Below are 139,429 nucleotides of genomic sequence, written 5' to 3'. Positions count from 1 at the left end.
GCAAAAATATACACAAGTACTTATTTAGTTAAAAGTCAGAATAATTAGCATGGTCTAGTTTTCCTTGTATAAAACCTCAACTGCTAAGTGGTGGTATTTTTATTGTAAAGTTTTCTGGACACTCAGTTTTTCTATCAAAATTATTTGTTTTATTTATTTATTTATTTATTTATTTATTTATTTATTTATTTATTTTTGGTGGGAGGGTGGTTTGAAACTGGGTTTCTGTGTAGCCCTGACTGTCCTGGAAATTGCTTTGTAGACCAAGCTGGCCTTGAACTCAGAGATGTGCCTATCCCTGCCTCCCTAGTGCTGGGATCAAAGGTGCATCATACTCCCTGCCTTAATTGTATTTTTTTCATGATGGTGGGGATGGTGACATTTGGGCATGGCTGGTTCAATGAAATGACATCTTGAAATTTTTTATCTTAATTAATGTTCCGTGTCTGGGTGTTTTGTTTGCCTGTATGTCTCTGCCCCACTCTCGTGCCTTGGTGCCTGTGGGGTGCAGAAGAGGACGTCAGATCGCTTGGAGCTGAAGTTATAGGCAATGTGAGCTGCCATGTGGCTGCTGGGAATTGAACCCAGGGCCTCTGGAAGACCAGCCAGTGCTCTAAACTGCTGAGCCACCTCTCTAGCCTGAAATGATATTTTTAAAAAAGACTTACGTTTATTAAATGTGTGTAAGTGTCTGTATGTGTGTCTGCACACCATATGCTTGCCTGATGCTGGAGGAGACCACAGGAGGGCGTTGGATCTCCTGGAACTGGAGTTCCAGAGGGTTGTAAGTTGCTGGATGGGTGCTGGAAACTGAACCTAGGTCCTCTGGAAAAGCAGTAAGTGCTCGTATCTGCTGAACCATCTCCCTGGCCTCCCTGAAATGACATTTTGACATTGTCGGCCCCTTTAAAAAAAATTATTGTTTTCAGCTTTTCCAAGAATCACCAGATAAGAGGACACAAGCATACCTGCCTTGTTCCACTCTTTGATGTAGGTCCTGTTTCTGAGCCCCAAAGTCAGAGGGAAGTGTGACTTTAATAAGGAAGAAGACTGCTTTCCTTCAATTCAAAGGTCTAAAGCAGTGGTTGTAAGTTGCTGTATGGGTGCTGGATGTGGGTCGAGACCACTTTGGCAGCCCTCTATTTCCAAAAATATCTACATTATGATTCATAACAGTAGCCCAGTTACAGTTATGAAGGAGCAACAAAACTAATTTTATAGTTGGGGTCATCACTATGTGAGCCGCTGTATTAAAGGGTCGCAGCGTCAGGAAGGTTGAGGACCACTGGAAGGCATCACACTACAGAGTCCTTTGTCTTCCTTTCTCCTGTCCCCCCTCCCCTTGCTAAGTGCCCAGTGCTGCTCTGGGTTCGAATTCCTCATGCTACTAAGTGTAGAAAACGATTACTCAGACACTTCCCTTTACAAGCGAGCTCAGTGTCACCCAGAACAACTTGGGTGTCTAATCAGAGTGCCTGGGGGAATTCCCAGCTTTGCTTCTTACCAGTCACATGACCTTGAAGGAAAAAAAAATCCTTCCAGTCATGTGATCTTGGAAAAAAAGGTCACCTGACCTCCTAAGGTTATAATGAGTTCACAGATCTTAAAAGCCTGATACGTTGTAGGCATGTTTTCATATGACTATTCCCATCCTTGACCCCATTCACCCCAACCCCACACACACACTGCACCCCATCACTGGGAGTTGAACCCAGGGCCTCACATGCTAAGCAATTGCTCCACCACAGAATTACAGACCCAGCTCTTACTATGTTTTGAGAAGACAGGCTCTAGTTTGCACAGGCTGGCTTTGAACTTACTCAGTAGTCCAGACAGGCTTAGACTCTCAATCCCCCTGCCTCAGCTTCCACAGTAGCTAGGATTACGGACTCCCTCATAGGTCTGAACCCTAGTACGAACATATTCCTCTGTATGTGACCCCTTAAACCTTCCCATGGGGAGCTTGAATTCTTTCTTCTTTTGTTTTTCTTGTTTGTTTGTTTTGTTTTTCGCTGGGCCCTCACACATGCTATGAAAATACTCCATCTCTGAGTTACATCCACAGCCTGAGTCTTCTCATTCTTTATTCATCATTTGCTCAATAAATATTTATTAAGTGCCAACTCTGTTCGTGCAGAAGGAAAGACAGGAGTCAACAAAATCGACCCTCAGCCTCCCAGCACTCCCAGGAGACAGTGTTCTGAGGCCAGGGCCATCTGTAGCCCCAGGCTTGGGCAGGAAGCAGAGTCTGCTGGCAATGTACAGGCTGAGCAGGGCCTGAGGAGGGCACGTGGGGAATTACATCCTTGAGAGTGTCAGTGGTGTTGTCTCTGAGGAGGAAGAACAGGAGTGAGGGCCGCCCTCTTCCCTAACACAGAGAACACATCCTGGGTTCACTGTAGGAGGAAGCGATCCTGCCGCTGCCACAAGGAGGCTGGGGTCCCATAACAATGTGGGAAGAACACTGACATTCCTTCTGCTTTCAGGATCTGTTGTTGTTGTTGTTTTAAAAACTGGTGGCCCTTGGACCAGGCATGGTGGTGCGTGTCTGTAATCCCAAGGTCAGTCCGCAGTGAGCTCAAGGGCAGCCTGGCATGTAGTGAGACGCTGTCTCACTCTGTGCAACACCACACACACACACACACACACACACACACACACACACACACACGACCTAGGATTTCTCCACAATAATCAACCTGCAGGTGTGTCTTTCAGCTGCTCCCTGCTTGATGCTTCCAGGCCCCGGGGGAACACCAGCCAACCCTGACCCTGCTGTCCAGTCTTCAAGCATGGCCAAGGCTCTGGGAATCCTCTTCCTGGTCCAGATCCCAGCCTCTAGGATCTTCCATCCTCTCCTCTCCGGGGTCTGTAGCAACTGCTTGCGCTAGCCAGGGCATCACCACCACACTTAGACACATATGTCCCACCCCAGCCATGGCACAGGACTGGGGCCTTTGCTGAGATGATGAAGGCCTTTGTCCCTCAGCATGCCTGGAGGAGGAGAGTCCCAAGAAGAATCTTGATACACACAGGCTTCCCCCAGTAGGCCTGGTTCATGAATTCTCCACCCCACACTCCTGTTCCTATTCGAAAGCAGTACCAGATCCCGTATTTGCAAGAAACACAGCCTTTCCAAGCTAATTTTTAGCCACCCTTATTTCTTGGCTTGCTCTACTTTGTTTGTCAAAAACTCTCCGTTACTGATTAACCAACCATGAGGTTTAAATAGGCCTTAGTCATTCTGAGGCAGGAAGGACGTGTCTCTGAAGCCTAATTGTTCCTGAAAGGACTGTACTAGAGGTGCAGGCAGGGGTCAAGACATGTTGACCTCTGGAATTATGATAACACAAGGTCATGGTTACCGGTTTGGTTTGACCAGGATTTTTCCTCTCCTTTCTGGGACTTTTATTTCAAACTCTGGTGGCACCACGGGACAACACTATCATTCCCACCTCACTACCCTCCTCTCCATAGACTCCAGTTCAAATCTGACCATTTGACACTTCCTTAAGTGATAAGAAGATGCTATGCTGACTCAGTACACACACACACACACACACACACACACACACACACACACACACAGAGAGAGACATGAGACATGTTGGAGATGAAACCTGATTCTAATGGTCCAGCCTTTACAACAGAGGGAAATTTTTTGAGAATAAGAGAGAAAGGCAAAAATAACCCATTTAGCACAATTTCCCTGCCCTTCACTAGAATTACCCAAAGGATTGGGAGGCTTAGTCAGGCCTCCCTTGGGAACATTTCTTTGTCTTGTTCCTTTTTCTCCATATGTTTGGTAATAATGTTAAAAATCTTAAGAATCGGGCCGGGCGGTGGTGGCGCACGCCTTTAATCCCAGCACTCGGGAGGCAGAGCCAGGTGGATCATTGTGAGTTCGAGGCCAGCCTGGGCTACCGAGTGAGTTCCAGGAAAGGCGCAAAGCTACACAGAGAAACCCTGTCTGGAAAAAAACCAAAAAAAAAAAAAAAAAATCTTAAGAATGGGGGGGGCGGGGGGGGGCCCCGGCGCCTGACTGCTCTTCCAGAGGTCCTGAGTTCAATTCCCAGCAACCACATGGTGGCTCACAACCATCCGTAATGGGATCAGATTCCCTCTGGTGTGCCTGTAGACAGAGCACTCATATGCATGAAATATATGAATAACTAAATCTTAAAAAAAAATCTTAAGGACACCAGTCGCCAGCAATCATCCCTGGCTCATGGTGACTTCTGTGCCGGTAGAATTACCTTCCTTAGGTCAAACAGTAGTTTTTTTCTGAATGAGTTTTAAACTTTAAAAAATGTATTTCTCATCCAGGCGGCGGTGGCGCACGCCTTTAATCCCAGCACTCGGGAGGCAGAGCCAAGTGGATCTTTATGAGTTCGAGGCCAGCCTGGGCTACAGAGCAAGATCCAGGAAAGGTGCAAAGCTACACAGAGAAACCCTGTCTCAAAAAACCAAGGGAAAAAAAATGTATTTCTCGTGTGTGTGTGTGTGTGTGTGTGTGTGTGTGTGTGTGTGTCTGTGTGTGTCTGTGTCTGTGTGTGTGTCTGTGTGTCTGTGTCTGTGTGTCTGTGTCTGTGTTTGTCTGTCTGTCTGTCTGTCTACACATGTAAATGTCAGAAGACAACTTTCTTTCTATCACGTAGATCAAACCCAAGTTGAGACTTGGGAGGCAAGCACTTTAACCTCCCTTGTTAAGCAATCTCACAGGCTCTGCTTTTAAATTTTTTTTTTTTATTAAGAAATAGCAAATCCAGAGATTGAAGAGATGGCTCAGTGATTAAGAGCACCAGCTGCTCCTCAAGAGGAGAGGACCTGGGTTTGATCCCCAGTACACATGTGGCTTACAACCATCTGTAACTCCAGTTACAGAGGATCTGATGCCCCTTTGTCCTCCTTGGGCACCTGATGATGCACAGAGAGACATGCAGACAAAATACCAGTACAACATTTTTTTTTAAATCCAAAAATAGGGTATATATCATCATATACAGCTTAATGGAATTCCACAAATCAAGTGCCGTGTAACCAGAAGGGTTTGCTCTGGCTCATACCCGGCTTAGGTGCCTACTTCTAGTCTTCCACTGGGCGAGGGAAAATGCCATCCCTTCTGTAAGAACTGGTTTCCTGGGTGAAGGAAGGAGTTTGATAAATATGACCCTAAGCCTCTCTCTGCTCCTTTTCCCTTTCACCTAATGGTTCATGCCTAGTTGGTGAATTTGGTGATACCCGAATTCATTGGCTACCTTTCCCATCGTTGTGACAAAAATGCCCGATCAAAACGACCTAAGAAAAGGAGGGCTAATTTCGGGTCCCAGTCCATCATGATCTTGAAGGTGTGGTGTCAGGAACATGAGGCAGCTGGTGCGTTGTGTCTGCAGTCAGGAAGCAGAGGAGACAAAAGCTAGTCCCTGGCCCACTGTTTCACATGTAATTTGGCCCGGGCCCCTGCCCAATGATGATAGTGTTGTCCACATTTAGTTAATCCGTTCTGGAAATCCCACTCTTGACACACCCAGGAGTATACTTGCATGTGACTACAAATGTAGTCAAACTGACAATGGAGATGAACCTGTCACTGGGCGTCCCTGGTTAATCATGTCCCTTGAAAGGAAGCTTCATAATGGGTTGGTTGTCCTTTGTCCTGCCTCTTAGGTCTTCCCTGGTCCTGCATTTTCTGTGACAACGTGAAGTACCTCTGCCTAACCTTGGGGCTCACTTCCCTATCACGCTAATCTCAGTCCTCCAACCCCTTCCAATCTTTTCCATAGTTGATAAACATCATACTTTAACCTTTATTTTTTATTGAAGTAAAATGAATATAAGTTTTACTGTTAGTTGTTTTGTTGAAAGTACACGATTCAGTCATTTTTATTTATTTTTGTATATAACTATCATCACTATATACTTTCAGAACATTTTCATCATCTTTTTTCCCCAAAAAAATCCCACATCCATTGTGGTGGTTTGAAAGAAAACGGCCCCCAAAAGGAGCAGCCTATTGGGAGATGTGGCTTTGTTGAAGTGGGTGTGGCCTTGTGGGAGGAAGTGTGTCACTGGGGAGGTGGGCTTTGAGGTTTCCTTTGCTCAAGCTATGCTCAGTGTGAAACACAGTTCACTTCCTGTTGCCTTCAGATCAGGATGTAGGACTCTCAGGTATTCCTCCAGCACCGTGTCTGTCTGCATGCCACCATAGCCCGCCATGATTACAATGGACTGAACCTCTGAAACTGTAACCCTCCCCAGTTAAATGTTTTCCTTTCTAAGAGTTGCCGTGGTCCTGGTGTCTCTTCACAGCAATAGAAACCCTAACTAAGACATGCAGTAAGCGTTCACTCCTAGATCCTCTACCCATGGCTGCTGGTGCCCGCTTATTTGTGTTCTGTCTCTATAGACTTACCTATCAAGACATTCACATAACTAGACTAAGTGTGCAAGCAGGTGTGACCAGACTCTTTCACTTACTGGAGGCTCTCATTGTTCATCGGTGTTGCTGCATGTGTCAGTTAGTTCCTTTATTTTTACTTCTGAATCATATCCACTTGTATAATAGCACATTTTGTTCATCTAGTCAATGGTTGATAGAAACCTATATTGCTTCCACTCTTGTGAATATTGTTGCTATTGATATTCCTGTACAAGTTTTTGTCTAAACACATAGGGGTTTTTTTTGTTTGTTTGTTCGGTTGGTTGGTTGGTGGTTGGTTGGTTGGTTAGTTGTTTTTTTGAGATAGGGTTTCTCCGTGTAGCCCTGGCTTTCCCAGAACTCACTCTGTAGACCAGGCTGGTCTCAAACTCAGAGATCTGCCTGATTCTGCCTCCTGAGTGCTGGGATTAAAGGCGAGAGCCACCACTGCCCAGCTGAAACACATGCTTTTATTTCGGTTGGAGGGTGGTTTGCAGTGAGACCTGAAAATTCTGTTTGGCTTCTAGGGAACTGACCACCTGTCTTGCTAAGCAGGGGCTCCATTTTACATGCTACAGAAGGCTTCCAGTTTCCACACCTCCTTTCCAATCTTTGTTCTTTTATTTTTAATTCTCCCCCTGAACGTAGCCTTCTGAGTGGCTGGAAAGTGGCATTTCACTGTGGGTTTGGTTTGCCTTTCTCTAATGACTAGTGATGTGCTGGACAAGCCCTGGGCCACTGAGCCATATTCCCAGCCCCATCTGAACTAATTTTTGCCTGTTTTCTGTTGCTGGTGATACAATATCACCCACCAGGTGAATTATAAAGGGGTTTATTTTGGCTCACAGTTCTGGCCCACGTCTAAGGAGCCAAACCTCCCCATGACCTTTGCTGGCAGAGTCCTGAGACACCTCAGGGCATCCCATGACAGGAAGGACACATGTCTAGCTCTGTCCTCTGGTCTTTCTTACAAAGCCACTAGGATTCAGTCACAGGGGAGCCTCACCCTAAAGGTCTGATCTAATCTTAATTATACCTCAATGCCCCAATTCTTTACAATGTAGTGGGATTAAGTTTCCGCCCTCACAATGCCTACAACGGGGATTAAACTCCAGCCTGAGCTGCAGTGACGGCAGACCAAGCTCAGACCCTAGCAGGGTTCAGCTTCTTTCTCGTAGAGAGGTTTCACTGCCTCAAAACTTTGAAATCAGGAAGACTGAGTCCTCCAACTCTGTCCTCTTCCAAAACCATTCTGAGTGGAGTGCACCTCAAGTCTGTATGGATTTTAGGATCAGCTTTCTCTTTTCTGTAGGAGAGGCCGTTAAGATTTTCCTGTGTGCGTCCTCTGTAGATCACATCGGTGTGGCTTGCCACTCTGCTTAGCAAAATCAAGTCTTGCACCCTGCCAGCACTAAATGTCCTTTAGACTCAGGTCTTCATGTCAGTGCTGTTGACAAAGTTCAGTCCGAAGTTATTTGTTCTTTCTGGTGTGGCTATCAACGCACTTGTAAAGTTCAGTTTTGAATTATCCGCTCCTCAAGCAGAGGAGCGCCTCTGGTTTCTGTAGGTTTTCCGGCTTAGCCGGAAGGAAAATAAAGTGCCTCTTAGAGAACCCCATACTCTCTCTATCTCTCTATTTTCAGTGGGTGAGGGTGTGGCGTGAAAAAGACTGGGCAGGAAGCATGTGCACTGTCCTGGAGAGGGTGGGATGGGAATCGGACATTGGAAGACACCGGTGATTAGAAGAAAAGGTGACTGGCATGCAGGTTCTTGAGGAACCAGCGTCAGAGAAGCAGGAGAGAATTTGTGTTTTTTAACTTTTGGCTGGTCCATTGTGCTGGGAAATTTCCGTTCCTTGGTTTTGTTTATTTTACATGAGGCGAGTGGTAGAGCATTTGCCTGGCATATGTCAGGCACTGGGTTCGAGCCCCAGCCCCTCAGAGAGTAAGATGTGGTCAGCTGTGCCCTCCACCATTTCACAGATAAGCTGCCGCCTGACATCTGCTGAAAACAGTTTACTTTCCAGGGGGGTGGAGGGAGGGGGGAACCTGGAGACCAGCGAATTAGTCTTCCTCTATGGGTTTTCTTTGTCTTGGGTTTTAGGGAGAGAGCCCAGAGCCTTGTGCATGCTAAGCAAGGAAGCAAACATTGCATCACTGAACTGCAGCTGTGGCCCCACCCCATTGGCCGATCTTGGGGATTGCCTGATTTTAGGGATCAAATGTCTTAAGGTTAAAAGTTGGGTGTCTATGAAGTGAAACAATGGCTTGGCTTAGAGCAACAGCTCCTTGGTGAACCCTTAACTAGCTTTCACAGAGGTAAGCCCTGATCCTCTAGCATTTGTTCATTTTGTTTGTTTGTTTGTTTCCAAGACAAGATTTCTCTATATAACAGTCCTGGCTCTCCTGAAACTCGCTCTGTAGACCAGGCTGGCCTCAAACTCACAGAGATCCTCCTGCCTCTGCCTCCCGAGTGCTGGGATTAAAGGCATGCACAGTCACCACTGCCCGGCCACATTTGTTCATTTCTGTGATGCAAATGTGACCTCGTGACTGATTCCACATTTCCAAAACGGCTTCAGTGAGTGAGTGTAGAGCTAAGACATACACACTGGTCCACCACAGCACAGAACTTCTACCAAGCAGGTGAAAATGACTTAGCATCATAGACCATAGTGGCTAATTTAAAATATTTATCACCTCATGTTAAATGTATCTCCTTTCATTTAAAGTTTATATAGCTTGTCTTCTTAAAGATTTATTTTGATTTATGTATTATGTTGTTTGTGTGTATGAACATGTGGACACATGCTCTCAGAGGCCAGAAGAGGGTGTCAGATCCACTGGAACCGAAGCAACCCAACATAGGTGCTAAGACCAAAACTCTAGTCCTCGGCGATAGCAGCAAACACTCTTAACCACTGAGCCATCCAGCTCTCCGTCCCTTATAACTTGATCTTTAATCGCTGATATGTTTAATAACTAATCTGATGATTTCTGGAAGTTCAACTCCCCTTTCTCATGAAGCAGTCTGGGCCAGTGGCAGACGGGGAGCTGGGATTGTCTCAGTACAAAGGAAGAACGGGACAGACAGACCTCTCTCAGAGGTCCTGTGTGAGACTCAGGCTAGCCATCGACTCCCTGTCTTCACCAGCAGAACGGTGATAACCATCTCTCCGGGTGTTTATGAAGACCGGAGAGAAGTGCACAGAATCTCCTTGCGGGATGGGTGCTCAGAAACGCTAGTTTATGGTTATTACTTTGCCACTGTGGTCGGAGTGTAGGGAATGGGGATCACTGTTAGCTTCAGGGCCTAGCAAGATGTCTCAATGGGTAAAAGTACTTGGGTTCAGTCTCTGGAATCCATGTGGTAGATAGAAAGAACTCCTAAACACACACATGCGCTCACGCACTCACGCATGCGCATGCACTCACACAATATGGTTTTTTGTTTTTGTTTTTAAGAAAAAGGAAAAAATTGACATATAAAGGAATCCAGCTGTCACAATGCTGGGAACTCCTGCTCAGCTGAGCTGCAGAACGAGCAGAGCGTCATGAGAAAAGCCCCAATACACAAACGAGAGAGAGTGGGGTACTATGCAAATGGCCTAGGAGGGCTCCAAAGCCCCCTCGGGGAGAGGGTTCCCTTTGAGCACAGCTAGTTTAACCCACTCCGGTTGTCGGGACTGGTCTGCTTTTCTTGATCAGTGGTTTCTCTTTCGGCTACCTTTCCCTGTGTGCCTGGTACAACTTTTTGGAACAGAAGAACCTGGAAACTTTTAAGTCATGTGTCCACCTCCACTCTGCCTATAGCGCGACAGCTTCAATCATGACTTCAGACTTTCCGTGTGGAGACAAAAGGGGGTGGTGGTGTGGGGGATGATTGGGAGTTATCCAACGTCCGGCAGGTATGGCATTCGCTTGAGGACAAGATGCAAATAAGTTTCGCTTATATACTTTGCATGGGCAGAAAACTCTGGAAGCCTGGCTCCCCGGGGCTGAGGAAGGAGGAGCAGAGACTCTGAAACAGGGAAATCGGTTTTCTCTGGCGTAGTGTAACCCCCTTCCTGGCTCGGAAACTTGACGATCTGACCTTTAAAGGTCAACCGTGTTACCTGAAGGGAGTAAGGGTTTCCTGTGAGCACCGCACATGAATCAACGGATCAGGCAGCCTCTGGGGCAGGGCGCTGTCTGCAGAAAAGAACATTCGATGGGACAGAGGGAAGGAGGGCCCGGCAGAGATTCTGCTGCGAAGGAAGAGCTTGGCGGACATCGGGGAGAAGGACCCCTGTTCTACCGCGCTCCTCGGAGCTGTGGAGCCTCTGATGTCACACCATTTTGTGAGAAAGCCCACACACATCCTCTCCACTCTTCTCTGTCCTCCACCGCAAAATGCCAGGGATGTGGCGAACCAGGAAGTAAATGCACCACCGGAGCCTGGCACCAGATCCAACCTCAACCCGTTCGTCAACATTTCCCAGCCCCCCTTGGAGAGGCCTGTGGAAAGATGAGTCAAGGAACTTAATCCTCTTGCCCTGGGGAGCCCAGGTGTCGTTCTCCCACCTCCGCCCCGCCCCCTGACCCCGTCCTCCCCACCTCCAGCCTCCGCCCCGCCCCCCCACCCCGTTCTCCCCAAGTCCAGCCTCTGCCCCGTCCCCCCACCCCGACCCCGTCCTCCCCACTGGTCACTTACTAAACACCAACGGGAGGGGTAGCTAAGAGTGTGTTGGAAACCTGGCTGGGGGGTACGTGGACAAGTCACCCGGCTTCTACTTCTTGTCTGTGAATCATAGATTATAGTACCTATCCTGCAAGATTGTTGTGGGGATAATCATACAGGAAAAGCATTGCCTAATACTAGGTAGCATGGTAGCTTAATTATTTAATAGTTGAGTAACTGCGGGTATTACACCGGCCTTTGTGACCTTGGACGAGATATTTCATCTCTCTGGGTCTTAGTTTCCTCCTTTGTGTATCTTGGGCCGGATGATCTTGGAGGCGTCTGGTTCTAGCGTTCTGTTTTCTATGACAAACAAGATTCTTTGCCTCACTCTGGCCCTGCCTATCTACATAGAGATTAGGCCATTTGCTTTTGCAATGCTCAGATAGCAAAGACCTTTGACAGCTGAGAAGGCTCGTTCACTCCCTCCCCTGGAACTGAGTTCCAAAGCTGTGGGACAAGGGGCACAGGATTAGAAAAGAAGGCTGGGACTGGGTGGCAAGACCTGGGTGTGGTAAAAAAAAAAAAAAAACTGCCTAAGGGGATAGAAGTGATCATAAGGTGAGGATGTACAGAAGCTCCCAGCGACAGTTCCCGGGATCCAGGCCCCAAACGGACAGGACTGGGGAAATGAAACAGATCCCCGCTTTCAGAAGACATTTTTTTTCTTCTGAACTCTGGTTGAATGAGGCAAAGGCTTCTTTTTAAAAAGGAAGGAGACCCTGTAAATGGCTATTGTAAAGCAAGAGATGGAGATGGGCAGTTGAAGTCGGTACTTAGGTCTCCTGGCTGGAGGAGATAGGGGAAGGTTGAAGCAGGCAGGTATAATTCTCCACATTGTCCTGATGTCCCTAACTCAGTAATGGCACAGGAACCGAATACCACACATATAGTACACCAGACCTTAGTCAAAAGCCTGAGGAGATTCTCTCTGCCCTGGGTCCTGGGGCAGACAGGAAACACTTAAGGCTGACTCATTGCCAGAACACCTCTTTTCTTCTCTTTCCTTTCCTTTTCTTTTTAAGGCAGGGTCTTACTATATAGCCCTGGCTGTCCCGGAACTCACCAGGTTGAGTGACTCGAGACCAGGTTGGCCTCGAACTCACAGAGATCCTCCTGGCTCTGCCTCCCGAGTGCTGGGATTAAAGGCATGCGCCACCATGCGTGTGTAGCTCCAGAATATCTTAGGTCAATACATCTATACAAAAATATATTTGTTAATGGAAAAATTGGGATTATATGTAGGGCTCATTTTTCCATGGTGTGTGACTTTTTTTTAGAGCTTGACTTATTTGGGCATACCCCGGTTTCCTGTAATAATTTTTTGTGTGTCAGTCAAGAAACTGCTTTGCATCTGGGAAAACGCATGGCTCATTAAGAAGGGTCTAAGACCCCAGGCTTCTAGGTGACAATTCACGGAGTTTGGGTCCCTTTCTCGGCTGGAATGTCTCCACTAAAGGACTGACTTCCTGGCATTTTCCCCATATAGCCTGTCCTGTGATAAATGTTCACGATTACAGTTCTTTATTCGTGCGTGCAAGAAGTTCCACGCCTCCCTTCAGCACAATGACAGTAGACTTTCCTCCCTTTCTGTGTTGGTTGTTGCTGGGAGAAGAGAAACTCTCAAGTTCCAAAGGGGCACAGAAGCCCAGGAGCTACCTAGGTTGGCGGCTAGAACCAAGAATGTTAACCAAAAAGAAGGAGAAGAGGAAGAAGGAGGAGGAGGAGGAGGAGGAGAAGAAGAAGAAGAAAGGGAGAGAGAGAGAGAAAGAAAGAAAGAAAGAAAGAAAGAAAGAAAGAAAGAAAGAAAGAAAGAAAGGAAGGAAGGAAGGAAGGAAGGAAGGAAGGAAGGAAGGAAGAAAGAAAGAAAGAAGGAAGGAAAGAAAGAGAGAGAAAGAAAGGAAGGAAGGAAGGAAGGAAGGAAGAAGGAAAGAAAGAGAGAGAGAGAGAAAGAAAGAAAGAAAGGAAGGAAGGAAGGAAGAAAGAAAGGAAGAAAAGAAAGAAGAAAGATAGGCATCCCTGGGCCTGAGGTAGGAAAGGCTGCTTTGCTCTGGGAAGATAGCTCAGTTGGGAAAATGCCTCCTGTGCAAGCATGAAGACCTGTGTTTGATCCCCAGAACCTAAATAAAACAGGAGTGGTAGCAGCTGTCTATAATCCCAAGTACTGGGGAGGCAGAGGCATATGGATCCTTGAGGCACGCTGGCCAGCAGCCTACACCTAATTGCTCAGCACCAGGCCACTAAGAGGCCCTTTCTTACAACCAGGGTAGGTGGAATCCCAGCACTCTGGAGGCCGAGGCAGGTGGAACTCTGCTCATTGAGGCCAGCCTGGTCTACAGAGCAAGTTCCAGGCCAGGTAGAGCTGCAGGAGACCCCATCTCAAGAACACAATGACCACCACGAGCAACAAGAAAACCAGGGTAGGTGGTTCCTGAAGAACAACACTCAAGGGTGACCTATGGCCTCCATGTGCACCCGCACACACATGTATGCACACACACACATACACACACACACAAAGAACAGGCAAAAATTAAAAAAAACAGGGCTGATTTTTCTTTGACTGAAATGAGTGTATTGGGGCCAGCTAGATGACTCAGCAGGTCAAGGCACTTTGCGACATGCCTGATGGTCTGAGCTCTATCCCTGGCACCCACGTGGTAGAAGGAGGGAACTGAAGCCTGCAGGCTGCCCTCTGACCTCTGCGTGTATGCTTTGTCATGACCCCTCTAACAATAAACAAATAAATAAAATGCAATTAAAAAAAAAAGAAACCTAGAATGTCAGGCTTAAATATTCTATCTATCCAGAAATGTAATCCAACACCGAGCACCCTAGTCCTAACCAGTAGTTTTATTGGTCCTTCCTTGAGTTCTCCTCAGGGCTGTGTGTCTGCTGGCCCCACCCTCTGCCCCATAAGAAGGTGTCTGAGTTCATGTGTTCAGATGAACACTTGCCCCTACGGTTTGGGATGGTTGCCAGCTACTGTGGTTGGCTCCTAGTACACTCCTGGACTGGTTCCCTGTGGTTAGGATTTAAGCCCTGGTTCCCCACCCCCAGCTCTTCCTGGAGCTGTGGACCCCACAGGGCTCCTCCATTCTCCTCTGCCATCCATTGCAAGTAGGCTCCAGGGCTAGCTGGTTGACCCTCAAATGAGACGACACAGCAGGCCCCTTGACTGACGACGTGGGACTTGCCTGTCCCATGTTCTCTTCCTCCTTTGCCTCTTGTTCCAGACCAGGCTTCTCCCCCAGAGTCCCACACGGGGAGTGGGGAAGAGTCCTGGCTTGGCAGAAACACGCTTTCAAAGGGACATCAGGGCCTTCACCTCACTTGCTAACTCGGCCCTGGGTACAGCCTTCTCTTCCCACAGTCTCCAGAAGAGGCAGCAGATTCGTTACTTCTTGGGCTTTCATGGCTTCCTTATTCCTGACTCTGGGCTCTCCACCAGCCCTAAACCGTAAACAGAATTATCCTCTCTATCTGTGGGAGACAGTCTAAATCTGAACCAAGTGAGAGCTAAAGTGATTCACAAAAGTCTTATCTCCTATTTCAAATCTAGTGTTCAGGTCGTTGTCTTACTCTGAATTGTCCTTAAGGTCAAAAACTGAATACTAACTCTCTCATGGCTGGCACTCTTCATCAGCCATCTGATCACCTCTTCCCTTCATCAGACTGGTCATCTGGCCAATACAGAGAAAAGAAGCACACTCGTGCACACACACAAACATACATATGTACACACACACACCCACACACACACCTCCCCCAGTTATTGCCCTGTGTGGCAGTTTGTATACTCAGCAATGAGCAAGGTCACTTCTTTAATTTGTTTTTAAGAGAGGAGAAAAAGAAGGAACTTAATATCTTATGGTTAAAAACTATTTTCTATTCTTCAGCGTAGAAAAAAAAAAAAAAAAGGACACTTGATTTAACTGGAGCTGAGCCGGGTGTGTGACGCCTGCCTGTGATCCCAGCACTTGGGAGGTTGAGGTTCCAGGACTGCTTCTCAGGTAAAGCCGGTCCATTCTTTTCAGTGAGGAGCTGCAGACCTGCATAGTGAGACGCACACACCCTCGCCCCCATCTCAGCACAAAAAGAGAAAAAGAAGTATGAAAGTGAGCGTGCGACCAGCCGGTCACACTTGGGAAGGAGGAAAAAGAACGGTAGTCCCTCTAAAGATGCAGGGGTGACGTCAGGGGACTCTGCAAATCTCTTCTATGGCCTACTCCTCGTCTGCCCCCGGAAGGCCGGAGATGACGGACAGAGCCCTCTTTTCTGGAGTCTGGTGTGTGAGCCTGCGGTCAACGGGCTCATGCCCCTGCGTTCCCCGAGGCCACACTGGATTTGTGGTCTGTGTGACCCACAGTATGGTGCTGAGGAGTCCCTGGCTTCTCAGTATGTCCAACCCTTTTCTGCAAGGCTGCCGACAGGCTGCGGACTCTGTGCACGTCTAGGGAGAGGAAGTTCCGCCCCTGTGCACATTCCTCAACCTCTGGTTAACACAGAAACTGTGAAAGGGACACCTGGGAGAGGGGACTGCTTGTCATTTCTAGGGACAGGTTTCTTAAGGAAAAGGCCGATCGGCCTCTTCAAGCCTCAGTTCTTCCTCTGTGGAAGGAGGCCATCAGCTCTTCCCCGCTGGGGCTGCTGAGGTGGGAGGAGATTGCATAAATCCAGCATAGAGTCCGCCACCTGGCAAGCTGGAGATCAATTGTGCCCATGTTTATGGGCCCCCCCGTCTTAAAACCAAAAGCCCCAAAGAAACAAAACAATTCAGGGAAAGCAAAGTTGAAGGACCCGTGAGAGGCCGCTTTGGTACATAATTTAAACAAAAGATGCTTTCGTGTCGCCCTTTTCCTCCTACTGGGTAAGAGCGGGAGCAAAGGTACGGTTCTAACATTGCAGTCCACGTTGTCAGAAGCGATCACGGCGTAACCGGATCATCCGGGTTTCTACCATGAAAAACAACAGCAAGGACCTTTGACTCCCCGCTGTAGGGTGGAGACCCAACGCTCAGTGTCCAGCCCCTCTTTTGGGCTCCTCCGGTGCCAGAACCAGCCAAGTCCAGCTTTGGGCTGAGTGATTGAAGACAATGTGTGCGTGGATGCTGAGTGGGAGGGCCCTGGTTGAACAGAAGGGAAATTTTCCGTTCTTGCTTTGGCTTCCTCACTAGTATGTTTGAATGAACAAAGGGCACAGAGCAGGGCAGGCCAGAATCAGGAACTGGACAGCCATGGGCCCACGAAGTGGCGTGGCGTTAAAATCTGGATCACTGCGGTTCCGCAGCTGGGGAAATCCTACCTGATATAGCCCTTCCTCCTTCCAGATAAAGACCCAGTGGATCGTGAAGGCAGATTCTTGCCTGTGTTCCCAGATGATGAATCTGGCTCTCCCAACTCCTATTAAACCCTCTTTCTACACCAAGAAACTAGGAAAGAGACCCTCAGAGAGAAAAGTACAGCAGGGAGCAAAAGAAAAAGCCATCTCTATCCAAGTCTCAAGAGCTATGATTGGCTTAGCTAGTCCTGGGGTGATTCGTGAAATGAAAGGAAACTTGACTCCAGGAACGCTGCCAGCAGAAGCCTTGGGGATAGAGGCCAAGCGTTCAAACAAGAGGGTGAAGTTGAGCAATGGATGGCAGCACTCCAGGCACCGGAAGGGACCAGATGCACCTGCCTAGGCACTGAAGCATGACGGGACTCGGGCAGGTCTGACCCCAACCAGAGAGAAACGGGAGAGAGCAAAGGGCTTGTCTGAGAAGCTGGCCATGATCTAAATCCCTTCCGAACTTGAGCATGGCCAGTCTTCCCACGCCAGAATCTTAAGAATGAGGTTAGTGACTCTGCTCTTACACGTATGCCTTCCGACAGATAAACAATTCAGAAGCTAAAAGGTCGAGATCCTCACCTGTCTTCTCTTTGGCTGACAATGAGACCATGTAGGTTTTTAGGACATCACTTCCCATGACTCTGAACCATGCAAAATGATGGAAATCGTGTGAATCTGGAGCGTTCTATCACTAAGACCCATGGCCACTGACATGGGCTACACAGCAAGGTCCTGTGTCCGGAATAAAAAATAAACCAGTGAACAAAGATGGTGGCTATGGTTGGTGATGGTGGACACGTTGGGTCTGCCACACTCCTTCTTTGGTTTCTAAGTTGGTTTCTGTGTTTCCTTACTGATTCTGAGAGCAATCTTTAAATAAATTCCCCTCCTGTAATCATGGGCCAGCATCAGCTACCTGGCTGTATGGGCTCAATCTTACCTGCAGCAGGAGAAGCCAAGGCCTTTTAGAACGTTAGCACTCACCGTGACTGAAAACGCACTCGATGGGAGATGAAGTTCACTGTCCCATGTGGTGAAGCACATTTGTCAGCTCGGCTTGTGTGGTGCTGGGAAGGAGACTGGCTGACAGGCACTAACGGCTGCAGTTCTGATGCTGGTGTGCTCCACTGAGTTCAGACCCATGCTCAAGTCAGAGGGTTAGAACCAAGACCAGGGACACCTGGCTAGCCGGGTAACAGATGTTCGGAAGCGGTAGGGTAGGTCTTCAAATGTTGAGAGGCAAAGGAGCTTTGGTCCCTTTTGAGGCGATGTCTCAGATGCTAAGGGTCTTGCTTGGACTATAAACTCTGCACCAAGGACTGTAAACTCTCCAATAAACAATGGAGCGCTGAGAGCTGGAGTTGGCAAGCTTCTTCCTGATTGGAACATGGGAAACAAGCAACCCTGAGATTCACAAATGGTGCTGAGAAAGGTACAGAGTCATGCTCCCTAATATCCCCCAATAAACATAGTCATAAAAGATGGTGGAGCCAGGCGGTGGTGGCGCACGCCTTTAATCCCAGCACTCGGGAGGCAGAGCCAGGCGGATCTCTGTGAGTTCGAGGCCAGCCTGGGCTACCAAGTGAGCTCCAGGAAAGGTGCAAAGCTACACAGAGAAACCCTGTCTCGAAAAACCAAAAAAAAAAAAAAAAAAAAAAAAAGATGGTGGATCTGGGAAACGCCAGTGGGTCTGTTTTCTGGGTTCTGGGATCCCCGTTCCCTCTTTGCAATAACTAGGGGTTCATTCTATTTCCCATTTCTCCCGTCTATGCTTTGCATTTCTTTCTTTTCTTCCTTCCTTCCTTTCTTCTCCCCTCCCTCCCTTTTCTTCCCTCCTTTCTTTGTTTCTGTCTGTCTTTCTTCTTTCTTTTCTATAAGACAGGGAGGGCCTCACTATATAGCTCCGGCTGGCCTGGAACCTCTTATGTAGAACAGGTAGGCCTTGAACTCATAGAGTTCTGGGATAAAGGTGTGTGCCGCCACATCTCGCACTCTGGATTTCTTGTTGTTTCTCTCTCCTATCCCAAATGGTTGCAGAGCAAGAACTCATTCTACCTACCCCAAGGACGAGTCCATCTTCACTCTTTTAAGGATTCCTTTCTTAGGAATTCTAGAAAATGGACTGCAGAGACGTCTCAACAATTAAGAGCTCATGCTGCTCTTGTAGAGGACTGGAGTGCAGTTCCCAGTGCCCATGTCTCCAGGTCCAGGAGATCCCACACCTTCTTCTAGTCTCTGAGGGCACCTGCCCACCTGACGCAGTGGATAACGTGCTTGCTGAGCAAGCCTGACAAGGTGAGTTTGATCTCTTGAACCCAGATTTTCTAGTTTCTTTTCTGTTGCTGTGACAGACACCTTTACAGAAAAACAACATGGGGAGGGAAGGGTTTAATTAGGTCACACTTCTAGGTTACAGTCCATTACTGCAGGCCAGTCACAGAGGCAGGAGCATGGGACAGCCGATCACGTCATACCTATAATACAGAGCAGATGGAAATAAACGCATAGACGCTGCCTGTTCCCGTCTAGCTTTCTCCTGTCTTATGCTTCAGGATCCCTTACCTAGGGAATGGTGCTGCCCACAGTGGATGTCTTCCTACATCAGTTCACAATCAAGACAATCCCCATAGATGTGACAAGAGGCCAACCTGATCTAGTCTCTCATCCAGGCACTCTTCCCGGGTGACTCTAGGTTGCGACAAGTTGACATTTGAAACTAACCATCATACCACTTACAGGTGGAAAGAAACCAGCAAAGCTAACTTCTGACCCATCGGTACCCCTGTGGTGTGTCTGGAATCAGATCATGGGAACATTATGACCCAGAAACACAGTGGCATCAGAGCAGCAGTGCGTAAGACGGCCTCTTAGCATCTCGTGTTCATGGGGACTCAGTCCCACCTCTGCTAATGACTTTGCAGAACTATTGAAGCTCCCCGAGAGATTGATAAGAAAGGGCCCTGGCTGTTTCATTTGCTGTAGGTCAATGGAAAAATGGAAGAACGTTCACCTCCCATGTGTGAGGCCCTGGGTTCAGTCTCTAGCACTGGGGGAAAAGGTCTGCCCACCATGCTTTGACTGGACATGGTGATTTATGCTTGAAATCTTAGCACTCGGGAGTTAGAGGCAGGAAGACTGCTGCAGGTTTGAGGCCAGCATGGTCTACAGAATGAGTTTCAGTACAGAATGAGAACCTGTATGAGGCACAGGAGAGGAAGTATTCTAGAAATGACAGGGGGAAAAATGACCTATGACGTCTCAATAACACAGCTGCCTAGACAAGACGCAACAATGGTAGCGTCAACAGAATAAGAAGTTGCCTTGGTCACGGTGCCTTATCACAGAGATAGGAAAGTAACTAAGACGAGTCCTCTGGGTTTCCGATGAGACCCTTCTCCTTAGCCCTGTCATTTTCTGTCCCCCTTATTCCATGTCAGTTTTCTTCATGGTGCTACTGAATCTTGATTCTCATCCCTAGTAGAAGGTAAGCTCCATGAAGGAAAAGAAATTGTTCCTAGGTGGATTCTCCGTACCTAAATCAGAGCTTGGCACCCAGGAGGAACTGTGAATCGACGACTGAGTGAATGAATGATTGAAATTCTCCTACAAAATGTCAGGCAACCACTTCATCACCCATTATTATAGTATTATACAGAGTATTTCACAACCCTAAAATCCGTTTATTTTTTTTTTCAAGATTTACTTTTACTGGCATGTACTTAGTATGTATTTGTGAATTTACTGTGATTGCTGTGAGTTTGAGGCCAGCCTGGTCTACAAAGCAAGATCCAGGACAGGCACCAAAACTACACAAAGAAACCCTGTCTCGAAAAACCAAATGTGTGTGTGGGGGGGGGGGGGGTCTGGTGGCTCATGACCATAATCCCAACACTCAGGATGCTGAAACAGGAGGATTGCCATGAGTTCAAGGCCAATCTGGGTTATATAGTGAGTTCCAGGCTACCTTGGGCCATAGCATAATATCTTGTCTCAAAACACAACACCTCCCATCCCATCCCCCAAGAAAACAAAATGTGCACCCACATGGATGACTACTTTTAAGGCATTTTGAAGACATTGCCAAGTTGCTTTCCAAAGAGACTATGCTTGTATGCATCCCTCCATTGGAGAATGGGAGCATTAAGTTATCTGTCCTTGCCTGATCTGGCCTCCCTTGATCTGATCTCTCTTTATCTCTTCCCATTTGTCAAAATCACCTAGGAAAATATTTAAATAAAGATACTGTGTAAAACAGTGCTACCAGCCAGATGTGGAGGCCCAAGCTTGTAGTGCTAGTACTCAGTAGACTGAGGCAAAAGGATCCCAAGTTTGAAGCTAGCCTGGACTACATGGTGAGATCTTATGTCAAAACACTTAAAGAAAAAAAGCTGGTATCAAACACCATCTTAAATTTCCCAGTGAGAGATAAAATGTGACCAGTGGAGACACCCTCTTGATTTGACAGTATGCTTCAGGCCTTGGTGTTTTATGAGCACAGTTAACTTCTGCCCCAAATCTCATCACCTCAAAGGACAGCCAAGCCCTTGTTCTTCTCCCTGAGCTAAACTAAGCAATTTTCTTCTTTGTGTGTGACTACCTGTATTAACCTTGGGGACCCTTCCGAGCTCACCAGGTTGTCATCCAGCCCATAATGGCTTTCTGACGGCTCTTTTTCTGTTCTGAGTGCCCCATGTGAGACACAAGTGCCTGTATTTGTGTCTTTTCACAAAGTTGGGATAATAGCAATAAATTCACCAGTGACATCCATTTTCTCGGCTTTGATCCACTAAGCACCCCTACTTTCATTTGATTGAAGTGGCCAAAGGCAAACACAGCATCTCCTGTTCCAATCATAAACTAACAATAATTTTCACATCATGTATCACACTTCAGTTTAGGTCACACAGTGGCCACAAAGGGGCTGAAGAGGTCGTGGAGTTCAAAGTGGCTTCCTGAAGGCAGAGAGGAGACTCTGATGCTAGGAGAGGCTCTGCAGGTGACTGGGTGAGGAGGACATAGGGACACCTAGTGCCTCTTAAGGATAAGCGAGTGACTGGAAGAGGTGAGGGAGAGAGCCCCACGGACATGTGGGAAAAGGGCTTCTCAGCTGACCTGCCAGGAAGTGCAAAGACCCTGAGGCAAACGTGTGGCTGCTGAGGTTAAGGAAAGGCAAAGACACTCTGGGGCTGGGGCAGAGTGAGCAAGGCAGAGAGGATCAGGAAGTGAGGTTAGGGAGGGATGATGGGATGGGGGGGGCACTCTGGAGGTCCCTGGATGAACTCCGGCTTCCTTAAGGAAGGCAGTGGAATGGGGCGGGAAGGTGGTGTCACCTGATGTACGTGACACCTTTACAGGACAGTGATTTCTCACAGTTCAGGATGTCAGAAAGGTGGCTCCCCCCGGGCTGTCTTCAGCCTGCAGCCTTCTCTGCCGGCTTGTCTGCTCTGCTGTGGTCTTTCCTCGTCTTTCTGAACCCCCAGTTTCTTCTAGGGGTGCTGAGGTTGAAACCTGGGATCTCCAGGGTGCTCCACAAAATGTTCTACCACTGAGGTACACCCCCAGATGTCCCTCTTTTTTGTTTTGTTTTTGTGGTGGTGGTGGAGGGAGGGGGGAGACAGGGTCTCACTGGTGTAGGTCTGCCTGTCCTGGAACTCACTATGTAGACCAGGCTGACCTTGAACTCACAGAGATCCACCTGCCTCTGCCTCCGAAGTCCTGGGATTAAAGACATACACCACTACACCTGGCCTGTTCTCCTTTTCTATTTTTATTTTTTCTTTTCTTTTCTTTATTTATTTATCAATTTTTTGGTTTTTTCGAGACAGGGTTTCTCTGTGTAGCTTTGCGCCTTTCCTGGAACTCACTTGGTAGTCCAGGCTGGCCTCAAACTCACAGAGATCCGCCTGGCTCTGTCTCCCTAGTGCTGGGATAAAAGGCATGCGCCGCCACCACCCAGCTGTTCTCCCTTTTTATAAGGACACAAACCCTAGTATATTAAGATCCCACTGTTAATGACATTATTGAGTCACCTTCTTTAAAGGTCTTGCTTCTCAATATAGTCACGTGGGTGGAGTGGGACAGTTACAGCACAGTTAAACTCAGAGCGACATCTGCTAGCAGCTCTGCCACTGCTGGATTATGAAGATATTCTGGAGTTTTGAGGGCAGAGACCAGTGGGTCTCCCGGAAACTCCTGTAACAAGGAACTGAAGGCTGCCAGCCAACAGCCAGGAGGGGATGGAGATCCTCAGACCAGCGCAGGCCAGGGAGTGGCCTTGGAAGTGTCTTGACCTCTCTGAGTGTTCAGATGAGGCCTGTTGTGACTACACCCTCACGAGAGACTGTGAGTCAGAGGCATTGAGGCAAGTTACACTTCTGACCCACAGAAGCTGTTAGAAGTGTTGGTCCTGTTAAGCCTCAAGTGTGGGGGGTATTTTCTAATGAGCAATACATAACTACTAAACCCCAGTTCCTAAAATCACGCTATGGAAATACTGATTCAATATGTAAGTGAATAAGCCGGCTGTGGTACATGCCTCTAAACCCAGACCTTGGGAAGGTCAAGGCAGGAGGACCCACAAGTTCAAACCAGTCTGAGCTCCATAGCAAATTCAAGACCAGCTGGAGTTATACACAGCAAAGACTCTGTCTCTTAAAAACAAAATAACAGAAGAGTAAAAACTATGTATGTAAATAGATATGCAGAGGGTAAATAACAAATACATACATAACTACATATGCAGAGGGTAAATAATAAATACATAAATATGTATGCAGAGAATAAATAAATACATACATAAATATGTGTGCCAAGGGTAAATAATAAACAAATACATGAATATATAACAGAGAAGAAACTATCTAAAACTGATAGCAATTATTTCTAGGTAGATGTCTAGACTATGAGTGATTAATTTCAAGTGTTTATCATCCCACACATATTCCTGACTTCTTTTTTTGTGAAATATAGCATAGTTATAAAAATGCATAAACGAAGAACTCAGTGGAATATTAGCAACTCAGTTTCTACACAGCCACCACCCAGGACAAGGATTAGATTATTGCCTACACCAACAAGTAAGGGATTTTTTTTTTTAGATAAAAATTATTTTATCTTATCTTCTGTAAAATATGTATGTATGGGGGGTGGAGATCCCTGAAGAGGCTGCAAGAGGCATCAGACCCTCTGAAGCTGTGATTGTGAGCCACCTGATGTGGATGCTGGGAATTGAACTTGAGTCCTCCAGAAAAGCAGGAAGTGCTCTTAACCACTGAGCTATCTCTGTAGCCTCCTACCCCCCACCCCCACCCCCACCTTTTTTGTTTTTTTCCTGAGACAGGGTTTCTGTGTTGTTTTGGTGCCTGTCCTGGATCTCACTCTGTAGCCCAGGCTGGCCTCGAACTCACAGAGATCCGCCTGGCTCTGCCTCCTGAGTGCTGGGATTAAAGGCGTGTGCCACCACCACCCAGCCACCCCCACCTTTTAAATATTGCTGCACTCAAATCTTGGATATGTTCCTGGTAAGCACCGACTTCACATTGAACTCTATCCTTGGCACCAAGAGATTCTTTTTAAAAGATTTTTTTTTTTTTTCTTTTCTGAGACAGGGTTTCTGTGTGTAACAATCCTAGCTATCCTGGATCTCACTCTGTAGACCAGGCTGGCCTCAAACTCACAGAGATCCGCCTGGCTCTGTCTGCCGAGAGCTGAGATTAAAACTTTTTTTTTCCTGTATATCCTATTCAGTCAAATCTACATATTGCATTATTCACTGCTTCTTCTATTTTATTACTATGATTATTATTTACTGCTACCACCAATATTATCACTACTACTGTTATTGGGACTGGGTTTTACTATGTATCCCTTGTTAGCCTGGAACTTACTATGCAAACCAGGTTGGGCCTCAAACTCCCAGAGATTCGCCTGATCCTGCCTCCCAAGTGCTAGGTTGAAAGGCATGCCTGTACCACCATGCCCGACCATCTTTTCCCATTATTATTAGTTTTTAGATTTATTTACTTTACTTTATGCATATGTGTCTGTGCCTGTGAGTATGTATGTACACTACATGTGTGCCTGGCACCCATGGAGGCTAGAAGAGGGCATCAGATCCCCTGGAACCAGAATTACAGCCAGTTGTAAACCATATGTGAGTGCTGGGAACCAAACCTTGGTCCTCTGCAACAGCATCAAGCGCTCTTAACCACTGAGCCATCTCTCCAGCTCTGTTTCCTGTCATTTTTTATTGTAGTAAAATATGCGTACCCTAAAATTAATTTTTTGGGTTTAGGACCCAGGCTGGCCTTAAACTCACAGTAGTCCTCCTGCCTCAGCTTCCCAAGTGCTGGAATTACAAGCACGACACCACGCCCAGCTATGAGGGTAACATTTCAACTGTCTTTTTGTTTTGGTGTGTGCTTTAAGTGTATGGCATCTGCAGTTCTAGGGGAGAGGAGCAGAAATCCATGCTGGGTGTCTTCCTCATTTGCTGTCTGCCTTTGATTTTGAACCTGGAGCTCACCAATTCAGCCTGGTTGGCTGGCCAGTGAGCCACAGGGATCCGCCTGTCTCTGGCCTCCCTGCCCCCACAACCATCCAAATTTGGGTTACAGACACAGGCAGCAGCACCTGGTTTTTTTGTTTGTTTTTTTGTTTATGTGCTTGGATCTGAACTCAGGCCCTCACACTGCGGGCACCTTACCCTGAGCCATCTCCACGCCCCCCTTTCAGCCATCCTGTGACTGACTGTCCAGTTCTGGGCGGCGTTGAGGGCACGTACGGCGTCACGTGACGCAGCCATCATTGCGGCTTGTCTTCAGACTCTGCACCTTCAAACGGTAGCCCCACCCTTTGCCTGCGCACCTTGTCGGCGCCCTCCCGCTTCCTTTCTTATTAAGTGTTCCTTTGCTTCCTTGCTGTGCTGGTGGGAGAACTCGGAGCTCAGCTCTCACACTGAAAAATCTATCAGAGGCAGGCGGGTCTTTGTGAGTTCGAGGCCAGCCTGGTCTACAGAGCGAGATCCAGGAAAGGCGCAAAACTACACAGAGAAACCCTGTCTCGAAAAAAAACAAAAAAAGAAAAAAAAATTTTTTTTGAAACTAACCACATAAGGACGAGTTCGGCCTGCATTCATACCCACAATGCACAGCAGTGAACAATTCCAGCATGATTTGGAATTGTTCTTTGGAAGGAGACCTTCAGGCGACCCTCCCGATGATGCTAAGAGGTCTTTTTATAAAAATCTGTCTTTTAATATGCTCCTATTGTTCCTAAGCTTCCTCAAGCCAGCTTGGGTGGGAATGGAGCAGAAACTCTTGAACAGGAAGGTGACCTAGGGATACCATGATACCACTGCCCTACCCCCACCCCTCCATCACCTCCTATCCTCCCCCCCCCCCCCCCCCCGCCTGCCTGCCACCTTCCTGCTAGCCTCGTCCAGAAACCAGGATGTGAACATGAACCCTCACTCACAGCTGTTATCAGATTGCGGGGGGGGGGGGGGGGGGGGGGGGCGAGCGGGGGTTGATCCCATGTAAAACACTTGATGTGGAACAGTTAATTTGGTCCTCACAGCAGCCCTCAGAGACGGATGGGACTGGTGCAGATGGGGAAACTGAGGCACCGGGAAGCCTCTGGATTTGCTGAAGCTCATGCAGATAGGACATATTGAGCCAGTTCCACACCTGGGCCGCTCGGCCTGGCCCATGTTCTTCCTCAGTGATTCCCAGATAAGAGGACACAAGAGAATCCCAGGAGGATCTGTTAAAACTCTGAACACTGGTCCCCCTTAGGGTCTCTGATGCGTCATGTCTAGGTTAGAGTCCTGGTATTTGTATGTTGCTGCTAGTTTGGGGACAAAGCTTTGAGACCAAACTTCAGGCTAGAACCCTGTATCAGTGCCTAGTACCCTATATCAGTGGTACCCTGTATCAGTGCCTAGTACCCTGTATCAGTGCCTAGTACCCTGTATCAGTGCCTAGAACCCTGTATCAGTGCCTAGTACCCTGTATCAGTGCCTAGTACCCTGTATCAGTGCCTAGAACCCTGTATCAGTGCCTAGTACCCTGTATCAGTACCTAGAACCCTGTATCAGTGGTACCCTGTATCAGTGCCTAGTACCCTGTATCAGTGGTACCCTGTATCAGTGCCTAGTACCCTGTATCAGTGATACCCTGTATCAGTGCCTAGTACCCTGTATCAGTGATACCCTGTATCAGTGCCTAGTAAGTACCCTGTATCAGTGATACCCTGTATCAGTGCCTAGTAAGTACCCTGTATCAGTGATACCCTGTATCAGTGCCTAGAACCCTGTATCAGTGCCTAGTACCCTGTATCAGTACCTAGAACCCTGTATCAGTGCCTAGAACCCTGTATCAGTGCCTAGTACCCTGTATCAGTGCCCTAGTACCCTGTATCAGTGCCTAGTACTCTGTATCAGTACCTAGTACCCTGTATCCAGTGATACCCTGTATCAGTGCCTAGTACTCTATATAAGTACCTAGTACCCTGTACCAGTGACTAGAACCCTGTATCCGTGGTACCCTGTACCAGTGGCTAGAACCCTGTATCCGTGGTACCCTGTATCAGTGGCTAGGACCCTGTGTCTATGACAAACTAGGCAGACCCAACAAGCTTGGAGAGGTGGTTTCCCCTTATAACCAAGCTCTGGAGAAGGGAGAGAAGGGAGAACTCAGTTAAGTTCACAGAGAAGAAGCCCTGGCTGTGGTCAAGGTCGGCTTGGACTCCAGCACCTCTACCTTTTACACCACTACCTCTCTGGCAGCTCAAGACGAGGGACTCTCCTCACGCTGACGCGGGGCGTCTTTTCAAAGCCATGTTCAGCAGATGTTTGTTTATTTGGTAGGAGCAGGAGAAATGACTTTTGTAAAAAATTATTTATTTATTTGTATTTTATGTGCATTGGTGTTTTGCCTGCATATGTGTGTGGCAGGAATCTTAAAGAGTCTTATTAATAAAATCAAACCTGAAGCCAGTTATTGGAGTGAATGCTGGAAGATCAGAGAAGCAGAAAAAGCCACAGCTACCTCACCTCGCCTGTTCCTCAGCTGGTCTTGTTTCCTCAGACTGGAAGCTTCTCAGTCCTCATCCAGAATGAGTCTCAGCTGAACTGCTGCTCAAAAGCCTAAAAGTTTAACCAGCCAAATACTGCTAGTTTCTGTTATTCATACCTTATTTATCTTTTTGCTTTCTGCCTTACTCCCTGGGATTAAAGACTCACTTCTTGGGATTAAAGGCATGTGTCACCATATCTGGCTGTTTCCAATGTGGCCCTGAACTCCCAGAGATCCAGAGGGATTTCTGCCTCTGGAGTGCTAGGATTAAAGGCGTGTGCTACCACTGCCTATCCTCTATGTTTAATATTGTGGCTGTTCTCTTCTCTGAGCCCCCCCCCATAAGTTTATTAGCGTGTACAATATTTTGGGGAACACAATACCACCACATATGTGTCTGTGTGAGGGTGTGGGATCCCCTGGAACTGTAGTTACAGACAGTTGTGAGCTGCCATGTGGTTGCTGGGAATTGAACCCAGGTCCTCTGGAAGAGCAGCCAGTACTCTTAATCACTGAGCCATCTCTCTAACCCCGAATCTATTAATTTATTTATTTATTTATTTATTTATTTATTTATTTATTTATTTATTTATTTTTGTGGAGCTGAGGATCGAACCCAGGGCCTTGCACATGCTAGGCAAGCACTCTACCACTGAGCTAAATCCCCAACCTTCCCCCCCCTTTTTTTGAGACAGTTTCTGCGTAGTGCTTGTTAGCCTCAAACTTAAGGTTGTCCTCCTGCCTCAACTTCCCCAGTGCTGGGATTATAGGCATGGACCACCACACCTAGCTTAATGGACTTTCTATTGTGAAGATGATACATAGTATACATACCTATTTCTGTTCACAAAGAGACTGAAGCCTCAGCATTACACTTGGACCAATGTTTCAATCTCTGCAGGGGTACCCTCCATCTCCTTCCTGTCTCTCTTAGCCAGAGAGAATTTGGCCATTCACAGCCATTAGCTGTGATAACGTGGGTCATTTCAAAGCCGTCTGCAACCTTTATTAAGTTTGCCTTGTTCTTTCTATTGTTCGCATTTCTGTGTTTCTTTGAATTTAAAAGTCTTTTTTCCTTCTTTTGTGCCCTTCTATAATTTTCTAACCTAGGCCTTTCTGGAGGAAAAATAGTAAGAGTTTGAGTTTGTGGCTCTCAGCCTGCCTGAGGAAACAGCTTTCTGTCACTACTGCTTGATGGCTGGACTTCTTGCAAGGTCCATGAGCCCGGAGAAGGCTTCTGCTTCTCATTCAGGGTTGTGTCTACTCAGTAAGACAGGGAAAGCGTTCTTTGTGTTGTTACATGAAGAGCCATGGTCGAGACTTGAAGCAGTTGCTCTGCTGTTTGGTACTGTGACCAGCCATTGTGTATTTCCTCACCTGGTATTGTCCAGGTACAGGGAGAGCCGCAGAGGGGTGAGGGAAAGGACGCTCTCCCTCAGCCCCAGAGAATGAACCTCACTGCGCTAAGTTAAATAACAGCAATCCGCATCGCTGTTAGTATAGGAGTGTGTGACCGAACTCCAGCTGATATAGGAGTGTGTGTGAGTAAACTCCAGCTGATGAGATATAGAAGAAATACGGTACTGATGGAGTCTCTGGGACAAATGTTGTTTCTTGATTAAAGTAGGAAGAATTTATATGCTTCTTCATATAATATTTTTTTTAGATTTATTTATTTATTATGTATACAGTGTTCTGCCTGCATGTGTCCCTGTGGGCCAGAAGAGGGCACTACATCTCATGATGGGTAGTTGTGAGCCACCATGTGGTTGCTGGGAATTGAACTCAGGACCTCTGGAAGAGCATTCAATGCCCTTAACCACTGAGCCATCTCTCCAGCCCAAAACCTTTTTTTTTTTTTTTTTTTTTTTTCTTTTAAGGACAGCGTCTCACTCTGTGTTACGAATCTCATGCCTCTGCTTCTGGTATGCTGCAATTACAGGTGTGTGCTCCCCCCCCCCCTTGGAAAAGCTTAAATCTTTATCTCGTTGTTTGTGTACTTATTTAAAACTTAATTACTTACGGATTTCAGGACTCAGTTCTCACCTTCCACCTCACCGAGGAAGGCTCACTGTTGTTTCTCCTGTGCTTGTGCATACTCCAGACTAGCTGGCCTTCTGGTTTCCAGATGATTCTCCTAGCTCCACTTAACATTTTCCTGTAGGGTGCTGGGATTGCAGGTCCATACTAACACAAGTGGCTTTTTATGTTCTGGAGATCGAACTTGGGCCATTGGGGCTGTGTTGTTAGGATGAGCCATCTCCCTGGCCCACGATTTTTTTTTTTAAAAAAAAACAGAATTTGCAAGCAGGGCACTGGTGGCGCAGGCCTTTAATCCTAACACTCGGAAGGCAGAGGCAGGCGGATCTCTGTGAGTTCGAGGCCAGCCTGGTCTACAGATCGAGATCCAGGACAGGCACCAAAACTATACAAAGAAACCCTGTCTCAAAACAACAAAACAAAACAAAACAAAAAATAGAATTTGCAGAATATTTCTAATTATTGAATAGTTCTCTAAGGATATTGAGCCAACTGCTAAGGCCAGTTCTTGCAGAAAGACAGAACTCCTGGGGTTCTGCAGCTTTGCTGCCAGTGCTGTTGTCCAGCCTCGGGCAGGAATTAGATTGCTCAGAGTCCACTTCTGGGGACAAGGAACACCTGGATGTCGGCCATCTCTCTTGAGGACCCTTGACCTAGCAATCTGCTGTGCGGATCTCAACTGCTGCCTGTTCTATGGCCGTACTGGGTTTGAAGGCTCAGACAGGCTTGTGGTTTAAATTCCTTTCCTCTAAACCAGACATGAACAATTCAGCACAGCTGGCACACAGCAAGGAAAATCCCTTTCTGCAGGTAGGCTTCCGGCATTACGGGAGCTCCTGTGGGCTGCGCCTGGACCTCTGCAAATGTTCAGTTGTGCACTACTTATTAACCCAACTAGTTAAAAACGCAAAGGCAGTAGCATCCACCGAGCTGGGAATTCTTTTCACCTTGGCCCAAGACTCTCAGGGTACAGGCCTCAGAGGGTCCCACTTCAGAGGCCCAAGACTTCAAACGAGGCAGCAGTTATTAGCTTCTGGTCTCTGTATTAACCTTCCCACCACAGGACCCGCAGTGTCGATGCTAATCTGTAAATGGGTGACAGGACAGGGAGGTTCTCGCTACTCACTTCAGGACAGAGACAGCATGAGGAACTCCCTTCCCCTGTCACCACCCCAAATGGAAGCTTCCAGACAGACATGGTCAAAGTGCTGTTCTCCAAACCCAAAGGAAAATATGACTTCCAGTGTTTCCGCGAGGACACTGGACTGTTCACAGTTTGCGTTTCTAGGTCACACCGCTGTCCCCTCTCCTTGCCTGTGTCCCCCCCCCCCCCCCCCCCCCCCCGTCACTTCTCCTCCTCCTGTTCCTTCTCCATTCAGGCTCCCATCACGGCTCTCACACTCTCTGTGTGTTTCTACCAGCCAGAGTTTGGCTGACGAAAATGGTAGCTATATGGAGTGTGCTTTTCTAGACCAAAGTCTCTTCTCCCATCTGTTGGGTCTCCTAAATGAAACTCTCCCTTTTTGACTTGAGAATGCTAAAGTCCTGGGTAATCTTCAACCTTGTCCTTAGAATCGGTGGTGAGCCATTTGCTCCTAAATAAAACTACGGCGCAAAACATGTAAAGCAGAAATTTTGTTATATTTATGTTTCTGTGACTCGAATAAAGAAATATGTGAAAGAGGAGAAAAATTCTATTATTCCTCTTATTACTCCATTCTTACATTCATCGTACTTAGTTTTTTTTTTTTAGTAAAGTGTTTCTATCAGCATGTTATTGAACATAATAATGGGCTCATTATTATATGTCATACATGTACATAATGTGTTTTGATCGTATTCATCTCCCATTGACCTATCTTGTCCTTACACTACTGCGGATGCCCCTCCACTTCTCAGCTTCCCCTTCTAATTCCATGTGTTTTCTTTTTCTTTTGATGACCCAGTAGGTTTCATTAGGGTTGCTTACATGAGCATGAATGAGGGGTTATTTACAGGAGCTTGAGTACCTTTCAGGCAGCTACATCACTGAAGAAAATGTCCCTCTATTCTGCCATCAACCATTAGCTGCCTACAGAGGCTCAGGGAAGGACAGGGCCTCATGAACCCCTCCCCATTGCATAATACGATGTTGACGGGTCCAGTCTTGTGCCAGTGAAGGTCGTCATGGCTATTGTGAGTTCAAGTGCAACAGCCATGTCGTGCCCAGCAGTCAGGGTTCCACTGTACTCCACCCCTTCCCCAGCTCTTACATTCCTCCTCTCTTCTGCAACGTTCACCAGCCTTTGGGGTGGTGATGTAGCCTTCCCGTTTAGGGCTAAGCATTCAGTGGTCACTTATGCTCATCACTTTGAGCAGTTAGGAGTCTCTGTAGTTCTCACTGCTCATGGCTTTAAAAAGAAGCTCCTTGGCCAAAGCTAAGAGCAGCACTAGTTTATGGATAGAAATGCAATTATTTAGAAAGCAATGGGCATGATGTGCAAATCACATTGCTTTCTAAATAATTGCCAAAGAGCTTCAATCACCTGGACGCACCGTACAGAAACTTTGTCCAAAAACGGTAAATTTTTGAGTTCCTTACATTTTTTTCTTTCTGGATGAACACGCTTATTGAGTGATTTCTTTCTCCTCATTTTGCCTAGTTTCCTGTGTTTTCTCCGCTCTTAGCCTATAGCGGTCAATGTCCCCTCCACCCCAGCTAACGTTGATAGCCTGGGCGTTACTTTTTCTATATTTTTCTAGTAATCGCTTATGTTCGTATGTGTTTGTATTGTCATCATTCACTTAACAAAAATTCTGTCATATTAAAGGTATTTCCCATGTCTCTCTTTTGTCAACAAAGCCTCCCTCCATTCCAATCAGCGGACTCCTCATCACTCTTTTTGGGGGACTAGATGATATTCCATCCTGGGACTCTAGTATATTTCGGCCATTTCCTGTCCATAGATGTCAAAAGCTTTGTGTTGGTGGACAACCTTGGCCATGTATTTCTCACTTGATGTTGTCTCTAAAAAAAAAAAAAAAAAGAGTCACTCACGGAACCTACAGCACATTGGCCGAGCTAGACTGGCTGGCTGGTGACTTTCAGGACCGCGTCGACCTCTGCAACCCTTGCTCCCTCCAGCACTGGGAATCCAGATGTGCACCACTACCCTCAGCTTTTACCTGGGGGCTGGTGGCCTGAACTTATCTCTTCATGCTTGCACAGCAGGGACCTTACAGATGAAGCCATCTCCTCAGCCCCTACGGTTTTGATTTTTACAGTTGAAACTTTAGAACAGTGGTTCTCAACCTATAGGTCGAGACCCCTTTGGGGGTTGAACAACCCTTCCATAGGTGTAGCATATCAGATATTTTACATTACAAATCATAACAGCAGCAAAGTTACAGTTATGAAGTAACAACAAAAATAATTTTGTGGTTGGGGGTCACCACAACACAAACAGCTTGTATTAAAGGGCTACAGTGTTAGGAAGGTTGGGAGAATCACCGGCTTGGAGAATCTTAAGCTGATTTCTGTATGTTATATAAACAAAGGCCTGGTTTTATTTTATTTTCTGATAGGTAGCTTTCCTTCACTGATTTAAACCACTCCCATGTTCGTAATTAGATGCTTACACAGACTGAGGTCCATTTCTGCTTTCTCTGTCCATTTCTATTGAATTTGAGGGGAGTATATCTGTAGTCCAGCTCCAACTTTTTGTTTGTTTTTGAGACAAGGTCTCAAAGCGTAGCCCATGCTGGTCTCCAACTCACAGCCTCCTTCTGCCTCAGTTTCCCCAGTGCTAGAATACAGATGTGAGCCACCAGGCCTGGCCCTGAGTTCACTTGGATTTTCTTGCTATAACTTCCAGTCTCTTGTCAAGCGAGAGGCTTTGCCGTCGCCTCTCACACCTTTTTTGCTCTGGTTTTGATGCTCCTTGGTCCGAACATACGTCAAGATTCAGAGTCCTGGGTGAGCACAGGTGTGCAGCTCAGCCTGAGTCACACACCCAGATTGGGAAGCCAGCCTGCTGCTTTCTCTTGCAAACAGCCAGAGTCACAGAGACCCAGACTGCTCTCCTAGGTGTCTCAGAACCTCCAAGGGCCAGAGAAGCACCAGGAAGGTGGGCGCTTTCTGTGCCAAGAAGACAGTTCACACCCTGGGGTGAACACAAGGACACTTCTTCGTGGAGTGGCAGAAAACAAAACCCGCATTTTCAATCTCGGTCCCTTTAAGGAAATTGGCTTTTCTCCTGTAAGCATTCAGTCTGCCATTTAAAAGTTTTAAGTGGAAGAGTCCCAGGATGAGTTTGGCAGTAGCAAGGAAGATGGAGCAGAAAGAGGGGGCGAAAATCAGTGCAACCATTCAAAGACGGCCACGGCCTGAAACGAGGCCATTGTCCGAGGCATATGGGGAATCAGGCAGATATGAAAAGGACCAGTGATTGGTTCGATGTTGGTCGGATGAGAATCCAGAATGACTGACTGCCTGACTTCTAGTCTGGATAATGAGTTGATGCGGGGAGGGTGAGGGGGATGTCTATCACCCAAGCCTTTTCATATTGGGTCAGGGACTTGGGCTCTCGGTCCTGGGCTTCAGATGACCACAGCCTTCCACCTCCTCTAGTGCTGAACACAGAACATAGACTTGGGTTGCAGTGTAGACTATGAGCCTCATTTTGGGATGTGTTGAATTTGAAGACCATGAGATGTTTAAATTGAGGGGAGGGGTGTCCTAGATGACACAAAGATTGTCTGGGAGTGGATGGTAGTAGAAGACCAAGACTAGACAGAGAGAATTAGAATCACAGGAGAAGCCAGGCGTCGGTGACACACGCCTTTAATCCCAGCACTCGGGAGGCAGAGGCAGGCAGATCTCTGTGAGTTCGAGGCCAGCCTGGGCTACAGTAGAGCGAGATCCAGGATAGGCACCAAAACTACACAGAGAAACCCTGTGAGGGAGGAGAGCCAAGGATGGAGCATTGAAGGGTATTAATAAGCAACAGCAGCAGGAGAGGACCTGGACACCACCAGGGGAAACCAGCCACTTGAGCAGTCAGCCGCACAGAGGGTAAGACGGAAGCGTTCCGAGACGGAAGCAGTGGGCTGTGACACCGGCGGTGGGCAGGCCTCAGAGGTCTGCAGGGCATTCGGCAATCACCCAGCCCACCGTAAGCTCGAGGAGGGAGAGGAGTCGAGTCCTAAATGTACAGGGAAGGCAGACAGTGAGGGGCTGACCCGGGCGCCTCCCAGAATCCCTCCCTGCCTGTCCTTGCTCAGCTCTCTGTCCCAAGGACACGGTGACCACATCCACGGGCTTCTTGAACTGTTGTATTTGACCCTGGCAAGTCATGAGAGGAGCTTGCATCAGGGAGGGTGCGGGGATGTATATTTCTCAAGTCCTTCCGTATGGGGTGGGGCTTGTGCTCAGTCAGAACCCCCGCTCTCAGTCCTGGCTCCGGGGGACCGTGGCCTCCCACCTCCTCTCTGCCCTAGTGGCAATCACACTGCTTTGCCAGGCCCGTGGTTCACGTCTACTCTTCATGTCTCTACCTCCGCAGATGGCCCTTTGCCCAACCCCCTTTGGGTTATCCTATTTGGAACACGATGTCTTTCTGTGTTCCCTACGCGCTCAGGGGAACCTTGGCTAAGAAAGAAAGAGACACACAAAGGCCAGGGAAGCTTCCTCCCCGCTTTTATTTTTTTTGAAGGGCTGGGAAGGATTAGATCTATTGACAAACTCATGAACTTCTAGCGCCTGGGTCCAATTTCAAAGGTGTAACCCGAGAGGAAGGAATACAGAGATACACAGCTCCTTGCTGGCCCTGCGTCTTGTGACATTATAAGTGGCCTCATTCCCATCGCTTCAGGGATCCTAGAACTTGTGTTTCCAGTTTGCCTAAGACCGTCCATTGGCCAGGTTTGCCCAGAGCTGTGTTGGCAAGGGTTGGTTCGAGCCCTTGGTGGATGGACAAGCAGACAAAGAGGCAGCAGAGGGGAACGAGCATACACGGGACCTCAGGAGGCCCCACTGCACCTCACCAGGGCAGTCAAACAATAAGCCTTGTGGCTGGTGGCATCTAAAGTCCTGCCAGGCTGTGGATGAGCAGGCCCATCCACGGTGCCAGGCTTGACGCTTGTAGTTTTCCCGAGTGACTGCTTTGATGGCACTGTTCTGTCTGGCCAACCTGCTCTCCCTTTCTCGAATGTGCTCAGTCCTGTTCTCCCTTTGAACCTGAGCTCCAACCTACAACTGAGCGGTTTCCTCAACACTCAGCTTGGGCTCATTTCTTCTCATCCTCAGATCTCTTTCAAACTCTATTTCCTAGGCAGTTCTATAAGCGGATTTTTTTCTGTCCCATCAGCCAGCTCCTACATCACAACACGGAGACTTATTATTAATTATGAAAGCTTGGCCAATAGCTTGGGCTTGTTTTTAGCTAGCTCTTATAACTTAAATTAACCCATTTCTGTTCATCTATGTGCTGCCCCGAGGCTCATTTACCTCATCTATGGACCGTCCATCCTGCTCCCTACTTCCTCTGTGTCTCCATGTGACTCCACCCTTATTCTCAGCATCCTCTCTGCCCTGAAAATCCTGCCTAGCTATTGGCTGTTCAGCTTTTTATTAAACCAATCCTAGTGACACATCTTCACAGTATACAAAAAGATCATTCCACATTTCCCCCTTTTTGTTTAAATAAAAAAAAGAAAGTTTTTAACTCTAACATAGTAAAACTATATACAATGAGAACAATTATCAAGTATTGTCTAAATAGAAAGGAAAGATATTTACTCTAACAAACAAAACTATATACAGTAAGAACAATCATCAAGCAAGAATCATGTTCATAATGTCCAATTCATCTGCATTTGGCATATTTGGAGAAAATACTCCATTATCTATCTTATCTTGATGAATTCAAAGTTTTATACCTAAACCATTTTTATTATAACTTGTTTTATCATCATAAAAATATCTTCTTAGAACATAAAACTTTTTTTAGATGAACAACTTTTTTTATGTTTTTTAACCTTATAAGCTTTACATTTCTTATATAAGTTTCTTTTCTGAATTGGGTAACAAGGAAAACTATAAAACTATAACTATCTAGTCTTCAATCTCCATCAGAGACTCAAGAAGGATGAAATACTACTTGAGTAAACAGGAAGTGCAAAAAGAGCAACTTCCAAAACTAAGAAGTGACAGAGACACCTGGTGGGTTAGACAGCCACCCCAAGTTTCCTCTGTAACATTGGGGCATCCATCTTCAGCCTAGAGGCCTGGAATATCAGACAGACTTTTCTGTGAAGCAGGAATTTTGAAGGACTGTCCTACCTTGTCTTGGCAAAGTTTGGGAGTCTCTCTCTTTTGTATCCTGCTTCTTCAGTTTGGACAGCATGCTGTCAGTAGTTGAGACAAGGGCAGTTTCTTTGCCCAGTGACTAACTTTGCCACAAAGAAAGCAAACTCCATATGGAGTTTCTTTGATGCCCATCATGTTCTTTGAAGTAAATTGGTGCTGCCAGGAGCAGACATGTCTCACTATCATGAAAGGCCTTATGTTATTAAAACATTTTAAATGCCAAACTCTGAAGTATTTGAAGACCATCTATCTATCTAAAATATATCTCTGTATAACCTTGGAAATATACCTAACTTGACTACAAGTTTGATTTCTTTTTTTTTTTTTTTAAGATTTATTTATTTATTATGTATACAACATGTATGACTGCAGGCCAGAAGAGGGCACCAGATCTCATTGCAGATGGTTGTGAGCCACCATGTGGTTGCTGGGAATTGAACTCAGGACCTTTGGAAGAGCAGTCAGTGCTCTTAACCTCTGAGCCATCTCTCCAGCCCACAAGTTTGATTTCTATAGATTACTAACTAATAACCTATATTTCTTTTTTTATCCTAAATAGTTTGTAATAATAGCTTTCAAGGACTAGAACTTTATATTACATTTTTAAATGAGCTGCATAAGTATAATACCTTAAACAAGAGTAGAAACTTATATATAGTATAATAAAAATAACCTTAAATCCATATCAATATACAAACATCCATACCAATGTAAAATAGTTGAGACTAGTAGTTGTTCAAAAGTAGATTTAACAATCTACCTTTTTTATCTCATCATTTCTATACTATACCCCCCTTTTCCCTTCAGAATGAGATCCCTGAATATAATCTCCTTTATTCAGCTTTTTTTCTAACCGTTACCAATAACAACTTGTAACCAACACCCCTAAACAGTAACAAACATCCATATCCCACTGAATAACCAAAAACCATCCACCCCACATCTTGGGAATGTGGGCATTGTGTTTTCTAGACTGCTTCCTGTTGTCTGGCATCTTTAGGGGACTCTGAGAAAATTAAGATAATGATTAAGTTCTGGGGTGGCTAGCTGTCGTCCAGTCTCAGTGTGATGGGATAATGCAAGGCTTATCTGAAGCCATGGCTGGAATGGTCTGTGAGGCTGAACCCTCTCAGCCAGCAGCCTTGAAGCTGTTCAGGATGCAGAACTCTGAGGAAACTGTAACAGAGGCATCTGAGAGGCTGGATCACCTGGGCTACCTGTTTTCATTGGTGTCTGGTCCCCTTGTTCTGAAAACACACAAACTTTCAAAGGTGACATATACATCTGCATTAACACAAGTATGGAATGTGCAGTGTGCACAAGTCAGTTAAAGATGATTTTTTGTTTTATATTTCAGCAGGTAATATATACCATTCTGTAGTTTTTTCAGGTTTATTTCTTTAGGTCTGTAGCCAGGATTTTCATGGGGGTCTTCCCTGATCAAATCTGATCTCTATCAACTTAGAATGAATCTACAGCCTTTCATTTTTCTGTGGAAACAAAAGCATAACCTCTTCCAAAATATAACATATTTTTTGACTTCCAAGTTAAGATATTTTAAAAATATGTAAGTTGGTTTAATTTAGTAGTTTTTATAATCCAATCTCTCTCAGCAGCTATTGCTTGTTCATCAGCAATCAAAAAATTTAAAGTCAATACAACACCATGCAGGATCCAGACTCCTTGTATATTCCCCATCTCTACACGGCTTATTCTTTCTTTATTATTTATAAATGATTTACTTTTTTTATGACTGTCTATACCCATTTTCTTTTCTTTCTTAAGCCTACGCACATTTTAAAACACAGTGCCACCTGTTTAGAGTTGTTTTTTTTTTCCCTGTCTGAACCTTCTTTACTGTATATCTGTAACCTTTTCTGTCTGCATGAGCAAAACCTTAAGATGTCAAGCAGCTTAGCTCATGGTGCGCTGGTGGTTCATGCCATGAGAGACAACAGGATTGGGAAACCTCATTTGGCTTCATTTTTGTGTGTTTGGAAACTTTTTAAAAGCTTTCTCAGGTCTTGTGTGGAAATATGTAGTCGGACATAAGATGCCACTTGTAAGCGGATTTTTCTCTGTCTCACCAGCCAGCTCTCAAATCACAACATGGAGACTTCTTATTAATTATGAAAGGTTGGCTGATAGCTTAGGCTTGTTTTGAGCTAGCTCTTATAACTTAAATTAACCCATTTCTGTTCATCTATGTGCTGCCCTGAGGCTCATTTACCTCATCTACAGACTGCCTGCCCTGCTTCCTACTTCCTCCATGTCTCTTCCCATCTCCATCCTTCTTCTTCCCAGGGTCCTCTCTGCCCTGAAAATCCTGCCTACCCATGGGCCATTCAGCTTTTTATTAAACCAATCCAAGTAACACATCTTCATAATGTAAAAAAAGATTATTCTACAACACAGTCTGGAGCCAACCAGTCACCAAGTTGATGTATTCTTGGTCACATTATTTTGTGGTCTGTGATCTATTTTCTTGACTCTTCCCTCTGGTGTCAAAGCCATTGTTAGAACTTCTCTGACTTGGTAGGGACAGTCCTGACAGCTCTCCCTGCCTCTTCTCTTTCTGTAGTCCTTTAATTATGACAGCAGGGTTATTTCTGAAACATGGTGGCATCACCTTTTTGCTTACAATTTTTTTTTTGGTCCCCCAGTACTTCTTAGATAAAGTTCTTAAAAAAAAAAAAAAAGTATGGCTCAACAAGATCTCCTCAATTTGACTACAGACAAATCTATTCCAACTAAATAATGTAAATTATGGGAAAAGAACTTGTTGCTTTTTGTTAGCACAATGAAATACCTGAAGCAGGCAATTTTTATAAAGAAAAGGTTTCTTTAGCTCAGGGTTTTAAAGGCTTATAATACGAACATCAAAGCACGGGTTCTGGTGAGGGTCCCTCTGGCTACATCACCTCATGGCAGATGTAGTGGTGAGAGCATGTGAGGGACCAAGAGAACACATCTCCAAACAGGAGGCTGGAGAGACTGGGGTCCCACAATTCTTTTTATAGTGTTGCCCACAATTGACTTAAGGACCTCCGACTATTCCCGTCCCACCCTGCCCTTTAAAGTTTCTATCAACTCCCAATATCACCACCCTGGAAGCCAAGCAAGCAACAAATGATCCTTGAGAAAACACATTTAAGCCACTTCTGAACCACAGAATATTGGGTATCACTGGCTGGTGCATCAGTTTTCTGTATCTGCTGTACTAAATTATCACAAACCCATGCTTACTTATCATCGTAGAGCTGCAGAGCGGCTGACGTTCAGAGTGAGTCTTGGTGTGCTTTTGTCGGTGCTCACCAGGTCAGACAACCCATGCCTGTGGTTTTTCAAGCTACCAGATGCCGGACACTGTAGGCCCAGGGTTCCCAGTTCTCAAGACCTGCAGCATCGTCCAAGCCCTTCCCAGATGCCATCTCTTTGGGTCTCTCTCTTTTGTCTTCTCTTCCCTCTAACTGAATCCTTATGACCGTACTGGGCCCACTTGGACAACCCAAGAAAATCTGTTCTGGGGTTGTTTGGTTAGTGATCTTGATTCCCCGTGGCCAGGTAACTTAATAGGCTGGCAGATTCTGAGGATTAGGGCACGGCCATCTTTGAAGACACAATGGATTAAAAACGGAGAAGCAGTTGAGATGTGTAGAAAGTAAATCAATGGACCAGTGAGATGGTTCAGTAGGTAAAGATGCTTGCTGCCAAGCCTGATGAGATTTTTGTGGGCTTCCTGGTTTTTTTGTTTGTTTGTTTGTTTTTTGTTTTTAAAAGTGGGGGTTTTCCAGCAGCCAGCTAGCAGGTAAGAGATCTGTTGGCAGGCCACACCACCACCACTGCCACTCACAGGACTCTATTCCCACAAGATCCACTCTGCTACTCAAACCCACCGACCCCAATATCCTCCCCTTGACCAACCATTCCCCCCAACATCAACAGCCTTTATAGGAGCAAGCACCACTTACACCAGTTGGAAAAACAAGTGAGTAACTGGTCTCCCAGCTAAACTGTCCCAATCTCTAGGCCCTAAACTCTAGGGCACATTCCTTGCCCCTCCCCTTTCATCTCAGCCCCAGAAAGGCAGCTTGGCCCTGCCCCCAATTCTGGTGGAACTTCACTGCTCTGGTGCAGTCTCCAGTAGCTGGACAGCAGGTGAGAGACCTGCAGGCAGGATGCACCAACACCGCCTCCACCCATTGGACTCTGTTCCCACAATACCCACTCTGCCACCTAACCACACCTACCCCAGCATCCTCCCTTCGGACAGTGCTCCCAGCAACATCAGGAGACCCTGTAGACACAAATGCCACTCACACCAACTGGAAATACAATAGCCCCTATCAGCACAAGCCCCACCTACACCAGTTGGAAGAAAAGATGAGTAAACGCCAGTGTAAGAATACATTCAACAACCTAAAGGGCAATATGGCACCACCAGAACCCAATGGGCCTACAACAGCAAGACCTGAACACCCCAACACAGATGGAGCAGAAGAAAACAACCTTGAAAATAAGTTTATGAAGATGATAGAGGCCCTTAAAGAGGAAATGAAAAGTTCCCTTAAAAAATTGAGGAAAAGACAAAAAAAAAAATTGGAAGAAATCAATAAATCCTTTAAAGAAAGCCAAGAAAAAAAAAAAACAATCAAACAGGTGAAGGAAACAGTTCAAGACTTGAAAATTGAAATAGAGGCAATAAAGAAAACATAAACCAAGGGAATTCTGGAAATGGACAATCTGGGTAAGCAAACAGGAACTACAGATGCAAGCATCACCAACTCAAGAGAAGCAAGAGAGAATCTCAGGCTTTGAAGATATGATAGAGGAAATAGATTCATTTGTCAAAAAAAATGTTAGATTCAAAAAATTCTTCTTCTTCTTCTTCTTCTTCTTCTTCTTCTTTTTTTTTTTTTTTTTTTTTTTGGTTTTTTGAGACAGGGTTTCTCTGTATTTGCACCTTTCCTGGAGCTCACCCTGTAGCCCAGGCTGGCTTCAAACTTACAGAGATTCACCTGTCTCTTCCTCCCGAGTGCTGGGATTAAAGGCTTGCACCACCACTGCCCAGGCCAAAATATTCTTAATACAAAACATCCAGGAACTCTGGGACACCATGAAAAGACCAAACCTAAGACTAATAGGGATAGAAGAGGGAGAAGAATTCCAACTCAAAAACACAGAAAATATATTGGACAAAATTGTAGACAAAAACTTTCCCAACCTAAATAAGGACATGCCTATGAAGGTACAGGAAGCTTACTGAACACCAAATAGACTGGACCAGGAAAAAAGTCCCCTCACCATGTAATAATCAAAACACTAAACATACAGAATAAAGAAAGAGTATTAAGAGCTGCAAAGGAAAGAGCCCAAGGGGCTGGAGAGATGGCTCAGCCATCTCTCTTCCAGAGGTTCTGGGTTCAATTCCCAGCAACCACATGGTGGCTCCAACCATCTGTAATGAGATCTGGTGCCCTCTTCTGGCCCACAGTCATATATGCTGTATACATAATAAATAAATCTTTAAAAAAAAAAAAAAAAAAGAGGCCAAGTAACATATAAAGACAGACCTATCAGAATTATACCTGACTTCTCAATGGAGACTCTAAAAGCTAGAAGGTCCTAGACAGATGTCTTACAGACACTGAGAGACTACGGATGCCAGTCTAGACTATTATACCCAGCAACACTTTCAATCACCATAGACAGAGAAAACAAGATATTACATGACAAAACTAGATTTAAGCAATACCTATCCACAAATCCAGCTCTACAGAAAGTACTAGAAGGAAAACTCCAACCTAAGGAAGTTAGATGCACCCATGAAAAGACAGGCAATAGATAATCTTACACCAGCAAAACCCAAAGAAAGGAAACAATACACACACACACACACACACACACACACACACACACACACACACACTACCATCACCACCACCAAAACCAAAACATAACAGGAATTAATAATCACTGGTCATTAATATCCCTTAATATCAATGGGCTCAATTCATCTATAAAAAGACACAGGTTAACAGAATGGTACAAAAACAGGATCCATCCTTCTACTGCTTACTGGAAACACACCTCAGCTTCAAAGACACGCATTGCCTTAGAGTAAAGGGCTGGGAAAAGATTTTCTAGTTAAATGGACCTAAGAAGCAAGCTGTGTAGCTATCCTAATATCTAACAAAATAGACTTCAAACTAAAATTAATTAGAAAAGATGTAGAAGGGCATTTCATATTCATCACAGGAAAATTCCATCAAGATGAAGTTTCAATCCTGAATATTTATGCCCCAAATACAAGGGTACCTACATTTGTAAAAGAAAATTATTAAAGCTTAAGTCATACATCAAACCCCACACATTAATAATGAGAGACTTCAACATCCCACTCTTACCAACGTGAGAGTGTATGCCAGACAGAAACTAAACAGAGAAATAAGGGAACTAACAGATGTTATGACTCAAATGGACTTAATAGATATCCATAGAACATTCCACCCTAACACAAAAGAAAATACCTTCTTCTCAGCACCTCATGGAACCTTCTCTAAAATGGACCACATACTCAGTCACAACAAAAATCTCAACAGATATTAAAAACTTTGAACAACCCCTTGTTTCTTATCGGATCACCACGGGTTAAAGTTAGATTTCAACAGCAACACAAACTACAGAAATTTCTACAAACTCACGGAAACCGAACAACTCTCAACTGAATCATCAATGGGTTAAGGGAGAAATAAAGAAATTAAAGACTTCCTAGATTTCATTGAAAATGAATGTACAACATACCCAAAGTTATGGGACACAATGAAAGCCGTGCTAACAGGAAAATTCATAGCACTTAAGTGTCCACATAAAGCAGTTGGAGAAATCTCACACTAGTGACTTAACAGCACACCTGCAAGCTCTAGAACAGAAAGAAGCAAACTCACCCAGGATGAGCAGATGCCAGGAAATAATCAAATTGAGGGCTGAAATTAATAAAATAGAAACAAGGAGAACAATACAAAGAATCAATGAAACAAAGAGTTGGTTTGTTGAGAAAATCAACAAGATAGACAAACCCTTATCCAAACTAACCAAAAGGCAGAGAGAGAAAGCATCCAAATTAACAAAATCAGAAATGAAAAGGGGGACATAACAACAGACACTGAAGAAATCCAGAGAATCATTAGGTCATACTTCAAAACCTGTACTCCACAAAATTAGAAAATCTAAAAGAAACAGACAATTTTCTTGATAGGTACCACATACCAAAATTAATCAAGACCAGATAAACAATTTAAATAGATCTATAACCCCCAAGGAAATAGAAGCAGTCATTAAAAGTCTCCCAACCAAAAAAAGCCCAGATGTTTGCAGTGCAGAATTCTACCAGAATTTCAAAGAAGAGCTAATACCAATACTCCTCAAATTGTTCCATACAATAGAAACAGAAGGAATATTGCCAAATTCTTTTTATGAGGCTACATTTACCCTGATACCCAAAACACACAAAAATGCAACAAAGAAAAAGAATTACAGACCAATCTCCCTCATGAACATTGATGCAAAAATACTCAATAAAATACTGGCAAATCAAATACAAGAACACATTTAAAAAAATCATCCACCATGATCAAGTAGGCTTCATCCTAAAGATGCAGGGATGTGTAACCCACCATATAAGCAAATTGAAAGAAAAAAACCACATGATCATCTCATTAGATGCTGAAAAAGCCTTCAACAAAATCCAACACCCCTTCCTGATAAAGATCTTGGAGAGATCAGGGATACAAGGAACATACCTAAACATAATCAAGGCAATATACAAGTTGACAACCAACATCAAATTAAATGGAGAGAAACTCCAAGTAAGTCCACTAAAATCAAGAACAAGACAAGGCTGTCCACTCTCTCCATATCTATTTAATATAGTACACAAAGTTCTAGCTAGAGCAATAAGAAAACAAAAGAAGATCAAGGAGATACAAATTGGAAAGGAAGAAGTCAAACCTTCGCTATTTGTGGATGATATGATTGTATACATAAATGACCCCCAAAATTCTACCAGGGAACTTCTATAGCTGATAAACAATTTCAGTAATGTGGCAGGATACAAGATTAACTCAAAAAAATCAGTAGCTCTCCTATATACAAACGATGAACGGGCTGAAAAAGAAATCAGAGAAACATCACCCTTTACAATAGCCACAAATAATACAAAATACCTTGGGGTAATTCTAACTAAGCAAGTGAAAGACCTGTATGATAAGAGCTTTAAGTCTCTGAAGAAAGAAATTGAAGAAGATATCAGAAAATGGAAAGATCTCTCATGCTCATGGATAGGTAGAATTAACAAAGCAAAAATGGCAATCTTATTAAAAGCAATCTACAGATTCAATGCAATCCCCATCAAAATTCCAACACAATTCTTCATGGACCTCAAAAGAACAATACTCAATTTTATATAGAAAAAAAAAAACTTAAGACAACCAAAACAATCCTGTACAATAAAGGAACTTATGGAGGTATCACCATCCCTGACTTCAAGCTCTACTACAGAGTTATAGTAATAAAAACAGATTGGTATTTGTTATTTATTTGCAACACTATTTACTAGGCAAGAGAGAACACAAGGTACAATAGAACCCACTATAAGAATTTTTATTAAGGGAGAGGGATTGTGCAATCGGCCTACTAGAAATGGGTGGTGTGGAAAGAGAGTGGGGAATGGTTGGAATCTGCTTTTTTTGTTTTGTTTTGTTTTTTTTGTTTTTCGAGACAGGATTTCTCTGTGTAGTTTTGCGCCTTTCCTGGAACTCACTTTGGAGACCAGGCTGGCCTCGAACTCACAGAGATCCGCCTGGCTCTGCCTCCCGAGTGCTGGGATTAAAGGCGTGCGCCACCACCGCCCGGCTTGGAATCTGCTTTTATAGGTCCCTCCACGCATGCGCATATGGGCTTTTGAAGCTATGCCATGCATGCACATAGATTACATCATCATGCTGCATGCAGATTACGCGATCACAAGGCACACAGATTATGGAAAATGTAAGGCCCTGTGGTGACTAAGCATTCTGCCTAACTGATGGACAGTGCATGCACAGTCATGTAGCTTCGGGGTGGCTGGGAATTATACCAGTATTGGCATTAAAAACAGACATGTGGGGGGCTGGAGAGATGGCTCAGAGGTTAAGAGCACTGCTTGCTCTTCCAAAGGTCCTGAGTTCAATTCCCAGCAACCACATGGTGGCTCATAACCATCTGTAATGAGATCTAGTGCCCTCTTCTGGCCTGTGGGGATACATACAGACAGAACAATGTATACATAATAAATAAATCTTTAAAAAATAAATAAATAAATAAATAAATAAATAAATAAATAAATAAAAAAAAACAGACATGTGGATCAATGGAATTGAATCAAAGACCCTGACATAAATCCACACACTTATGAACACCTGGTTTTTGACAAAGAAGCCAAAATTATACAATGAAAAAGAAGAAGGCATCTTCAACAAACGGTGCTGCTCTAACTGGATGTCAACATGGATAAGAATGCAAATTAGATCCATGTCTATCGCCATGCACAAAACTCAAGTCCAAGTGGATCAAAGGCCTCAACATAAATCCAGTTACACTGACCCTGTAGAAGAGAAAGTAGGAAGTACTCTTGAACGCATTGGCACAGGAGACCACTTCCTAAATATAACACCAGCAGCACAGACACGGAGAGCAACAATTAATAAATGAGACCTCTTGAAACTGAGAAGCTTCTATAAGGCAAAGGACATGGTCAATAAGACAAAATGACAGCCTACAGAATGGAGAAAGATCTTCACCAACTCCACATCTGACAGAGGGCTGATCTCCAAAATTTATAAAGAACTCAAGAAACTAGACATCAAATTATTAAATAATACAATTTTAAAAATGGGGGTACAGATCTAAGCAACAGAAGAATCTCAAATGGCCAAAAGATATTTAAGGAATTGCTCAACATCCTTAGTCATCAGGGGAATACAAATCAAAACGACTTGAGATACCATCTTATACCTGTCAGAATGGCTAAGATCAAAAACACTGATGACAGTTTATGTTGGAGAGGATGTGGAGTAAGAGGAACACTCCTCCACTGCTGGTGGGAGTACAAACTTGTACAGTCACTCTGGAAATCAATATGGTGGTTTCTCAGAAAAAATGGGGATCACTCTACCTCAAGACTCAGCTATACCAATCCTGAGCATATGCCCAAAGTATGCTCAATCATACCATAGGGACACTTTCTCAACTATGTTCATAGCAGCATTATTTGTAATAGCCAGAACCTGTAAACAACTTAGATGTCCCTCAACCAAAAAATAGATAAGGAAAATATGGTACATTTACACAATGGAGTACTACTCAAATGGTTAAAAAAACGATGACCTCATGAAAATTGCAGGCAAATGGATGGAACTAGAAAAAATCATTCTGAGTGAGGTAACCCAGACCCAGGAAGATGTAGTATATACTCACTCCTAAGTGGATATTAGGAGTAAAGTACAGGATAGCACAGCCTGAGAGAGGCTAGATAACAAAGAGGGTCCTTAGAGGGATGCATTTCCCTGGAAAGGGGAAATGGAAGAGCTCTCCTGGGTAAACTGGGGGCAGGGGTGGGAGGGTGGGGGATGGAACTTGAGGGATCAGGTTGGGCAGGCTTGGCATGGAAGGCGGGTTGAGGGTAGGATAGAGGGGAGAGTTACAAGAGAGACATCTTGATGTGGGAACCATTTCAGGGCGAGGGAGAAACCTGGTGCCAGGGTAACTCCCAGGAATCCACAAGGATGATCCTGGCTAAGACTTCTAGCAGGAGGAGAGAGGGTGCCTGAACTGGCCATCTACTGTAATCAGATTGGGGACCACCCTAATTGTCATCAGAGAGCCTTTATCCAGTAACTGATGGAAACAGATACAGATATCCATAGCCAAGCACTGGGTAGAGTTCCAGGAGTCCTCCTGAAGAAAGGGAGGAGGGATTGTATGAGCAGGGGTGGTGGTGGTGGTGGTGGTGGTGGTGGTCATCAAGGTCATAACAGAAGAATTCAGAGACAGCTGAACTGAACTTGTGGGAACTCGTGGACTCTTGACCAACAGTTAGAGAGCCTGCATGGGACCAACCTAGGCCCTCTGCATGTGTGTGACAGTTGTGTAGCTCGGTCTGTTTGTAAGGCTCCTAGCAGTGAGATCAGGACCTGTCCCTGGCACTTAGCTGGCTTTTGGGAACCTGTTCCTCATGCTGGATTACCTGGCCCAGTCTTTATGCCGGGGGAGGAGCTCAGTCCTACCTCAACTTGATGTGCCATGACTGTCTATGTGCAATCCCATGGGAGGCCTGCCCCTTTCTGAATGGAGATGGAGGAGGAGTGGATGGGGAGGGGGGAGATGGGAGTTGGGGGGGGACGGGAGGAGAGAAGTGAGGGGAAACTGTGGTCGGTATGTAAAATACATGAAAAATGTTAATTAAATAAAATAATTTTTTTTTTAGAGTGGGGTTTTTTGGTTGTTGCTTTTTTTTTGGTTTTTTTTTTTTTTTTTTTTTTTTTTTCGAGACAGGGTTTCTCTGTGTAGCTTTGCGCCTTTCCTTGAGCTCACTTGGTAGCCTAGCCTGGCCTCGAACTCACAGAGATCCGCCTGGCTCTGCCTCCCAAGTGATGGGATTAAAGGCGTGCGCCACCAACGCCCGGCTGGTTGTTGCTTTTAAGGAAAGTGAATTAAGGCAGAAAGTCTAGAACTAAGAAGGAGAAGCTAGGTGTGGTGGCACATGCCTACAATCTCAGCACTTTTGAGGTAGAGGCAGTACTCAAGGTCAACACTGGCTACAAAGTAAGTTTGAGACTAGCCTGGGCTACACAGGACCCTGTCCCAGAAACACTAAACCAAAACCAAACAAATGAAAACCAAAAGACTAAGAATCTCCGAGTCGCTCTTATTCTTCAATGATCCGTCATGACCTTAGCAGGCCTGGTCCGACGTGGACCCGTAGTATTGAATGTGGAACTTCAGTCCACATGTCACTCAGCTGGGCAAAACACTAACTCCTGCCTTCCTAAAGCCCAGCTTCTTCCCCTGAGAAGGAAGAGCCGATGCCTGCCTGCCTAGGTCACAGGACTGTCAGCATCAGAACTGGCCAGGCATCAACGACACAGCTTTGCTCTGACATCCATGCAAACGTATGTCATTCCTTTATTATTATGTGCAGGAGGTGGGGTGTGAGGGTGGGGTGGGGAGATGGACAGACAGACAACGCTTAGAGGAGGGGAATGAATGAGTGAGCTCAGACTGCTGATTCCTTAGCTTGATCAAAGGCTTCATACAAGCACAACCCCATCTATCTTGTTTTAATTAAAGACTTATCTTTAGAGCACAAAATTACAAACGCTCATAGCATCGCGGTTATGAAAAAAAAATTCTCTCCCTTTAATGTCTGAAACTGGACTTTCTGTGGGACAAAAATCTTGTTGTTATTGTTGTGTTTGTTTGTTTGAGATAGGATCTTATCCTATAGCCTTCATATAGACCGGCTGGCCTTGCACTTGCGGGGGTCCTCCTGCCTCTGCTCCCCACCCCACCCCCAATCCCGTGCTAGAATTATAGGTGTGGTGTAATCACCATAAACTAGCCAGGACAAAAATCTTGAATTTGCCATCTGAGACCTGGGTTACAATGCACCCCATCTGAATAAGGCCCCTCGAGGCATCTATCAGGCTGAGTTTACATGACTCTTTTCCTTTTGAAAAAAAAAAAATGTCTTATTAAGGACTAAGAGAAAATTAATTTGTTTGTTTTGTCTTTTCTTGCTTTAAAATCTAAGCAGAAAAGTTCTCTTTTGTTGTCTGCAGTGATAAAGAGATAAAGAATTAGGTCAATTTGAGACCCATTCACCTTTATGGGAGGCTCTAAAAAGGGTCTGTCACCATTTCCTCCTCCTTACCCTTGAAAGCTCGGCTCTCCTGCCGAATTTAACCTGACACAGAGCTAGGGTATGGATTGAAGTTAAAAATAAAGGCATACACAACATATTCCTAAATTATATATGAACAGCAACCAGACTCAAACATTAGAACAGGTCACGGGGGAATTTTATTGATTGTTCCCAAAGCTCTAGTGCCAAGCGACCCACTCCTTGCTTCCCCTAATCTGCCCTTGCTATGATCAAAATGGTCATGACAAACACCATAGCAAAAAAAACCCACATGAAAAACCGGTCTATGACTTTGGCCACCTTCTTCCACTCGCTGCCCTTGGAGGTGGTGGCCCTGTGGTCTTTGAGACACTTGGCGATGTACTCGATATTTCTCGTCAGCCCTTCATAGCGTGCACAGGAACTATCAGTGTTCTGGGGCGCCCCACCCTGGCACCCCAGGTCATTCTTTAAGAGTTTGCCCCTTTCCTTCTTTCTGGAAAGGTCTTTGTGTCTGGGTGTTTTCAGGTTGGACCCCGGGAGTGTGCTGTAAACCTTCGTGATTTGTTCCGGCTCCTGGCTGCGGCGGGGGCTGAGGCAGCTGTCACCCACATCGTAGACAAACAAGATCCTGGACATGTATTTCAGGATGACCACCTTAGCCCAGCGTGGCACTGGCCGAGCCTCGGCCCCGCAGAAGTGGATATTCATCACCATGATGGTAAGGGCTGTGGAGGCCGTGATCAGGGCCATGGTGGCTATGTAGTATTTACCTGCAATGACAGTGGGATCAGCTAAGTGCAATTTCATATTCTCTTCGTAGTTGATGAAAAAGAAACAAACGCCTTTCCTAAGAAACTGATCTACCCTAGTGGCCACCAGTGGAGACTTTCGAATCTCAAGTCCAGCGTCGTCACCCACTAAACTCAGAACTAAGCCTAAAATTCTGTCCAACTCCAGCTTCACGCTCCATAAAACAAGTGTAATAATATTATGCGCCTTACAATATAGTGAGGTGTAGCATAAATGATACCTGCAAAGTATCAGTACCATCCTTGACTCTAGTTTAAAAGGTTCACAAATGTTTACGGGGATGTGAACAAACATCTCCACAAACCAGCACCAAATGGCTTAGACCCCTTCCTAGAATACCTCCAGGCCTCGTTGTTATGGGACCCAACTACTACTGTGTGTTTTTCCAGACAGGGTTTCTCTGTGTAGCTTTGCACCTTTCCTGGAACTAGCTCTCTAGACCAGGCTGGCCTCGAACTCACAGAGATCCGCCTGCCTCTGCCTCCCGAGTGCTGGGATTAAAGGCGTGTGCCACCATCACCCGGCACGCCACTGACTTTGAGTGCGATTTGATTACATAAGGCATTCAAACGTTCCTGAAAAGGGGAAATGAAGGAAAGACTTGGGAAGGGTACAAATTCATGAAATAAAATATTGAACAACAATAACAAAAACAAACAGACAAACAAACAGCAATTAGAGCCGAAGGATGAGGAGATGGTACTGTGGGTAAGGCCACCTGCTGTGCAGTCGTGAGGCCCGGAGTTTGAGTCTCCAGCATCCATGTAAAAAGCCAACTGTGGCTCTTTGCGCCTACGACCCCAGCACTGGCGGGCAGTGGCAGGTAGAGCCCCAACCTCACTGACCGGCCAGCCTAGCTGAAAGGGACACCTCACTTAAGGGAGAGCCCCTGCCTCGATACAGTGAGATGCAGGGCAAAATGGGGAGAGGGCCTGCTCTTGCCTCAGCATGACCCCGAATGGGAGTGCCGGACACGAGCAGCCACCCCAGCCCCACCCTCCTCCCAAGGATGATTGACACCTGCAATCTCAGCTTCTGGGGGTGGGGTGTGTGGAGGGGAGGTAGATGCTTGTGCCCAGGAGGTGAAGGTTAGCCTGCATAACGTAGAAAGAGATCCTCTCCAAAAAGAAAGAGAGGAATAAAATGGGTGAATCTTTAAGAAGGCCGCTCATGGGGAGAGCAGGGGAAGGGAGCCTTAAGAGGCAGGAGCCAACTTAATCCTAAAACACAGCGAGAAAAGGAATAGTGACTCGTCTCTCTTAGAGACACATTGGGAAAAGCTTTTTGTAATGGAATTTCAAAATGTCTTTTAATTTATTTACCATTTTTCTTTTCAGATAGACTCTCTTGTCAGTCCCAGCTGACCTTGGATTTGTCAGGCAGCCTAAGTTGATCATGAATTTCTAATCCTCAAGCCTCCACCTCTTAAGTGCTGGGGATTCCCGGCATGCATCACTGTACATACTTATTTATGCTAGGCAAGTGCTCTACAAACTGAGCTATACCCTCCTCTTCATGTTTGTTTGTTTGTTTGTTTGTTTTTTAAGATTTACTTATTTACTATGTATATAGTGCTCTGCCTGCCCGCCTGCCAGAAGAGGGCGCCAGATCTCATTACAGATGGCTGTGAGCCACCATGTGGTTTCTGGGAATTGAACTCAGGATCTCAGAGCAGCCAGTGCTGTTAACCTTTGAGCCATCCCTCCAGACTTCCCCTCAACCCCCACCCTGGACAGGGTTTCTCTGTGTAGCCCTGGCTGTCCTGAAACTCACTCTGTAGACCAGGCTGGCCTCGAACTCACAGAGATCCACCTGCCTCTGGCTCCCGAGTGCTGGGATTTAAGGCGTGTGCCACCACCGCCTGGCTCCCATAGTGTCTATTCATTTATTTTTCAGTACTTGGGATTGAATTCAGGGCTTCCTGCGTGTCCGACAAGTGCTGTTCCACTGACATATATCCCCGCTCCCTAGAGTGTCTTGATATATCATGAAAAAGGAGGTTCTCATTGAGGAATCCAAAATTCGATACAGGAAAGCCCATTGACGTAATTCACACCTTAATGGGGTAAAAGAGGAAACTCACATAGTTATCTTAGAAATGGAGAGGAGACGCTTGGTAATTGCCTTGCCTCGGACAGCATTGGCAGGCCTGTAACAAAGGAGCTGTGAATGAATCTGCTAAAGACAGAAAACAGAGTAGAGTTTGTTAGGTAGCCTGTGATAAAGCTGTATCAGGCAAGACTGACTGAGAAGCTGCAGAGGCCGGCTAGGGGCGGCTTTCATGTGGTGGGGAGTTGCGGGGGGGGGGGGGCATCAGGCAGTGCTCAGTGTCGTGGAGACCCAGGGTTATTATGGTTAGCGATAGCCTGGCCTTGCGGTAATTCTGGTCTTGCCCTGAGTGGGAAATGGCTCAGTGTGACCTCCCATCCCCAGCTCTAAACCAGTGCCCAGAGTTTTGCAGCCATGGCTTGTTATGATTAATTCTTCCTGGTGTTCTGCTTGGAAGCAGCAGCGGCCTTGATCTCAGTCCAGCTTGACCTGAAGCAAAAAAAAAAAAAAAAAAAATGGTCTTGTTCTAAGGTTAGGATGCCTCAGCACAGTTATCCATCCCAGAAGGGCACTCATAATAATGTTTAACATCCACTTATTATTTATTAAAAACTCCAGATTAACTATAAAAGGAGTACGGGCCAGAAACATGCACGAAATGCTACTTGTCATCCAGAAAATGTAAACATGTTTGCGTACTGTGAGAACAAAAGAGCTGAGGCCGTGGCTAACACGCATGAGGTCCTGGGTCCAAGCTCCAAGCCCAGGATGGGGTGGAGAAGAGGGCGGAGAGGGAGAGAATGGGAGCCCAAAGCTAGGCAGCACTTGGGAGGCTGAGGCAGGAGGGATGAAAATCCAAGTCCAAGGCTAGCCTGGTGGCGTGGTGAGATGCTGTCCCTGAGAGCCGAAGGCAGGGAGTACACTTCACAGGTGCTACAGATAAAACGCTGTGGCGTCTAACAAATGTCCTCAAAAATCCTAAAAAGACAAATCCCACGTTACCATAGAAACGATTAATGCTCCCCAAATTCGTGAGTCATCTCTCCTTAGAAACTCGTGATTGAATGTCACTGCTAAGGAAGAGAGGGGGACCTGTCAATGATCCCACTTCAGACAGAAGTTATCATTTCTGGCTTGGTTTGGGGTTTTGTTTGAGATGGGGTATTGTGTAGTTGAGGCAGGCCTTGAACTCCCAATCTTCCTCCTTCCACCCCTGAGTGCTGGGTGACAGGTGTCTGTCACCATGCCTAACCAATGTCACTCATTTCTGTCTCCAGAGAAGTAATAAAAGTACTAGGATACAAGATACCTATACTTTTCTCTATTAGTGAGAAGAAAACCTGTGTTTATTTTAGGAGGAAAGTGTATGTGTGTGTGTGTGTGTCTGTGTGTCTGTGTGTCTGTGTGTCTGTGTGTCTCTGTCTGTACGTATGTCTGTGTGTGTGTCTGTGTCTTCGCAAAGAGACATAAAAGGGAAAATACCCAAATGTGGTAGTGCCAGTCCCAGTATGTGGAAGGTGGAGGCAGAAGGATCAGAAATTCAAGGCCAGCCTCAGCTACAGGATCAATTCCAAGTGAGCCTGGGCCACATAAGACCCTGTTCCTCCAAAAAACAAAAATTAAAAAGGAAGACGTCTCCATAAAAACCAATGCATCACTGTCCGACTATTGGGTAAGTGGATTCTGTGGAGAAGGAACACAGCACGCGGTGACTCTTGTTCTCCAGCCCCTGAGTTCTGGGACTTCTCCTGTGCCTTATCTTAAGGAACTAAGACTAAGGTGGACTTCGGGTCCCAGTGAGCATCTAGGATGGCAGCAAGTCGAGGTGGTGTTGGATTGGAGGGTCTCCTCGGTGGCAGGGGCAGGAGGTGTTAAATGTGGTGGAGGGGACTCAGAACAACGTAGGAAGAGAAGCAGGCATGGCAGTCTCAGCCTCCGCTTCAACCCTGGGAGGCAGGTTACATTACTGCAGACTGTTGAAAATGCCTTCTGGGGGCTGGAGAGACGGCTCAGCTGTCAAAGGCTAGGTTCACACCCAAAATAGAAGAAAATGTGTTCTGCTTTACAATGATCAGATTCCCAAATCCTGGCCAATGATGCTAACACGTTGTTATTATTATTATTATTATTATTATTATTATTATTATTATTATTATTTAGATTTTAAAAATAAAACATTTAATTTTTGAAAAGATTGATAAAGCAAACCCCTTGGGCACAGGAACCTCTGCTCTAATCAGTGGGGGAGGGGAGCTCTGTGGGGTGTCTGACTTGAGTGTCCAGCTCAGCTTCCTGTCACAGTTGCCACACTTCCTTTTAAGAAGAAAGACCTAGAACTGTGAACAGAGAGCAGAGGTCGCTGTTAAGCTGCAGCTGGAGTTCGATCGGCAGACGCTTGTCCAGCATGTACGAGGCCCGTTTGATCCCCCAGTAAACAGTTTGGTGGAACATATCTGGAATCCCAGCGCTCAGGAGGTGGAGTGGGGAGAGACGGAAAGATCCAGTTCTTTCTTGGCTAAAGAACAAGTTTGAGGCCAGCCTGGGCTACCCACTATTAAACTCTGTCTCAAAAACCCAAAACAGATAACTACAAAATAAACAATTGTTCCTTTGGAAACCTGGAGACCGTGAGACCCATTTAACTCCAACAACCCACACCTAGAGGCCAAGATGCCATCTGCAGGCACTGAGTGGATTTCGTGAGCCCATCAGGCCAGTCGCTTCCGTCTGAGGCATACACACCATCCCGGGCTGCTACAAAGCTAAGCTGCAAGCATGCACTCACCTATCAGAGGCACGTTTTCTGAGGCTGGCATGATCTCTGCCACCATTAGCTGAAATACAGTCATGGCCAGCAGGATGGTCACTCCCAGAGAGACCTTCTCCCCAGAGGCTGCTGGGAGATAAAAGCTCAGGGGAGCCAGGAACGAGATGAGGACGCAAGGGATGAGAAGGTTGACGATGTAGAAGGAGGACCTCCTCTTCAGAAGGAGCGTGAAGGTCACGTCTGGGTATGGCTCCGAGCAGCAGCCATAGGAGATGACATTCTTCACGGCAGGCATGCCGTGGACCTCCCATTCCACGTCTTCAATGAAGTCGGAGAGATCGCCGCTGTCCAGGGCGTTGAATATGTCCACCTGGTTGCCATTGTAGGTCCAGGAGCCGAAGGTCAGGTTGCACTGTTGGCTGTCGAAGGGGAAATAAGTGACATCAACCACACAGGAGCTTTTGGTGATGGCTGGCGAGTCCCAGGTGATGAGCCCGTCGTACCGCAGGACCACATTGGTGTTCACGGGTTCCGAGGACTCATCGTCAGCCCTGGAGAGCAGGTGGGGACAAGGACAGGCACTTGTTCAGGAGCCTTGCTGACTTACCCCTGTGTCTGTCACTTTAGCAACCTTGGCAGTGAGGCCCCTTTCTCAGTCCCTCTGGCACGTGAGTTTGGAATCACTTCCAAGGCATCCTTCTCTCTCCTCCACCTCCTGCCACTGCTCTGGACCACTTCCCTTACCATCTTCCATTAAACATCTCTGATGGGTTCCTTCCAGCCCGAATCAATGCTACCCATGATCTGAACATCCAAAAAGAAGGGAGTCTGTCAGCGCTAAAGTCTGAGTCTCTAGTTTCATCGCTGCCATTTGGAAAACATAGAGGGGAAAAAAACCATCCATCCAGAATATTACAGATGTTCGCTAATTCTCAGGATATCTTCTCTTATTTTATCAACATCTGCCCCTGCTATTTCTAGGTATGAAAACTCTATTTTCTTTAGGGAGTTAGTCTCCCCTTCTGCTCTTACAGGGCAGAGGCACCACCGGCATGAGCTCAGGAGCACACAGCTTACTTCTCTAGTACACAGTGCTGGTGCGGGTTTAACTTAGTGATGTGTAAGCTTGCAAAGAAGCATTTTGATAGTACTGGTCACTGCAGTGCCCAACCGAACCAAGAAGCCTGTTTGTTCCCCAGGGAGAGTTGGTAGAGCCGACAGAAAATGCTGAGAGATCATCTATGTCAACTGAATTCTCAGATCTCACTTTGTGGATCAAAGTGGCGGTGGATCCCATGAGTCATCTTGGAGAGAGGGTGGGGAGGGAGGGAGAAGGGGAGGGGGAGGAGGGGGAGACAGGGTAGATTCTTAAATGTTAGCTTGCTTGGAAGGCGTGTGGAACATTCCCCTGGTCACTTAAAATGAGGAATGGACCTTTGGGAGGGCTCTGAGTAAGGAATGAGTAAACCCGAGGCTGCCACTCAGGACCGTGGCTCCCTTAAGGAATCTTCATGACCACTAGGAGGCTCTGCCCGAGGAGCCCTCCCCTAGTAGCCTCCATTTTTATCTGAACAACAAAAGAACCCCTCTCAACCCACAGGAGCTCAGGTTCCAGGAGAGAGAGAGAGAGAGAGAGTGAGAGAGAGAGAGAGAGAGAGAGAGAGAGAGAGAGAGAGAGAGAGAGAGAGAGAGAGAGAGAGAGAGAGAGAAGCAATCCTGTGACAAACTGCCAGGAGATGGAGACATTGAGCTGGAGTTGGGGCAAGAGATCTGGCTCCTTCTGGCCAGCAGCACCCAGAGCCCTCTGGAGCTTGTAGAAATGCAGATCTGCAGGCCCACCCTACATCTACTGAATTCGAATCTGGGTTTTGTCGAGATTGGTAGGTGGTTTCAAGTATACTTCATAGTTTGAGAAACATGAACTGGACCTACGTACACAAGGGCCCTTGCTCTGAGAAAAGGAGCCAAAACAGTCCCAAGATTCCACCTTCCCTCCAGTCTATAGTCTGAAACCCACAGGGCAGGTTCTAGGTGACCCATCCTATCTAATCTTAGTAACATTTCTGGCACCTAATCTTCGGACCATGAGCAGGTTAAACTGTATCTCCAGAAATTCTCACAGTGGAGTCCCAGCTTCTCTAGCATCCCAGAATGCAACCTTAAGTAAAAACAGAACTAAGTTGGAATCGTGGTAAACTTGGGAGCCAAGGCAGAAAGATTGCCAGATCCAGGACAGCTGAACAAAACAACAAGATCCTGTCTTTAAAAACAGAGGATCAGCCAGGCGGCAGTGGTGCACGCTTTTAATCCCAGCACTTGGGAGGGAGAGGCAGGTGGATCTCTGTGAGTTCAAGGCCAGCCTGGTCTACAGAGTGAGTTCCAGGACAGCCAGGGCTACACACAGAGAAACCCTGTCTCAAAAACAAAAACAACAACCAAAAACACATAAGAGGGAAGAATAGAGGGAAAGAGGGAAGAGGAAGAGTTATTGTAGATACAGTGAGTCAAGATGTAGCTCATGCTGGAACAGGGTGGCCACCTCAGTCTGTACCACGTCTACTCACAAGGGGATTCGGGGACAGGACACACAGAGAGATAACTCCCTTGTGAAGACGAAGGCAAAGATCAAAGTGATGCTTCTGCAGCTCGGGGGACACAGAGGACAGCAAACGCCAGAGCTGGGGAACAGAGCACGGAACAGGTTCCTGCTGGCAGCCCACGGACGTGTTCATCCTCCAGCCTCCGAAAGTGTGAGCTGACCAGAGTCTCCCCTTCAAGTCACCCCGTCTGTGCTTATAGCTTATTCCTTAGAAGACTAACACTGCCTCCAATCCTGCACCTGAAAGGGAGAATATAAAATTTGACAGCCTCCTTCCAACGCTAGGCTTTAATCTGAGATTTGGACTAGGAACACAGATTGATGCTCCATGTGCGCTCTAAATGTGCCCTTGACGTCATGTTTAAACTCCTACTAAATCAGCAGGTTCATCGCAGGGAATCGTCTGGCTGGAGCCGCACTTACTTGTTGTATAGGACGATGTCCGGCCTCCACACCAGGTCGCTGGGGATCCTGATGGAGTCCAGCCCATCATACTGGTCTCGGTCCCATGTCAGATATGCGTCGTGCCAGGTTTGGCGGATCCACAGGTAGGCTGTCAGAATCTGATTTCTCTCATCCTAAGCAGTGAATCCAGATGTCACTTTATCCAGTCCACGCTTTCAGCTTTGGGATAACTTATTCTTGATAACAGGAATCTTAAGAATGCCCGTCTATTTCCAACCCACAAACGAGACCTTTTCAAAATTCTATCTGGTTGATTGATTATCAAGGCTGCATCTAATGTCTCCTTGATAGAGTGTGCAGAATGTAGAAGAGACAGGTATTTAAGACTTTATATCCTTCCATGAACCAACTGCTCAATTTTCTCTGAAAATGGATCAGCCAACAATACATTTGAGCCAGGAGTCGGGAAATATCTACCATGTGTGAAAGAAAACATCATTCAAATCTCGTAATGCTGTGCAATTAAATATTTATATGCAGGAAACCAGCCATGTCATCTTAAAACACCACCTTTCTTTGTTTTAAATTGTGATTAAATCCACATAATGTCAAAGTACTCTTTTAGGAGACTGGAGTAGAATGTGTGTACTGCTCTTTCAGGGGACCTGAGTTCAGTTCCCAGCACCCACGTCAGGCAGCCCCCCACTGCCTGTAATTCTAGCTCCAGGGGATCTGATGCCCTCTTCTGGCCTTTGCAGGCGCTGCACTAATATGCACAAACACACACACAGGCACACACATACCCATAATTAAAATAAAATATGAAAAAGCTCCATTTTAGCCATTTTATAATTGTCAGTGGCTTCCAGTAACTTACCGCACTGTACAATCCTCTCAATTATCTGACTCAAGCACATTTTCCATCACACCTGAAAGAAATCCCATAGCCATTAAGCAGTCACTGGCCCCTCCCCAAGCCCCTGGCAACCCATGCTCTGTTTTCTGTCTGAATGGACAGACCTATTTTGGACACTCATGGGTAGAATTGTACCACATGCAACACTGTTTCTTTTGACTGCCTTCATCTGTTAGAGTTTGTGGCCAGAACTGTAGGCGATTAGATATTATTTAGTGAACTGACTCATTCGATCTTCCCGGCTCTCTTTCCTCCTGCAAGCTGGTACCCAGAACTGCCCACGTCACTCTCTTCCAAGGTCCCCTCAAGACACTCCCTTTAGAAGCAAATGCTTGTTTTCACTGTAATCCTCTTTCCAAAGTGTCGTCATCAACTGTTACTCACCATATCCTTGATCTGAGAAAGCGTGATCTGCAGTGTGACATTCAGGACTGTGTCCGTATCTTCTACCGGGCGCAGGGCATTGGAGTAATCTTCAAAGAGATCGCTAAACAATTTCTGAGCGTATTTTCCATCTGCTGTTTCTACAGCTGCTCAAAGAAAGGACCCAAATCAGCATTTCAAAACAAGAACGTCGCAGGGATCGAAATGGGGGATATCTTCACACTAGCTAGAGACAAGTTTGGAGTGAGTGAATGAGTTCTTTTTCTGGCTGGTCCTATCTACTCCAATCCTCAGGAGTCAGAAAGAGGTACGAACATGTCTGTGTGTGCTCACATCTGCTCTCCTGTCTTTCTGATCCTACCCCATCTCCTACCAAAGAAAAGGCTCTAGAGGAGTCCATATGGAGCATGGCACTAGACTCTCACCTCTGAGTCCAGAAGCAGCAAAATACATCCAGCAAAAGGAGATGCAGGAATGGGGACATTTCATCTTTTCCCGACCTCCAGAATGCCCCAGCCAGATAACAAGGACTTTCATCTATGGAGGACACAAAGGGCCCTCACTGCCACAGTCACGTAACAGAAGGTGACTGCCTGCCCTCCCCTCTGGTAAGCTGAGACTGCAGCTCTAGTAACTATGATGCCAGGAGCCGGGGGTGGGATGGGGGAGGGGAGTCAATGCTGCTCTTGGCGGGGGTATCTTAGCGCACAGCTACCTTCCACCCAGACCAAAGAAGAAAAGGAGGAAGCAGGGACTGAGGGCCACACCTGACAACCTAGAGACTCCATGTAAGCAGGATGGGAGCTTGCTACACCTGCCTGCCACAGTTGGATTCAGCTTGGGTGCAGAATCCAAGGGGAGTGGAATGACTATAGACAGACACAGAGCTGACATCCAGAGACCACCGCTGCCCTTCTAGTAGCATTTGAAGGGGAGGAGAAATAGCTGTCTGGTCTCTAGAACAAGTAGACCGTCGAGTTTCTTCTATCCCTGTTTCTGATCACTTCTTCCATTGTCCCACTCCGCATGGATCTTGCAGAGTAAAGGGGTAGGAATATAGGCGTGAGACGGTCTGCCGCATGGGAGAAGTTTGGTCCCGGAGGGAGCGGCAGTGTTTCGAATTAGAGTTGGAGTCAAACCCCTGGGTGCGATACCTACTCGAACTGGCCCTACAACTCTGGACAAGTCTCCCGGTCATTCTGAGTGTCCCTAAGCAAACTGACTAGGGAAAATAACAATCCCTCTCCCCAAAGCTACCAGTCTACCCCTGTGTAAACAGGACAGCCTCGAGGACATGCTAGAGATTTACGTCTCTCTCAGCTTTGCAGCTTCAGAATGTCTCCATCTCCCCAGTCAACCAGGCTCCGCAAGCTCTTACAGCAAATGGTTCAAAGGCTAACCAGATCCTGTGAGACTAACTTCCAACCGACATGATATCACCACACTGCTTCTCCTTTTCACTGAAGTGCTATTTTATAGCATTTCATTCACTTTTCACATAGCTAATTTTATGCACAGTATGAGTGACGCGCGTGCGTGCGCACACACATACACGTCAATTTCCGTTGCATCTGTAGTCCAGGAGCTCATGGTTGTTCTCTTGTCTAGGGGAGCTACCTGGAGAACCAAACTAAGATAACCTGGCTGCCTGGGATCAAAGCAAGGAAATCGGATAGCACTACTCGTTCAGGTTACAGGTAGATAATGAGTCACTCCATCCCTCTTCAGGAAAAGGTCTCCCATGTGGAACAGACATCCAAGCCTGAATGTGTTTCTGATTGTCCACCCCCCTCTGTTCTTTGAGAAGACATTATTTCCCTCTCCAGTCTCACTCATTCAGTGACACAAATCCTAGGCCCTGGGACCATGCTTCCTTCAACAAACAACTGCCCTCCAGCATCCAAGGCTGAGGGTGCGCTTGGAGTTTTACTTAACCCTTCGCTTTCCTGTGGGGAAGCCAAGGTCCCGAGATGCACGCTGGCTTGCTTCCAGCAGCTAGTGGCTAGTGATGGGATCCAGGCCACTACCCCAAACTACTGTGCTCACAACATGAACAATGCCTGCCCTGGTTTTTTAACAGTATGGCTTTGGCCACAGGGGGGAGTGATAGTTCACTTACAGGCTTAAACTCTTCCTGCCTCACCTCCGGTTTCTTTTATTCTCCACAGTACTCTGAGCAAGAGGTGCTCAGGGAACCCTTGGTAGCAGCTGCCCTACTGGCTGCTTTTGGTTACTTGTGGCAACTCTGTTCGTTCAGTGGGTCACTTAGAATTAAAAAATAATAATAACGACGATGAGAAAGCTGATGGTCACCTCTTAATGCTAACAAAGTGCTAATTAAGTCAATGCTTAGCTAACTAGTCAATTACTTATTTTTTTGGCGGGGCGGGGGGTGGGGGGGGTGGAGGGTGGGATGGGGTGGGAGGGTGTCGGGGTGGAGAGAGGGTTGCCTTGAGGCCAAGATGCTAACGAATACAAAGTAAACTTACAAATTCTATATTGCTTCTCATCTCTTGGCTAAGACCAAGTGTAAATTCCTTCCAAGAATCATGATGGGAGAGCTGGAGAAATGGCTCGGCAGGTAATGCATGTGCTTCAAGCACAAGGACCTGAGTTCAAATCCCCCGAGCCCACCCGAAGCCAGGCAATGCAGTGAGCATCTGTATCGCTGTGTTCCTAAGAGGTGGAAACAGGAGGACCCTCTGGAGCTCGTGGGACAGCAGTGAGGAGCAGAGACCCTGTCTCGAAGTAGGAGGAGCAGCACCCAAGGTTGTCCTCTGACTTCCAAAAGTGTGCAGTGATACACATGTGCCATTACTCACAGGTAAACGCATGCACACATACATATGCATGCACGCACAGTATATACACATACATCAAACACACACACACACACAGACACACACACACACACACACACACACACACACACACACACAGACACACACACACACACACACACCAGGACAGGGGAAGGGGGTATGACTGCCTTCCCAAGGCCTGCTCATCTTCCACTAAACTGCTCTCTCTCCATCCAAGCCATACCGAAAAAGGGGACCTGGAACTCTTGCTTCCAGGACATTAAGTGGCAGAAGAAATTAGTTGAATTTACTGTGCAAGATTCAATAAGGCTTGAAAGCAGGCAGATAGCATTAGAGATGATTTTTTTTTTTAAATATGGACTTGCTATATAGCTGAGGCTGGAACTTCTGACCCTTCTGCCTCTACCTCCCCAATTCTGCGAATTTCTAGAGTTGTCTTGAGAAGTAAATTAATTACTTCATGGGAAACTCTAGAAACACTACTTGATTATAAAACTGTAGCATGAATCTTAGAAGGTCTTATTAATAAAAACAAACCTGGAGCCAGGTATTGGGGTGAATGCTGAGAGATCAGAGAAGCAGAACAAGCCACAGCTTCCTCACCTCGTCAATTCCTCGGCTGATCCTGTTTCCTCAAACTGGAAGCCTCTGAGTCCTCATCCAAATGGACCTCAGCTGAAATGTGCTGCTCAAAGCCTAAAAGCTTAATCAGGCTATAGTTCCTGGTCCTCACGCCTTAAATACCTCTCTGCTTCCTGCCATCACTTCCTGGGATTAAAGACTCTTGTTACCATGCCTGGTTGTTTCCAGTGTGGCTTTGAACTCACAGAGATCCAGATAGAGCTCTGCCTCTGGAATGCTAGGATTAAAGGTGTGTGTGCCACCATTTTCTGGCCTCTATATCTAGCAGCTGTTCTGTTCTCTGACCCCAGATAAGTTTATTAGGGTGCACAATATATTGGGGGACACAATATCACCACATAAAACTGTTAAAAAGTAAGCATTACTGGGGAAAGCATACTCTATATATCTATATCTAGATAGATAAATACATATAAGCTATAGTTAAAACTTATTTATTTATTGTTCTCCCTTCAATAACTCTCTCTCTCTCTCTCTCTCTCTCTCTCTCTCTCTCTCTCTCTCTCTCCCTCTCCCTCTCCCTCTCCCTCTCCCTCTCCCTCTCCCTCTCTCTTCTACCATAAATGTCTCAACAGAACTGGTTAGAGAACAATTGTTTCATTTGACAAATAGCTTGTATTTTGGGTGGGAGAGTTTCACTCCTGCTATTTTCTTGTCCTTTTTAAAGATTTATTTTTTTGTTTATGTGAATATGTGTATGTGTCTGTGTGAGTGTGCATATATACCTGCGTTCCCCTCAAGGCCAGAAGAAGGTGGTTGTGAGCCATCTCCCTGGGGTGCTGGGAATCAAACTCTGGTCCCTGGAAGAGCAGCAAGTGCTCTTACCTGATGAGCCATCTCTCCAGGCCTTTCCCCACACACACACCACAGCAATGTTAATATTATTGTCAGCCCACAGTAGAGTTGTTCATTTATTTTTGTAATAATATTTGTGAGTGGGTAGGAGGTGTTGAGACAGAGTGTTTTATGTGGCTCCAGGTCAACCTTGAACTCCTTTGTAGACAAAATGGTACAGGCATGAGCCAGAATGCCTATCGGTGGCAGTGTGTACGCTTTGAGTTACCCAGTCTAAACCTATCACAGAGATGAGCAAACCCTTTCTCTAACAAAAACAAAAAGCCGAACAGCAAATATTTTCAGCTCTGTGCCATCTGGTCTCCTTAACAGTCACTCTTCCTGAAGGTTAGACCGAGAAAGCAGATGAATCGCAAAATGAATGAGTGTGCCTGTGTTCCGAGAAAATCTTATTCACAGTCAGGCACAGTGGCTCAAGTATCTGTGATCTCAGCGTTCAGGAGGCTGAAGCAGGAGCATTTCTGGATTGCAGCAGGTGCCAGGCCAGATATGTTTCAAAACAAATGAACAGATATACAGACAAGGAAGGAAGGAAGGAAGGAAGAAGGAAGGAAGGAAGGAAGGAAGGAAGGAAGGAAGGAAGGAAGGAAGGAAGGAAGGAAGGAAGGAAGGAAGGAAGGAGGCTGGAGAGATGGTTCAGCTGTTAAGAAACTGACTGTTCTTCCAGAGGTTCTGAGTTCAATTCCCAGCAACCACATGGTGGCTCACAACCACTTATAATGAGATCTGGTGCCCTCTTCTGGCCTGCAGGGACACATGCAGGCAGAATACTATATACATAATAAATAAATAATTGAAAGGAAGGGAGGGAGGGAGGAAGGAAGGAAGGAAGGAAGGAAGGAAGGAAGGAAGGAAGGAAGGAAGGGAAAGAAAAAGAAAGAAAGGAGAGAGAGAGAAAGAAAGGAGAGAGAGAGAAAGAAAGAAAGAAAGAAAGAAAGAAAGAAAGAAAGAAAGAAAGAAAGAAAGAAAGAAAGAAGGAAAGAAGGAAAGAAAGAAAGAAGGAAAGAAGGAAAGAAGGAAAGAAGGAAAGGAGGAAAGAAGGAAAGAAAGGAAGAAAGAAAGATCTTATTTACAAAAATAGGTGGTGGGTCATGGTTTATTGCCCCCTGATGCTGGTCACTGAATTCATAAATCCACATAACTGTACTCAGACAAAGTGTGCTCAGGTTCAGTGCCCCATGAAGAAGGGGCATCACCTGCAGGCAGAGGAGAGTTACAGTGCCCACCCTGGCATGGTAAGGTGCAAGGCTGAGCCAGGGTGGACACTCAGCACCTCTCAGCCCCTTACTGGCACCATCGTCTATACAGGCTCCAAATATAGGAAACTTTCTAACAAAGAGTTCGAAACACATGGGCCCAAAGAACGCACAGCAGCCCCCCATGTGTTGAGTGAAGGCTGTACAAACCTCTCCTAGCCATTAGAGTGCCAGGCGAGGAATTAGAGTCCTCCGATATTGGTTATATGCCTAGCGACGTTAGGAACTGTGTTCCAGCTGGTCCAGGGGCAGGCAGCTGTGGAGAAAATCGGAGTGTTCCAGAAGTATGTGTGAGTCTCTCCGGGACCCCAGGAATCAGAGCCCAAAGCTGGGAGGATGGGATGGGCTCAGCTTTACTGAGGTAAAGAGTCCCAGGGGGCTGGTGATCCCCCTACAGCTTTCCCCTCGATTGTACCCCGATCCGTTGTCCTGGAGGAACTGCCAGGTAGAGCAGAACAGAAGGGAGGGAGGGAGGGTGTCTTGGGAGCAAGGGAGCATGGGTGCGTATTGCATTGCTCTGGATAAAATCATCCTCACTGGCTGTAGAGCTGCGTCCACCTTTATAGCTTCAGGTGTCTAAGCAACACTCTTCCCACAATGCCTGGTGACGCTAGAGGGGTGCAATGGACTGGGCACCCCATGCTGCTGAAATCCAGCAAGGCAGGCTTGCCCGGGGTTTCTGAGAACCATGAAGGAAAAGCCCCATGACCTAAAATAAACTTGGTGAACATGCCAGGCTTCTGCTCTTTTTCTCCCACCTCATGCTGTTCTGCCACTATATACTACATATTATATGCTGTGTGCTATATGCTATATACTATATGCTATACACTATATACTATATACTACATACTGTATACTGTGTGCTATATGCTATATACTATACTCTGTACACTATATACTATATACTACATACTATATACTGTATACTGAATACTATATACTATAACCATACACTATATACTACATACTATATACTGTGTGCTATATGCCATATACTATACGCTATACACTATATGCTACATACTATATACCGTATACTGAATACTATATACTATAACCATGCACTATATACTATATAAATACTATAGATAGCAGACCTATTCAAAACTGAATTTATGGAGCTAGAGGTTTATGGTCAAGTTGGAGGGGGGGCCGATGCTGGGGAGATGGCTCAGTGGTTAAGGGCACTGACTGCTCTTGCAGGGGACCTGGGTTTGACTCCCAGCCCCCACACGGCAGCTAACAATCATCTGTAACTCCAGTTCCAAAGATTCCTCAGCTCTGTCCTTCTCGGGCAGCAGGCACACACATTGTGCACAGGCAAAAATACCCTTACATGTTAATTTTTTTGTAAATGTCAGCATGGATAGTTTATTCTGATATATCCCTCTCTCTTTGATTTAGAGATGGTGTCTTCTCCCTGCATCTCCACAGCCTTCCTCCTGTGTGTGTCTGGATCATAATCACTTCTTCTAGGGACACTAAGCAGTTTGGGTTTGAAATGTCTGACCTCTGACCTCTGACCTCTGCCCTTCTGCCTGGCTCGTACATCTTTGCTCCCCCACTTTAAAGTATCTTTTTTAAATCTTATACTGAGTCTCAAGTAGCCCAGGCTGGTCTCATCCATAGCTGAGGATAGCTCACTCTTAATCTTCTGCCTCTACCTCCCAATTGTTGGGATCACGGGTGCATGCCACCACACCTTCATTTAACCTTAATTCCCTCTTTAAAGACAGTTTCCAATATAGTCATATTTGGGGGGACTGTCAGGACTTCAAATATGCATCTGTGGGTACACAGTTCAACACCCAACACTCACATCCAATCGTCAGCAGGTGCTCGCTGTCCTATAACATGTCTAGAGCCCAGCCACCTCTCACGCTCTTCCCACACAGCCGGGTTCGAGCCATTGTCCCCTAACTCCCACCAGCCCCTCCATGCCTGCCTCTACCGGCCACGCTGTCCCCACAGTTCTGATCCTCCACTGTCCACTGAGCTATCTCCATGGATTTTCATCTGAGAGTGGAGCCCTACCCCCATAAACCTCCTGCAACACTGTCCCTCACCTACTCCACTCATCCCGACAGTCTCCTCGATGCCCCACAGACACTCCACACCACTCTTGTTCCAGGCTTTGGCTGTTCTGTCCCCTCTGTCAAGAGTATGGTTAGCCGTACCCTCTTGGCTCCCTCCCTGCCGTCTTGGGTCAGCTGCTAGGCCGCCATGGGAGAAGCGCCTTTCCGAGGTCCCTGTACTGCACACCAGCCCAGCCCTCCTTTCCTCTATTCTCCTGATTTTTTTTCCCTTCACACCCAAGAGCAGCCGAAGCATGTGCCACATTTATGTACTTGCTTATCATCTGTCTCCCTACTAGAAATTAAGTCCCAGGACAGAAGTGACCACATCATGTTCTATACTGATCATATATGTATGGATTGTACAAGTAAGTCATGCGTAGAATAAGAAAAGGGAGCTAAGGAGTCAAAAATTGGGAGAACAGATGAAAAACAGTTGATATCTTTCTTATTATCTATAAGATTACCGAAGTACATCTCCTCCTCCTCCTCCTCCTCCTCCTTATCTTCCTCCTTCCTTCCCTCTTCTCCTCCTCATCCCCCTTCTTTTCTCACTTACACTGGGGTGTTATTTAGCCTTACACTCAGCATATTGCTGTGTTATATTTTAACCTGTGTCAGGCAAACTCCCTTGAGCACATGAACACAGATTTCACCTTTCTGTATGCAACTGTGCATCATAGATAGTCCTACCTCAAGGGGAACCCCACCAAGGCCAATACCATTGGTGCAGAATTGGGCCCAAAGGCATCCCCCCCCCATATCTCTGCTGACCCTGATGGAGCAGAAAGGACGATAGGACACAGTAGAAGTCCTGTGGCCCAAGATCAAGTCATAGGCCCATCATCTATTAATTGTGTGAGTAATAACTCCTGAGACTCATTTTTACATTCACTTAAAAGGGATTATTGTGAGGATTCAAGAGAAAACAGATGAATTGCCAGGCACATACTTGGCATATGGCAAGCTGACGACAAAAGTTAATATGACGTCCCCTGCTAAGCCACACGGGCTCTAGGACGCAGTAAAAACTCCACTTAGTTGCCAAGAAAAAGCCAGGCTCATGAAGGGATGTGAGCAGGTGCTAAGGCCCAGGCAGTTTCTGGGTCAGGAGAATGGTGGATACATGATCCTGGGCACCTGATCTAGCCAGGCTCCGATGTCTGTGCTTTGTCAGAAGACACACTGTTCACCCCGAGGTCCCCTAAGGGAATAGAGCTGTGCAAGGTGAGCACCTCTGGTGTCCCGTACCGTCTGGGGTCTTTCCTCACTGTGGGCTGAGAAGCACTTCTCCTTGGGAACATTCTAGCTGCCTCGTTAGCGGTTCTTCAACGTCCAGTCCTTTCTCACCCCGCTGGCCGTACTTCCTCTTTTCACAGCAGACTGTGTGGTCACAGTTACACGGTATTTCTCCGTTGTTTGCCATCACCGTTTCTTGGAGGACATTGCAAGAGTTGGTGGGGTGGATGATGTGGGGTGGATGATGTGTCAGGAGGAGACAGACCCTCCTGTCTCGTTCACAGGACCAGCCTGCTTCAAAGATGTTAATCCTGGGGAAGAGAACTAAGGAAACACAAGACAGAGCCAGGCAAACCCAACTGACCCCCTCCGAGGGTATTTTGTGACTAGCTCCTAACCCCTTTCTCAACTGTGTATCCCCTGATGGGGTGGTTTGAATAAGAATGGCCCCCACAGGCTCATATTTGAATACCTAGTCATCAATGAGTGCCACGCCTTAGAAGGAATAGGAACTGTGTCCCTGTAGGTGTGGTCTTATTGGAGGAAGTGTGTCACTGGGGGTGGGCTTTAAGATTTCAAGAGTCCAAGCCAGATCCAGGGATGCTCATCTCTTCCTGCTGCCTACGGATCCCAATCTAGAACTCTCAGTTCCTTCTCCAGCACCATGTCTGCCTGCATGCTGCCATGCTCCCTGCTATGATGACAATGAACTAAACCTCTGAAATTGTGGTCAAGCCCCAATTAAATGCTTTTCTTTATAAGAGTTGCCATGGTCACGGTGTCTCTTCACAGCAATAGAAACCCTAAGACCCCTAAGAAGCAACCCATCTCCCTGGCCCATTTTGTACGGCTCCTGTAGAGCAGCCGAGACTGATTGATTCATGAGCTGATTCATTCCTCACGCTTTGGAGACTGGGAATTCCAAAAGCATGGCGCCGACCTCTGGGCCTGTTACTACATTACAGCATGACAGGGTGTCTTCTGGCACGAAAGTGGGAGTCTGTTTGTTAGATCGTCTCTTTTCCGCTTCTTGTAAAGATAGTAATCCTGCCACTCCCCCCTAAAAGACCTCATCTAACCACAAAGACCCTCCTCCTGATACCACTGACATATGAATTTGAAATGTAAGTTTCAGGCCGGGGAGGTGGTTCAATTGGTAAAGAGCTTGCTTCCCAGGCTTGAGGACCTAAGATCCCCAGAACCCAGTTAAAGACACACACACACACACACACACACACACACACACACACACACACACACGACCAGCAGATGTGGTGTGCACTTGTAATCCTGGTCCTGAGGAGACAGAGCCATATGTAGCAGGAATTGTTAGAAGGTCTTATTAATAAAAACAAACCAGGTATTGGGGTGAATGCTGGAAGATCAGAGAAATAGAACCAGCCACAGCTAACCTCGCCTCACCAACTCCTCAGCTGATCTCGTTTCCTCAAACTGGAAGCCTCTGTGTCTTCATCCGAATGGGTCTCACCTGAACTGCTGCTCAAACTCCTAAAAGCTTAACCAGGCTCTAGTTCCTGGTCCTCACGCCTTATATACCTTTCTGCTTCCTGCCATCACTTCCTGGGATTAAAGGCATACGTCACCATGCCCGGCTGTTTCCAGTGTGGCTTTGAACTCACAGAGATCCAGACGGATCTCTGCCTCTGAAATGCTAGGATTAAAGGTGTGTGTGCCACCATTTTCTGGCCTCTATGTCCATCTAGCGGCTGTTCTGTTCTCTGACCCCAGATAAGTTTATTAGGGTGCACAATATTTTGGGGAACACAGTATCACCACAGCCATAGGACTATTTTGGTCAGTCAGTCTAGTCTAAAATTCTGGGCCACTAAGAAACTCAAAAACAGCGATAGATGCTGCCTAAGGAGGAGGAATGACACTTGAAGTTGTCTCCTCTCTCTCTCTCTCTCTCTCTCTCTCTCTCTCTCTCTCTCTCTCTCACACACACACACACACACACACACACACACACACACACTGAGACACTCAGAGGGTAAAGTGCTCACTAAGGAAGCCTGGCGACATGAGTCCTGGCCTTGGAGCCCATGTAAAGGTGGAAGGAGCGAACGGACTCCACCGAGCGCTCGAACCTGCACAGACGCCCTATGGCCTGTCTGTGTCCCTCCCCCAAATCATACAGACAACAATGATAAATAAAGTGCATCTCAACGTGGTTCAACATAGAGAGAGTCAAATTTCCAACCCATGAGCTGTGGGGAACCTGTTCAAATCACAGCAAGCCCTTAGGCAGAAGCCTCTGGGGAAGAAGGGACAGGAAGAAGGTGTGTCGTCGGGGATATGTGGGGGTGGGGTCCTGCAAATAAGGAGGAGAACTGGGAGACCTAATTCTGATTTTTTTTTCCCTTTTGGGCTACTTTGTAGCATTCTGTTCTCCATTCAGTCTTTCCTGCCATTACCACTGATCCAGGCTGTGTACACCTGATATGAGGGAGAGGAGACCAGAAAGGCTATAGTAAAGGCAAGGCCACTGTGTGGCGGGGCAAGGGGAAGGCTCCGCTGACGTGGACGAAGCAGGCCAGAGGCCGGACCCTCTGTGTGGTAGCTGTTCTCAGTGCCTGAGCTGAAAGAGAAAGTCAGCAATACTGATTCTGTGTTTAAAACGTTGGTATCTCAGGGCTGGAGAGATGGCTCAGCGGTTAAGAGCATTGACTGCCCCTGCAGAAGACCAGGGGTCAGCTCCCAGCACCCACTTGGTGGCTCACAACCATCTGTAACTCCAGTTCTAAGGGATCTGACTCTTCTTCTGACCTCCCTGAGCACCGGGCATAAACATGGCCCCCATAGACTCATACATTTGAATGCTTGATCCTCAGTTGGTGGAACTATTTGCAAAGAATTAGGAGGTGTGGTGGTGTTGGGGTAGGTGTGTCACGGGGTGGGGGGCATGTTTTGAGGTTTCAAAAGGTCATGCCATTCCCAATTAGCTCACTCTCTGCCTTGTGGTTGTTGCTCCAAGATGTAAGCTCTCAGCTACTGCTCCAGGGCCATGCCTGCCTGCCTGCCTCAGTACTCTCATGGACTCTAGCTCTCTAGAACTGTAACCCCGCCCCATAAACTCTTCTTCTATAAGTTGCTTTGGTCATGGTGTTTTGTCATGGTAATAGACAAGTAACTAAGACATTCATGCATGTAAAAAATTGCTGATATCTTTTATACTGAAATGTTACATTCAATTTATCTTTTAAAAATAGTGCATTAAACCAGGCACAGTTAGCTCTAGCTACCTGGGAGACTGAGGCAGGAGGATTAGTTGAGGACACAAATTCCAGACCAGCCTGGGTAACATAATAAGATCCTACTGTGGAAAAAGGAGTGAGGATGGAGGAGAAATTACACTAAAATTATATACAAAGCTGTGTATGGTGGTCCATCTCTAATCCCAGCACTTGGGAGGCAGAGGTGCAAAGGTTCCTGGGAGTTGGAAGCCACTCTGCCCTACATAGTAAGTTCTAGGCCAGCTAGGGCTACATAGAAAAACCCAGACCAAGCCGGGCAGTGGTGGCACACGCCTTTAATCCCAGCACTCGGGAGGCAGAGGCAGGCGGATCTCTGTGAGTTCGAGGCCAGCCTGGGCTACCAAGTGAGTTCTAGGAAAGGCGCAAAGCTACACAGAGAAACCCTGTCTCGGGAAAAAAAAAAAAAAAAAAAAAAAAAAAAGCAAGAAAGAAAGAAAGAAAAAAAGAAAAACCCAGACCAATCACCACCACCATCATCATCATCTCTATTCATTACTAATATTTTTTGCACCCCTTAGATTTTTCACTCAAGCCAAATGCCTCTCTTGTCTCCCCCTTGTCCTGACCCCAATTCAGTACAGACCTGGCTAACTCACCCAATGAATGATCTTTTTAAAAAGTTGGGACACTCTAGAAATCATCTAACAGAATCAAAAGTCTATTTGTTTTAAATATAGAACAGCAATCCTACTAAAAGAATTGGAACAAAGACTGCAATTCTCAACCAATGCACCAAATTTGAGGAGGAGTTTCAAATTCTTGATGGTCTGACAAAGCCAAGGTACTTTGCCTTGCCAGCCACCAGGTGTCTCTGTACACTCCCTGCAGATCTCTGCACAGGGCACAGAAAACTGTCCTCAGTGAGATCTGCTGTTTTAAACCTACCTAAGTAACAGCTTTAAAACACCAGCCTGACATATAATCGCTCGAACTATCACGTCTACAGCAATCCATCCATTTATCTAGGATTTCTGGCTAATAATCAAATGCTTATGACAATGAAATCTATCAATTGATTTAAGCTGAGAAATAGGTTGGACTCTATTTGTCCTAATCAATATATTTTCTAGAATATTCCTGCTTCCTCTTACCTTATCCTCAGCCAGATCAATGTCTACCCAAGTACAATTCTGTTTGACTGAACAGAATATTCCAGAAGAGCCTCAGAGGAGCAGTTATTCCTCTGCTTTGGAGGACTAAATCTCAACCACTCCTTTAGGGTGGGATTTAGGTGTGTGTGTGTGTGTGTGTGTGTGTGTGTGTGAGAGAGAGAGAGAGAGAGAGAGAGAGAGAGAGAGAGAGAGAGAGAGAGAGAGAGAGAGAGTGTAGTGTGCATGCTTTAAGGTAGGTGTAGCTTAGCAGATTCCTCTGAACTGAAATATTCCCTTGGGAAGAGAGAGGAAGGCTCATGAGACTCCAGAGGTAAACGAAATGTCACATGACAGGTAAAGTAGGAACTTGGAAGATTCTAGAAGACCCCCTCCCCAGCCTTATAGGGCAGTAAACAACTGCTGGGGAGAAGATGCTGGTCAGCCAAGCTGCAGAGGGATTTCTCCGACCTGTCAAGCTGGCTGCAAAGCGTGCTGTGTCCAGGCTTGCAGCTTTTCAGTGATGCAGCTGCTTTTTGGAGTCATCTCTTTAGGTAACCCTCACCCACACCTCCTGTAAATAAACCCAGTCAGCACTCATGACTCACCAAGACATTGGTTCACCAAACTAGCTGGTACTTTGGTCTGCCACGGTTTCCCTTTGTGGTGTGAGCAGACTTACATGAGTGTGTTACATCAGCCTGGGAAACTGTCTTACATAACAGTGGGTTCCAGGGATTGAACTCGGGTCTCCAGGCTTGCCTGGTAAAAGCCTTTACCCACTGAGCCATCCTCTTACCAGCTCTAGGGTGGGAAATTGTGAAAACACTACACAAACCATTTGCCTGGTAAATGCATGCCTTGCAAAGGGCTGAACACAAATGCCAGCAAAGCCGTGCTGACCACTAGCCCTCTGTTTACAAGGCTTGGCGGCCATCCTCTCCCTCGCATCCCATCCAGCCCCCAGGAGATACACTATCTCAGCTCACACTGTTTCCCTGACTGGAAGTCTTTCTGCATTCAGTCTGCAAACAAGCCCTTCGGTGGTCAACACCCTTGAGGTGGTTTGAGTGAGAATGGCCCCCATAGACTCATATGTTTGAACACTTTGTCCCCAGTTAATAGAACCCCGTGGGAAGGATTAGGAGAGTGGCTTTGTCGGAGGAGATGTGTCCCTGGGGGTCGGTCGGAGGAGACTTTGAGGTTTCAAAAGACTCCCGCCATTGCCAGTATCTCTCTTTCTCTTCCTTGTGCGTGTGGATCAAGACGTGAGCGCTCAGCTAGTGCTCCGATGCCATGCCTGCTGCTGTGCTCTCTACCATGATGGTCCTGAACTCTACCACCCTCTGGAACTATGAGCCCCGTCCAATTCTTTCTTCTACACGTTAGCTTGGTCATGGCATCTCTTCACAGCAATAGAAAAGTAACGAAGACAACCCTTCCTGCAAAGGCTCTTGGGAAACATTGTCAGTGACAATGTTCCTTCTGCTTCTCCAGCTTGCTCAAGCCGCTGTCCTTGCTTTAGGAATTTCTGTTCCAAATGAACCATAGGAGCAATGGCTGGTCCTGGCCACAGGGTATTTGCAATGGCCTCATAAGCCTGCAAAGAGGACCTGCTAGAAACTGACCTTGTGTGGCCATTTCTCTGGGTTTCCATGGCAGTAAAAACTCTCTGCAGGTTTCCTCCTAACTTCTCAGGCAAATCTTCCTTGTCCATGCCCCTCGATGTTGGGTTTCTTAGGACTGAGTCCTAGGCCTCCCTATGTGCGTGCCTCTGAAACCCTTAGTAGTTCTGATGGGACGTGTGTCCAAGGGAAGAGTGTAAGAGCTGGCCCCAAGGTGACGGATTGATGGCATGATTTTCAAATGACAGTAGCACTTTTAAAACTAATTTTAACCATTATTTCTACAGTTATGATAAGCAGTATCTTCTCTCTGCCTTTTACGGTTTCTCATTCACTTAAGATCCAATGAGCACATGCTGTGATTTTAACTAAATAGATAGAATTTGAGGCTTCCTCTCAATGCCTAATCATTTGAGGGGAAGTCATTAAAAAAAATCTTAAATTTCACTTTACTGGTTCTATGTGTACTGTGTAAGTGGGAAAACGCTGCTTAGAAGAATGCAGTTGCTTAATAAATTAAGGAGAAAGTCGTGTTGGTCTTGTAGAGGACCCATCATTTAAGTGGGAAAATACTGCTTAGAAGAATGCAGTTGCTTAATAAATTAAGGAGAAAGTCGTGTTGGTCTTGTAGAGGACACATCATTTCCTGCTGGTTCAGAAGTTAAGTTCCCTTTTCCTAGAATGCACTTCCCTCAATCTCCAATGCCAGCTTCCGGGCCATGTGCTTAGTGACTCTTTCTTGGTGACTTCCATGACAGCAAGGGCAGTTTTCCAGCATTACCTTTCTGCCCGTGTGAAGTGTCTAGGGTTTTGGCAGTTGCAGGAAGCAGGCATGGAGAGCTGTAAGTAACCCGTCCACACCACAGGACAGGGCCAGGAGCGCGGCATCTCTTCCTGTGAACCCATAAAAGCAGTCATGTTGAGTTGAATGAGCAGTCACCTCCGATGCAGAAGGCATCACTGCTCAGGCTCTCTGTTGTACTCTGCGGGACAGGGACTCTCAGCTCTAAGAAGAGCTGGGGCAGGTGTTTCCACGCTGTTTCCTTGAAGGACCAATCGTGAGAGGCCCCTGGAAGTGAACCTAATAACAGTGGTTAAGAGACCCTGAGAGGAATCTGGATGTATACTACCTGGGTTCAAATCTCAGAAGTGTCACATTTTACCAGGATCAGTTCACTTGTCTCTAAGGGATTCATAATAAAAGACACACGGTGAGGTAGTTCTAAGGACTGAATTCGGGGATTTACATCAAGATCTTGAACAGGACCGTGTGTCTAAAACACTCAACAAACATTCATTCACGGTGCATCCGACAACCTATTAAGCACACCCAGGTCACACTTGAACCCAAGACATCAGCCTTGCATCTTTGCCGCCAGGCAGACCACCCAGCACTCTGCTGCTCTTGGCTAGAACTTGCTAGCATGCTCGCCCTGCGGGCATGATGTGGCCTCTCCAGAGCCCTCTTTCCCGTTTCCATGGCTACGTTTCCTCTTCTCTGTGTTACCGAAGAACCCCGACTGCAGAGGCAGGTTTATTTATAGCCATAAAATTAGTGTTATTTGGCTTGAACTTTCCTGCAGCCATCAGCCCATCACTCTAAGAGCACCCACACTCAGGCGGCACTGGTCTGTTTCCCCCGTGTCCTGGAATCATTAATTAGTGGCTCAAAAGAATGTTCATTGGATATCTGTGAGGAGAGCAGCTCGACCCAAGCTTCCTCTGCCGGAAACCAGTGAGTGTCTTCCCCAAACTCCGACTCCCACAGGCCAACCACTGACGACATAACTCTACTCGCCATGTCCGCACTTGAGATATGGCCACAATTTAACTCACCGTAGTCTCAATCTTCTCCTGCCCCACGTTCCCGATTTTCATGAATGGGGTCACCATTATCCAGCCTCCAGACCGGCCGGAACCTGAGGGCTGTCTCATCCCCACCCTGTCTTACCACTACATTCCTATCAACATGTCACCAGACTTTATGGTCCCATCTGCCAAAGTCCTCATCTTCACCGATGATGAGGATAGTGTGGCCCTGCCTTGGGGACATCACTGTGGGATTGACAGCTTCTCATTATCTTCCTCCTCTAATCCTCCCTTCACACCCTCATTTCGCTGTTGCCGATGCCGTGGCTGTTTTCTCACTTGAATATATTTTTATTTAGAGCACAGCACTCACAGCATGATTGACTTTCACAGATCTGAACCACGAAGCATGTAATATTTAAAAGACGTTGCTGTTCACAATTTGAGTACAGCATTATTCCTGTTTGGCACTAGGCTCAGAGACAACATTCCGATTCCCCAGCTTTGGGGTATGTATTGTCTCAACATGGTGGTCTAGTCACGCAGAGGAGAGACATTCAAAAGCAGATTCTTTTTCTTCTTCCGGTTCCTTTGCAGTGAGGCCCATTTTCTCACCCGAGAAATCATTACTGGGGGGGGGGGCGCCTTCAACAAGCTCCCAGGACTTATCGCGACAGGGAACGAGTAGAGTAGGAGGTCCTCAGGGACACCTTTGGAGTCGCCATCAGAGGTAACGCCCATTTGGAATGCTCTAGGATTCCAAAGCAGATGTCTCAGAGACGGCTTTCGCAGCAGACATGGCACCGGACAGTTTCCGGTCTTGATGACGGCAGCACCAGGCTGTTGCACAAGCGTGATGGACTCTCCCCTGAGCCAGCCGCCATCTTTTAGGGCCTCATACACCGACTTCCTTTCCTTGCAGTTTCACCTTAGCATGATTGGCATCTGGACGCTGAGTGGATAAGCTCTCCCCCAGAAGACGGCGTTCTGTACGTCATCAGCGGTTACACCGTGTCTTAGAGCAATCTGAGATTTTTGCCCGGCAGTGGTCCAAGCGAGTCAGGCAGCTGAAGCTCTCTTGGGGATCGGTGGGCCTGACTTGGAGGCCATTGGACAGTTGGTCTTGGCTGGGTTTCCCGCTGCAATGACCTTGACTGATGTCTTGGCAAATTTCTCCAAGGCTGCACCCTGAGCTTTGAAGGCTTTCACACTTGCGTTCAGTAGGCCTTCCCCGTGCCTTCCCTTCTTGGTGGGGAGCCCCCAAGGACAGCCACGTCCAGGTCTTAGAAGGCAACCTCTGTTAGGATCCTGCTCTCAATCTTCCTTGTCTAACGTCTTACATCATCAGGGGGGCGTGGGCACGCGATCTCCGCCTTAAAAAGCCGCACACGGACCCCCACGTTCTCTCTCTGCGCTCCTCTTTCTGTTTCCTCTCTGCTCTGCTCCTGCCATCTTTCTGTCCCTCCAGGCCTAGTTTCTTTCTAATAAAGCTCTTTCTAACTCTGCTAACTTTGGCCGGTGACTTTCCTGCTGTGCCCGCCGACCCACCAGTGGCGTTTATCCTTTCAACCTCTCTGTCTGAGGCAATGACATCTTTCAGAAGGGGAAGGGAAGTTTTGCAGTTCTATCAGGACAAGGACGTCCAGAACATCCATCCTGGGGGGTGTTGTCCAGCAGCTCAGGAGTGATAGGCTGGTCCGTTTCCAACACTGTACGACAGTGAGAATGCCATCTGACCAGCTGCTCTAGTCACAAGGACTCTGGTTGGTTCAGACGTTATTGGGAACTGTGAGGCAAATTTCTGCTTTTGCAAAGGCCATCTCCTGTGGTGGTGGTTGTTGTTGTGGTGGTGGTGGTTGTGATTGTCGTTAGCCCATCTATTAGTTACCCTTCCCAGTGTGTGACAAAGTGCCTGAGTCAACTCGAGAAAGGTTTACTTTGGTTCCTGGTTTTGGAGAGTAAAGTCCACCATTGGCGGGGAGGCTCAGGCTCTGTGGCAGTGGGTGGGCGGGGCAGCATTTCTAATATGGCAGGAGAGAGCCTAAGACGGGAAGGAGTCAGGTATCACACACCAGCAAAACCTGCCTCCCAAACAACGTCACCAGCTGCAGACCAGGTATTCAAACACATGAGTCCGTGGGGACATTCGGACCGTAGACACTCACACTAACTATACGGAGTAAGCGGGTTCATTCTGACAATTTGATACACGCAGGGGACACTTTTGATCCCGTCCACCCCGGTTGTTGCTTTCTCTGCTCACTCCCCCTGCTCTCTTTTGAGCTCTCTTATGGTTCTAATATTACCCACTATTTTTTGTGTTGTCTTTTTCATCCCTCATTTCAAAAAAATGCATTCTTTGTGTGCAATGTATTTTGATCATATTCACTACGTCTTTCCCAACTCCTTCCAGATCCAACCCTCTCTTCCCTACACACACAACTTTATGTCCTTTTTTTTTTTTTTTTTTTTTTTAACCCATCAAGTCCAATTTACACTGCAAAAATACTCTTAGATGTAAGGTCATCCACTGAAACACAGTGAACCTACCAGGGGTAGGTTTTAAAAAAACCTGACTCTCCCTCTCCCAGGAGCTATGGATTGCCAATGGCTCCTAGTTCTCAGGACCCACCTCCCCTCTCCATTCATGGGTTTTTATCTGGTTTGAGTTTGCGCAAGCCTGGGGCAGGCTGTCACAAACACTCTGAGTTCAAGTGTAAAACTGCCCTGTTTTGTTCGGAAAAATAAATTATCTTTTGATTTGACATCTGTGTTACAGCCCATTTCCCACCTGGAATCCTTCTCTGTTCCCACACTCTCATGGGGCAAGATTCTCTATTTGAAAACACAACATATAAAGTCCTGCTTTTACCTTGTCTTCATTCCAGGGATTCACCCCTGCTATCCAACATGGACTTTCTAACAAGAGGGTCCTGCTGCCCTCTTTCATGCCTCCATGTTGAATATATATATATATATATATATATATATTGGTCTTTACTTATGGTGGGCCTGGCCTCTTGACCAAGAATACCAACCCTTTCTTTGCTCAGTAGCTGAGTCATTCTCTTTCAGGACTCATTTTGAAAATCACTTACTGGAGGACATCTTTTCCCACCTCCCCAGGCACAATTCCCCCCCCTCCAATCCCTACGTTCTTTAAGTTTCTGGTACCTCCATCTAGAATTCCTGTCCTCTTCTTCCATCCGGTTGTTCCCTGGCTTCTCTCCCCTGACCCACGCTGACCCACTTCAAACGCTGTTTGTCTCCGTAGCTCCAGGACTGGGATACAAGAGATACCCAATAAACACTCGTGAAATACAGGACAATCATGGCTTCAGCCAGGCCTGCCGGGGTCTTCCGGAGTGCCAGCAGAGCCTCTCCCACAAGACTTCCTCAAGCGGTCTTGGCTGGCCTCCCCTGAGCAGGGAGGGCTACCCTGTGTCCACCATGTGGGACACAGCAGCTGCCCCTTGGGACTTAGACTTTGTTGCACTTGTATCTGTGGGGGACATGGCTCCCTAAGGGCAGCCTTGAGAGGCCAGGCCCACCATAAGTAAAGGCCCCGACAGAGACAGCAGCTACTTGTTCCCATCGGTGTCCCAGCTTGTCAGAGCAGATCCTCCTCTGGCCCTGGAGCTGGCAGGTTCCAGTCAGAATGGAAGAAGCTAAATGAATCTGGGCTCCACCCTTGATCCAAACCCAGGAAAACAGCCAAGTCAACATGTGCACCAGACTGTAAGCTCCAGGGCAGAAGACCCCAGATTTACCTTCCTTTAAGCCGCAGCCCCGAAGGGAATCAAGGAATGTGGTGACCCTCTTTAATAGGAATAAGTGTTTGTCGCAGAAAAGACAAAGTTCTGAGGCTAAACCAGACTTAGTGGCAGAGGTTGGTAACCCCAGCATTTAAGAGGCTGAGGCAGGGGGATCGTGAGTCCTAGATCAGCCTGGGCTACATGGGAAGAGACTACAAAAACAAAACTCTGTTGCTCAATTTATACTGAACACATTTTTTGAAAGCGGAGCACAGAGCTCATAAAAGAGTCCTTGCCTTGTCCAGGTGCTTACGGACTGACTAGACAAAAAGACACACTCCCAGGCTAAGACTAAGCCGTGTGTTTGGGGTGTGTGTGTGGGCATGTGGGGTGTGTGTGCATGTGGGGGGGGTGTGCATGTGGGGTATGTGCATGTGTATGCATGTAGGGTGTGTGTGTGTGTGTGTGTGTGTGTGTGTGTGTGTGTGTGTGTGACTCATCTTCCAGATGAGAGGTTAGGAAAAGAGGGGGTACATGGGACCCCAGGCTGGGCTGTCAGTGGAGGCAGAGCTTATGGGATCTCCAGTTCTGGAGATTCAAGGGCATGTGTCAGTATCTGTCGGGTTCTAGGGGGAACCTCATGGAAGGATTATACAGAGAGAGGAACCACACTGTTGGACAGAAAGCCAGAAAGAGACTTGGGAGTCAGGCCTAGGCTTTTACCACAAACACTGAAGAGTCCCTTAAGAGTGACCCTAATTTCTTCCAAGTGAAGCACCCAAATAACTCGATGGCTTCCCCCACCCTCAAATGTTCTATGCCATCTTTTACTGCCTCACTAGGGGCCAAGCCTCCAACATAAACTTTTAGGGAACATTCGAACTGTAGCAGGCTCCATGTATCACTCAAGACCAGGGGACCTGGGGCCCCCAGTGGTAAGATATTTGTCCTGTGAATAAGGAAGGCCCTGGGCTTGATACCCATCACTGACAGAGAGAGAGGGAGAGAGAGAGAGAGAGAGAGAGAGAGAGAGAGAGAGAGAGAGAGAGAGAGAGAGAGAAGGGAATGAACACAAACATGTGTAGGGTCCGCTTCTAATAAGCCCTGGAGTACAGACGTGGAACAGGGCCTGTCTGAAGAGTTCCCACTTAAGGAAGGGCAGTAAATACTAGTCCTTCTGCTAAATCTACTTTGTTTGGCCGCAACAAAATACTCAGGGCTGGATAAGTTACAAAGAAGGGGGGTTTGTCTATCTCACAGTTCTAGGACCTTAAGCGGCCACATCTCATGAGAAGAACCTCGTGTTGCATCCTAACATGACAGATGGCATCACCCAGTGAGAGAAAGAGAAAGAACGTGAATCATAGATGCCCATGGAAGCAAGAAAGTGAGCCAAGGCTATCCTCAGCTACGGAGAGCGAGAGCGGTCCAGGCTGTCCTGAACTCCGTGACATTCTGTCGCAAAGCAAGAACGCCAAGATGGCCGAGCTCGGACGCCTTTTCTTGTTGAAGATAGAGGCAAGGTCAACAAAATATGCCCCTGGGCTGGGCAATACCTTCTGCAGGCACTTGGGGAGGAACACATCTCCCTGGAGGCTGAGAGGCTCTCAGCTCAGCCCCTCCTCCAGAGCCAGGCAGCAGAGCCAAGGCTTTCTCTGCCCTGATTCCAGTTTCCAGTGTTTCCTCCTGATTAAAAGCCCTTTGGCTGCCCGGGATTGTCTGTAATGACAGTAAATGACTCCTGAGACTGTGAGGCAATCTTTTCACATCTTCAGATGCAATCTGTCTTGCACAGTCCCAGACTGTCTGAGTTCACAGCAAAACCATTGCAGAGTGCATGGAGGGGAGGGGGGGGTTGGCTGTGGCTCCCTTCTCACCCCTCAGTTTCCCACACCTTCTGGAATGACTTAGATGCTACTCACTATGGCAATCCTCATTAACTCAGTCATTCATTAGTTAAAAAAAAAAAAAAAAAAAAAAAAATCTCTGGCTCCTGCCTGCCTCTAGGGTCACAGTAACTCAAGTCCCCGTGATCAAAACTGGGTGGCAAAACTTGTTTCTCCTCAGCGAGAGTCTGCTTGCACAAGCGTTTATCTCTTACAGTTTCTCACAGACGCGCACACTCACACTGTAGCAACAATGGCAATGACCATGATTTCCCAAGCCCGTTGCCTGGAAACCACTTCTTGTTTCTGAAACTAATTTAAACATGAGAATTCAGCTCATGACTCAGGCCAGCCATGCATGGCATGGTTTCCTCTGTGTTTTACTGCTTTTTTTTTTCCTTCCACATCACAAAATAATGCATGCCTATTCCAGAAAAAAAAAAAAAAATGAAAAGAATATGAATACTGAAGAAAGGTCTGGAAGGCACAAAAAAAAAAGTCTCCTATAACCTCATTATCAGAGACAGACAATGTCTCGTAGGGATAGTTTTCTCTTTATTTTGAGTTTTCTTATTTTTTTTATGTGTGTGTGTGTTTTGCCTACATGCATATATATATATATGGGCACCAGGAACCAATGTGTTCCTGGTGCCCTCAGAGGCCAAAAGAGGAAGTTGGATGCCCGTAAGCGAGTTGTAGACAGATGTGAGCCATCATGGGGGTGCTGGAAACCAAACCCCGATACTCTGCCAGAGCAGCAAGCGCTCTGAACTGCCGAGCCGTTGCAGCCCTCGAGGGCTATTTTCTTTTAAACACGTCTTTCCTCACTTACTACTTGTGCGGTACGGTGGAGGTGGGGAGAGACTGAATGCGCCACCACTGGCATACGGAGGTGAGGGACACATCGGCAGAGTCGCTTATCTCCTCACGCCTTTCCCAGTGCCTCTGAGCCCTCTGAACCGTCTTGCCAGCCTGGAGATTTTTTTTTTTTTTTGGTTTTTCGAGACAGGGTTTCTCTGCGTAGCTTTGCGCCTTTCCTGGAGCTCACTTGGTAGTCCAGGCTGGCCTCGAACTCACAGAGATCCGCCTGGCTCTGCCTCCAGAGTGTTGGGATTAAAGGCGTGCGCCACCACCGCCCGGCATGAGATATTTTTCTTCCTCCAAATTTTGAACATCATTGAGAATGATTCTGGCATCTACATTAAGATTAATATTGAATTTACCCAGCTGACAAAATTTTCCCAGTGTTTTCTAAAATCTACATCTATAAAGCAAGTCGTTTTTCTTTATTTGCTTGACTGATCTCTGAACGCTAGATGTTGTGGTTATTTCCAATCTATTACCATTTGAAGAGCTGTCACAGTCATTTTAATACAAATTTTGTCGTCGTCGTCGTCGTTTTTGGAGATGGTTTTACTGTGTAGACTCAACTGGTCTTTGATCTCCCGAGGCTGGGGCAGGAAGATGGCGAGTTCAGGTGTGTGCTACCACGCCCAAGTTTCAGAGAACCTGAACAATATGTAAAAAAATTAAACTATTATGTGCTGGTGACTGTTCTGAGTGGGAGGAGCGCTGAGGATAAAACCACACATCAAACTCACCAGGCAAGGGCTCTCTCTACCACTGGGCTGTGTGTCTGGTCTTCCATGCTTATCTTCACCTGCTACTTATGTGTAAGAGTGAGATTCCTCTTGCATTTGCTCATTTATGTATGTGCTTTGGGAGAATGTCTCTCCTTTCACCACGTAGGCCTGGGGATCGACCTCAGATCATCAGGCGTGGCAGCAAGCGCTTTTACCTGATGAGCTGTCTCCCTAGCCTGAGTTCATATATGTGAGTACAAGGACTTGTGTGTTATAACGTGTGTGTGAAGATCAGGGGAGAACCTCAGGTGTCGGTCCGCCCAATTCATGGAGTTTTGAGACAGGGATTCCTTCTACGGACATCAAGCTAGCTGGCCTGCAAGTTTCCCGGCATTCTCCAGTCTCCATCTCCCATCATTGGGGTTACAGATGCATGCTGGGATACTATTCCCCAGGCTGTGCGGTTTCTGGAGACCCAGACCCGGGTCCTCGCATTTGCCTAACAAGCACTTTACCCTCTCTCCAGCCTCAGGTGTAAGATTTTTAAAAAGATGTTTCAACAGTGCATTAAAAAGTAAGTCCCCCTCTTCCCCTGGCTCACACAGCTCCCTGGAGGTGGCCACAGCCGCCCCAGGTCTTCTGTGATTGTAGAAGCAGGCTCGTGTCCTTTGTTTGATGATATACCTGGCTCCATCTTGTGTTTATTTCACTTGCTCTATCTCAGACATCTTTCCAAAGAGAAGTGCTAGAACCTTCCATCGGATGATTTCCATCGCTTATTTGTTCCAGACGGACCTCTAGCGGTGGGAGATCCACTTTCGTGAGCGGGTTAGACCTGTGGAGATGGTTTTACATTGGTCCTCCGTTGCTGGAGGAACAGAGTGTGGCAAAGCTAACAAATAGCCCTACCTGCTAAAGTTAGTATTGTGGTCCAACCTAGAGGTCAATAATATTTTTCTGACCTAGCTGTATTTTTTTTTAAAGCAGAGTTGAGAGTTGAAGTTTATTAAGGAGAGGTTTTTTTAAACATAGATTCAAGCCCATGAGTTATCAGAGAATGGTGTTCAAGAAGAGATTCACACACACACACACACACACACACATGCACACAAGTTGTGGGATTCTCAAAAGAGTCTTTCTCCATATTCTCAATTTAAATTTTCAGCAAATACTTCCAGGCATGTGTTTTTTTTTTAATTTGTAAATTATATCCATCTATAATTTTATAAATATATTATCTGCATCACAGAAAATGCACAAAAATAGACACAATAACCAGTCATGGTAGAATTTTCCTGTATCTCAGCACTTTGGAATCTGAAAGCAAGAAAATTGTGAGTTCCAGACTACCTTGGGCTGCAGAAGAAAATCGTGTTTCAAAACAACAACCCCCCCAAAAAAAAACATCTTAATGAACGGAATTAAAGATAAAATGGAGGCCGGGCGGTGGTGGCACGTACCTTTAATCCCAGCACTCAGGAGGCAGAGCCAGGCGGACCTCTGTGATTTTGAGGCCAGCCTGGTCTACAGAGCAAGATCCAGAACAGGCACCAAAACTATACAGAGAAACCCTGTCTGGAAAAACAAACAAACAAAAAAAAAAGATAAAATGGATTACATTGAAATCACTTATTTCTTCTGTACATGATAATACATCACATAAAATACAATAATAAGAATAGCAGTAGTGATTTGGGCTTTTTAAGGACAAACAGCTTGATTGACTAGACTCTGTGATAGGCCGTCTCTGTGATAGGCAGTCTCTGTGATAGGCCGTCTCTATCAAAACCTCACTCCCACCTCTGCTCAGACTCAGGGGACAGCAAAGAAATGGGGATCAGAAAGAACGGAAGAGCTGGAGGATGGAGAGGAGTGCTGTGAGATGCTGTCCTCTAGGAAGGACACGCTGTCGAACACGTGAACAGCAGCTGTGACGCCCGCCCAAGACACACACAAAATCAAGCCAGTTAAAAATGAGGGAGGAGGGCTGGGTGGTGGTGGTGGTGGCGGCGGCGGCGGCGGCGGCACACGCCTTAAACCCAGCACTCGGGAGGCAGAGCCAGGCGGATCTCTGTGAGTTCGAGGCCAGCCTGGGCTACCAAGTGAGTCCCAGGAAAGGCGCAAAGCTACACAGAGAAACCCTGTCTCAAAAAACAAAAAAAACAAAAAAAAAAAAAAAAAAAGAGGGAGGAGCAACTGAGTCCCCAGACCCAGCTCAGGAACTATTAGCAGTCAATGGCTCTGAGAGAGGGAGAGTCAGGCCTCCTTGGGGTGAGGGTGGCCACCAGCAGGTTTCCATGCCCATTTGGGCAGCACTAATTGCACTTAATGGGTTAAAATTTTAATTTTTAAATAAAAATAAGACTTATTATAATTGTTCTGGAGTTTGAACCTCAGTTAAGTGTATTTCAGCCATGGAGTCCATGGGTTGTTATCATTGGAAGAATTTACATCCCAAAGATGTAAATTCAAGTGGAAGACGAGTGTTCTAAATCACACTCAGAGTCCCATCCACAAAAGCAGTAATCTTCTGGTGCAAGCATTAAGTATATCGTTGATTTGTGGTTGCTCTGCAGGAATCTTTTAAAGCTAATTATACATGTTACGAGCGTTAGCTTAATTAAATTAGACACCGTATTCCATGAGTCCAATTCATCAGGCCCCTGTGCAAATCCTGTCTCTCAATCATCCACCGACCTGCCCCTCCTACCTCTTCTCCATTTGGGCTAGTACCAACTCCAGGCACCCGGGCAGAGACTGGACGCCGCACGGTGTCTCCTCACTCATTCCTTGGGATCCATGTGGAATTCATGAACAAGTCCCATCAGCTTATCTGCAGGACATCCACAGAACCCCACGACTTCCTGTCTGATTTCTTGTCACCTGGTCTAGGCCATTATCGTCCTTGGCCTACACTGTTTTGTGACAGCCTCACTGTGTTCCCTGACCTTTACCCTCCACACTCTTCACATCCCAGCAGCAGGGGTCGGGGGGGCTCTTGGGCGGTCGAATTCCTTAAGCACTGTTGTTTGGAGAAAATTCACAAGTTAAGAACAACAGCAAGAATAAGAATAGTAAGAGGGCCGGGCATTGGTGGCACACGCCTTTAATCCCAGCACCTGGGAGGCAGAGGCAGAGGCAGGCGGATCTCTGTGAGTTCAAGGCCAGCCTGGGCCACCAAGTGAGTTCCAGGAAAGGCGCAAAGCTACACAGAGAAACCCTGTCTCGAAATACCAAAAAAAAAAAAAAAGAATAGTAAGAGTACGCCTGCCCCATCGCCACACATCCACCCAAGCAGTTGTCCTCCGTATCTGCAGGGACCGATTCCAGGGCCGCCATGTGTGTCAAAATCCAAGGCTGTGCCAGCCTCTGATATTACACGGTAGAAGGACTATAATGTACACCAATCCCCCACACAGTGTCAGCTCCAGATGCCTTACAACACCTCCTATAATGTAAACGCTGTGCATATCGCCACCACTCCGGGTTCTTTAGGAAGTTCTGACAAGAGAAGGAAGGGCCTGGTATGTGTGCAGTGTAAAACAGGGAAAGATTAGGGGTCTCCAAAAATGTCGGTGTCAGAAAAGACAAAGGTTTTTTTCCCCTCAGTGTTTTGATTTGTGGTTCGTTCAATGCACAGAAGTGGAATTCGGATTTAAAGGAACAAAGGCAGTTCCCAGTTCCCTCATCTGCTATCTGCCCGCCTCTCTGTCTGGGCGTCCACCCACCCACCTGTCTATTTATGTGTTTGTCTGCCGACTCACCAGCTATCTCTCTGGCTGGTCTGTGTCCCGGGCCTTTGCCCATAATTCGCTCGGTGTGTGTTTTCTAAGAACAGTTCTGCTCTCTTGCGTAACCCTAGGGCAGTCACCAGCCTCCCTAGATGGAAGATTGATAGAGCAGCTACCCGTCACCTGTTCTTTCCGGATCTCCAATCACCCTGTTGGTGGCCTGGGTGTCATTTGACCGTTTTTTGGTACAGAATCGAGTCTGAGATCAGGGTCTAGTGCAGTATTCAGTTGCCGTGACTTTCGTGTCCTTTGATTTGAAGCATCCTCTACCGTCTTTCTTTATACTTTGCTGATTCTAGAATTTTGGAGAATACTAATTCTCTCTCTCTCTCTCTCTCTCTCTCTCTCTCTCTCTCTCTCTCTCTCTCTCTCGTGTGTGTGTGTGTGTGTGTGTGTGTGTGTGTGTGTGTGTGTATGCAAGTCCATGTGCATGTATGTGTGCATGTGTGTCGAGGCCACAGCTCAGCCTTGGTAAGTTTTTTGAGACAGGGTTTCTGTGGCAGTTTAAATAAGAATGACCCCCACCCCCACCCCCAGGCTCCTATATTTGAATGCTTGGTCATCAAGGAGTGGCACTACTTGAGAGGGACTAGGAGATGTGGCCTTGTTAGAGTAGGTGTGGCATTGTTGGAGGAAGGTGTCACGGGGGATGGGCTTTGAAGTCTCAGATGCTCATGCCAGGCTCAGTGTCTCACTCTCTTCCTGCTGCCTGTGGATCTGGATATAGAACTCTCAGCTCCTTCTCCAGCACCACGTCTGCCTGAGTGCTGCCATGCTTCCCACCATGATGACAATGGACTGAATTTCTGGAACTGTAAGCCAGCCCCAATTAAATGCTTTCTTTGGTAAGAGTTGCCATGGTCATGGTGTCTCCTCACAGCGATAAAAAAAATGGCTAACAGTTTCTTACTAAGTTATCAAGTGGGCTAGGCTGGACGGCCTGTCTCTACCTCCCTAGCACTGGGCTTACAAGAGCACACTACCGTTCCTGCATGGTGTCTGGAAATCAAACTCAAGTCCTCATGATTGTGCAGCAAGAATCGGAGACCCTCATACACATCACACACACACACACACACACACTCACACACACTCACACACACTCACACACACTCACAAGCACATGTGCACACACATATGCACACAATTTTCCACTTAGTAGGGTGTAATGTATATTAATAAATTGTCTTTTTTTTTTTTTTTTTTAGTTCACTAAGAAGCAGGCTCTGGAAGTGGGATTGGCCTTCCCCATTTCAGGCACATTGTACTCCCTTATCTGAGGATGAGATAGGATAGGCCTCTACCTCTGTGGGGGGGGGGTTCAAAAGTGAATGCATGGTGTCCTGGGGAACAGCTTGAAGGTGAACTGTTTCCAAAAGAACTTCCTGTTGTCTCCCTCATGATACAAAAGCCCCTGTAGTGGAAAGGCAAAGCTTCAAGTTCAACAGGGGACGCTGGCCCATGGGAACTCGAGATGACTGCCTCAACTTCCCCAGTTTGTTTCAGGTGGATGTTGTGAGTGCGGGGCTGGGTGATGTCATCTCTGTCCGCTGCTCCTTGTTCTCCATGGCCTCAGTGGAGGGAGAGGACTCTCTGCACTGCCTGGAACCCTCAATAGGGAACTCCAGCCGGCTGCCTTGAGAAGGGTTCTTCAGTTGGCTTCCGCTGGAAGCTTATTTGATAATGTGCTGCTCTCTACCCATCTGCTACTGCCTATTTATTCCGATACGTTGGCTTGTTGTAAACTTAATAAACTCGTTCATTCAAAACCGTGGGGCTGGAGAGAGAGCTCACTCTCGGCTCTTCCAGAGGACCCTGCCCCTTCCAGCACCCACATCAGACAGCTCACAACCACCTGTGATTCCAGCTCCCGGAAACCCCAACACCCTCTGTGGCCTCCTCGGAGACCCTCATACACATGGCACACACACACACACACACACACACACACACACACACACACACACACACACGATAAAAATAAATCTAAATTTTTTTTAAAAAAGAAAAAAAAACAACTAACATACGGCTACCGTAGATCATTCTCGGGACCACACAACACACAGGAGACTAGGCTGTAGCTCAGTGGTGCACTGGCCCTAGGTTCCGTCACCACCGTGAACAGAAGTCTGCTCAGACTTAGCAACAGCTGAGCCCTGCCTGAGCTGGTTTTCATTCAGATGATTGCAGATGGTGGGTTCTCAATCCCAGCCATTTGCCAATTAGCACTCCACACCCTACTGTAATCTGGATTCCTCCCATCCCCTTTAACTACTGCAGTCAGCCTGCACACGCCGGCTCTTCTACTGTAGCCGTTCATAATCCACTGTTGTCGCCGAGTGCTTTGGTGCCCAAATTTGTGCCATATTTGGCTGGTAAGCCCCTTACGATGGCTTTTGAATCCTTGCTTTAAATTGTTCTAAAGCTTCGATCCTTTGCCGGCTACCCAAACGAAGGGCTCATGTTTTAGCTCTAGTTTTCGGAGAACTCCCTGGAAGCATTAGCCTGCTGCCTTTGGAGATGAGAAAGGTCATGCTGGAAATCTCTCATGGAGAGGCCGTAAGGGGTGGGGGGTGGGGCCACACAGTGCTTGTGTATATGTGGCTGGTTCAATTCCTGAATCTGCTTGAGGGCCAGGCCTGTGCAGCGAGCCTCAGGAACCAAGGAAGAGAGAGCTGCAAGCCCTCTCTGGTCAGTGGCAAATTAGAGCCACAGAGAGCAGTGACCCAGAGCACAGACTCCCGCTGGCCCCACTAGCTGGATTAGAACCCAGCTCTTGCGGCTCATGGTGGTGTGGCCTTAGCAAGTTACCTGAAGTAGCTTGCCTCACTCCCCCATCTATACACGGAGGATGCTGGGGGTACTGTTGCCGGACTGCACAGAATAATCGGGTGGGTTCATACAGGTGGGGTATTCAAGGCACTGTCGGACACTCCGTGAGCTCCCCCAGGGCCACTGGTCAGGTGGGCGGCATTTCGTCTATTCCCGGTTACTCCACTTTCTGTTTTGACTGTGTGTTCCCCCTCTGGCTTCTTCTTTTCCTTAGACGCCATCCCCCATGACGTATCGAAAGCAATTCACAACCATCAGAACCTGGAGGCAGGAGCTGATGCAGCGGCCATGGAAGGGGTGCTGCTTACTGGTCTGCTCTTCCCCCACCCTCCCCGGCTTACTCCGCCTGCTCTTTTCCATAATGGGCCGGACTCTCCCCCGTCAATCACAAAATGCCATACAGATGGATCTTAGGGGAGCATTTTCTCAATGGAGGCTCCCTCCTTTCAGATGACTGCAGTTTATGTCAAGCTGACATAAAACTGGCCGGGACAAATTGTTTGACAGTGACGTGGATTGAACCCTAAGCCACCACGGCACCATATCTCCAGCTTTTCACGATTTGAGACAGAGTGTTGCCGTGTAGCCCAGGCTGGCCTCAAACTCGGATGCTGGTGTCTTATACTCCATGTATTTTTAAAAATTTAACCTCCCGATTACTATTGCTCCCACTTTCCAGATCAGACAACTGAAGCAGCCTCTCAGTGACCTTCTTAGGGCCACATGGCCAGGTCATGGCACAGCCCGTCGCTGCCTGGCGCTGTCGCCCTCTGGGTCCAAGGTCCATGCTGCCTCTTCAGTCAACAGGCCCTGGACTGGCTGCCCGGTTTCTCGGTGCTTGTGTCCAGAAAGAATCAGGACAGGCTTGGTGAGGCGTTTAGAGTCTAAGGAAGTGGGGTTGAGGAGGCGTGTGGGCCAGTCCCAACCGAGATGAAGTGAGGCTTTGAAAGGTGTGTGTGTTGTGAAACGCTGTCGATCCATCATGGGAGATGGCGTCTAAGAAAACGAAGAAGCCAGAGGGGGAACACAAAAGCAGCATCTCGTAGCCATGGCAACCAGGTCCATGCTCCGGCTTCAAGAAGCAGACAGGATGGCTGTTTTTTTTTTCTCCTTCCGGCCTAGCCATTTCTTAAAAGTCCAGCTGCTGGGGCCAGGGGTTGTGTTCCAGGAAGCTGGGCCACATCAGGCAGGTAAAGCTTTTCTCCCTTGGTGGCAAAGGAGGCGTTTCCCTAAGCACAGCAAGTCTGAGTAACCGCGCAACCGAAAAGAGTTCTCAAAGGCTCCCTGGCTGTGTGGTTGACCCAGGTGCCTTGGGCTCCCCAGTTCCTCGAGATTACCAGGCTCACGGCCGGTGCCCTCCTTATCAACTGGCTGCAGATGCTTCCTGCCGCCGTGGTTTGAGATAGTTGATCACAGCCGCCACCACCGGATATAAACAGAGTCTCTGCAACCCTGAGGGTTTCATCAGTTGCTCCACACTGTCCGTTTCCAAAGGCCTGTGATAAAACAAAGAGGATGTCCTGGCCAAGGACCGTGTCTAGCCATCGCCTGCAGGAAGGTAATGAGTGTTACTGAAGATGCTAAGCTGAAATCCTTCATCTGTCCTTAAGTATTCACAGCCTTTAACATACCCAGGAGGAGAAGAAACAGCATCCCTCCTACCTGTGGGGGATACCTCAAGACCTCCAGTGGAACACGGAAACATGAATAGTTCTTCCAGGGAACCCGGTTCCCAGCACCCACATACAGGTTCACCATTGCCTGTAACTCTAGCACCAGGGCATGTGATGCCCTCCTCTGCATACACGTGCACATACCCATGCATACACACATAATTAAAATGATAAATACAAGTATTTTTGTAAAAGAGTAATTTATAATCAAGTATGAAAGAAATTAGCAATAAAAAAATAGAACAGTTTGTAACAACGTATCTCAATAAAAGTTATATAAGTGTGGTTTCTTTCTGGAAAAAAAAAAAAGACAGCTCTTGTCATTCTGTGACAAGGTTTCACCCTACAGCCTCAACTCAGAATGATCCCCCTGTCGCAGCCTCCTGGGTATTGAGATTATAGGGGTGAGCCTTCAAGGCCAGCTTCCTGAATGTATTTTGTATTCACTCTTCTTCCAGCGATGTGAGATGATACAATGCCTACGGGATGAGATTAGCATCACTGTATCTGAGGTACTTCAGTGCATGCACCGTGGTACTGGGACAGTGGATCTGACGGCTGGGGTGGCTCCTCTCTGACGTGTGGTCAGGGAGCACAGACAGCAGGGATACACTGGACACACGTGATTCCCCTCCTGGGTGTCAGGGCAGCACAACATTTTATTATGCTACTAAGAACAATGTCTATTTGAAATTTATGAACTCTTTATCGCTAATTATTTTATTTAGTATGCTTTTCATCTTTTATTTATTCTTGGCAGTTTTTTATATGTACACAATTATATTGCCCATATCTCTCCTCTCCCACTCCCATCCCCTCAGGTAACCCAACACTTCCCTCCCTTCCACTCCCATGTTTTCTCCTTCCCTTTTTAATTTTTGAAGCCATTAGTCCAATTATTGCTGCCTGCTGGATACGGTTGGCTTGATTTTCTGCAGATAACCACAACGGCAGTGAATTTCTGGATGCAATGGCTGTATGACGCCCAGAAGACATTACATGGCATCCCCGCCCCCCCTCCAGTGCTGGTATGCCTTCCACCCTTAGTGGAAACCTTAGAGGGATTGATACAGGCGTCCTGTTTGAGGCTGAGCATCCCAAAGTCGCTTATCCCCAGCACTTTCTCTAGTCATGAGCCTCTGCATGAAATGCTGCCCGCTGCAGAAGAGGTTCCTCTGGTCAGGACTGGGAGCAGCACTAATCTTTGAAAGTAAACGTAAACGTTTTGAAGGCAGTTGGACAACATTTGGCAAAGCAACAGTCACAAGTCCGTCCATCCGTCCCGTCCCCCCCCCCCACCGTGGGGTCTATAATCTCCGTAGTCACAGGCTTTGGGCCAGATTTACAGTGTTTACAGTGTCATGTATGAATTCCCTCCTGGGGAGCAGGCCTGGAACCCAATCAGAAAGTGGTTGCCTGACCCCTTTGACCCGCATGCCACCGTTGCCTCAGTGGGCGTACCTTGCCTGGCAGGTCAGTGTTGCAGCATCCACAGTTCGTCGCTGGATAATACCACGGGTGACTTTTCTCCTCCAGCAGCCAGCATGGCACCTTCTGGCGCTATGAAAGCTAGCCATCCGGGAGGAAATTTTCAGGTCGGTTCCAGCTTGGTTCTCTGTCCGGTAACACCACGTCATATCTTTGGACTTATACAGTTGACGGCATGTAACTCAAGTCACAAAAATGAAAACTTTAGACTGCGGTACACCCACTCTCCTGTTGGACTGCTTAATTCATGATGGCAAGATAGTGCTATACAAAGTCATAATGTATGCTAATCGGCTTTCTGCCACTGTGTAAAAAAAATACTTGAGAAAATCAACTTAAATGAGGAGAGATTGATTGGGACGCGTGGTTTCATAGATTCATTCAGTTCATAGTTCTTGCCCTGTTGCTTTGGGAACTGTAGAGGAGAATGGCAGATGAAAGTTGCTCACTTTGGGACGGCCAGGAAGCAGAGAGTGAGTGTGACCATGACCAAGGGGCCAGGGACAAGATATACCCTTTAAGAGTTAATCCCAGTCACCCCCCCTCCAACTAGGCCCTACCTCTTACAGTTTCTATATTTCTATTAGTCCATTCAGCCATGAATCCCTCAACGGACTAGCCCACTGATGAGGTCAGAGCCACCATGATCCAATCAGACTCATCTCTGAACGCTGCTGCACCGGGGACCACGCTTCACTCCACGAGGCACTGGAAAACATTTCAATACCGACTGTAATGTGAAGTTAGAGCAGGAAGGGACCCAGCAGCAGCTAATTGTCCCTCAAAAAGCCTTGACTCTACCTCCAGGTCCAGCAGTACTTCCACAAGGGCAGAAGAGAACGCAAGAGCCCATTTTCAGCCTGATCCTACATGAAACTAAATGCTTCTCATAGTCTCAACAATAGGCCTGCAAAATGCCACTCACCCCAAAATCTGTCTGCCCACTCTTCAGCAATAAAATGCCAAATGTTAGAAGTACACATGGCTGCCTGAGAATAAAAACTTTCAACATGCCTTACCGTGAATCATGCCCAAGTCCTACTCAGTGAGATATAACTTACTAAGTCTTACATTTAAAGGACTAGCGTGTACCCTTCTCGGGACCTTTCTTCCTGAGGAGGGACTGGAATGCTGACTCAAACTCTGGAACTGGTACAGCCTCCTCGAGCTGCAAGTTAGAAACTTAAGTCTTTTTTTCCTTTTTATAAAACCAGTAATTTCAGCTTTTCATTTTGAAGTGAAATAAAAATAAATCTAATACTAAAAAATGAAACTTTTTTTTGAAGTTTTCCTTCATAATTACCTGGCATGAAATAGGAAGATCTCATCCCCGAGAGCTTGAGTCCTACTTGAGGAGGAATGTCGCTGGGCATAGGGGCACACACTTGTAATCCCAGCACTCAGAGGGCAGAGGTGGGTGGATCTCTGTGAGTTCAAGGCCAACCTGGTCTACACAGAAAGTTCCAGGACAGCTAAAATTGTCTTTAAAAAATGAGAGGGGGTATTTATTCTGCTGATAAAATTGAAAACCAGATTTCTCTACATATAAAATACAGAGATGCTGGCTCCCAGCTTCAGGGGTGTGCTCTCACACATACACAGTATCCATTTCACTCCCCGCTGACTTGAGTTCACCTGGTTTGTGTTTATTGGCATGGTCTCATGACCTTACTTCAGCCCAGGCTGGCCTAGAACTCACATTATGTAACCCAGTGGCTTTAAGTTGAGAGCCATCCTTCTGCCTCAGTCTTCCAAATGTAGGGATTACAGGCTTGCAGTCCAAGCCTGGCTTTGTTAAACCAGCTACTCCTTAAAAAAAAAAAAAAAAAAAAAAAAAAAAGCTATCTGAGAAAGCCCACACATTGGTGGTTTATCCTGAGCACCCCAGCATCCCTGCTGACTTATAAGAACTTAGGGAGACGTGGGGGACCTTCGGATATGCTGCAGAAAAAAGTGGCACTTGGAAGGCCGTAGGCCAAGCCTCAGCGGGACCATTGGGGATGGGGAAGAAGAGGCGAAGGATGGTACCCAGGTGTTCTGTAACCTGTTCTTGGGATGCAGGAACCATCTTGTGGCCAGCAGAGGGCAGCAGGAGATGGACGTCCATGGTTCTTCATAGGCACATGACTTCAAGTCTCAGTCTAGACTTGGGTCTCCTGGGTTTCTGGGTCCAAAGTCATTTTGCAGAGACTTTGTCAAATGGAGTCACTTCCTGAGCAAAGGAGGCTGGGTCCACTGTTCTTACATACCGGCCACATCCTCACCCTGAGTCCCTCCTTACCACTGCTACTTCAAGTTTTATCTTTTTCTCAAAGTCCTCTTCCTTGTGCGAACCATTAAGATCTTTGAAATGATGACTGATACAACAAAATATCAGCCATCAGAATTTATATAGTGATCATTTATATATATATATATAAATGAATATATATTCATAAATTATATATATATAATTGAAAACGCCTCTCAGCAGAAAACCAACTTGCTACAACCAGTTAATTAATCTATTAATTCCCCCTTGCTCCAATGCAGAAGATGACATTACAATCTCCATCTTCTAGACAGGAAACTGAGACTCAAACAAGTTAGACAGATTTCATGAGAATCTTCACAAAAGCTGGTATTTCAACCACCTTGATATTTCGGCTGTTTGAGTTGCGGAGGCTCCTATGACTCAAGACAGGAGACAGAGAAGCCGCCTGCCTGCCAGGGCCAGAGGAAAGTGGGTCTGACTCTCACTCCTGCTAGAACATTCCTCACCTACAGCTGAGCTCTTCTCCCTCTCTGCTTCCTCCTTTTTCTTCTTCCTCTTTTGTCCTCCGAAGAGGAACGTCTTTCTCACAAAACCAGAACACTCCAGGACGCATTCCCTTTGAGTCAAGACCGCCAATCCCCTGATAGAAATGAAAGTCAATTTGCAGGGAGGTTATCATCATTTGAGGGGTACTAAGGAGGCCCGCTGTCTGCCCTGGCCACAGTGGCAAAGAGGAGGCGCTGACTACCCCCCCCCCTCCCGAGAGGATCACAATGCACCTGTCGGAAACAGCCCAGAGGAAGGCTGGCCATCTAAAGCGGACAGTGTGCTGTGTGTCGCGGTGACTTCCCATCCCTGAGGATCACGGTGGCAGGTGTGGCAGGGAGGGAACCCCTGAACTCTGCCCTTTGCTGGCTGTGTGACCGTGGGCGAGCCATTTTTCCACTCCCAATTTCCCCATCTGTGGGAGGAGAGCAATCCTTGTCTCAGAGGCTTATCATAATAGAGAGCCCATAAACGAGTGCAAAACATACTTTTAAAAAATCTTGTGTGGGGGGTGGGTGGGCTGGGGGTATGTGTCTGTATGTGTAGATGCCACAGAAATAGAGCCATTGGATCACCTGGAATTGGCGTTACAGGTGGCTCCGAACTGGCTAACATGGGTACCGGGAACTGAACTCATGTCCTCTGCAAGAGCAGTCTACGCTCGTAACCTCTGAGCCCTCTCCCCAGCCCCACTATTTTTTAAACTACCGTGGAAGCAAAAGGGCTTTCATGTTAAGAGCCCCGTCAGCTTCAGGTAAATGGCAGTGGTCGGCAAATGCTGCCTTTTCTACTTGGAGATTTCACTTGAAGAGGGGGTTGGGGGGGGGTGGGAGGTGGGAAATAAGGCTAAAGATCGATTCCAAAGGCAAAAAGAGATTGCCAAGTTGAACTATCCCTGCCCCAAACTCCTACTTCAGACCCTGCTTCCTCTTTTTTTCTTTTTACTGGTTTTTCGAGACAGGGTTTCTCTGTGTAGTTTTGGTGCCTGTCCTGGATCTCACTCTGTAGACCAGGCTGGCCTCAAACTCACAGAGATCCGCCTGGCTCTGCCTCCCGAGTGCTGGGATTAAAGGCATGTGCCACCGCCGCCGGGCCCCTGCTTCCTCCAAATAGACACGAGAGTCCCAGTGCTCACAGGAAAAGCAAGCAGGAGAGAAGGATGCTCTTGGCTCAAACGACTTCTCCTTCCTCCCAAGCTTGGCAGGGCCACAGCACCGGAGAGCGGTTGGCCACAGCATTGCGGGTACGCCTCTGCTTTGGTCCACTCCAGCCAGACACTCGAGGAGACCCGGGTCTTGGGATTCATTTTCTGCCCTCCGTGTGATAGTGCCTCGTCATTTTTCTAAGCTACACTCGGACTTATAGCCATGCTATGTAAGCAGTGTTACTATCGTTCGAAGGCCTACCATAGGCCACCACAAGACGGGGGCTGCAGAGTAAGAAGTGGGGAGCAAAACAGAACATCACGAGCACAGGCCTGTTCTGGAAACTGACGTGCAGTGGAATCAGCTAGAGGAAACCTGAACACCAGGCATTGGGCTGGAGAGGCGGCTCGGTGGTTAAGAGCACTGGCTGCTTTTCCAGACGTCCCGAGTTCAATTCCCAGCATCCATGTGGAGGCTTCCAACCATCTGTAACTCCAGTTCCAAGGCATCTGATGCCTTTTTCTGGCATCCATGGGCACCAGGCACACACGTGTACATAGATATACATGCAGGCAAAGCACTCACACACACAAAATGGTTTTTTTTTAAGAGAAAAGGAAACCAGACGCCACCTGTCCTCATAGTCACTGCGAACTCCTGTCATGCCTGGTCTCCAGGGCCATCTCCTCCAGCTCAAGGACAAGGACAGGCTCTGTCGCGGTCCCAGGAGCCTCTGGAGTACTTGCTCCATTGGTTCCCATCTGGCACCTTCCCGACTCCTGTCCAGAGAGTCCACCCAGTCTTCCCAGACTCCCTCTGCAGAAGGAGCTTATTCGGGGCGGGAGTGGAATACTGCTCTGTAGACACCCAGATGCCAACGCCTGGGCCCTCCTGCTCACCCCAGCCAGGCTGCATCGTCAAGAGCCACATCTCCCACAACTGCTCTCTTTCCGAGAACTGTATCTGTCTAGCTCCTCAGAGCAGTGCTGAGGGAGTCCAGAGCTGGGAGATGCCCGTCTGAGGCAGAGAGAGGAAGAAATAATGCTAAATGCTGTGTTAACAGTCGCCCGGAGCCCAACAGAGCTGGTGTTTATCTCATCTGAAGGGCTGGCCGTTGGTTTGGAGTGGAATTGTGCTGACGTGCTTAGGAACTATTTTATCTCTAAATGAAAATACAGAGGTGAAAGGTGAGAAATAATAACAGCAGTACAAATTTTAAAGGGAAGTTGACGAAATTTCTCTTGGTATTTGATGGCACGCAGTGTCTCCAAACCCTGCTTGGGAAATTATTTTCTACTTTGATCTTTTGACATGACATAAACGAACATAGAACCTGTTTGTAGGGGCGGGGAACAACCTGGGTGATTCAAAATGGCTTTGCCAGGAGTCTAAATGTGCAGGATTGCTAATAAATCTCCCTAGCTCTTACATCACAACCCTTCTCTATACCGCATCACAGCTGTCATCTCAGCGAAGTTCTCCAGTGACAGTATGGCCAGTTGACTGCTTTGACCTGTCTGGAGGTCAGGGAGCCCTCAGGCACGTCTGCCGTCTGCCGAGTCCGCCATCCCCCGAGTCCGCCATCCCCCGAGTCCGCCATCCCCCGAGTCCGCCATCCCCCGAGTCCGCCACCCCTTCCTTCTTCTCCTCAGGGCTCGCTGCTGCACTGGGAGAGCCTTCCGGGCGCCCTGGGACTTAGGATAGCTCCGTGCACGTGTCTGGGGGTCTCAAGGTCCCCCTCTCACTTTCTTTTTCTGTCTCCTGCTTCCATCGCAAACTCTCTCCAGCCAGTCACTTCCACACTTCCGAGCAAGAGTGACCAAATAAATAAATACACAATTACATGTAACTTAAAGGACTTTTACCCTGTCCTGCCTCACAGGGTTTTTGACACGACCAAATAAGACAATGTACATAAACTCCATAGCACATTCAGTGCTCATTAGATAAGTCTTGCCTTCAAATAGTCTTGGCTTGGAAGGCCCTTTGACGTTAATGTGGTAGCTTGGGTTTCATTGGCTACTTCCACTCATTAGTCTACGGGACTACTAACACGTCACTTTGAGTGCTTGCCTCTGGGGACACGAGAACATCCTTCTGAGCAGACCATTTTTACAACTGGCTGTTTGTCCTCATGTGTAACCCAGCAAGGTCCTCTCAGATCAAAACCATCAGGACCTTCAGGGGTTCATGCTTAAGCCCCCTGGGAATCAGAAAAGTACCAACCAAGGACTTTCTACTTCACTTCCACTTCCGAGAAGTAGGAGGGCTGCTTGCTCAAGCGTGGCCTTTAAAGGCAAGGGGCGGGGGAATAAGTGAGAATGTGGTCCAGTGGCCTGTGAACCTCAAACGTGTCTGTGAGGAACAGCAGTCCCTGAGGAGCCATTTGTACAAACAGGTTTACGGCCAGCTGTCGTGGGCTGGCTACAAGCAGAGCCCCCGAGACAGAGCGTTCCAATTTTGCATTTCCCATACTGAAAATTGCACTCATCTCTGCCCAGCGCAATTTGATTTGATGCTGCCCACACGGGTCTCATTTACAGGCAGAAACAATGTGAAGAATCGTGAAGTGTCTTTTCCATTGTAAACCAATTCTAAAGTTCCTTGGTCTAACCCTGGACCAGGACTCCACAGCAAACAGAAGTGTATTAGTGAAGATATCATCGAAAGGACTGAAGAATGGGTCAGTGTTTAGCACCATTTGCTGCTCTTTTAGATGACTCAAGTTTGGTTTCCAACATCCTTGTCGAGAGACTCGCAACTGAGGGGATCTGATGACCTTTTCTGGCGTCTGCAAGTACCAGCACACATGTGGCAGACACACACACACACACACACACACACACACACACCCCACACGAATAAAAATAAATCTTTAAAAATAGATGCAGCCGAGTTTATATTTTAATATAAAGTAATAAATGGTATCTTTTTCTTTTCTTTCTTGAGACAAGGCCTGAAGTTTCTGAGGCTGACTTCAAACTCACTACATAGCTGAGGACGATCTCCTGTCTTCACCTCCACCATACTGGAACTTCAGGTGTGTGCCACTGTGCTTGGTTTACACGGTACTGGGGATCAGATACATGACAGGCAAGCACTCTAGCAACTGAAACACTACCCCAGCCCCAGAGTTTATTTTCCTGATGTAAGAATCTAAGCAAAATTTTTACAGATCTGGTGATGGAGATTAATGATCCAGGATAATAAAGATCCGGTATCTTTTGGCTCTACAAGTCTCAACATCTGGCTTTTATCTCGCGATGGTAAATGGCTGCTCCAGCTCCCATTATTGTGTCTATATCCCAGCTTGCAAGTATTGGAGAAATTATTTTGGCCACTCCACGTAGTTAAAAGGATATTTATTTAATGGCGAAACTCACAAATTAAGTAATGGGTAGGTCGCAGGGTCTGGGGAAGGTGTAATGCAGTCCAACGGTGTTCTCCGGAGCTCTACACAGTCAATCTGCACTGGTCAGCTTCCCGGCACGAGAGAGCGCCCAGAGCGAGCGCTGGCCCATCCAGCTCTCGGGTCCCCAGGCGCCTCCCCTCGCCCCGCCTCGTAGGCGTGACAGTTGCCAGAGTCTCAATGGGGGTTGGAACTTCCAGAACCAAGTTGGAATGGCTACCCACTACATCAAGGAAAAGAAAAGGAGCAAGAGATGACATCATACATCAATTCCACACATTAATTCCACTGGCCAAAAATTAGTCACATGACCACACGCCTAGCTGCAAAGGAGTCTGGGAAATGTTTTCCTAGCTGGGCAGTCATGAGTCTATCTAGAATATTGTTGTATTAATAGAAGGAAAGAATGTACTATTGGAGGACAGGTAACAGTCTCTGCCCAAAAGACCAGACAAGAAAGTAAGTCAGTGAATGCTGCTAAGTATGAGGACATAGCATGCCCTGCATAGTAGTAAACCATAAAGGGTGGGAGACCCCTATTTTTAAAATTTTATTTATTTATTTATTTATTTATTTATTTATTTATTTATTTATCTATTTATTGCATATGTGTATGTGGGATGGGGTATATAGATACCAGGGCACATGTGTAGGTCACAGGACAACTTGTGAAAGTTGGCACTTTCCTTCTAACATGTGGAAGGAAAATGGGACTTAAACTCAGGACATTACACTTGGCAGTAAGTTCCTTTACCCACTGAGCCAGGAACCCCATTTTAAGGGATATCTCTTTTAGTCTAGATAATGCAAAAGTTGAGGCTGAGTGTCCACATCTAATAAGTGTAAAAAAAGAAAAAAAAAACACAGCCTTTTAGCAAATGAGATCTCCTCATTTTAAAACATTGGTTTAAAAATAGTTTTAAAAGCACCGTGAAAGCTAATATTTGTGAACTGGATGTGGTCCAATAGCTCCCATTCGGGACCCCGTATTAGATTTGATTTGCATGGAGGTGCCGATTGTGCTTAAATCTCTGCCTGAAATGCAAAGCATCTGAACTACAAGATTAGAGCTACAAGGTAAACGTGGTGAGTAAGGAGCTGTGAGCAAGGCCAGCCTTCCACAGCAAGTCATTTGCTCGGCTGTGAGCCTGGCACCAGAACAGAAGAAAATCAGGAGTTCGGCATGAGTCTACCCTTCAGATATCAAGCTTCACTTTCAGGTGTGAAACAACAGAGATTCTCAGTCTGGGTCGAAAACGATGGAGTAGTTCGCTAATGATGCACGGATTAGAGGAAACAGGGACGGTACTGCGTCAGCCATGAGAAGGTGCCCCTGGGTCTCACGCTGTTGGGGGTTTAATTGCCACCTGATGCTGCCCTTCTAGATCCACTGCCACATTCACAGCGCCTGGCCACCAAGAGACTAAACAGAGAACACGTTCTCCTCCCAGCCAGGGCCAAACACTTCCTGTGAGCCTGAGATGTCCCACAGTCTCCCTCCTGATCCGGTCCAGTCTCAGATGTCAGGGCTTCTTAAATCGCTCCTGCCTCTTCCTCCTCTGTCCTTCCTCCCCCTCTTCTCTCACACATCTAATACCACCCTGACATCTACTTCTTGGCAACCCTCAGCCAACATAACACAAATGATAACGGGGATGAGTAGGTGCTAAATACCCATTACATGCACGGGTATAAATTGACCCCATGATAGTAACAAATGGCTAATTTTACCGATCACATACTAGGTCCAAGGACCGCATGTCACAGCCTTACAGTCCTTAAAGTAGGTAACACATAGTTCCCCAGATTTTGTGTGTATGGAACAAGCTTATCCAAAGCCATCCTCCAAGAGGTGGTGGGCAGTGATTCAAACCCAAATGTGTTCTGCTCCAGTGCTCAGCAGCTCTTCATTAAATATTTGTGTCCTCACTTGCGATTCTACTATGTTCAAATGTCACTACATACTGTCTTCCTGTTCACCTGTGAACAGCACTGAGACAATCCTTGGCTTCTTTTCTGCTGATTTTTGCTGGATTTGTTGTTATCGTTTCTTGGTTGTCTTGGAACAGGGTTCACTTTGTGGCCCAGGCTGGCCTTGAACTCTGCTCCTACGCTGCCTCCACTTTTCTCGTACTAGGATGATGGGCAGGAGTCACCCAACTTGAATGAACTGTTTTTGTTTTGTTTTCATTTTAAATTCACTACACAGTGCAGCTGGTTGAACCTGCCTGTGCCTCTTCCCCAGCAGCTGGGATAACTTCGCTCCTAGTCTTTCTGGGGTAAATCACTGGAGCTCTACGCTTTGAGACTGGTTTGATGGACTCTACTAAATCTCTGAAAGGCTGCCTTGACCAGGGAGCCGGACCTTCAGCCTCCCTCTGCAGACCACAGCTGGGGTGAGATTATATCTGACAAAAGAGTCCAAATCTGAAGCCTAAATTGTATCTACACATTGATATGCGTAGACAGATCTGAGTAAATGCTTTTATTTACACACTGGTATGTGTAGACAGATCTTCTTGTTTCTCCACACACTTTGATAGCCTGGGACCAGGACCAAACCTAGGGCCTTGCAGAAACCAAGCACCTCTTCTCTCACTGACCTTCACCCTCAGCCCCTTGCTTTATTTTTCTAAAAGGAAGGAGATTAAGGGCTGGAGAGATAGCTCAGCAACTGTGAGCTCTGAGCATTGGCTGTTCTTCCAGAGGACCCGGGTTCGATTCCCAGCACCCACATGGCCGCTCAAAACCTTCCATAACCCCAGTCTCCAAAGACTTGATGCCTTCTTCTGACTTCCATGGGCACATGGTACATAGACACACATACACACATACACAAATACATGTTTTAAATTTTTTTTTAAAGAAAGGGACATTAGCAAAGTGGTTACTATTAAAAAAGATATACTGGCATCAAAGACCTTTTACTTGACCAACGAGATAGAAAAACGTAGAAGAGGGTCTAATTTCCTCAGGGATGTTCAGCATTCTGCTTACGGGTCTCTAAGACACTCCTGGATGGGCCTTGTTAGGAAACAGGAACTTATTCAAGAGTGAAGAATATGTTCTTTCAAATGGGGGGGAGACGTTTTTGACCATCCCGAACCCCCAAGGGAAAGTATCAAGAAATCAGCTTAATTCCTTTTCGGTCTTTGCAGGCCCCAGTGAACCCCAACATGAGCTGGTTTATCTGGAGGGTACAATCTTTTTACAAGTAAAACCGAGCAGAGTCTGCAGGCCTCAGTGAACCCTGCCTTCAGGCAGGTGTATCCGGTGAAGAAACAAAACAGCTCTGTGGTTAGGTGAGCAGGGTACGGCACATTCACAAACCAGCCCTTCTGGGAGGGCAGGGGGAGGGGGGGGCGGCCCCTCAACCACACACAAAAACCTGCCAGTCTCTTTTGCTTCGGAGGCTAGCTGGCACTGATCTGGGCTGAGTGACCCGGATGGACTTAACGGACGTCAGCTCTCCTGCCAGACCCTGCCTTGGTCTGCGATCCTAAAACCCTGCTGCAGCTGATCACAGAGCTTAAAACGCAAGGGAAATGCATGGCAGAAAGGGAGCAGAATGTCTGCCGTCGGGAATAAATAACCCTAAAGACAAGACCAGTCAGAGTCCGGCCCCTCCCTAAACAGAGCAGTTGTTTTTGTTTGTTTGTTTGTTTATTTTAGTGTACACGTGAGTGCTCACCCCTGCGTGAGATGGCAGGACAGGCACATGCCACGGCATGTGTATGTAGGTCATAGAACAAGTCTGTAGAGTGTCCCTTTCCACGGGTTCTGGCAGTCAGGCTGGTGCAGTGAGTGTACACAGCGAGCCACTTCACCAGGCCCTCTCCGGGCAGTGAGTGTTTGGAGCCTAGCAAGAGGTCGGAACGCAGTGGTCGCCAACCGTCCATCCTCCTGCCTCAGAGTTCCTGACTCGGTTTCCATGCTGTGTCGTTTGTATTTGGTGTGGTGAAAGACTGCCAAATGCAGCTGGTCGTGGGAGGAGAGGAAGGGCAGATGTGAAGTGTCTCAGGACCTCTGTCCATCTGCACTGAGGGCCAGTCCTGCCCCCTCTTTGCAGACAGCTAGCAGGTGTCTCATCCTGCACCTCCTTGGACCTCTGAGTTTCTGGCAAACTCTTCTGAGCAATTCACCATCTCTGTCACACATAAGCCGCAGAGGAGGAATAATCCACATCTGTTGAAGGCTAACCACCTGGGTGGCTGGCACCACCCTGTAATCCTACCATTTGGGAGGCTGAGGCAGGAGGGTTACAAGATCAGCCCCAGCTTGGACACCTTAGCAAGGCCCTGCCTCAAAATTAAAAAATAAAAATAAAAAATAAAGGACTGGTGATAGAGTTTGCTGGTAGAGCGCTTACCTAGCATACATGAGAAAGAGAAACAAGGTAATTGTCAAAGATCACCCAAAGGAAAGAACTCAGCCCAAATGATCAGAACCCCATATGCAAACTCACCACTACCCTGCAGCCTTTTGGAGTCAGACATACCTGAGTTCAAATCCAGCCTCTGACTACTGGTGAATATGTGGCTTTGGACAAGTCATCCGATCACTTTGGATAAGTGATGTGGTGTGTGTGTGTGTGTGTGTGTGTGTGTGTGTGTGTGTGTGTGTGTATGTGTGTGTGTGGTGTATGTGTGGTGTGTGTGTGTTTTGTATGTGTTGTGTATGTGTGGTATGTGTGTGTTTTGTGTGTGGTGTGTATGTGTGGTGTGTATGTGTGTGAGGTATGTATGTGTGGTGTGTGTGTCTATGTGTGTGTGGTGTGTGTGTATGTGTGTGGTATGAGAGTGTGCGTGGTATGAGTATGGTGTGTATGTGTGTGTGGTGTGTGTGTATGTATGTGGTATGAGAGTGTGTGTGGTATGAGTGTGGTGTGTATGTGTGTGTATATGTGTGTACAAGTGGTTGTTAGCTACCCAGTGCAGGTGCTGGGGTCTGAACTCCAGTTCTCTGGAAGAGCAGCAGAGACTCTTAACTGCTGAGCCATCTCTCCAGCCCCTGTTTTCTTTCTTTCTTTTGTTTAAGATTTACTTCATTTTTAATTACATGGACAAGAGGAGGGTGTGTGCACATGAGTGTGGGTGCTGACTGAAGCCGGAGGTGTTGGAGGCCCTGAGAAGAGTTACAGGCGGCTGTGAGTCACCTAACATGGGTGCAGAGAACACAATTCAGGTCTTCTATGAGAGTAGTATGCATTCTTAACCATTGAACCATCTTCTCATGCCTTTTTCTTTAATTAATTAATTTTACTCATTTATTCATTTGAGGTAGGGTCTCACTATGTTTCCCTAGCTGGCCTAGAACTCCTTATGTAGACCAGGCTGGCCTCAAACTCACAGAGATTTACCTGCCTCTGCCGCCCAAGAGCTGATTAAAGGCGTGTGCACCCCCACCTCACCCCCGGCTGTTTCCTTATTTGGAAGACATTTGTAAGCAAGGATGAAAATATTGCCCAGCACTCAGGGCTAGTAAAAAAGAGGTGTTAAATGAGGTAACAAGGGCACACGTTCGACATGGGGGCTGATGTGCAGGAGGATCCAAATAAATCCTGTGACTAGCGACCTAACCATGGCATCAAGAAAGGATCCTCTTCCTCTTCATCTCTCCACAGACATCCCTCTTTTCTGTTCAGCTACAGCCTGCTGCTGAGCCGTGCAAACTTCACATCTCATCCCAGCCTTCCCTCTGCGACTGCCCTGGGGAGAGGAGTTTCGAAAGACAATGTTGATCCATCCTTCATAGTCACTGCCCCTTCAGAGCTGCACACAGGAGCCATGGCAGACACTCCAAAAACACTTTCGGAACCATCCTAGAGTGTGGAAGACCATGGCATTATGCAAGAGGTAGATGGCGTCATAGAGCTGTTTGGATCAAAATGTGTGGACCTTGGAACCCTCCTAGAGCCGGTCAGAGTGCGGAGATCTACCTACCTGTGTGTGTCTTGACCCACATCAGAGGGTGGGTCCTCAGTGAGAAATGAACGGAGGAATGCCTATTCTTTGGTGAGAAACAATAATGTTCCAAACTTCTGCTTGAGGTGGAGTAGTTGGAATGTGAAATGTCCCCCACAGGCTCGTGTGTCTGAACACTTGGTCTCCAGCAGGTGGCGCTGTTTCAGGAGGTTGCTGAACCTTTAGAAGGCTGAGCCTTGCTGGAGGAAGCAGATCAGTGGGGGTGGGCCCACTCCCTGTCTTCTCTCTTCTTCCCGAGGGCTGACACAAGGCGACTGCTTCAGGTTCCTGCTGCCCTGCTCCTCACTGTAACAGACAGTATCCCTTCTTAAACTGTGAGCCGTGACAGAGCCCTTCTCCCCTATGGGGCTTCTTGCCTAGTTTTTGGTCACAGCAACCCAAAGAGTCACTAACACAGATGGTTTTAAAACGGATCTGAAAACTCTTCGACACTGAAGCGCTCGGTCTCTGAGCTACATCCGCAGCCTGTTATGGGATAATCTTTTGTACAGTGGGAAGATGTGTCTTTTGCCAAGGCGCCTTCTGATTGGCTTAATAAAAAGCTGAGTGGTCAATAGCTAGTCAGGAGATGATAGGCGGGACTTCCGGGAAGAGAGAGGATAATGGGTCACTGTTAGTTACTATGAGCTGTATGTTACTAATGAATCTGTTGTCTTGTTTGCTTGTTTGGTTATTGAGAGAGGGTTTCGCTGTACAGCCCTGGCTATCCCCAGGCTGGCTTCAAACACACAGAGATCCATCTGCATCTGCCTCCCGAGAGCTGGGATTAAAGGTGTGTGCCACCATGTCTGGCTGACTTTAGATTCTTAAGAACTAGTAGTCTGACACTTATTTTCAGGAGATAAAATTTTTTGTCAAAAGCTTGCCAGATTTTTCTAGAATTCATAGTAATCACTTTTTATTAATTTATTTTAAAATAACTCCATAATAGAACTAAAAATATGAGCCTCTTCATGTATTTTCCAGAAGCCTGAGAAGTGTAATTTAGACCTCTAAGCCATTAACAATGGGGATGCTTCATTATTGACCTTCAAAGATATCCGGGAAGCAGGACTGAGCTCAGAAAGAGGCAGAGCCTTGATCCCTGCCCGTTCCAGCGCACAGGCTGTAAACTAACAAAGCACAAACTTAAGTCTACAAATCATCTGCCGGCTGCCAAGCATTTCCTGCAGGAGCTGACCTCACCCTCACATATGCGGATGTAGAGCCGCAGTCCTTAGCAGCTACACGAATGAGTGGTGTAAACATTAATACACGCACAAACACGTAAACACACATGTGCATAGGGCTCTCCTATCCTGCTAATTGTGTTGAATAAATTACTTTATGTTTTGAAGTGTGTCTCAATTTTCTCATCTCCAGAGCTGAGATAATAACAATACTTTCCTCAAAGGACTGTGGAAGTGAAAATGAGACCAGGATACTTAGGCAATTAGACAAATTACACTCAGTGAATGCTAGTGAGCACAGTAATTCACACACACACACACACACACACACACACACACACACACACACACACTCGGCAGTAAAAAGACTAGAAGAAATGATTCCAGAGAGTTACTGTAGTATCTCTGGGTGGTGGGGTTATGGATTTTAATTTTTATCCTACTTATATTGTATATTTTTAAATAACCCTATAATGAGCCTGTGCTTCTTTCACTAATTAAAAAAAAATAAGCTCTGTAACTACTTAGCAGATGAAGTGGTTACTGCAAAGACAAGATTGTGAATAACTTTTTAAGTACTTTAAATGTGGTAGGGACTTTTAGTTCTAAGGGAGTTTGGGAAATAAATTAACGTTCATCCACGTGACAGGCTGGGTGCCTGGAGACCCATGAGCTATGGCGCTGGAGACCAGGGAGGACAAGGCAGTCATGGTGGACTTCCTGGAGGGGTTGGTGCTCAAGGCAGATATGGGAAGATGCGCTCTTCTTCCAAAGATTGGTTCCATCCACTCACACATGCACACACACACACACACACACACACACACACACACACACACACACACACACGAGTGAGCAAAAGATAGAGACACAGAGCAAGTGAGCCTTAAGCTCCAGCTACACCAGCTGTGGAAGGGTTAAAGACACTGCCCCTGTGATGATCTAATGGGAAAAGTCCGGACTTACACATGAATGTGTAATATGGCACTCTCTAGAGAGCACAATATGTTGGCTTGTAAGAAGTGGAGGTTCTTGGGAAACGACTTCTCTCCTGCTGCTTTGACAAATTTTCCATGGACCAGGTAACTAGACACATTCCTTACGGTTCTGGAAGCTGGAGGTCTACGATCGAGTGACCAGTAACTTCAGCATCCACCATCCTATCAGGTGCGGGGTGGGGACGATAGGGAGAGAAAGCTAAGGCGCATTCCTCTTCATCTAAGGACATTCCCGTCATGGGACTCCACCCTCATGACCTAATTCTTAGGGGCCTGGCTCCTCATACCATCTCGCTGAGGATGAAAGATGTGATCTGTGGATTTGGGGAATACACATTCAGTCTACAGCAAGGCATGGGTGAGCCCCAAAGATAGAGAGGGAGGCATTCTCAGAGGCAGAAAACAAGGATCCAAGATGGAAATGACAGGTATATGTAGGAACAATCCTGTCTCAAACTCACAACTGGCCTGCCCAGTTGTGAAGAACTTTTTTTTTTTTAAATAAATGATGCAACTAGCTTGTACATCAATGGGCTCTGGGGACAGCGATGACCCTGCACAGTATGGATTGGACCTCACTCATTCTGCTGAAGGTCTTAGAGAAAAAAACCAAGTCCCTGAGAAAGAGGAGAATGTTGTCTGTGGATGCCTCTGCCTCATGCTACAACAGCTGTTCTTCCTGGGATCTCCAGCCGTCCAGTCCACGCTGCAAATATTGACTTCTTCAGCCTTGTGGCCAATTTCTCAGAATAAACCCCTCTAGACAGAGAGGTAGGTAGATGAGTAGGTAGCTACATATGGATGGATGGATGGATGGATGGATGGATGGATGGATGGATGGATGGATGAACATAGATCATCCCATTGGCTTTGCTACTCTAGAGAACACCAATGTGGAGGCTTGCTCCATTGCCCACATAGCCGGGGATAGAGGGAAGAATAAGGAATGGGTTGGTGTAAATGGCTTCCTCCAGAGTGGGTGGGATCGGGAAGTGGAGCAGGTCGTGATCGTAATTGGAGTCCCACCATTCTGCTCCAACGGTTCCCTGTGGCTTTCCAATAAAGTCCCAGTGACGTAGCCTGGCCTTTAGAGACCTGTGTGCCCTCCGTTCAGTCTCTGTTGCTGGCCTCTGTCCAATGGATTAATGGCCTGCAACCTTTACTTTCTCCCCACGATAAGATCGTACACGTACATCCTGCCTGTGACCTGCACAGCGCCCCCAAGACGGGAGTATTGATTCCTGCTCCACTGATTTGGGGGCTGGTCCACGCAACTTTCCTTGTCCAATAGCACGTAACCAGGCAGGCATCCATCTATCCTGGCAGACACTCTAACTGCTTGTGCGGTTCCGAACTGAGAGCAGGTGGCCCCTGGCGAGTGAGCATGGAGAACTCTCCCACGGAGATCTCTCTACTATTCAAGTCCCGAGAGTAACAGCTGCCCCTTGAGAAAATTTTTCTTGGAAATCCCGATTTTACACTCTGCTGTAGTGTGAAATTGGTTCATTTTCAACAGTGAGCAGTCTGTGCTGCTCGGAGGGGGTTTGCAAGATGGCTTGTGAGTTAGGGTGTTTACGTCACAGATCAGTGGATTCCTCTGAATCGCTACTCAGTGTTTTGGGGGAAAGTGTCTTAAAATGGCATTGTGCTTTGTTTTTTATCATATAGCAAGACAGAAAAGAAAAAAAAAGAAGAAGAAAAATCTCAACAGCTGGCCCCAGACTTCCAATTTAAGGATGAAGTTTCTTTGTTAGGACCTTAGCTTTATAGGTCATCTGAGTTGGAAAGTGAGACCCCAGGACATGGTTGGTTAAAGCAGAGACCTCCATTTACCTTCCCCCTTTTCCAAGCATCACCCCTGCTTCTTGCATAGTAATAGCATCCAACCTGGGCACATTGCTGTCCTGTTAGAGACCCCACTTCCCAGGCTCCATGTCAGCCAGCGTGCCTGACTGGACGGAACTAGAATGGAAGCCATCTGCCTGCAGGGAAGGAAGGCTGGTCCTCCCCTGCCTCCTCTCTCTGGTGGGTGCCTTGTGCTTGTGGTTTGACCACGACAACGCCATGGCCACCAGATAGCAAAGCAGAGAGGCAGGACCATGTCTGAGTGACTGTGGGAGAGAGCTGCCACAGAGCCAGCCAGGCCTGCTCACTTCTGGCCTGCAAGAGAGAGAGAGCACCATGGTGTCTGGGGGGGGGGGAGGTGGGAGCCCTGTTATCTCAGCAGCCGAGCTTAGCTCTTCAGTGATACAGTGACGCAACTCCTAGGGGTGTGTTGGAAAATCAAGGTAAGTCCTGCTGGATTCTTAATTTTGCTTTTGCTGCCTGGTAAGCTCCCATCGTCTAGCTTGTGGGGAGCTCTGTTTGAAACGTAAAGCCTGCGCAGCTGAAAGCCTGGTGGAAATCGAGGGCAGACACTAGTTTGCACAGAGGGACTGCATGCAGAGCACACTGGGGGTGCGGGGGGGCGTGTGCAGGAGGAGCCAGGAGGCAGCTAGCCCCACAGAGACAAGGGGCTCCAAGACAAAGATCTCACGATAATAGCAGCCCCCCCCTGAAACAAGGGTGGTCCACAGCAACCTTGGTGAGCCCCTGGCCTTTGCACAGGATGCAGAACGGAGGGGCCATTCACTTCAGTCTGGGTCAGAGAGGGCAGGACTATTGAAGTAACCACCCGGGCCAAAGCAGGCAGGAAACCGCGGCAAGACTCTGCTTGACTGTGTGCCTGCCTCCCTTCTATTACTACAACTGCGAATTGGGGTGGAGACAGCATGTGTGACGGGACCGTCTTGGTTCTCGGCCTCTTGGATAGCATCAACGATAGAAAGAATCCGGCAAGCCTGGGCCACCTGGAGTTCTCTGTGGCCGGTCCAGCTCAGAAACCCTCACAGACGTCCTGTGGACCACACTGTTAGGGTCTCCATTCCCGTGAGGAAACAGTCTACTTGAGGTCGGCTCACACATGATAAAAGCCAAGATTCAGACTAAGTGGTATGGGATCCAAACCCACCCTCCCTTTTCAATATAGACTCAAACTTGGGATTCCTCTGCCTCCACTTCCTGCCTGCTGGGACTGTAGGCAAGGGTGCAGCTCCTCCAGGCCACATCGCCACCACCCTCTTCTGCCTTCATCGGTGGATAACGTATGAACTATCTTTAATTAAATTCACCCTCCTCCCGGGACACACCCCTGCTCACCTCTTCCCCCTCTGCAGGGCAGTCTCCGCGGAGGAAAAGTTAAAATTCAAAATCAGTAGCTAAAAGCTTCCTGGCCTAAGGGAAGCCACTTTACCCTCACTGCTAAAACCAGCGTAACCATGGCAACCCACTCCCGGGGCTCCTATTAAAGAGACCAATTGTGAAAATGAGCCTAAATCCACCGGGGAAGGAGAGGCGCTCTTTTTCTCTCCGAGAGGCTGTGACAGCCTCCTCCTGCACCCTGAGGTGGTAAAAGCCCCCGCACCCCCTCAGGCTTTCAGCCACCCCGCTGGGACGCGGCCTTGTAAAGTAGGAGCTTCAGTGAGCTCTTCCCGACCCTTGGGGGCCTGTCCTCTTGATTTTTTTTTTTTTGGTTTTCTGAGCCAGGATTTCTCTGTGTAGCCCTGGCTCTCCTAGAACTCACTCTGTGGACCAAGCTGGCCTCAAAACTCAGAGATCCTCGAATTCTGAGCTCTGGGATCAAAGAAGTGTGCTACCATGACTGGGTTGGGGGCTGATTTCTGGGGGATCAGACTTCTGTTACATTCACCAGCCTTTACCAGCCCTTCACACACACACCTACACACCCCAAAAAGAGACGAGAAAGGGTGAAGGTTAAGGCAGGCCTCTTCCATTTTCCTATTTTTCCTATCCGTTCATCATTTTCTCTCTGTTGTCACACATTCGCGGACAACTTGACCTTGGCGCCTTCCCTCAAGGACTCACTGTTAAGCAGAAGACAGGCATGATCGTTGCAGGTGTGACCAAGGAACCCTACACACCACCTAAGCCCTGTTCAAACTGCAGGCCGTTGTCAACCCCTCGACCTTGGATTTCGTAATGAGGCTTCAGGATTTTTTTTTTCTGGCCTCAAACGCAGACCCCACCTGCCTCTGCCGGGATTAAAGGCCTGCGCCACCGTGCCTGGCTTGAAGCTTCAGGTTTTTTTAAATAACAAAAATATCCTAACAGTCATGAGATCACTCATGGGACTTTGAACAATCTCAAAAGCGAGTTAGATTCAAGACAACCAAAGAGCTGTAGCTGTAACTGCAGACAGTCAGAATGCCCCTTTGTGGTCAGACGGCCTCCCAAGCCGCAGATAGGGTGTTCCTGAAAGCCCCCCGGGCGTTTTCCCACGTGTGTAGACCTCGGCTTCTGTATAATGTCCTTTAGATTGTGGCTTTGACTCACACATCCTTTTGTGGGCTTTTCTGAAGGATCATGACAAGTGCCTTAAAAATGAAATCTGGCAGCCAGGTGTGGTGGCACAGGACTTTAATCCCAGCACTCAGGAGGCAGAGACAGGGGGATCTCTGAGTTCAAGGTCAGCCTGGTCTACAGAGTGAGTTCCAGGACAGCCAGGACTATACAGTGAAACCCTGTCTTGGAAAACGGAAAAAAAAAACAAAAACCAAAAAACAAACGAACAAACAAAATGAAATCTGATCCACCGTGATTTAGAAGGGAAAAAGAATCACCTTCATGAATATGTAACCTACCTCATAAATATTCATAAAAACTTCTCTAAAATCCACAACACTGTGTGGCTATCCTGCTTGGGACCACCCATTCGGATCTCTTTTTGGACAACTTACTTGTTTCGTTTTGCTTTACTAACTAAACTTCTTGATCGGTCTGGGTCTCCTGACTGACTTCTTCAAGAAGACAAAAACCAGGGCCTTTCCTCCCCTAACGTCATTATCTGCTTCCGGCGGGTGCTTTAGCCTCAGGTATCCAGAGCGTGCATTCTTTCTCCCCGCTTCAGCTGGGTGTGTTGGGTCAGTAGGAGCCCCGCCTCCTGCTGCTGCCTCTGGGGTGGAAAAGGCCGCCAGTACTCTGTGCCTTGTCTTTGAAGGCCTTCCCCCTCTCACAGAGACTTCACCCGTTAGACACACTTAACACCTAGGGGACCAAGTGTTAGGGGACATCTCACTTTAGATAGAGTGATTTCTCTTCCAATCCCCCTTTATCTGTCACCCGACTGAAGACATCTGGGATGACAGATGAACTTGGTAAGGTCTCCTTTGGCCCAGCTAAGTACAGCACAAGTCATAAAGGAAATCCCCCACCAAGAAAAGGCCCAAGGCTTCAAAAATAACCTGCTGCCCGTGGGGCCTGCTTTAGAGGTCAGGAAGTTTTTCTCCTGCCATGAAGTTTCATTTAAAAAAAAAAAATAAAACAACAACAAAGTTTATCCAGAACAACTATTTCTGTGCCTGGCACCAGGACCGTTCCCAATCTCCACTTCCGAATGGTTCTCAGCCCCTGCCAGGCCCATTGGAAGTTGAGCCACAAGATCTGGAAGCTCCAGCCTCACCTTTTGGAGGTAGAAATGAAGCGATTCTTTCCTTTGTTCTTTGTTAACTTATTTCTGACAAGTATTACCTCACTTAAACCTCACAGCCTTACGAGGACAGTCCTTTCATTATCCCACCTGATTTTTTAAAAATGTGATTTTTAGAGAACAGAAAACTGATGTTTAACAACTAAGGCAGGGCTATAGTTCAGTGGCAGAGTGTTTACAGCTGAGCAAAATGTCATTGTGTAAATAAAAAAATAAATACAGATAATACTATTATCTCTAATATTTATTAAAGTTTTAATAAATTAATATTACATAATATTAAACATAAATAAAATAACGATTAAAAAATAAAATAGAAAAGGAAGAAACAAGAGGAAAGGAGAAACTTATTAGAAGAATGAGTGGGCTGGTTGCTGGTTTTTTGGTCTTTTGGTTTTTCCTAGCCATTCACGAAGAATCCTGTTCTTCCTTGGCCCTCACACCATCAGGGAAGTTTCCTCCATCTCTGAGCTCCCCCTTTCTCTCGGGAGCTGGTAGCATTGTGAGGGCCCATAACGTAACTCCATGTTCTTTGCCTCCCGGCACGGTGCCAACCCCAAGATGGCCCTCAGAGCCCTCTTCTGAATGAACCAGGGAACCCTGACTCCTAGAAGGGAGCCTGAGGAACCATATGACATCAACCCAATTTTCTCCTGAGGATGCACATCCTTGGCTTAAGAACATAAGATGCTACAATGTGGAGACAGGAAGTACAGTGGATCCCAAGATGTCTTCTAGATGCTTCTAAAAGGAGAGTCAATATCAAAATACAGCAGGAAGTTTGCAGTACGGTAGGAGGAGCTTTCATTTGGGTTGAGAACACTTCTATTTCCTTTACTTGAGTAGTATGCATATAAATCCACCCAGGTACACACAGGTTCAAGGCTGAGTTGTGGAAGGAAGTATGTTACAGGATCTAGGCTCCCAGGACTCTCATCATGGTGTGTGTGTGTGTGTGTGTGTGTGTGTGTGTGTGTGTGTGTGTGTGCATACGCCTAATCCTTGCATCACGGAAGCCTCTGAGACACCCTCCCACTAAGTAGCACATCAGGGTGCTCTGTGTTTTGAGGGTAAATTAAAGAAAAGAGGGTCGCTCTAACATGCGATTCAGACTCTCTGGCAGCAAGGAGGAACGATTCTGTGAACTGAACCTTGAGAGCCATGCAAAGACATGTTTATTGATTGTTACAGAAAAGCCGTTTTGGGGGTGAAACAAGTTCCTCATACCAAAGTCCCGGATCTAATCTGTATGTTTTCTGAAGGAAACCATCTCCCGCCCTGCAGCGTTAGTCCTTATCGTTTACTGTTTGCGGGACCCAGTGATTCAGGACTCCTCCGGGTGTGCCAGGGCCACCTTACCAACAACACCACGCAAAGGCTGTAAAGCTCCTCCAGAAAAACAACTCTGTCCATAACAGAAACAATCTCCGTTTTCCACAATGATTTCTGCAAGGCCTAAGTACTTGTAGAAAACAACTGTTCATTCTGATGTTTACCCCAGATACAGTGAAAACAGCTACTTCATTCTGATGTTTACCCCAGATACAGTGATTCTGCTAGAGCGCCACTAAGGTTTCGTTCCTGTTCCTTACCCATGTTCTGAACAGGTTAAGAAACCTGGCAGGTCTCAGTGGTAGAGCACTTCCCTAGCTTTAGTGAAGCTCTGAGTTCAGTTCCCAGAACTCTGGCAATTAGATTAAATTTAAAAAAATAATTTTTAAAAACCTAGAAGAGAAAGGCAGGACTAGATATTTAGCTTGATGGTATAGTACTTGCCTAGCACATGCAAGGCCCTGGCTTCAATTTCTAGTGTACACAAAACATACACACACACATACCCACAGAGAGAGAGAGAGAGAGAGAGAGAGAGAGAGAACACCAGGCGTCTACATGCCTCCGTTATTACTAATAACTCCAGATGAGAGCTGGAAGAACTTGCTGCCTGAACCCCAGAATCAGGAAGATTCCCACCAGTGCTCAGCAGGATGGAGGTGGAAAGAGGCCAACACCGAGTCTCCCGCTAGAAGACACCCAGCACCACGGAGGAGCGGAGAGCATGTGCAGGCCTTGGCTGGCCCTGGCCCCAGAGAATACACGGAAAGCAGGGATGAACATTCCCAGCTGCTTCTCCACGTTTACTAATGAAATATGTCACTCTACCTCCGGGGTTGGAATGTACGTGCAGGCGTGGGGGTAGGGTGGGGGTGGGAGGGAGGGGGATGTTAATTAGGCTCCCTTTGCAGGAAGAAGCACCAGGAGTGTGAAGACGTGGTGCCTGCCCTCTAGTACAAGCACACTGAATCCTATGAAGACAACAACATTGATTTGCACATCTGTCTCCTACTTAACAACCGCGAGCCTCTGGGGGGGGGGGGGAGCCTGCAGTTACCGGTCTTTCTCACGGTCTTGTACTCAACACATTCGTTTTGCTGAACGAGGGACCCGCAGTTCAGAGAGGTTCAAAGCTCTTCCCCATCCACTTACAGTGGAAATTTAGGCAAATCCTCTACCTAGAAGTTGTAGAGTGATGCCCCCCCAACCACACCTGACTCGGGCCTGATCTGGACTGGGCAAAAGGCACCTCAAACATTTGGAGATCTGGAGTTGGTAAGATAGCGCAGTGAGCAAAGGTGCTTACTGGCAAGCCTGGCAAGCTGAGGTTGATTCCTGGAACCCACAGGGTAGCAAGAGAGAAATGACTCCCCACAAGTTCTCCTCTGACCTCCACACAGGCGCTTTCGGACATGGAACCCACCCACACCCCCTACACCCTCATACACACACACACACACACACACACACACACACCCTCATAGATAGATAGATAGATAGATAGATAGATAGATAGATAGATAGATAGATAATAGAGAAAGAGAGAGAGATGGATGGATGGATGGATGGATGGATGGATGGATGGATGGATGGATGGATGGAAAGAAAGAAGGATGGATGGATGGATGGATGGATGGATGGATGGATGGATGGAAAGAAAGAAGGATGGATGGATGGATGAATGGATAGGTGGTTTAGGTATTTTTTTTGAAAGTTTCTAAATAAACTGGCAACATTTATCACTCAAGAGGTTTCCATAAGAGCTATGTGTATGTCTCCTGGGGCTCAGTTCTTCACACCTCTGCCTGTCCACACATTTCACAGCGTCTAGCTACAGTTCTACCCGTACAGACCAAAGTCTGTCTCTCTGCCCTGGTCTCTCTGTACTTGCCTTGTGACTTGTCTTGGGGGGCAGTGTGTCAGCTCTGGGCTCTCTCTTTGGGAATCCTTCCAAGACCCTACACAAACAAGGCAGGGCTAGCCTGCTGATGAGGAGAGGCCTCCAGCAGATGTCAAATAACTATGGAGCAGGGGTAGGTATGGTATATAGATTTAGCTAAACCAAGAGAAGTAGTTTTAGTTGTCTCAGCCAAGGCTGAAGACACAAGGGAGTCCAGCCCACCTCAGCCAAGTCATCCTGAAGCCAAACTTGTAGCCATGTGTAAGAGCATCCAGCCAAGAGGGAGAACTATCCGCCATATCCATATAGGTTATTAACATCATATCCGTATAAGCTATAAACAACAATAAATGGTCGCTTCAAGCTAGGGTGTTTCGGAGTCATTTGTTACACAACCATGGCTCACTGTCACACCTGGCCATGTCAGGCGACACTCAGCCGGGCCAAGACTTGAGATGAGGCACGAGTTTTGCAACTCCCCACTGATCTTGCGTTCTGTATTGTCTCTCAGACACAGTAGCCGAGTGACAGTGGCCACTAATCACCGTTCTTGAATTTTGTTCCTCAGCGTTGGATGAAGAGTAAATTTAAGCGGCCTAATAACCATGCTGTCGAGGCTTGAATGCCCACGGTGATGGAGAGAACTGTATAATCTAAGAAAAACGGCCAAGTGAAGGGGAGGCCACCTTCTGAGAGTTACCCCCTAACTCACTTCCCCTGTAGAGACTTTAGATTTAGCTCTTGTTTTAATCCTCCTTGGCCTCGATTTTCTCTGTCAAATGGGCTTAAATACACACGTCTTTAAGAACCAAGTTAGGTTGGACAGAATGGCCCGATGTTTGGTGCATAGACTCAGAAGCCTGGGCACCACTGTTTACAATCCTAGAGCTGTCATTTGCTAGCTAAACTTTTATGTCCCACCCACCCACCCTGCCACGCAGGTGTCTATCAACATTGCTCCCCAGCCCTGCTCCTCTGTGAGAATTCCTCCTAATCCTTGCATCTCTCCAGGAAGGGATTATTGATCAACACTAACTTTAAAGAAGATTCTTATTTCAGATGGTCATGGTGGCACGCACTTTTAAGCTCAGCACTCAGGAGGCAAAGGCAGGTGGACCTCTGGGAGTCTGAGGCCAGCCTGGGCTACATATCAAGTTCTCTGCCAGCCAAGTCTACATAGGGAGACCCTGTTGTAGCTGGAGTTTTCTGCAGTCCCACTCGGGCCCGCAGCCCTCACACGCAAACAAACACACAGAGGCTTATATTAATTAAAACCGTAGGGCCTAACGGCTCAGGCTTCTTGCTAGCTAGATCTTACATCTTAAATTAACCCATTTATATAAATCTATACATTGCCATGTGGCTCGTGGCTTATCGTATCTTTACATCTTCTCATGGTGGCGGTGGCTGGCAGCATCTCCTGACTCAGCCTTCCATTTCCCAGAATTCTCCTCTCTGCTTATCCCACCTATACTATACTTCCTACCTGGTTACTGGCCAGTCAGTGTTTTATTTATCAATCAATCAATCAGAGTAACACATTCACAGCATACAGAAAGACATCCCCAGCACCCTGTCTCAAAAAACAAATAGAAACAAACAAGATTTTTATTTTAGTAAAATGTTAATAACTCATAACAACCAAAACAAAGTCAATTTTTTTTTTTAGTATACAATAGCTCTAGTGAGAATTACAAAACATTTATACCTTCTGGTTAAAGTATAGACATTTTGTGATGATGTCTCTGGAATACAGAAACAAACCATGTAGTTTATAGTGTCCATTCAATGCAATGAAATATTCGACCACAAAATAGGTATCACCATGGGAAAACATATGGAACGTTGAAAAATAATGCTAAGTTGAAAGAAATATGCATATGTACAATAAACGTATACACAGAATAAAATGTCAACATCTCCAGCTGCAGATCAGAGTGAGCCAGGGGAAATAAACAGATCCCGTCCTAGCCAAGTGCCCTTCAGTGATGGGAGAACACCGTGCTCAGCCAACCCGCTGGACCAGCACAATTCCAGCTCTCCCTGGGTCTACATCCCTGGCTCCTATTGCCCAGAACATCACAGTAGGGTGGTACCAGCCTGCTAAACCTGTAGCACATCTCTAAGAGAGGACCGTCTACACATTACCCCTGGGTAAGAGAAGTTCCTTCACCCAGAATTGTGGTGGTATTGTGTTCCCCAAAATATTGTGCACTCTAATAAACTTATCTGGGGTCAGAGAACAGAACAGCCACTAGATATAGAGGCCAGAAAATGGTGGCACACACACCTTTAATCCTATCACTTGGGAGGCAGAGATCCATCCGGACCTCTGTGAGTTTAAAGCCACACTGGAAACAGCCAGGCATGGTGACTCACACCTTTAATCCCAAGAAGTGAGCCTTTAATCCCAGGAAGTGAGGGCAGAAAGCAGAAAGGTATATAAGGCGTGAAAACCAGGAACTAGGCTGATTAAGCTTTTAGGCTTTTGAGCAGCAGTTCAGCTGAGATCCATTCTGAATGAGGACTCAGAGGCTTCCAGTCTGAGGAAACAGGATCAGCTGAGGAACTGGTAAGGTGAGGAAGCTGTGGCTTGTTCTGCTTCTCTGATCTTCCAGCATTCACTCCATACCTGGTCCAGGTTTGTTTTTATTAATAAGACCCTTTAAGATTCATGCTACACAGCATTTCTCCAAAAGGAGAGAGACAAGAACTAACATGTGTATACTTTTATGTTAACAAAGGTGGCTACCGTATACAGGTATCATAATTGATGAGCTAGGTGTATTCTCCACTTGTCCTGGTTAGGTTTTGTCAACGTGGTACAAGGTGGAGTAGCCGGGAAGAGTAACCTCGATAGAAAATGCCTCCACCAGATTGCCAGAGGCAAGTGTGTAGGGTGTTTTCTTGATTAATGATTGATGTGGGAGGGCCCAGCCCATTAATGGTGGTGCCACCCCAGGCAGGTGGTCCTGAATGGTATAAGAAAGCAGGCTGAGCAAACCATGAGAAGTAAGCCAGTAAGCAGTGTTTATCCATGGCTTCTGTATCAGCTCCTGCCTCCAGCTTCCTGCCTTGATGTTGTAGGATATTTGTTTATACTGTGTGAATATGTGTCACTATAATTGGTTTAATAAAAAGCTGAACAGCCAATTGCGAGGCAGGAAAGAATAGGAGGGACTTCCGGGGAGAGAGGAAAAACTTGGGATGAACCTAGACATTCAAGAGACACCAGCGAGACATGGAGAGAGTTGGACATAGAGAATGGAAGAGAGGTAAATTGCCATGTGGCAGTATGTAGGTTAATAGAAACATGTTAATTTAAGTTTTAAGAGCTAGTTGGGAACAAGCCTAAGCTAAAGGCCCAGCTTTCATAATTAATAATAAGCCTCTGTGTCATTACTGGGGAACTGGCGGTCTCAAAGAAAGTCTGACTACACGTTGGCTTCCCCAGTGATGGGCTGGACCCCGTAAACCAAACAAACCCTTGCCCCTCAAGTTGCTTTTGGTCATGGTGTTTATCACAGCCACAGAAGGGAAACCAGGACACCAGGCAGCCATGGACTCCTATTTTAGTTGGTTCGGTTTGCCCTTTCCTAGCACTCGACGGGTGGTGTTCAAACCACAGAAGCTGTCCCAGGCCCACAGCTACGTTCTTGACACTCATTTCTCTCACTTAAGCCCCACAAAATCCAAAAGAAATGTTCCCATTTTGTGGCTGAGAAAATAGGGAATTTGCCTTTAACCACACAACTAAGAGACCTCCAGGAGAGAACTGAACCTTTGCTCCTTCTGAGAAGGTTAAGTCTGGTGTTTCTCTTCACTCCATGTGCCCTGATACCATCCTGTGCCACAGCATCAGGACATTTGCCAACCATCCAGGAAAGCTAGGTTACCCGGACCATAACGGCGAGAAAGGACAGCTATTTCCAACAGCATTTGCGATCTATCCTGGCTCCATAGTGAGCTCACTTTGGAAACACTCTCCTAAAACAATAATGAGGTTATTTTTAATTACTCCACAGTGCATGGGGCTGGCAGTCATCGGCACCAGCTCAGCATCACCAGAAGGGACTTTCACTGTAAATGAAGACACAGTGACTGGGACTTCACAGTGACTGGGACTTCAAGTGATGGTGAGGCCTCGTGGAGGGCCAGTCCCTCCCCATCCCTGCAGGCCTTGCCTAGCTAGCTCTGTCCCTTTCTTCCTCCCCGCTGTCTCCATGTCTCCAGGAACCGCACTGTTGGATATTAACAAGCTCGGTCTGCATGCTAGGCTGCCTGCTTCTCAGAGCTCTGCAGCAAGATTCTCAGCCCAACCACACTTAAGTCTCATCACAGCAGAGGCAGGGTCCCTTGCTCACACTGAAGGCAGCTGTGGCCAAGACATCAGCAGAGCTGGCCGAAAGCTGCTCCTCCAGTCTCCACAGAGATGCACACAGTCCTGCAAGAGGAAAGAAACAGCTTGCCTCAACAATGTTTTTTAATTTTTTTATTGTTTTTATCACGTGTATGGGTGTTTTGCCTGATGTACAGCGATATACCACATGTCTTCTGGGTGCCCAGAAGAGGTCAAGAATCCCCTGGAACTGAAATTTATAGACAGTTCCAGGCTGTCATACAGGTTCTGGGAATCGAATCCAGGTCCTCTGGACAAGCAGCCAGCGCTCTTAACTGCTGAGCCATTTTTCTAGCCCCTCAATAATTTTTAAGAGTATAAAGGAGTCTCAACCCCAAAAAGTTTAAGAATGGTAAACTGGGTTTTCAGACTCACATGGAGATCTCAGTGGAAGGGGGAACTCAGAGTGTCACAGCTCTGGAGCCGGGACAGAGCTCTGAGAATTCGTGTTTAGAAAGAGACAGAAACAATGAGTCAAATGAAAATTTGGGGAAATAGAAAATCAAAATGCACTACAATTGCCAGAGGAAGCTGCAAGCACACAGAGTTGCCCTTTGATATTCATGGAGGATTGACTTCTAGAGTATGAGATTCCTCAAGCTATAAAAGATGGCTCGGTATTTGCAAGTAACCTATGCATATGCATGAGTATATGTATATGTATTTGTGTGTGTATGTGTAGTATAGGTGTATGTGTATATATGTATGTATTTGTATCCCCCATATACTTTAAATCCTCTCAAGATTACTTATAATGCCCCATAAAATATGTATGCATTGTAAACCATTGTTATGCTGTATAGTTTAAGGGATGACAGAAAAAAAGTTTGCATACATTCAACACAGAAGCAATACGTTGTTTTCTGAATAGTTTTGAATATTCAAAATCCCACACTGAAGGACTCTCTGGGCTTTGTTCTAGACACCACTGGAAATATTGGGTGTTTACCACGGAACAAGACCCAGCCCTGGTCTTGATGAAACTCACATACCAGTGGGAGAGATGGACCCTGGTCCTGATGAAACTCACATACCAGTGGGAGAGATGGACCCTGGTCCTGATGAAACTCACATACCTGTGGTGATGTATTATGTCCCCCAATATTGTGTACCCTAATAAAGTTTATTTGAGGATCAGAGGAAAAAGCCAGCCATGATAGTAAACAGAGAAGTCAGGTAGCACCTGCCTTTAATCCCATCACTTGGGAGGCAGAGATCCATCTGGATCTCTGTGAGTTCAAGGCCACACTGAGAACAGAGCCAGGCATTGTGGTACTGTACCTTTAATCCCAGCACCAATCATTAAGGTCTGGAGGTCTGTACAGACAGACAGGAAGTGATAGAGCTGGGCAGGAAGAGGAAGTGATGTAGCTGGGCAGAGAGAGGAAATGAGATGGCAGAACAGAAAGGTAGATAGGTATGGGTAGACAGGAAATAGGTCTCTTTGGAGACTGAGGTGTCAGTGAGGTGAGGTTGTCTGTGGCTTGTCCTATTCCTCTGATCTCTCAGTTTTTCACCCCAATATCTGGCTCCGGGTTTTTATTAATAAGACCGTCTAGCAATTCATTCTACACATACCAGTGGGAGAGACAGACCCTGGTCCTGATGAAACTCACGTACCAGTGGGAGAGATGGACCAAGAGGACAAGACCTTGAGTATACAATGATGGGTCTGTTGTGGAGAGAGTGGGGTGCTCTTAGCCACAGAGGAAGGGTTCCTGCTGATCAGAGATAGCCTCCCATGATAAAAAAAGGATCTGGAAAGCCAAGGAGAAAGAGTGATGGGAACATTATGAGTGATAGCCTGGAGGGAGGTGGCCATGGTGTAGCTGGACAGCGCCTGGGTTAGGCAGGCTGGCCTGAAGGAGTGGCTGGCAAGAGGAGATAAAGTCACACAGAAGTGGATGGGGAATTCAGTCCCAGTAAGAAAGCGGCTTGGAAGGGGTGGAGACATGGTGGAGACCCACCTTAGGATTACGACTCTGGTGGCCCAGGCAGGATCCTTGGAGGGACAGAGCTGAAGAATGGCATGCCTGCTAATTGGCAATAGGGTAGTGTGGTTCCAAGGAAATCCCTGAGGCAGGCAAAAAATAAGCAACAACGATGGTGCCCATGGTTTAAAAGAAGTTAGGTAACCTGCCCAAACTGAGCCATTGGGATACAATAGACTGAATAAGACCTTCCTGAACTTTCTTTGCCCCCTTCTTAGGGGATTTCATGAACCCTTCTCAGGAGGAGTTTTTAAAATGCTGGGGTCATGGACTCTCAAAAATTCAATGAGAGCTTTAGATAAGACTCTCCATGGAGTCGGGGGGATGAATAAAATATATATTATGTATGTATGTATGTATGTATGTATGTATGTATGTATGTATGTATATGTGCTCTGTGCTCTGGTTCTCTTACCCTGTCTGCATCTATCTGCAAGAGATGTCATCTGTAAGAATGGGAGAGATGCTTTCAGCAGCATTGGGTACCAGAGCGCTCGCCTGATGTAGGCAGCAGAAAGGATGAAGGCAGATGTTCCCTCTGGAGTCTAGGAAGCCTCTTCCTCTTCCAGAAGTCACCAAAACAGGAAACAACAGTTTGAGTGAGAAAGGAAAGAGGGAGATGAGATGTCGCCCAGGTTCAGCAGCACTTCAGGGAAGAAGGCACAGCGCAAGAGCAGTTGCCTAGCAACGAAGCTTCCTGGAGTTACCTCTACCTTCCCATCCACTGGGCACTGCAGGCATAGCCGAGAGGGGATGTCCCCCCTTCGCTGGTCTTAGTTCCTCCATTATGCCCCTGTCTTCCACAGCCTTTGGGAACCCGTCGTCAGGACCCGCTGCTCACAGCTCTGCAGGCTCCTCACTGAACCCTGCTCATGCTGAGCTCGCCGCCGAGCTCTGTGGGTTTCCACTGGCCAAGATACCAGAGCGGGTGACATTTTCTAATTCTCACGAAGGGACCCCGCAGGCTAGCAATGCTCTACTGCAGGCCTGATGCCTTTTCCTCCCCCTCCCCCTCCTTCTCCTCCTCTTCTCCCTTCACATTCCTTTCACCCGGGGTGGGGGGGGCACAGCTGAGAAACACACCACCTCCTGCATCCCCTCCCTTCACGCCTTCCTGAGAGGCTCAACACACTGACTCTGCGTGACAAGTGTGCTTCTAGCAAAAAGAAGAGACACGTTCCTCCTCCGGCAGAGCGGTGTAGCTGCCTGCCTCCCTCCCCCTTCCACCCCAGCCTCAAAGGACAGCCCAGAAACGGACCTGAGTCACAGCTGCGGAGTCCAAACCACTGGTGGGCTCTGCCTTCTCCACAGCGTTGGGGGTTGTGGGGGGTAGGGCTTGGAGGACCTCTAGAACACACACCTGCTGTGGTCTAGTCTCTAAGTCAGCTAGCTATCCCTCCACAATCAGTCCGGAGCAGGGCCTTTGAAAGCTGTACAAATGTGAGTGCTATCTCCTCGGCAAGCCTGGAGCTGGGGTGTGGGGTGTGGGGAGCCCCATCATTACCCCATAGAATGAGCATCTGAAGCTATAGATGTCCTTACCTCCTACCCCACCACAGGATGCTCCTTCTGCTGGCCTGCCTGACAGTAGACTTAAGGGGAAGCGAACTGCCAGCCTAGGGTTTTGGGACTCTCCTGGGCAAGGAAATGCAGGGTGCTACCTCCAATTCCATCCCCTTAGGGTCCCAGCTGAGCCCTGGAACTAAGTAACCTAAGGCAGGTTTACGGGGGGGTGGGGGGGAGCATACAAATGCATTTATTGCAAGTTTATGTGGCCCAGGAGTCCTCATTAGCATACGGCACTGGTGTTAGCGCTAGCATTCGTCATGTATCCACTGAACTGGGTTAGAAAACAACCTGATGGTAAGCTGTGAGGAAACTGACTGTGTGAGAGGGAAAATAAGAAGGAAACAAAACCCACACAGCACTCACTCCCTTGGTCCTCACTTCTCAACGCCTCCATCCGGGAACTTCATCCCCAGCCTTTAGAAACAGCATGCAAGGAAGAGCTGTGCTCATGCACCTGCTGTTTGCCAAGAACCTTTTGCTTAACCGGTCAACATACTAAGAGTGGCAGGTTCTGAGAGGCACGCGTTCGACAGCTCCGGGTCTCTTCGTCATCCTGTTGTCATAGTGACCATCCATGGTGCGGTAATGGGCACCGGGCACAGTGCCAAGCCCTTCCTACTCGTCCAACGTTTAATTCTCACAGCAGCTTCCTGTGGTTTTTGGATTTGGGTTGCTGTTATTGGGGTTTGTGTTTTTTTTTGGGGGGGGGTTGTGTTTTGTTTTGTTTTGTTTTGTTTTGTTTTGTTTTGTTTTGTTTTGTTTTGTTTTAGACAGAGTCTCACTGCGTAACCCTGGCTGGCCTGGAGCTCACTACATAGACCGGACTGGTCTTGAACTCACAGAGATCTACCTGCTCCTGCCTCCCAAGTACTTGGATTCAAGACATGTGCCTCCATGCCTGATGTTTCCCAAGGTGCCAGTGCCCATGTCAGGGGAGCAGCAGATGGCATTTGACTTCAGGGTGTCAACCTACCAGGAGGCGAATCCCTGATGGGTAAATCAAGACCCCAGAGACCACATACTCCAGAGTGTCTTTTGCTTCTGCTGGGCCTTTACATGTCTGCTGCTGCCATCTTTCTCTGGTATCTGGCATGGTGTGAATGGGTGTGGGGAGATCCCCACTGCCTGTAATGTAGTGTGTTTATCTCATGGAAACGTCCTGTCCTACTCGGATTTTTACCTGCAGACTATTATGAAGATGATTTCTTCCTAAACTGTACTGTCTAATTGATAATAATAATGTTAGTTTAAATAGAGTGTTGATGATAAAAAAAAATAAAACAAGGAGGTGTCACATAGCTAGAACACATGAGTTTCTATTGAGGAGCCATATAGACTATGGCTTAGTTTAATAATTAAGAAAAGCAATTGAGTCCCAGTAGCCCAGCTAGCTTAAATTCTTTTAACCTTAATGTTGGGGGATGTGTTCACAGGTTTCAGAGTGCATCATAGCTGAAACAAAGCTCGGAAAATAACTTAAAGTTAGGTTAAGATGTTTTTGTCAAAGAGCTTTGAGGTGACAAACCCAAGAAGACAATCTAAAGTTTTAGAGAGGCACATAGTTGAGTGAGGAATTCATTAAGCTCAGGGAACAAGAACAAAGCAGCCCAATTATCATTAGCTGACGTGCCTTTCTTGCTAGGATTGGTTGATGACCAAAGGTGATGATTAATTCCTTGTATTCATTTTTGCCCTCAATCTCCTGATTTAAAAAAAAAAGTGTTAATGAGTAGGTATGCACCCTAAAGATTTAAAATAGAGATGACTGATTTTTTTCATATATAAAAGTTTAGATTTGTGATTCCTTTAAGATTTCTTATAAGATCACCTTTCAAGATAAGTAATAAAGTGATTGGTAACTGCAAAACACATCCCACCAGTAGAAGAATCTCTAGCTTGCTTACACATTGTTACTCTTTAACAAGTTGCTTGGGTATGAATATCTGTGGGTTCTTGAGATAATTTGCTTTTCACCTGTAATAGGTAAAATGTTTAATCATGTAAGGTATATGGAAAACGTGCTGTCTTTCACTTGTATTCATTGTCATCATTCACTTGAAAAACAGAATGTAACCACATTGTAATTTTTATATTGCCTAAAAGATGTTGCTGGGGTATATAAGCTGTAAGGGAAATAATAAAGAGAGAGTTAAAATGAGTTAGAAGGAAAACATCAAGAATGAGAGAGTTAGGAGGAAAGCATCAAGAGAGACACAAGGGACATTTCTGGATAGAGAGAAGAAGAGAGGATATAGAACACAGAACGGAGAATAGAGAAGGATCAAGGAGGAAATCTTCAGAGAGAGTGTGAGCATCTTTTTTCCCTCAACCCCCTCCGATGAAAAAGTCATAGTACGCACTGTAGTACCCTGTGGGTTCCTTTCAAGCCCTGCACTCCTGGAGGCTCGTCCCCAGTCCCCTAGGCAGCGATACCAAGGTTTTACTGTCTGCTTTGCATGGGTGGGGAAACTGAGTCATGAATGTTACAAAGCTTTCTGAGGGTCCCTGGCTCTCTCACTCCACCATCCCATCAAAATGAGCTTCCCCCTCCTTTCCTGTGCCCATCACTGTGTGGCAGCCGTCCTCCAGGGGAAGGACCTCTGGGAATCCATTCCGAAGGTTTACACTTTGCAAGAACATATTTTAAGAGAAGGGAAGGTCAGGCAGCCACACACAGAAAGAAAGGGTTCAAAGTTCAAATAGGCTGCAGTCTCACCGTCTGCCTAGTATGATTGACTTCCCAGAACCAGGCAACCTCCACTGTGCTCTGTCTGAAAACAGCTAGGCATTTCATCAGGAGCACTGGTCTTCTTCCCAGAAGGAGGTTATTAATTACATTACACACAAAACAGGAGATCTTCCAGACTCACACAGGGACAATTTTTCTTATCAATGCTATTACGGTGACTATCACATTTGATTAATGAGTTATACAGCTATTGCTATTTCATTATGTAATCACAAAACATAACATGATGTCACAACAACCCCTCAAGGCACAGAAAGTCAGGACTGTAACCTGCCTGTGGCCGGAGCAAAGATCTTCTAAGAGGACATCTGTGTCCCTCCCTTTGGCTCTCAGACTATAGAAGCAATGGACCCCCAAGGCATTCCCCCCTCTCCCCAGAGTCCCATGCTAGGGATGGAGAAGACTGGGGTCCTGGTGCTGGTCAGAGGGAGAGCTTGTCTCTTGGCAAGAGCGTTCACACAGCCTGACAACCTTGAAGGGGTGGGAGCAGTGATGCATCAGCTATGGCAAGACCAAACCTTGACCACCACCGCTTCCGCTGTCTCCCTGACCCCGGTGGTCCCGGCCAGTGTTTCCAGGGCCTCAACCTCTTATCAGGAGTGAAATACAGGCACACAGAGGTTGCAAAGCAGCAGAGAAAGCTCATTCAAAGAGAAGCTATAGTAGAGATTAGAAAAAAAAATATATTGTCAAAATTGACAGTGAGTGAAGATGGTCAGGGACTCTAGGTTATTGCCCAGGGGCATCTTTTTAGGAGCAAAGGGAAGGGGGAGTTTGGTTACTAGGGATGTGGTTTGGGTGGTTCTCTACTTTGATTGATGGGGTAAGTTATATAACCATTTCTCTACTGTGAATGCCCCTTCCCATACTTATCCCATTTTAATTATTTGCGTGCCCAGTTATGCATAGGCATAAGATGGTAAATAGAGGATTCTCCTTAAAAGTTCATTGGAGGACACTGTTTTATTGCACATGTCCCCAAAATCATTTCAGGCTACATCAGCCTTCCCACTGTCTTAGATACTTTTCTGTTGCTGTGGAGAGTCACCATGACCAAGGCAACCTACAGAAGAAAACATTTAACTGGGGCTCACAGTTCCAGAGGGTGGTAGAGTTTATGACCGTCACGGTGAGGAACATGCCAATAGGCAGGTGGGCGTGGTTCTGGAGCAGTATCTGAGAGCTCATGAGACCTTACATGTTGAGACTACAATGACAATGAGGCAGAGAGAGAGAGAGGAGGAGGAGGATGGATGGATGGAGGGAGGAAGGGAGGGAGGGAGGGAGGGAGGGAACACTAACTGAGATGGTGTATGGTCTTTTGAAACTTCAGAGCCCACCTCCAGTGACACATGTCCTCCAATAAGCCACACCTCCTAATCCTTCTCCAATAGTTCCACCAAGTAAACCTCACCATATGAGTCTATGAGGGCCATAGTCATTCTAACCACCACACTACTCTTATATCCAGATATAAGCAAATATAGTGAATAGAATCTGTCCAGGTTTCATAGTTATTAAGGGAAGGGGAAAATCATCCCATTGTTCAGAGAGAGGTGTGGATGCAGCTCAGTGCAGGTGGGAGTCCTAGGTTGCTAACAGGCTGCTAGGTACCTTGTTCAGTGAGAGGTGTATGTGCATAGTACATGCAGATGAGGGTCCTAGGTTGCCAAGTGCACTTTTAGAAGAGGGGTGTATGTAGAGCCCAAACCAAGCAGAGTTCCATGTGATAAGCTATTCCCTATGCTTTCTTGTCTCAATAGCTCTCGTTGTCTATTTCAACCTCAGGTCAGGACCCTGAAGATGGATTTAGAGGGTCACAGGACATCATCATTTGTTCTTCTAAGCAATGTGGCTACATTGAAATCTTCCTTCTCTATTTTTCACTAGTACTTGTCTCTATAATTGGCTGAGCTACCAGGGCCGATGCTCTGACCTTAACCACACTGGCAACAAGACCACCTGAGTGCTTGGCTTATAACAGACAATGAATGAATGTTTATCTAGTGGATGAATGACCTTTCCTATCAGAGAAGTGAGTAAGCTTGCTCAGTGCTGTTCAGATAGTCCGCAGTCAGTATGGGTCTGTTTTGCTAATATCCTTTCCCTTGGGGAGATGTAAACAATATCTACTGCCCCCGCTACAAACCAAGGTACAGTTAAGCAAAGTCCCTCCACACCAGCAGGGAATAAATGAGTTTATTGGGCTTCCTTAGGAAGCAGTTGATGAGGGGCTATGGGCAGAAGCACAGGTGACCCTGAAGTATCCACACTGGACGGCCTGCATCAGCAGAGATGATGGATGTGTGAATGGAGGCCTCCATCCTTCCCCACCTTTATAATCTAGTCCCCACTCAAAGGCCCTGGGACCACCTGAAACTAGAGCAGAATTGATACAATTGGTTTGGGGGGATGGCTGGATACTTAGGTCAAGGTCTCGGGATGAGGACGGGGACACACACACACACACACACACACACACACACACACACACACACACAAACCACCATGCTTCCTTCCAAGAGGAAACTCAGTAGTCCCTAAGCCCAGCTGTGACAATCTTTGGTGAGCGGGTCCGACTAGACTCCCAAGGATGGTGGCCATTTGGCAGAGGATAGTCCTGGACAATGGCCTGCAAATGGGGACAGTAGCAGACTGTGTGTGGAGCCCGGTGTGGAGAATCCAATGCCTTTGGGATGGTTCATTGCAATTGGACAGTGTCTATTCGGTCCAACAATAATCTTTGGAAATGGGCTTGGCTTTTTTTCCCTCCATCCTTCTTTTTTGTTTTTTTCGTTTTCACATTTCCCTATTTGTTGTTTATTTGTTTGTTTCTTCCTTTTGGAATTCAGTGTGTTTTCAACAGCCTCGATCAGCAAAGGTGGGAAATATAAAAAGAAAAACGGTCCTTTACCATCACAGTTAAAGTAGATGATCACAGAACCACTGGAAAAGACAAACTTCTTAAACCCTCTAGCAAAAAGCAAGAGATAAAACTCCCCTAAGTTTTGTGGACCTCTCAGAGCGAAACTGTGGCAGCTGGTGGCTTTTTTTTTTCTTTTGAGATTATGACATAACATTTCTCCCTTCCTTCTCCTCTCTCCAATCCCTCCCAATCACTCTTCCCTCCTCTCCTTCAAAGTTATGGCCAGTGTTCTTTAGTTGTTATTTCACATATATAGGTACATACATATCTAAATGTGACCTGCTCGGTCCGTACAATACGTCTTGTGTGTAGGTCCAAGCTTCCCCAAGCCTTAGCAGACTTCCCCATGCCGGGTCTCAGCACAAGCATTCAGAAGCACTCCCTACCCCACCCCAACTTGAAAACAACCAGGGAGAATCAAAGACTTTAGCATCAAAGCAGAGCACAATCCGGAACTCTGTGTTGTGGCAGGATGGGGGTTTTCTTTGCCCTGGGCCCCTTCTTTCCTTCCTCCCCAGACCCCCTCCCAACCCTTCCTGGGAGGAAGTCTGGCAAGATGGAGTCAGGCGCTCTGACCCAGCCGCCACAATTTCACTCTGAGAGGTCCACAGAACTTAGGGGAGTTTGTCCCTCGCTGTTTGCTAGAGGGCTGAAGTCGCCTCTGAGGATCAGAGGCGTCTGATGAATTGCTTTCCAGCTGAAGGGCAGAGGGGGGGAAGCAGGGTGTAGCGTGGGGACAAAAAAAAACCCAGGAGCGAAGAGTGAGACCCCTGGCCACTGAATAAACTTCATTTGGCAAGAAGAAGTTCAAGCCATTTGTCAAACTAAGAGTGTTCTTTCTGGGACCAGATATTCCCTGCAAGCTCTCCCAGTTTGTGCAATTATGAAGTTAGAGGACCAGCAAGATGGCCCAGGGGGTGAGGATGCTTTCTGTCAACTCCTGCAACTTGAGTTCAATCCCTGGAACCCACATGGTGGAAAAAGATAATCAACCTTACAGGCCTCCTCTGATGTATGTGCACACCATGGCACATATTGCACACACACACACACACACACACACACACACACACACACACACACCAAATAAATAAGCGTGAAAAAGGTTTTGGTTTTGTTTTTAAGGAAGAGTGCAGAACCAAGTAGGCAGGACCATTATTGGAAAAGGGGTGGCCGGGATGCCAGGCTGGGCTGACATGCGCCGATTGTCTGGACTGAATCTTGGCCCTGCTCCATGCTGAGTACGGAAGCGATGAAAAGGCAGAGACATAAAAGGACTGTAAAAAAATCACCTGTACATCATTATTTGAAAATCTCTATCCTGCCAGACCTGTTCCCATCCACAGACGTGTGCTTTCACAGAAGCAGGATCATGCGCTTCAGTCCGACTTATGATCTGCTTTTTGTCAGGTACGACCCTGTGAACAGCTTTCAATGTCAGCGTGTCCGTGACAGTACAGACTCCTATACTGTTGTAGGCAATGGTGGCATGGTGGCCATCCCCATCTTTTCCAAGGGATGTGTGGCTCTGTTGGTCTGTTGCATCTGTGGGCATCTATCGAGGTCTGCAGTAGGAAATGTATGTTAAGTGTGTGTATTTTTGTGAAGGAGAAATTCCTGGAAAGAAGCTGTGTCTACAAAGGATTGATTTAAAACTCCAGGGACAGGAGTGTTTAGAATGTTGCAGGTCCAAAGCCTGGTTACCGTTCATCTTGGGCTGTCTTTAGCCCCTGAAATAGTCGTTCCTTGTCTACCTCTGTGTGGGACCTAACATTTAGGAGCAGATTTAAAAACCTGCCACTTTCTACCAACCAAAAGGCTAAGAGTCAGCAGAAGACATCCAAGAACTAAGACAGAGATGGCTTCAATTTGCTGTAGACACTTGTTAGTGTTTCCACCAATGTCTTTGAAAAGTACTTGATTTCTGACTTTGTGCTGCTACCATAAAAAACTTCAAGAAGCTGCTTCCCATGCTGGAGTATGGAATTTGAGGTAACCTAAATCTGTGTTCCCAGGTCATGATCACTCAAATTTGGCTCTAGAATAAATTATCTCTAATCCTCATTGGGGTGAGAGTTTGATTTTGTGTGGACATATACATGTATTGTGCAAAAAAGGTGTGTGGACCCATATATGGCCTTGCATGTGGCTACAGTAATGGTTACAGCTATACCCAGCACATTGTGTTTTACAAGCATCAATGTATTTATTCCTGAAAAGGACCAACATAATAGCCACACCATCATTTCATTTTTCAAACAAGGAAACTTCCTTAAGGTCAAACGTTCATATGGGGCAGAGTCAAGGTTCAACCCAGATCATTCATTCACTTTGTAAAAAATTATATGCCAGAGCTGGGGTGATGATTCTGTGGATAACACACATCTGTGCAAGCTGAGGACCTGAGTTTGGACCCCAGCACCAAAGGGACATCTCCATGTCAGAAGGTCATGAGCAACCCACCTGTAACTCCAGCACTGAGAAGAGCAAGCTGACTAGATGAACCAACTGTGTCACTGAGCTCTGGGTTCAACTGAGAGGCCCTGTTGTGGGATATTTGTACATTGTGGTGTTGTGCCCAGCTCACGGGGACCTCCAAAAGACCACCACAGAGACCAAATCCTATATGTAAAAGCAAAGAGCCTTTATTGTCTTTTCTTTCTCTCTCTCTCTCTCTCTCTCTCTCTCTCTCTCTCTCTCTCTCTCTCTCTTTCTTTCTTGTTTGTTTTTTCAAGACAGGGTTTCTCTGTGTAGCTTTGGAGCCTATCCTGGGACTTGCTCTGTAGACCGGCTAGCCTCAAATCACAGAGATCTGTCTGGCTCTGCCTCCCAAGTGCTGGAATTAAAGGTGTGTGCTTTTATTTTCAAGCTCAGAGCTTGGACTCTCTGTCTAACATAGCAGTGGGAGCAGAGAGCCCAGAGCCCAGACAGGGTGTTTTGTTTGTTTGTTTGTTTGTTTGTTTGTTTGTTTGTTTTTTAATCATAGCAGAGGTTAGGGTGAGGGAATTTCCAGGATTCAGGACCCTGACTGGTTGACATTTTCTAGGACTATAGGGAATGTTTGGAATGTCAGGTATTTCCTCTTAGACGCAGGCCTCCCTGAGTGGGGTCAGCTTATGACTTTTCCTGGGTCCAGGTGTTACCTGCCAGAAGCTGTGTCTGGGCTTCTAAGCCTGTCATGGCAGCTGTGTGGTCAAGCTTTGCCCCCCCCCCCACACACACACATTGTGAAAATGTGTTGCTGTGATTGGTGCAATAAAAAGCTGAATGGCCAATAGTTAGACAGGAAGAGGTTAAGTAGGACTTCCAGGAACAGAGAGGACTCTGGGAAGAAGAAAGGCAGAGTCACTAGAGAGATGCAGAGAAAGCAGGATGGTCAGTACAGAGATGAGGTCAGGAAGCCTCATGGCAGAATGTCGATTAATATAAATGGGTTAATTTAAGTTGTAAGAACTAGTTGGGAACAAGCCTAAGCTAAGGTCGAGCATTCATAATTAATAGGAAGTCTCCTTGTCATTATTTGTGGGCTGGTGGTCCCGACAAGAAAAGTATGACAAGACCCTGCCTTGGTGAATAAGGTGGAAAGCCATTGGAGGAACACTCCCAGGATCATCCTTGGGCCTGCACATGCATGCACACACATGTGTGCACACTTCCCCTATCACATACACTTGTGCCTGCACGAGTGCACACAGACACATGAAAACAAATCACTAAGCAGAGGATAAACCTCTAAATTCCTTCTATCAAAGACTGCCTCAAAACAGTTCAGAGTCCAAAGACCCAGAGCAGAAGGTAGAAAGCCAGAGAGGCATACGAGAAGGGCAAGAATCCTCCAAGTCTGGCTCTGCCCAAGGCCAGCTGTGTGGCCTGGGACAACTCAGAAAGTCACATTCTTCCACACCTAAGGAGACAGAATTGGGCCAAATCCTGTCTGAGGTCCCTTCCTTCTCTAAAAGTGAGAGTCTAGAAAATAATGGAGAAGCAGAATGAAGTGCCCTGGCCAGGCTGCTTTGAACATCAAACCCGCAGTAGGAGTATCTGTGCTCACAGAGGAGTAAGCTGGGGTGCTTTGCCTGCAGTATCCAGAGAATTAAGGCCAAGTTTATTTGGGTCTTCACTTGGAGATAATTTCCTTTGGATTTTTGTTGGATACAAATATGACCTGTACCTAACTTAACAAGTACTATCTAAGTCAATCGAGGCAGACCGATGGAACAAGATACGGGTGATATATAGACAATAAAAATGTATTTCTTGATGTACTAGAGGCTGAGAAACCCAAGACTAAGGGCCTGCAGATTTCGTGAACCCTGATATGCATTTTTCAACCCTCTGGGGTTGGAATCAAGGCCAGGCCTCACTTGTGCTGGGAGACACTCTACCCCTGGGTAGCACCTGGATCCACCTTCTTGCTGCATCCTCACATGGTGAACAATTATTCTTATTTATAAGAACTCTAACTCTATTCACCTCCTAGACGCCCCTTCCACTAGAATGACCCCATCATGATCTAAAATGTGAAATGAGGTGTCAGGAGGATGGGGAGGGGAGGTGGACAGAGAATGTGCAAAAACACAAAAGGTACTCAGCAGAGGGTGGTGGATCCAATTAAAACGTGAAGTCCCGTTATAAGGATAAAGCCAAGGTTCGCATGGGAGACCTCATGTCGCTTTGCTTCCTGCAGAAGAAGCGGGTTTTGTCAGCTGACAGGTTACAGTCCATCACTGAGGGAAGTCAGCAGCTCAGGGCAGCAACCTGGAGGCAGGAACTGAGGCCGAGACCTCAGAGGGATGCTGCTTACTAGCTTACTCTTGGATTCATACCTTCCTATACCTCCCAGGACTACCTGCCCAGGGCTGGCCCTGCCCACAGGACCCTCCCACATCCGTCAACAATCAAGAAACTGCCCCACAGACATTCCCACCAGCCAATGTGATGGAGGCAATTCCTCAAGGGGGGGCTCCCTGTCCCCACCTGACTCTAGGTAGCACACCTCACTTCTGGTCAATAACTACGACACTTGGCCAAGTTGTGTTGCCTCATCCCCCTCCCAGGGCATCGGGAGACAAAGTCTTCATGTGCTGGAGAAAGGGGGGCGGAGTTGGAGTCAAGAGAAATAAGCACAAACTCTGGTTCTGCAAGCAAAAGTTAGAGCAGGGATGAGTCATCCAAGCCTTGACTGCTTTGCCTGTAAAACGGCACACTAACAGCAGTGCTGTGGCGAGGTCACAGAAGACGGTGTGCCTACAGTGTTGACCGATCCCGAAGTCATTAGAATAAGACGTGGTAAGGCACTTCAGAAACATCTAAGAGCATCACAGGAGTTAATGCGGAGAGACAAGGATAGCAAGGGTCGATTCTCGTAAGAAATAGGCTTAGCCGGGTGGTGGTGGTACACGCCTTCCATCCCAGCACTGGGAAGGCAGAGGCAGGTGGATCTCTGTGAGTTCGAGGCCAGCCTGGTCTCTACAGAGCAAGATCCAGGAAAGGTGCAAAGCTACACAGAGAAACCATGTCTTGAAAAACAAAAACAAGCCGGGCGATGGTGGCACACACCTTTAATCCCAGCACTCAAGAGACAGAGGCAGGCAGATCTCTGTGAGTTTGAGGCCAGCCTGGTCTACAAAGTGAGTGCCAGGAAAGGCGCAAAGCTACACAGAGAAACCCTGTCTCGAAAAACCAAAAAGAAAAAAGAAAAGAAAAAACAAAAACAAAAACAAGCAAGCAGGCAGGCGAACGAAAGAAAGAAAAAAAGGAAGGAAGGAAAGAAGGGAGAAAGAGAGAGAGAAAGAAACAGACTTTAGGGCCAGGGAGATGGCTCAGTGGGTAAGAGCCTGACAACCTGAGACTGGATCCCTTGAACTCTCATAATAAAGTCAGATGCCATAGTGTGCGTGTATAATCCCAGGGCTCCTACAGCAAGACAGGAGACAGAGATAGGAGAATCTCCTAGAAGCCCAGGGGCCAGCTAGCCTGGAGTACCCAGAGATCCTGCCTCAAGCAGGGAGAAAGCAAAAATGACTGCCAAAAGTTGTACTCTGATCTTCTCTGCACAGGTGCCATTTCTGTAGTAACGCAACAAACATGCTGTGCCACACACACACACACACACACACACACCCAGGGGTGGTCAGCACCTACTGTTTCAGGTGTGGGTACCTGGCTGTGAAGAAGAGAGGAGAAGATAAAAAAAAACAGGTGTGGGACGGGATGCAGTGGAGAAGTAAGAACAGTGCGCGTGTACAGTAATTAATTCAAGGCTCTCTTAAGAAAACCTCCAGTTCAAATCCTCAGGAAATCCCCAAGATGACCGTCCACCATGCAACAGCTGCCCTGGAGTTAATGCTGGTGATGCCTTTGTGTTACACACTCGGGTCTGTCTGCTTCTTTCGGGGTGAAAGTTCCAGACCGCCTGAAGCGCCTTCCTGTTCACAACAGCACCTCCACAAGGGTGAACACATCCAGCCTCTTTCCAGGGGGTGGACTCTGGAGAGCCGCGGCCTCGCTGCTTCCCGTCTGCCCGTTCTCAGTGTGTGTGTGTGTGTGTGTGTGTGTGTGTGTGTGTGTGTGTGTGTGTGTGTGTGTTCGTGACTCTGAGCCCTATCTGCATCCTGAGTTCTTGTCACTTCCTTCCTTTTGTCCAGAATCCGTTAGAAACCTCTTGCTGCTGGTGGTGGCGGGAGCTCTCGGCTGCCCTCGGCTTCTGTGAATTCTGCTACTGTTCTGTTCTCGGCTATTTGCCAACCCACACCACAGACAGCCCCGTGCGGGGCTTCCGCACAGGTGGGCAGATGGCAGCGGCCCCAGGAGAGGCTGTCACTCCTGTAATAAGGCTTTGCAGCATCCACCATTGATTACCGTGACAATGTGCATCCTTCTTCGGCTGGCTTTCTTGAGAGGGGGGCGGTGTTTGTTTTAAAATGGTGTCTGTCGTTGTCAACCACCTTCTCCTCAGAATCAGGCCTGGCTCCGCAACCCGGTCCCCAAATCTCTCTCCCTTTTCCCGGTTCCTTTTATTCTTTGCACTGATCACTCGCCTACCTTGATCTTATTTCTTTCTACGACAACTGTCTGCTCACCATTCCTGACCAGATGTGAATGCCGTGATATCAGGAATGTTGGCTATTTGCCCAGTTTGGGGCTAAGAAGGCCACTTTGAAATGGAGAGGAAAATAATGATTGTGACATAATACGGTGAAGCCCTCATGGGTCTTTACCTGTGCCTGGACCACAGTAACCAACCTCTAAATGGAGTTGGCAGGAAGAGCGGGAGGATCCGGATTTACCAACTCACCGGCTCACAAGGCTGTGATGTGTCACTTGATAGTCTCAGGACCTACGGACCTCACCGGTGAAAGCCCTAAGCCCCGCTCCCCTGTGGTGGTATTGTGTTCCCCGAAATATTGTGCACCCTAATAAACTTATCTGGGGTCAGAGACAGAACAGCCACAATATTAAACATAGAGGATTGGCAGTGGTGGCACACGCCTTTAATTCCAGCACTTGGGAGGCAGAGCCAGGCAGAAATCCATGTGTTCAAGGATACAGCCAAGCATGGTGACTCACGCCTTTAATCCCAGAAAGCAAGCTTTTAATCCCAGGGAGTGATGGTAGAAAGCAGAAAGGTATATAAGGCATGAGGACCAGAAACTAGAAGCATTTGGCTAGTCAAGCATTTGGCTGGTTAAGCATTTGACTGGTTAAGCATTCAGGCTTTTGAGCAGCAGTTCAGCTGAGACCCATTCTGGATGACAACTCAGAGGCCTCCAGTCTGAGGAAACAGGATCAGCTGAGGAACTGGTGAGGTGAGGTAGCTGTGGCTTGTTCTGGTTCTCTGATCTTCCAGTTCACCCCAATACCTGGCTCAGGTTTGATTTTATTTAATAAAGACTCTTTAAAGTTCCTGCTACACTCCCCAGCCCTGGGGGATATAATAATCAAAAGCCATAGCTGCTGTTTATTGAGCACTTACTGAGTCCCGGGCACAGTACAGCCTTGCTGTCTTCTTA

General features: G+C 46.8%; 1 protein-coding gene and 1 pseudogene across 1 annotated transcript; both read right to left on the bottom strand.

Annotated features, from left to right (window-relative positions):
• Nucleotides 1–49,897: 49,897 nt before the first annotated feature.
• On the bottom strand, nucleotides 49,898–60,512 carry Chrna9 (cholinergic receptor nicotinic alpha 9 subunit). The gene is made up of 5 exons (XM_028882215.1): nucleotides 60,230–60,512; nucleotides 59,805–59,950; nucleotides 58,523–58,677; nucleotides 55,519–56,051; nucleotides 49,898–50,644 (listed from the first exon to the last, which is right to left on the bottom strand). The coding sequence occupies exons 1-5, from the start codon at nucleotides 60,339–60,341 to the stop codon at nucleotides 50,103–50,105; spliced, it is 1,488 nt and encodes a 495-aa protein (XP_028738048.1). The 5' UTR covers nucleotides 60,342–60,512; the 3' UTR covers nucleotides 49,898–50,102.
• Nucleotides 60,513–77,031: 16,519 nt separating this feature from the next.
• Nucleotides 77,032–90,561, bottom strand: LOC114702038 (annotated as a pseudogene).
• Between the last annotated feature and the right edge of the window lie 48,868 nt (nucleotides 90,562–139,429).

This window comes from Peromyscus leucopus, chromosome 10, assembly GCF_004664715.2.
Source record: "Peromyscus leucopus breed LL Stock chromosome 10, UCI_PerLeu_2.1, whole genome shotgun sequence".
NCBI classification, from domain to species: Eukaryota; Metazoa; Chordata; class Mammalia; order Rodentia; family Cricetidae; genus Peromyscus; species Peromyscus leucopus.
Note: the sequence above shows the minus strand (reverse complement) of the source record. Positions and strands in the feature narration are given on the sequence as shown.

What these genes read in the sequence shown, in the direction of transcription:
- Chrna9 (XM_028882215.1), bottom strand. Translation starts at nt 60,341, where the DNA reads ATGAAAGTCCTTGTTATCTGGCTGGGGCATTCTGGAGGTCGGGAAAAG. An exon ending in TTTCTCAGATCAAGGATATG is followed by an intron (nt 58,678 to 59,804) that starts GTGAGTAACAGT and finishes TTCACTGCTTAG; the next exon opens with GATGAGAGAAATCAGATTCT. An exon ending in GACATCGTCCTATACAACAA is followed by an intron (nt 56,052 to 58,522) that starts GTAAGTGCGGCT and finishes CCTGCTCTCCAG; the next exon opens with GGCTGACGATGAGTCCTCGG.